Source organism: Rana temporaria, chromosome 1 (genome assembly GCF_905171775.1).
Source record: "Rana temporaria chromosome 1, aRanTem1.1, whole genome shotgun sequence".
NCBI lineage: Eukaryota > Metazoa > Chordata > Amphibia > Anura > Ranidae > Rana > Rana temporaria.
In genome coordinates this window covers 460,882,847-460,990,005 of record NC_053489.1, presented here as the reverse complement: position 1 = coordinate 460,990,005, position 107,159 = coordinate 460,882,847, and the positions used below count along the sequence as shown (strand labels likewise).

Here is a 107,159-nt window from a genome sequence, read left to right as displayed (position 1 = left end):
CGATTTGAGATGCGATTTGACATGTCAAATCGCATCTCAAATCGTTCCAAATCGTACCCAGTGTGAACCAGGGCTTAGACAGATTTGTGAACAATATTTGAGAGAAATAGGCCTTTTGTGTACATAGAAAAAGTCATAGATCTTTGAGTTCAGCTCATGATAAATAAGGGCCATTACAAAAGTGTTGTTTTTATAATTGTACTCAATATAATTATTAATAGAGATACCTCCAGATGAATTTTGCAGTAAAGTCCAGTTGCAGAGGCCCCTGAGGATTATGCGGCATCTGTCTTTGTGTTGGAGACCTGGAGACAAGATCAGTGGTCACAGGAGTATCCTCAAACTGTTGTCCGAGCAGCCTGGAATGGGACTTTTCACCAGTAGGAACCATGGCGTGGCACTGGGACTCAGAGTCAGCCTATCATGCTAGTAGTCTTAGTAGTTTTGAAGCCTCCCTAGCAGTTTATTGTAATCTCTGCTGGTCCAGGATTTAGCAGTATGGACAGGACATGTGGCTGAGAGTCTCACTTTCTCTCCACAGCGGGATATCTTCTCTGTGATCCAGCTATATGTCCTCCCTTTGACTCTTGTATAAAGATAGTCTGCATTCATGGGCACTGATGAGGCTGCACTGACGGGCACTGATGAAGTTGTTGTTAATATTTATTTTTGTTGCTTAATTCTGCATAAAACATTTAACAATGTAATTTCATTAGATGATTTACGAGGGCATGTTTGTAGGTGGAATTAGGGACAGGACAGGGTAGGGGTTGGGTGGGGAAACTGGTGGCGAGTAACTTTTAAGGCCTGGCTAGTAGCTCAGGACATTTTTAGCCCTGCATAATAAATTTATAGGAATTTACAAATTCAGACAGTAGAGGACACCAGATCCCTACATGTCTAGAAGTACACAATAGCCCAGATAAAGGGCCCTTTCACACGTACGGATCCCGTTAGGATCCGTACCCTTCTCATCCGCTTGCTCAGCGGGGATCGCTCCGTTGATCCCCGCTGAGCCGGCAGATGACAGGACAGTCCCTGCACACTGTGCAGGGATCGCCCTGGCAGATCTCCGCTGTCCACTATGGGGGGATCGGATGAACACCGACCGTCTGTCCGTGTTCACCCAATCCGATGACGGATGGTAAAATAGGATTTTCCTCCAGCTGCAGAAACGGATAATAGTGGGGACCGATGAGATCAGGTGTCAGCGGATGTTCATCCATTGACACCCGCTATCCCATAGGGATACACGTATGTCTGTAACACATGGATGAAATACGGACATGAGGTCCGCACGTGTGAAAGGGCCCATAGATATTCTTGCAATTAATCCACGTGGCAAAAGAGTGGGAGGATATGCCTGAGTACATTATAAGGGCTCTAGGTGGAAGTGTCAATAAAGTGTACAACTGTACAATTAAGATAAAAGCAAAATCATTAACAGTATTCTATGCAAGAAGCACAGGAAGTGTATGTAATGGGCAAATAGCATTCACAAGAACCTCTCCAAGCCACTGCACAGTGAACAACTGTTAGGACATCTTTCTCTCCACTCAACTTCCTGAGTGGCTAGATGAAGCCGGTTCAGCGGGGAACGGCCTAATTTCAGTCAGGGTGTGGCCAGTCTCTATGGCTAGCTTTTAGAACCCTGAAGACTTGGTCCTTTTAGAGGTAAAATTAACCCTTCCTCTTTTAGTGCTCAGCTACCCTTCAAAAGAACACTTTTAAAACTAAAGATATCCTTTGAACTTACAAGGTTAGGAAAAAGAAAACACCACACTAAAAATACAACCGCATTAGGATATCAAAGCTTTTAATGAAACAATGTGAATGTGAACAAGGGAACTTTCAAATGTGGTCTTAAGGGATGTAGGTATTGTCCCCATATTAAAACTGGACCAGTAGTACATTCTTGTTCAGGCAACAGAGACCACAATATTAAGCAGTTTATTAACGGCAACGCCATGCATTTGGTTTATGTTATTACCTGTGATCTCTGCAATTTGGAGTATGTAGGACGCACTATTAGAAGACTTAAAGACAGACTTAGTGACCACCTCTATGACATAGAGAAAGACCACAATACGAACGTGGCCCGACATTGGAACCGATTACACTTCAAAGACACCTGGAGCCTACACATACAGGGCATCGAGAAAGTCATCTGTCCGGTCAGAGGGGGAGATAAATTCAGGTTACTTTGCAAACGCGAAGTCTTCTGGATATTTTTTCTCAATACCAGAATTCCCGCAGGCCTGAACTTCCAATGGGATGTTTCCCACTATTATGACTGACACAATCTATCCCCCGCACCCGGCCGGTTCCACGTCCACATTGATGCTCTCTCTCTGTCTTACATATGTTTACCATGTCGTTTATCATACTGCACACCTGGTCCCCCTTCAATTTACATATACTGTACACTCCTCTCTCCTTGGTCTTTTTGCGAGTAATGCATCCAATCAGCCATTCTGTATTTTCACCTGCATTTCTCACTCACCTTGCATTCAGATTTCTATCTCCTACCAGTAAGCCATCCATGCCCAATCAATTGCTACCCATATAACGATGTACAGGCATATATATATATATATATATATATATATACACACACACCATGCACCTATGGGTAAGGTTTCTTGGCCTATATGTTCATTTTTATTACTTTTTAGACAGAGTTTTATTAATTAACTGCTATTATGTATTAATTTTATACAGCAACTCTCAGTTGTCTAAAAAGTTTCCGCTGCAACTTTCATATTTCTCTGTACACTAAGATACCTTTATATTAATGAAAGAATAATTGTTTTTATTTCTTTTTACTAAGTACTCTTTTTTCATACACGGCTGCACTTTGTACCCGGCCATCTGGGTTATTTAAAAAAGGGGGGGGGGGGGTTCTCCTTTACATGCATACAGTAATGGTGTATTTATCACTCTTTATATCTAAGGACAGGAGGATTGTTACATCTAATCTTTAGTATCGGATTACTCCAGGTCCTTTAAATTCATGTATCTGTTAGCTAGTACCTACCATACTGTATTGCATTTCATTTCCCCACCTTACACTACAAATATACTCATACGTACGCACATATGTGCACGTGCGTTCATGTGCATTTACGTACACATGTTTTTTCTTTGTTAGCTAGTACCTACCATACTGTATTGTATTTAATTTCCCCACCTTACACTACAAATATACTTATACTTACGCACATATGTGTACGTGCGTTCATGTGCATTTACGTGCACATGTTTTTTCTTCTTTTTTACCATGCACCATCAAACCCTCTTTGGCCGTGTTCATATATTTATTCTATTTTTAGATTTGATCTAATTTTTTACTTTGTGCAGCCGTTTTGAACAATCATATAACAAAATATTAGTTTATGCTTATACACCAGCTTGTATGTATCACCAACTACTAGGAACAGACCGCCTCCATATGTTTTCACTAGTTCATGTTTACATGACCAATGGGTGGCTATACACCGCTAATGTTCCCCACATACGATACGATTTATCGGGCACCCGATTGCAATGTATCCTCAGTGCACTAATACATATTAGTTCACAGGTTTACCAACTTCTTATTTTCATCTTTTTCATTCGAACACTCACTTATTTTATTTAGGCTTTATGCAAATATTTCTCCACATAATTTTTCTGCAGAAACTTTATTACAATTTCTGCAGTTACGCCAGCAATGTTCACGCTAGGTAATAGCCACTATTTCACACAGTACCTGCTGGTCACTAGATAAGCTCATACATTTATGTGCTACACTCATCTATTATACTCCCCTTTGTTTTGGAGATATTTTACATTAGGAGCCTACTCTTTATCGCTCCCACAGCACATTCTTTACTTTACTCTAGCATATGTTTTTCTATTTAGTAGCTACAGGAACCAGCACATCGTGCGTTTTCCTTGCAGCTTCTTTGGGGATTTTTTCCACGTTGTGATCATATACATTATATTATATTATTTAATTTTCATCATATTCGTATTCCACATATGAATCAATATACGCATTAATATCAATGTATCACCACTTTTTTTCACTGCTGCCTTGTTTATTATTTCAGTGACATGTGATTTACTTGCACCTGATTTTTTGAATTTCATTGCTTCCTTTCATTCCAACAAGTGCACTCTGATTTTGCCACAGCTGAAGTATTGCCTCTACTCATAGGCTCTCCTCCACTAGTGGCTAATTCGGGTCACATGTCTTTTGTTAGCACTATTTATTTTGTGTGTGTTTTAGTTGTACTTAGGCCATGAATAAGCACTAAGTGTGAAACGCGTCGGCTGTTTTTGATTTCTGCTGAGTATTTGCGGTGTCTGCTCATGTTCCTTCAATAAAGACAACTCAAGAGTTCTTTGGTGTGCGGCCGTCCATCCATCCTTTGCTACTTTCCATTTTCTAGAGGTAAAATTAACCCTTCCTCTTTTAGTGCTCAGCTACCCTTCAAAAGAACACTTTTAAAACTAAAGATATCCTTTGAACTTACAAGGTTAGGAAAAAGAAAACACCACACTAAAAATACAACTGCATTAGGATATCAAAGCTTTTAATGAAACAATGTGCAAATACAAACCCTGTTTCACATATTCTGGAAAGATAATTACATAATCCAATTTTTAAATTAAAAGAAAATACAGAAAATTTGAAATTAATAAAAAATAATGGATATTAATCAGCATGTTTTTAGATAAAACAGTGTAAAGACTTTCAAAAATATATTTGTTTATCTCCATTTGTGTGGAAATATGTACTGCGTTTGTACCTTTTCCAGATTTTATGCTCTGGTATATGAAATAATATAAAAATGTAGTATGACAACAGTATTTATCACTATGACTTCAAAACTGCAATTTAAATATCATATATTAGAGTGAGGTACAAACTTAATGCAGACACTAAAATAAACTTGTTGCTGCAGGGTGAATCATGAAAAAGTGAAAAGCAGAACTCCAACCAAAAAATATCAAGAAAAATACAAACAGCCCATTAAAGATAAAAAAAAAAGAAGAAAGAAACCGCTTTCCCTTCAATATGCCCCTTTAATTTAGGGATTTATCCTGCTGTACATTTTTCTACCGCTGGTTTTTCTCATTCTGATAACAAGAATAATCCAACCAACTTCCTTTAAAGTGTTACTAAACCCACTTAAACTATTATACAGTATATTGTTCACCTGGGAATATGACAATAAAAGCAATACTGTAGTCTAGGTCACATTGCAATACATAGGTTAAATACTTTTTTTTTCTTTTTATCTGGCGGTCACATTACACAATCCACTTGCTCTGCTCCATAGTGAGAGCTCAGTGGGTTTAGCAAGCATGAGTCCTGTGATTCAGCCTGCAGATGTCACTGCAGGAGGATTAATTTGTTGATCACATACTGTAAAAACAAAAAGAAACAAAAAAATAATTATCCTAAGGAGCACACTGGCGCTGTGTTTTTAACACAGCTCGCTGTAGGACATGCCACCTTATACATTCCACAACTGCCTCACAAACCTCTGGAATGTGAGTAATATGGGGCAGCTAGCCGGAGAGAGGAATCCTCCATCAATCGGCTAGCTGCCCCACATTACATTACATTCCAAAGGATTGTGTGGCAGCTCACAGTGTGTGTTATGCAGCATCTACAAGATCAGAAAAGAAAGGGGTCTGATGATCAAACAGTTGGAGCCACCCCACAAGTGACAAAGAGTCACATGGGCGGCTTCAAGAGGAGAACTAAAGCCCTATACAGCCATTACAGTAGAAACTGAAATGTCACAACTGGCTTCTGTCGAAAGAGCATGCTGCAAAACCAGCAGCCAATCAGCATTATTCAGCACTTGCAGCCAATGACTGCATGCGCTGACAGGTGTGTTCTGGAGGAGGAGGGGGACGATCCCCCAGTCAGAACACGATAGCACAGTGGGGGAGATTGCTGTCCTAATATCGCAAAGTTAGTAAGTGACCTCTGTTTTTTTTTCTGATCAGCCTTCTGGGTTTAACGGGAAAAAAAAAACTTAACGTGTGTACCAGGTTTTAGACAACAGCTGGAGTATGCGCACAAAGTGTGGCAACTGAGGAGCCAGAAGAACGGCTGCAATGGAATTGCCACAGACAGTGGGGACATTGAAGTGGCAGGATCAACCAAGTATTTGCAAATAAGAAGCAGATTAATTAAGACGAATAAGCTTCTGCACACAGGCATAGTGCACAATTTTAGCTACCTCCCACGCGGCCCATACACAAATGGCCGGCGGGCATGTGCACTGTTATCCTGAATGGACATCAGATGATGACCTCCCAGGATTGGGTTGCACTGTGATGCGATATGTCACTCACCGAGTCCACTAGACACAGCGGATGATATATTTTATATAGAATTGTATTATATTCAACTTTTCTATGATTATCATCAATTTTAATAAATATGAATTTATTTTTGGCCATTATTGGCACCTTTAGTGCAAGAAAGGCCAAGAGAAATGCAGTCTGCAGTTTCTAACCATCTCTTGAATGATGCAGTCTGCAGTTTCTAACCATCTCTTGAATGATGCAGTCTGCAGTTTCTAACCATCTCTTGAATTATGTCCTCAATCTCTAACCATCTCTTGTATGATGTCCTCAGTCTCTAACCATCTCTTGTATCATGTCTGCAATCTCTTACTTAAACACACTGCTAATAGTAGTAGCAAAATTTAAATTCGGAGCACCTCTAGCATACATAGTAGGTGAGGTTGAAAAAAGTCAATCAAGTCCAACCTATGCGTGTGATTATATGTCAGTATTACATTGTATATCCCTGTACATTGTGGTCGTTCTGGTGCTTATCTAATAGTTTTTTTTAAAACTCTTGATGCTCCCCACATGATACAGGAGATGGTCAGAGACTGCAGATATAATACAAAAGATCAATGCAGCCTCACCAGTTTATCAGATGCAACCTACCAGTCAGATGCAGCCTGCCAGTGCCCATCAGATGCAGCCTGCCAGTGCCCATCAGATGCAGCCTACCAGTGCCCATCAGATGCAGCCTGCCAGTGCCCAACAGATGCAGCCTGCCACTGCTTAGAAGATGCAGCCTCGCCATTACCTGTGGATGCAGCTTATCAGTCAGATGCAGCCTGCCAGTGCCCATCGGATGCAGCCTGCCGCCAATGTCCATCAAATGCCAGCTGCCGATGCCCAGAAGATGCAGCCTGCCAGTGCCCAGAAGATGCAGCCTGCCAGTGCCCAGAAGATGTAGCTTGCCTCTGGCCAGAAGATGCAGCCTGCATGTGCCCAGAAGATGCAAGAATCCACCATCCACACAAATGAGGTAGATAGAGGTATCCTCCCTACAGGGTCATTGTTTTCTGGCAGCGGGACTCCTATCGGAAAACACTGACCAGTGGCTGCAGCAAACATCACAAGTTTTCTAGCATTCCCGTTCGACAGAAGTTGATCTAAGGATTAACTTTTGTTTAACAGGCATGGTCATACAAATTTGCTAGGAGCACTACATGTCCACAGTTAATAGCAATTGTAATTCCTGAAGTGAAAGTAATGCGAGATGAATTCAAATACCTATTTCACTTATTTAAAAAAAAGGGAAGCAAGAAAGTGTGTCTATTATTAATAAAGGTATGAACAGTCCTTAAAAGCAGTGTTCCCTAACCAGTGGTTAAGGAGGCACAGGTGGCTCTTAGCTCCCTTTGATGTTGTTTCAGTCAGTTGTGTTGCCTACCTTGGCAATGCAGTTAATTGTGTAAATTAACCAAGGCTGGGTACCTTTTTATTTATAATCCTTTTTTACGATTAGACATTCCCTTTAACACAGACTACATGAATAACATTGAGTATGCTGACATTTTTCATAATTATTTTAACAAGATATATAAGGATTTCTACAATAGTGCAAAATTAAAATGTAATTAAAATTTTTATGAAGCATGGTCATTATCCCAAAGACCATTTTGTCTCTTTTACAAAACATGTTGTAGTTTCAAAAGGTGCTCATGGACTATAATCTTCCTTGACCTCTTGGCCTTGCCTTGACCTCTTTAACTTGTCTATTGAGGACAAAGTGACAACTTGCGTGCAAATTCTACCCCCAACCACTTTATATTCACCTCTTCAGTAACATTCCAACCACTGCTGAAAATATACCCAATATCGGAGCTCAACAGGAGTAGTGATGTTACCCTCACTGTCATGTTATAGTGCTAGTGACTGGCCTCTAGGTCCAAACACCAGGTGGAGGAGGTCACGTGCACTCTCAGGCAACAGACAGAGTGGCTGGAGAGATGAGAAAAATGGTGGTGTGTATTCCAGGTGTCAGTGTCTCTTTAAAAGGCCTTGGTAAACTTTAAGGGCCAGATTCACAGAGACTTACGCCGACGTACCTGTTGATACGCCGTCGTAAGTCCAAATTTGCGCCGTCGTATCTATGCGCTGATTCTCTAAATCAGATACGCCTGAATTGTGGCAAGATACGACCGACGTAAGTCTCCTACGCCGTCGTATCTTGGGTGCATATTTACACTGGCCGCAAGGGACGCTTCCGTTGATTTACGCGTCGAATATGTAAATTACCTAGATACGCTGATTCACAAACGTACTTGCACCCGTCGCAGTAAGCTACGCCGTTTACGTAAGGCGTACGTCCAGTGTAAAGATAAAACACCTCTATAGGTGGCGCAACCCATGCAAGGTATGGACGATGGAACAGCCGTCGTATTTTACGTTGTTTACGCAAGTCGTACGTGAATGGGGCTGGGCGTAGGTTACGTTCACGTCGTCCGCATTGAGCCGTCGTATCTTAGGGAGTATATGCGACGTCATTCTGAGCATGCGCGCGCATGCGCCGTTCGTACGGCCATGCATTTACATGGGGTCACGACTCATTTTAATACAACACGCCCACTACCTGCCTACTTTGAATTAGGCGGGCTTACGCCGGCCTATTTACGTTACGCTGGCCTAAATATGGGAGCAAGTGCTTTGTGAATACTCAGCTTGCTTCTCAATGTTACGTCGGCATAGCGCATATGAGATGCGCTATGTCGGCTCAAAGATGCGCCGATGTACCTGAATCTGGCCCTAAGTCTGCGATGTAAAATAAATGAGATGGCTCAAACAGTAATAAATTATGTACCACAATTTAATATTCCCTTAAAACATTGCACCAAGCATGAAAACACCACTAGAGACACAAGCAGGTGCAGCATGTAATGCAGGCTGAGCCCTTCAAACACATTCCCTATGAAGTACATTTAGGAAACAAATAGACTAGGAATGTTCTAAAACACAAGATACAAGAATACATTTCCTCAAAATGACAGAACTGCAAGTACAAACATATATAAAGTATAGTGCAGACCCATGTAGCAATTATTTGAGACTACCCACACTTTGTTGCGTTAATTATGATTATGCACATTTTATCTTTGACTTTCTATATACATGTCACAATATCAGCTGGGAGACCAATACCAGCATCAAGTATACATATAACAAAATCATGCAACATGACCAGTTTGATTATTTCATATGTAAGCTTTCCATCATGTGGAGCCTGCGATTTCTTTGCAAGCTGCTGTTTTTGTAATTTGTTTTCCATACACATATTTCCAATGTTAACACTTTAAGGTTCTAGCTTTTGCCAAGCTGTATAAAAGGTTTAGCCATAACATTTTTTTGGTTGGTACATATTTTTTGGCATACTCTAAAATTTATAAAACACAATGCACATTATTACATACAAATATATCCTCCGCTGTTCAATGACCTACTCAATGTGGTTGATTAAATGAAGTAACGAAAGGTTGCCTAACAAATTGATGTTTTTTTTCCGAAATAAAACTTTACTTAGTACATAATTGGACGACTGAAGTGTAAAACGTTTTATTGTGCTAAGTGATTATCCTTTACTCCTTTAACAAATCAACACTAAAGGCTTATTTGTGCCAGTTTCTCCATTGTTTTCTGACTGCACAACGGATTTTCGGCCTGAGATTTTAAAAGAGAACAAGACTAGCAAACTAGTGCATATGGCCTTTGCCAGAAGTGTTGGTATATTTGGTTATATTCTTTAGCGGAATTAAACTTTGAATGGTTTAGTTCAATTTGAATAAAACTGCAGAATTCTCTACAGTCATTGTACATGTGACCTCTAAAATCACTGGGCTGCCAGTATTGTAAAAGCATGAACATTATTGCTCCTTGACGATTGATCATGAGCAAAACTGTGACCTGGTAACTTTTATAAGCTCAGTTTGTTTTTTTAGGTCCACTCTACTTTCTTTAGCCAGTGAGTAATATAATATTACACTGTTGTAATAGTGGCAGAAGAATGACACATACTAAGGGTCATGAACAAAAGTGTTCATGAATTTCACTATTGTTTCCATTTAGTGATTCTTACAATACATAGCCTTTCTAAAAAATTATATTAACATCATCTGTTTGCATGCTACAGATTAAATGTTCTTGCTTTATACAAAACTATTTTAAAAAATAAATATCATAGGAATTTTACCCCTGCAAAGTAATAAAAATCTGCATAGTTATAAAATAACCCAAGTTTTCTGTGTACTGTAATTATGCCATTTGGTTATTAACTTAGATGCAGGCTTCTTAAAATGTAATATCCACATTTACAAGTGTATAGAAAAATCCCAACTCTCTGTGTCAACATTAACTAAATTATCTGAATCATTTCCAAAATCAAATATTTTTTGGCAAAATTGGCTGATATTTCATGTTTTTTGGTTCCAGCAGAATTACGAACATGCAAGGAAATGGCATGAATCAACACTGCTCATAATAAAAAAAAAAATATTCCCTCTTCTAAAAATGCTGTTATTTTTATGACGCCAAAACAGACTCTCAGTAAAATAAAGATAGATAGAGAAGATAAATAGACAAATGTTCACATATGTAGAAATGTAAAATAAGAATTTTATTTATTTGCTATCCCATCTAACAGTATCTGTGCAAAGAGGCTCTGCAGTGGTGCTTCTCTCATGTCACAGTTCTAGCAATGCCTAGATAGCAGCTGTGAAAACTCAGACTGTTGAGGTAAAGGTTAATTCTTAAAACGTCTGTCTGGATGCAGTAATATCACCACTTCCTTCCTGACTGGATGTAGGTATTTTTTCCTGATGGCTGAAGTTTGCCAATGTGCACAGATACTATAGAATAAGGATTAATAAGGATTTTATTACATTAAGCTAAGATTTTGAAACCCCACTCAATTGTTTAGAATACTAATTCCTGTTCTTTTTAATAGGTTATAAAATACCGTGAATAAAATTATGACAATTGTGTTAATATTAACATATCATGGAACATTTATCTTCAGTGAAAAGATTGGATTGAAAAAAACTTCAGAAATTCACAGCATGAGCATGCTTCTTGCATAGTGGTTTATCTTTCTTTGCAAAAAAGGCTTGTCCCTCCAAGCTTTCACAGCATACCTACAAGAAAAAATAAATCATAATGAAAAAAAAAAACAAAAGTCTACTGGGGTTTATAGAATTCTGAAGTTTATATAAATTAAATCCATGTTTTAGTGACAGCGAAATAGTTTGTTTGGACCAAGCTGGTTCAAGCAATAACCTTCACTTCTGAATGTGCCAACTCTGTGCACTGTATAAACTACATGTAGCTTCAGCCATTCACAGGGAGCATCGTATTCTATGAATGAATACAAATCTTCCTCTGACTGGCTGAGGCAGAGAGGTGGCAGATGATGTCATGATTTCGAACTCAGCATTTAGAGGAAGCTTTGTATTCATTCTGATAATACAAAGCTCCCTGTGAATGGCTGAGCACTGCTCAGCCTGACTCCATTTTGTTTCGGGAGTGAGGCCAGTAGTTACCATCCTGCTGAAGACATACAGAGCTGAATATTGTATGTAGCTGATACTACATACAGTTTATACAGTGCACTGCTTGGTCCAAACAAACCATTTGACGTTTTTTTTTTTGCAGAACTATTTAACCTTCACTAAAACATGGAGATGAGCTTTAATTTATATAAACCACAGTAGACAGAACAGCATCTTTTCACTGATGTATAAACCAGATTTTTTTTTTTTTAAATAGCTCAAATTACAATATGAAAGCAAAGAAAAAAACATGGGACGACTTAAAACATTGTTGCTGAATTCTTCAAATAAGCAAATGATAAATAGCATAGAACAGATTACAACACTCCATATGACTCAAAATAATCTATTAACTGCAGTAATTTAATGGGCAATGTGAAACTGAAAACTCTGGTTAGAATCACATTGTTACATAAACAATGTTGACATTTTTATATCCCTCTTTAACCACTTAAGCCCCGGACCAATATGCTGGCTAAAGACCCAAGGGGTTTTTACAGTTCGGGACTGCGTCGCTTTAACAGACAATTGCGCGGTCGTGCGACGTGGCTCCCAAACAAAATTGGCGTCCTTTTTTCCCCACAAATAGAGCTTTCTTTTGGTGGTATTTGATCACCTCTGCGGTTTTTATTTTTTGCGCTATAAACAAAAATAGAGCGACAATTTTAAAAAAAATGCAATATTTTTTACTTTTTGCTGTAATAAATATCCCCCAAAAACATATCTAAAAATTTTTTTTTTCCTCAGTTTAGGCCGATACGTATTCTTCTACCTATTTTTGGTAAAAAAAAATCGCAATATTCGTTTATCGGTTGGTTTGCGCAAAATTTATAGCGTTTACAAAATAGGGGATAGTTTTTTTGCTTTTTTATTTTTTTTACTAGTAATGGCGGCGATCAGCGATTTTTTTCGTGACTGCGACATTATGGCGGACACTTCGGACAATTTTGACACATTTTTGGGACCATTGTCATTTTCACAGCAAAAAATGCATTTAAATTGCATTCTTTATTGTGAAAATGACAGTTGCAGTTTGGGAGTTAAACACAGGGGGCGCTGTAACATTTAGGGATCACCTAGTGTGTGTTTACTAGTGTAGGGGGGTGTGGCTGTAGGACTGACACCATCGATCGAGTCTTCCCTATAAAAGGGATAACTCGATCGATGCGCCGCCACAGTGAAGCACGGGGAAACCGTGTTTACACACGGCTCTCCCCGTTCTTCAGCTCCGGGGAGAGATCGCGACGGAGCGGCTAAAAACAAATAGCCGCGCCGTTGTCCCGGATCGCTCCCCGAGCGGACCCGACCTCCGCATGTACCGGGGGGGGGGGTCCCGATCGGACCCCCCACCCATGTCTAGCAGAGGACGTACAGGTACGTGGATGTGCCTGTCCGTGCCATTCTGCCGACGTAAATGTACATGAGGAGGTCGGGAACTGGTTAAAGGAAAAGTTTACTTAAAAAAAAGAAAAGAAAAGATAAATGCACATCTTTTTGCAGGTAAAAAAAAAAATTTTTTTTTTTACTTGGAGCCTGCAATGCATTGTACCCACCATCAGCAGATTGTGGGTGCCATGCAGGACTCCTGCAGACTGGTCAGTGTATCAGGCCCCGTACACACGACCGAGTTTCTCGGCAGAATTCAGCCAGAAACTGTCAGGGAAGGTTCCCCCTGCTGGTGTTACTGCTATGTTATCCTTGGGCTGCAGTACTGGCGTCCACCAGCGGGGCGTTCTTAGCAGTGTGGAGCACACAGCCCTTCCTGCGTTCAGGTGTGACCTGAATGCAATCAGCACACCTCTATAAATACCCGGCGTGTGTAATCACTCCTCGCCCTGGTATCGTCATACCTCCTGGACCTGAGCTTGTATTTGACCCTGATTTCTGGACCTGATCCTGATCCTTGATCCCTGCCTGGACTTGTCCTCCCTGTGTCCTGATTCCTGTTCCCTCTTGGATTCCTGCCCCGCAGCCTGTCCATCCATCCGCTCCCTGATCCGTTGTGTTCCCATCCTCACCCATCTGCTGACTTCCCCTGTGTATGACCTCGGCCTGGCTTCGTTTATGAATACGGTATTTCCCCTGATTGTATATGCTATTTTGTTACGCACTGGTTGTCTTCATTTATTTCTTAATAAACACCTTTTAACTTCACCGCATACATTGTGGGTCTCCTCTGTGCAGTCACACAGTACTGGTCTACTATACTCTCCTGACAGAAACTCGGTCGGAGCTGAATTCTGCCGAGAAACCCGGCCGTGTGTACACTTTCGGCCAAGGAAGCCGACGAGGACCTCAGCGAGGAAATAGAGAACATGTTCTCTATTTCCTCGTTGTTCAATGGGAAATTTCGGCTCGCCGAGATCCTCGGAGGCTTCACAAGGAACTCGACGGGCAAAACGATGTGTTTTGCCCGTCGAGTTCCTCGGACGTGTGTACGGGGCCTCAGTCTGCTCGCATGGGCAGGCAGATACACACTGACAGGAAGAGAAAATGAACTACCAGAGCACTCAACAGTACCATGGTAGTTCATTGAAACTACAAGCCAACAGCTGCAAAGACTGATGGTACTTGTAGTTTGCCATTCAAAGCAGCTCTGTGAAAAACTGATGCAGCATTTTTTTATTTAAATAGTGACAGCAAGCAGGAGAGGGAGGGGGGGGGGGGTGGATTCCACACTTTCTCTAACTAGAGGCAGAGGAGCAGGCGGTGGCTGCAGGAGTTGCAACAGGTTACATATTACAACCTAAAAACGGATGGAACATGTACCATGTCCCTGAAAGTGAATTTATCCTTTAATACCTATTAAAGGGGTTGTAAAGGTTTGTTTTTTTATTTTCTAAATAGGTTTCTTTAAGCTAGTGCATTGTTGGTTCACTTACATTTTCTTTCTATTTACCTTCTAAATGTTTTTTTTCTTTGTCTGACTTTCTCACTTCTTGTTCCTCCTCAGTAAGCTTGCCCCCATCATCCGAGCTGTTCTGGCTGGGGGTTAGTCAGCTTGCTTGCCCCCCAAGGGAGGGGGCGAGCACGCTGAGTAAACCCCAGCTAGAACGGCTCGGGTGATGGGAGCAAGCTTACTGAGGAGAAACAGGAAGTGAGAAATTCAGAAAAAGAAAAAAAACATTTAGAAGGGAAATCGAAGGAAAGGGTAAGTGAACCAACAGTGCACTAGCTTAAAGGAACCTATTTAGAAAATAAAAAACAAACTATTACAACCCCTTTAAGACAATTTACTCAGACGCCCCTACTCTTTATTATTTAAAGCATATAAAAGACATACATTGCAGTCTCATTTTGTATGATGTTTTAGTACTTACAGAACACACAAAGCAGGTGTTGTGCCAGGTGTTTCCCAGTGCCTCCAGAAATCGGTCTCCAGCTTCAATAGGAAACTCACATCCATGACACATTGTACCAAAGTGGGAATAATAATCTAAACAAAATAGAAGTATATTAGAACATGGCTATCTTGACAAAATCAGATCAAAAAAGGTTCAACGCTTGGTTTTAAGTAAGAAAAGTCTTCTGTAATACAGTACACAGGAAGTAAAATGAAGGAAATCATAAAGATGAGCTTCAATGTCAAGCAGTGAGGTAATGCTGAAGCTTTTTATGCTAGGTCTAGTATTCAAGCTCACTTTAACTTGGCTTCCACATATATTTGTAGTTATGAGATCCTTATCTGAAGAGTACATAGCCATGATGAGACACACAAACATGTGTTTTATAGCTAGAATCAAATAATTGTTTTCATAACCCAGAATCCCATATGTGTATTGAAAACATGCACTGCTTTGTCTCAATAGCTGAACTAAAAACAAAAATAAGTTTATACCAGAACCTATGAGACTCTGGGGGAAACATACTATCCCCTAGAACAATAAATCTTGAACGTTTATTCCAGAACTATACCAGAAGCAGAATTCAAATGTTAAACTGGTATCAGTTACAGAGTCTAGCGTTTGTAACACTTCTTTACAGTGTGGATATAAATGCATATGATTTATATTTAATGTGGATTACAAAAAAAAAAAAAAAAGCAATAAGAAATTCATATAAATAAGTAGGATAATATTGCATCGTAAAATGCATTTGGTTTAATGAACCACTCAAAACATTATATATTGTTATTCTTATATTCTCAAGCATTAGTATGCTTTGCATCAACTTGCTGAGAATATTTACAGTAAACCTGGGCAAATTTAAGTTTATGAAATTTATGAAATACATATGAAAAGTTTACGTGGAGTACAAAATGCATGTAAAAGACAAACAGTAGTGGCAGAGCTATAAGCAGAGATACTTCCATGCACATTTCTACCTTTCCTATAAAAAAAAGTCAACCTTGACCCCACACCTCCTGTGGTGTGGGGTCCTCATGTACAGTAGCTGCCCATATCTCTGCATCTTCTGATTGTTTTGAGGTGTAGTTTTCACTAAAAGCATTAGATGATTAAGACATTTTAATAACATGCTCAGCCCGAATTGATTACATCTGCAAAAGGCTAAAGCCTCGTACACACGCTTAGATTTTCAGATGGCCGGACGTTCGTTTCTTGTGGCATGCAAGTCTCATGTTGAAAGTGAAGAGGTTACTCACAAAACGAAAATTCGTACGACAGAATACGTCAGAAGTGACGTAATGTGTTGAATAGTTTTGTATGTCTTCTTTCATTTCTGAGCATGTGTAGTCTTGCTCTTACAATTTTTTTCATATGAAAATCATACTAATGAAACGAAAATCGGACGTAGAGTTCAAATCTGACACAAAAATGTTATAGTCTGCACATCCAGCTTTTGTCTGACCAAAAAGCGAAATTGGCTGTCGAAAGCACCGTACTAACGATCCGTAAATCCATCCGATTTTCATATCATGTTTTTACCGTCCTTTACTTTCAACATGTATTCTGTTGTCAAACAAGAACATTTATTAAGTACCCAGAGATATGACTTTAAAACACAAGAAAGTGGTCTCCTGTTTGGAAAATATATCATTGTGAATATACAATATATGGCAAGATAGTGAAAAACACAATGCAAGAAATAGTTACATACAACAGTTGCCTTAGTGAAGCTTGAAACCATTTCCAATATAATGCACAACAAGTTCAGTTAAAGTGGTTCCAAAGGCAGAAGATTTTTACCTTAGGCCCTTTTCACAAGTGTGCGACTTTTCCTGCAACTTTGGACATCAAAGTCGCATGACAAGTCATACCCCATGATTCCCAATGATAATCATTCATATCCGTGCGACTTCAAAATAGTCCCTGTGCTACTTTTGTCCGACTTTGATGTGATTTTTGGCTCATAGATCTCAAGTTTACACAGGCATTTCATGAAATTGTGGTCGTAAAATTGCAGGACTTTCAAGTCACGGCAGTGTGTAAGGGGCCTTAAAGTGGATGTAAATCCTCTCCTATACCCAGTGAAGTGAGATGAAATAAGACTCCCTACATAAGTTTTACATGCATATCTGCTGTCTTTCCCTTTCTATATTCTTTAGAAAGTGCACATTGTGTTACAAATCTTTCTTCCTGTCTCAACAGTGGGAGGGGAGTCTGGGCATACACGGTGTGTGAGCTGATCTGAGGAATGGCACACACACCCCTCCACATAGGCAGAGGAATGAAGAAACGTGCAGAGCAGGACTGTGAATATACCAACTCTCTGCTAATCCATAGCACCCTCCCTGACACAAATTTTTAGCTGCTTTTATTATGTGTCAGAGAGCTTGTCAGAAACGATCATGCTGATAACAGAGGAGCGAGGCAGCAGAAAGCAACGGCACTTAGGGCTTTGGAGAGAGCTAAGTAAACACTACAGATAGATGTGCCCAGGTCAGATTTCATGAAATTGGGTTTAAACACACATTATTGCATTCTATGCATTCAGGTAAAAAAAACACCTCCTCTATCCAGCTCCCCCTAGCCCCCCTACCTTACCTCAGCCGGATGTCGATCCAGCACTGTGCAGCATCGCTCCTCTCTCCTCATTGGCTCAAAAGCAGTAGTGGGAGCCATTGGCTCCTGTTTCTGTGAATCAGAACTAGTGAGGAGGGAGCAGGTATGGATCCAAGCTGCACTGTGTGTGTCAATGGACACAAAGATTGTGGCTTGGGAACGAGTCCTCATGAGAGCTTCCATAGGAATGGGGCACTCAGCAGTGGGCGAATGGGTTAAGGATTTGTGCTGCACTGAAAAAAAATTGCAGAACCTTTTTTTACATGCTTACATCTATTATGAGGGGCTTTAGAGATAAACCTATCTTAATCATGTGGGGAATGGAAACCCTTCAATTGGATGCATTTTTTCCTCCACCTCCCCTTTCTAGGTAGTTGCAGAGATGCTGAAAGTTAATAAGGTAACACTCCTAGTCTAGGTGCAGAAAATATCAATGTGTTCACTCCTATTGCTGAGATCTCTGCAATGTGGCAGTGCTGGGGTTGACATTATATAACCTGGTCCTGTCCTCTTTTGGCTGCACTGATTTGGTGAAAGTTGATATTTTTTCAAGGTGAGTGACACAAAAAAGCTGATAAACTTGGGAGTAAAAAGCTCTGTTTCAATGACCTCAGTGTCCTGTGAAGTGTAATGAGAGTTTGGTTTAAACCTACTTGACACACTCACCTCTCTCACAGTAGGGATCCCCATCTTCCAAATGAAAAACGCTATTTCGAATAGGAGTATGGCAGGCCACACAAACAAAGCAAGAGACGTGCCAAGTTTGCTTCAGCGCATTGATAACTTCCTATTAAAGTTAAATGAAGAAATAAGTGTTAATCAATAAATAATTTGGATATAAATGGTGGACGCTTACTGTATTTTGCACTTTATATATTACAGACAAAAGTCTCAGCTTTCATTGCTGAGTCTTGAGAACCAGTTACACGAGAATCTAATTAATAATTGAAGCATCCACAGCCCAGCTGACTCTTCATTTTTAAAAAGTGTTTATTTCTGGTAATGCAGATTAATTTTCTGAATCAATATAGATGTGGTTGTCAAGGTGCTCGTATGCAGAGTTGTAACCCTTCAATGCTAATCATAAGCCATCAGTGCACAGTAATATTTTACTCTTAGACGGTAAAGCCCTGTGGCATGCATAGCAGTACTATATTAAATATTACAGTATTATGCTATAAATAGCTAATTTTAGCTTAGACTTTACCATTTCTTTTGCATATACAGTTTGGATTTTAGTACTATGCGCACTTAGTGAAAGTTCTCTAATCATTAGTGGGTCAAATCAATGTTTGTTTTTGACCACAGTGATGAGAAAATTGGAAGCAGCAAGATGGAAAATTATTCTTCAGTGAACAATGTAACAGTGTATGTGGTTTGTATTCATTAACCACTTAAGGACCCCCCACTGTATATATACGTCCTCTTTTTAAACATGGATATCTCAGTAACGGCAGCAGCTGCTGCCACAACTGAGATATCCATGTTTTCAGCGGGCGGCCGTGTAAACGATAACGGCGGTCTCCGCGGCGGATTCGCCGCGAGATCGCCGTTATCGGTGGCGGGAGAGGGCCCCCCCCCCTCCCGCCGCTTTTCCGCGCCCTCCGCCGCTTACCGGAGCCGTCGGTAGCGGCGGAGGAGATCCGATGCTGCCGCCTGTAGAGTGAGGACTTGAGTGAGGGCAAGATGGCCCCCACCCGTCCTCATAGCTCTGCTGGGCGGAAGTGACGTCAAAACGTCAGTCCCGCCCAGCCTCTTAAAGAGACAATTTTTTTTCTGTCATTTTTTTAAATGACAAATTTCCTTTTTTTTTGCATTTAAGCCTAAATATGAGATCTGAGGTCTTTTTGACCCCAGATCTCATATTTAAGAGGACCTGTCATGCTTTTTTCTATTACAAGGGATGTTTACATTCCTTGTAATAGGAATAAAAGTGATCATTTTTTTTTTTTTTTATATTTTAGTGTAAAAAATAATAAAATCAATAAAATTAAATAAGAAAACAAAAAAAAAAATTTTTTAAAGCGCCCCGTCCTGACGAGCTCGCGCGCAGAAGCGAACGCATACGCGAGTAGCGCCCGCATATGAAAACGGTGTTCAAATCACACAAGTGAGGTATCGCCGCGATCGTTAGAGCGAGAGCAATAATTATAGCCCTAGAGCTACTCTGTAGCTCAAAAAATGCAACTTATAGAATTTTTTAAACGTCGCCTATCTAGATTTTTAAGGGTAAAAGTTTGACGCCATGCCACGAGCGGGCGCAATTTTAAAGCGTGACATGTTGGGTATCATTTTACTCGGCGTAACATTATCTTTCACAATATATAAAAAAATTGGGCCAAATTTATTGTTGTCTTATTTTTTAATTCAAAAAAGTGAATTTTTTCCAAAAAAAGTGCGCTTGTAAGACTGCTGCGCAAATACGGTGTGACAAAAAGTATTGCGATGACCGCCATTTTATTCTCTAGGGTGTTAGAAAAAAATATATATAATGTTTGGGGGTTTTAAGTAATTTTCTAGCAGAAAAAACTGTTTTAGTCTTGCAAACACCAAATCTGAAAAACACCTGAGGTCTTTAAGTGGTTAAAGTCCATCCTCTCCAAAATCAAATGTTAAAAGCAAATGAAATCTATCGAACTACACTTTTTAAATGACAAATTCCTAATATTTTCATTACAAATTTTATCTATCCATGGCCAGCTTTAGTGAATTGACACATTTCATATGAAAATGTCATAATTACCTCTTGGTGCCAGCAGTTGGAGCGCAAAAGCAACAGAGCCACGCCTGGACACCATAGTTTTTTCACTACTACATTGTGACTAACCTCCGATGTGACCCTAATACCAGTATTTTTACATATTACCCATAGTGCATGGAAAAACCTTGTATGGATGACCACAAACCAATAAAACACTGGTTTCTTTATTGTACAATTTAAAAATCCAAAGACAACCTCACAGCTCTGGCAGTTCTACCCACATACTGGATAGAACAAATCTTACAAGTAATCACAAATATACAGAGCTTTGCAATACCATAGACCACAGAGTATGTTTGAGCAACAGGGACACTTATTAGCTCCACAATGGATGTTCACTTTAACATGTAACAAAGTTGCAGACTGCTTAATTCCAGGGTCAAAGTACCTAGGAGAAAGGTTATTTCCTAAAGCGGGAGCTCTTCTAAATACATTGCCCTTCCCTAGTATCTCAGCATAAGCCAGATCATTAAACAAAATAGGTAAATATCAATTATATTATTAATTAAATTATATTTGATACCACATGCAATGGACAGCACTGGTTTTCTCATCAAACAATCTTTTTTTTCTTCTGTTGTGAGGGTTCTGTCCTGTTTTTTGCTATTGCATGCCCTCAGTGGTGATTGAGAATACCTTCTGTCGTTAAATCATTGGTAAACCAAAGAAGCCTCCTGTTTAAACTTATTATCCTCGCTACATACACATTGAAAGTGTAAAAAATACCTAACAGGGATGTCACTACAAATACATTGAAAATGCCCAATTTAATAATTACTTAATAACCCTACCATGTTCACCTTCTAATCAGGGAAGAATACATCCTTGGTATTCATATGGCCAGTAAATATTCAATTCACATGGTTGTCAATGAGGTAGGTCAGAAACAAATGATCAATTTTACTATTACATACAAAAATCCGGTCATCAATGTAATGTTAATTAACCTTAATGTAAGACCTGAATGGAATGCCACCACCACCCATAAAAATGTTGAGGGGTGAGGGAGAAAATGTTACCCTATCTCGGTCCTGCATCCCTGGATGTAGCAAACCCCATCAACAGAAAAAAGTTTTGGGTATGTATTCCAACCCCTTGACAACAAGCATGCACTATATAGCAGGCCTCGACAAAATCCGGGTGCCCGGTCGCAATTGCGACAAGAAATTGTGACCTGGCGCCTGGGGAAGCTTAGGGCTGCAGAAGGCTGCAAAACCGCTGCCTCAATTACCGGCCGGCGCGGGTGTGATCGTGGCGGGCCCGCGATTGCAGCAGGCCCGCGCCTGCCAGTAATTGAGGCCACGGCTTTGCGGCCTTCACAGAAGGAAGCTGAGGGCTGCAGAAGGCCGCAAAGCCGCGGCCTCAATTACCGGCAGGCGCGGGCCGGCCGGTAATTGAGGCTGCGGCTTTGCGGCTTTCTGCAGGCCTCAGCTTCCTTCTGTGATCTGGCGCCCTGTTGTGGGTAGCAAAACAGCAGTTCTAATGTGTTTTTTCACTGTTTTCACTGCCATCTCCTTCCCTCTAATTAGAACCCCCAAACATTATATATATATTTTTATTCTAACACCCTAGAGAATAAAATAATGGTTGTTGCAATACTTTCTGTCACACCGTATTTGCGCAGCGGTCTTACAAGCGCACTTTTTTGGGGGAAAAAATACACTTTTTTTAATTAAAAAATAAGACAACAGTAAAGTTAGCCCAATTATTTTTGATATTGTGAAAGATAATGTTACGCCGAGTAAATTGATACCCAACATGTCACGCTTCAAAATTGCGTCCGCTCGTGGAATGGCGACAAACTTTTACCCTTTAAAATCTCCATAGGCGACGTTTAAAAAATTCTACAGGTTGCATGTTTTGAGTTACAGAGGAGGTCTAGGGATAGAATTATTGCTCTCGCTCTACCAACCGCAGCGATACCTCACATGTGTGGTTTGAATACCGTTTACATATGCGGACGCTACTCGCGTATGCGTTCACATCTGCGCGCGAGCTTGGCGGGACGGGGTACGTTTTTTGGCTCCTAACTTTTTTAGCTGGCTCCTAGATTCCAAGCAAATTTGTCAAACCCTGCTATATAGTAACAAGTATAATGCGCTAAATAGAAAATAAATTGCCTCAACTGCTAGAGAGTGTGGCATGCAGGAATATAAACTTGTTACATCACAAGTAATCCAAATATACAGTACTTCTCCTCCCATACCATTTCATTCATAAAATTCAATAATTGCGTTGTATCTCTTAAATAGCTTGATAACTGGATCACCAGTGTTTGAAGCTTGACATCCAACCACGGATTCATCTTCTCATTGTCCACTGAACCACTTTCAAACCGGGCCATAGTCAAATGACACCGGCAAGAACATCTCCTCCCTCCGGGTGGACGTCGTACGAAGTCCACTCGTTCTCGCGCGCCCCCGGGGTTGCACAGCACCGCGAACGGGAATGGGGCGTGTCCCTCGGGACACAGCCCATCCCCGATCAGTGTAAATAACCGATAAAAATTGCACTTTTCTACGTGACCGGCTGTGTCCAATCACAGCCGGTCTCAAGAACTGTCCTTGTGTATGCCGCTCGTGCGCGCCCCCCAGGCGTAAAAAAAATTGCATAGTGTGCATATTGATTGGTTTGCGCAAAAGTTATAGCGTCTACAAGCTATGGGAAAAATGTATGGTATTTTTATTATTATTATTTTTTTACTAGTAATGGTGGTGATCTGCGATTTTTAGCGGTACTGCGACATTGCGGTGGTTAGATCGGACACTTTTTTTCTTCAATCAGTTTTTATTAACATTTTCACAGTTATACATAGAGAACAATGTATACATTGTATGTTGCGAAATGACGTAGTTGTACATGACAGATTTACACAGTGAACAAGTTAGAACTAACAGAGTCGCTGAGAGAAAGAGCCATGTATGGCTCGTACGCCGTGATTGTCATACCGATAACTGACAGAGTTGTGGATGCTCTCTCCCCTCTGGACACCCCTAATGGTAGCACTTTTGTGTCCCAAGAAGAGAGACCACCCACCCACTGTGTGTTTACTTAGTATGAGTAATAACTCTCATAACATGTGTATTGCATGACTACTATTGTACTTATACAGAAAACAAATAAAAAGCTATAAAAATGCACTCATTACTATGTAAATGTCACTGGTAGGGAAGGGGTTAACACTAGGGGCAATCAAAGGGTTAAATGTGTTCCCTAGTTAGTGTTTCTTACTGTGGGGGGATGGGACTGACTGGGGGAGGAGACATATTGCTGTTCCTACTTACTAGGAACAAATGATCTGTCTCCTCTCCCCTGACGGACTTTGCCAACGTATATTGGCATGAGCAAGTCGGCAAGTGGTTAAAGATGAAGTAAAGTGCAGCTTTTTTTTTGTTTTCTCTTTGACTCTCCGGCAGTCCAAGGGAGGGGGCGAGCACGACACTCCACACCAGGGAGAAAGCCTCGCATTACTGTGTGGAGCTACAGACAGAAGAACAGGAAGTGAGGATTTCTCAGAAGAAATAAGGACATTTAAAAGCAAAAAGCAAAATCGAAGGATGAGGTAAGTGAAGGAGGACTGCACTAAGGTAAAGGAAGCCATTTAGGAAAAATGGTACCTTTACAACCACTTTAAGGTTGAAAACAGAGTGATGAGCAGTGTTTGGTTTTTAGCTCTTGGTCTTAGAGGTGGCAGGAGACAGATGCAGCATTGGATCAATGCTCCATCCACCTAGGTGAGCATGATTGCTTGTTTTTTCTTCTTAATCCCACACTTCCCTTTTAAAAGCATTTACAAAAATAATAAAAGTTTTAAAGTCTGAATTCATGCAGAAGCATAAAAAAAGATTTTGCAGTAGGTCAGGGTCTCTTGATCCTTCTACTGCATCACACCTGCAACTAAAAAAATTATTAATATGTTATATGTTTTTAGGTTTAGTTTTATATTGTAGTCATTATGCAATGCTCAGGGTTGAATGAATTACCACTGTAGTTTGCCAACACTCATTTTACCCATAAGAGTGATTATGATGGCCATAAAACAATGCATGTTGAAAATATAAACCAGCAAACGTTTAATGTGTTATTTAGCTTCACCAATTTGAAGCGATTTTGCTGCATTTAAAAAAAAAAAACATGAATCTCATTGGGTTGCTGGTCAAATAGTTAGGAAATGTGTTGAGACTGGTAGAAAGAAAGATGAAGTGTTACAAGTTTCCTGCACTCTTACAGATGACTATTCCAGCTGGGCTGGATATGCCGTCGAATAAACATTAGTAGCAGACAGTTGATTAACGTCACATCTGAACTGGCCAAAATCTTTGCAGATTTCATCTGACTTATCTATAAAACACACAATCTATGCAAAAGAGTTGTGGGCCTATTTATTGCACGATTTAAACTTTCTTCATGATCATTTCCAGCTACACCAGAGACACATTGAATTGTCATATATCTATTGTATAGAAGCATGCCCTAGGGAGAAGTGCTAATAGATTCACATCATGTAATATATAATATACCTTATGCTATTGAACCAATTTACATGGCCATGTCTGAAAAGGTTCTGGAGCAAGCTCAGGAGACACAACTACATAATTAAATCCCTATTATTTAAGCGGTTGATTTGCAGATAAGGCACTTTGGCTTACACAGATCCTCTAAATCATTATACAAGCACCAGATACTTCTGGATCAAATGTCTCCATAGAGAAAGCAGATAGCTTAAGTGTCTGTGTTGTCTTCTGCAGTTGCTATAATTTACAGTTGCTATGAAAACATGCCTGAATGGTGGATATACTGTAGAATTCAAAGTGTTACACTTTTGCAGTGAAATGTGAAAAACACCCACTATATGTTTATGTGTTCGCATTAACACAGCATACCTACAAATTAAAAATATATATATATGTATATATTGATATAATTACCCTTTGAGTTGTTTTTTTGGAACAGATTTATATACAGGACTGCAAGCTTATCTGAACAATTTCAAAGTGAAAATAGAGGGACAATCTGAGGGAACATTAACATACAATATACTGTCCAAGACCTGACATTTTTACCCACTTAATCACCGCCCTATAGCCGAATTACGGCTATAATGCGGTTCCTTAACTCTGGGAGGACGTCCATGGACGTCCTCCCAGAGAATCGCTCCCTCGGGCGCGCATACGCGATCATCTGTGCTCGCCGGGTTCACTGGACCAAGAGCAACAAGGATCGCGGTAAAGGGCCAATGACAGCGGCCCTTTACCACGTGATCGCGCTGTCCAATGATGGCGCAATCACAAATGTAAACGAACAGGGACAAGGGGTCAGTTTGAGTTCATCGCTCTCCTCTCCTCACACAGATGCAGCGTGAGAGGAGAGGAGAGCAATTAGAGACAACTGTAAGTGCATTTCAGTGCCCCAGCAGTGCCCAATAGTGCCACATATGTGCCCCCCAGTGCCACCTGTGCCCATCAGTGCCACATGTGCCCACCAGTGCTCATCTGTGCCACTGCAGTGCCCACCAGTGCTGCCTGTACCCACCAGTACTGCCTGTGCCCACCAGTGCCACCAGAGCCACACCAGTGCCACCTTTGCCCATCAGTTCCACCTGCACCACTGCATTGTCACTTCAGTGCTACCTGTGCCCACCAGTGACGCCTGTGCCCACCAGTGACGCCTGTGCCCACCAGTGTCACCTGTGTGCTCATCAGTGCCACCAGAGCAACACCAGTGCAACCAGTTTCACCTGCACCACTGCAGTGCCGCCTGTGCCACCTGTGTCCACCAGTGCCACCTGCTAATCAGTGACCCTAGAGCCACAGCAGTGCAACCAGAGCCACACCAGTGCCACCTTTGCCCATCAGTTCCCCCTGAGCCACTGCAGTGCCACATCAGCGCCCACCAGTGCCACCACAGTGTTCCACTTCCCTGCCTGCTGCCTGGATCAGGGCTCTCCTCCTGTGGACAATTGCACTACTAAAACCACAGGTAATCTTTTTTTTTTTACCCGTTACTCAACAGAATGTATTTTAGGGTGCAATTCTTGGTATGTACATGCTGTGTTAGAAATATGAAGGGCCTTCAAAAATGTGATAGATTGTAAGGAAATTGGATGTGTAATTTATGTCCCTAGAACACCTGATGGTACTTCTTGGATGTTGGGCCTCTATGTGGCAAGGCTGTTAAAAAAGCTCACACATGTGGTATTGCCATACTCAGGAGGAGCAGCAGAATATATTTTGGGGTGTCATTTTTGCTATGTACATGCTATGTGTTGGAAATATCCTATAAATGGACAACTTTGTGTAAAAAAAATGGGTTTTCATTTTTTTTCCACATTTTCCAAAAACATCTGAAAAAAAAATGAACCGTTAAAAAGACTCATTATGCCTCATAGATTATATGTTGGGGTGTTAGCTTTCCAAAATAGGGTCACTTTGTGGGTGTTTCCATTGTCCTGGTGCTCCATGGCCTTCAAAATTGTAATAGGTGGTTGAGAGATTAGATGTGTAATTTATGCTCCTAGAATGCTTGAAGTTGCTAATTCAGTGTTGGGCCTCTGTATGTGGCCAGGCTGTGTAAAAGTCTCACACATGTGGTATCGCCATACTCAGGAGGAGCAGCAGAATATATTTTGGGGTGTCATTTGTGGAATGTACATGCCATGTGAGAGAAATAACCTGTTATAATGACAATATGGTGTGAAAAAAAAAATCTTAATTTTGCAAAGAATTGTGGGAAAAAATGACAACTTCAAAAAACTAACTAAGCCTCTTACTAACTACCTTGGAATTTCTACTTTCCAAAAATGGGTAATTTGGGTCGTATTTGTACTTTACTGACTTGTTAGGGTCTCAAGAAATGAGATAGGCTGTCAGCACATCAGGTGTGATCAAATTAATTAATTTTCAGTAATTGTCACTATAGCTTGTAGACCCTATAACTTTCACCCAGACTAAATAATATCCACAATTTTATTTATTTTTTACCAAAGATATGTAGCAGTATACATTTTGGGCCAAATTTATAAAGAAAATTTTCTTTTTTGCAAAAATTTTTATAATAGAAATGAAGAAAAATTCATTTTTTTACTAAATGTTCGTTCTTTTTTTATTTATAGCGAAAAAAATTAAACCGCAGAGGTCATCAAATACCACCAAAATAAAGCTCTATTTGTGTGAAAAAAGGACAAAAATTCCATTTGGTTAAAGTGTTGTATGACTGAGTAATTGTCATTCAAAATGTGAGGGCACCGAAAGTTGAAAATTGGTCTGGTTATTAAGTGGGTTTAAGTGCCCAGTGGTCAAGTGGTTAAAGCCGGGTACACATGGGCCAAATGTCAGGAGACATTTGACGTTAATAAAAAAAAGCCCAAATTCAGCCCGTGTGCATGTGGGTCTGTCTGACAAAAGACGGCTGTCGGACGAACATGCTGGAAAAAACAGCAGCCGACCGACTCCCTATCGGCCACTGGCGGAAAGCGCTGATCGGAGTGTTCTGGTGGGGGGTACGTTTTACCCAGCACTATTAACGGGGCAACCTACATACGCTTCCATTGCCCTAGTGTGTGTCTATAGGGAATCCATACTCATTGGATCTAGCCCTCACACAGGTTACCCAACACATGTTTATTATCACTAAAGGATACCCACAATCTTCTAAACCTCTTTTGGCTCAGCAGCGCCACCATCCCAACGTTTGTATACTATTTTTGATCTCTATTCAGATCCTTTAGCAGCAGTTTATTCACATATCCTAAGAGCGGGTTCTTCTCCTCTGCTGTACCAGGCTTAACCCTTTGTTAGGACAGACAGTGTGCACCACTAGTTTACAATTGATAATGAAGCACAGCACAGTAAGTACAGACAGAGTTAATTAGGGTAAACAACTCCACTGCCCTTTCTTCAACATTTCATAGAAGGAAAAAACTAGGTAGGTTTTTAAGCAAGTAAAAAGTTAAGTAACATTTTTAAACATTTAAAAACAAGCAAGAGACTTTTCATTGACTAAAGGAGTGTGTCTAATGGATGTCTCGTAACAACCAACCACTTGTTCAGCTGGTTGATCGTTTTTCCTGCCGGAAAAAGAACCGACGATCACCTGATGTTGACCATAGAGATTTACGATGGGTCAGATGCTCCCGGAGTCTCTATGATCATTCAGAGGCCGGGCGCAATGTTATGACGTCACGCCTGGCCTTTGCATTTGAAAAAATTACGCCTCCTCGGCTGGGAAGTCAGGATCTTTTTTTATTTTTTATTGCAGGCTTCCCAGCCTAGATGTGAGATCTGGGGACTTATTGACCCCAGATCTCACTGTAAAGAGGACCTATCATGCACTATTCCTATTACCATGGATGTTTACAAATAATAGGAATAAAAGTAATAAAAAAAAAATGTAAAAAGAAAGTTTCAAAGCGCCCCTGTTTCTGCGTGCTCGCTCGCAGAAGCAAACACATACGTAAGTCGTGCCCACATATGTAAACGACGTTCAAATCACACATGTGAGGTATTGCCACGAACGTTAGAATGAAAGCAATAATTCTAATACTAGACCTCTGCAACTCAAAACATGTAACCTGTAAAAAAAATTAAAGCGTCGCTTATAGGGATTTTTTTGTATCAAAGTTTGGCGCTATTCTACGAGCGTGAAATTTTCAGAAATCTATTAACTCGGCATAACATCACCATCAAAATTTTTTTAACTTTACTGTTTTTTTTTTAATGCATTTCCCCCACAAAAAAAGCTTATTTGAAAAATTGCTGTGCAAATACAGTGCAAGATAAAAAAGTTGCAACAACCACCATTTTATTCTCTAGGGTCTCTGCTAAAAAAACAAAAACAAACATATAATGTTTGGGGATTCTGTGTAATTTTATAGCCCAAAAAAATAGGATTTTTGTACTCACCGTAAAATCTATTTCTCTGAGTTCATGGACGGACACAGCAGCATTGACCTTAGGGTTATATATCTTTCCTTTCAGGAGAGACTAGGCAGAAAAAACAGCACTTCAAGTGTTAAAAACACTTATCTCAGTACAGCACCTCCAAGGGGGCGGGTCCCCCGAGTACATCCCACTCTCTGCATCATGCAGCTCCAGTTCGTAAACAAGCAGTACAATCAAAGGAGGGGTGGGTGCTGTGTCCGTCCATTAAATCAGAGAAATGGATTTTACGATGAGTACAAAAATCCTATTTTCTCTTCCGTTCATGGACGGACACAGCAGCATTGACCTTAGGGACTTCCCAAGCAGTGTCAACATTTTTTTGAGGGGTGGGAAAAAACACAGCAAACCAAGCTTCACCCCAAACAAACCAGAGTTCCTCAACGGAGGAATTTCAACCTTAAACAGCCGCCTGTAAAACCTTGCGGCCAAAGGAGGCATCCGAAGATGCACTCACATCCACCTTGTAAAACTTTGAGAAGGTGTGGATTGACGACCAGGTCGCTGCCTTACACACCTGTAAAACAGACGCTTGATGGCAAAAAGCCCAAGAGGCACCAATCGACCTGGTTGAATTCGCCGTAACCTGAAAGGGAGGTGCCCGCCCCTTTAGGGCATAGGCCTGGAGAACAACCTGTCTGATCCACCTAGAAATGGTGGCCAACGAGACCGCCAAACCTTTCTTAGGACCAGTCACCGACACGAACAGTGAATCCGACTTCCGAAATGGAGCCGTAGCAGACAAGTACACCCGTAGGGCCCGAACAACGTCCAAGGAATGCAAAGTGGCCTCCTTCGTGTTTTTCGGCCGAGGACATAAGGATGGCAAAACAATGTCCTCACTAATGTAAGAGGCCGAAACAACCTTTGGAAGGAATGACGGCTGCGGCCGCAGCACCACCTTATTCTTATGCATGACTAAGTAAGGAGCCTTGCAAGACAGTTCAGTTCAGATACCCGTCTGACCGAGGTAATTGCCACCAGAAAAAACACCTTCTGGGACAGAGTCAACAAAGGAATCTTCCGAATGTCCTCAAACGGAACCCTTTTGAAGCACCAAAAGGACTAAATTCAAGTCCCATGTAGGCAGTGGAGGGGCCACATGCCGAACCCCCTGCACAAACGTACGCACCAGGGAGTGCGCCACCAAGGGTCGCTGAAAGTAGACAGCTAGAGCCGAAATCTGACTCTTAACCATACTCAAGGCGAGCGCCTGATCCACTCCACGCTGTAAGAACAGCAGAATCCGGGACATCACGTATGTACGAGGGTGCCATTTCATCTCTTCACACATAGAGATGTAGGCCTTCCACGTACGATGGTAAATCCTTCGTGAAGTAGACTTCCATGCTCGTAGCATGGTAGAGATCACCGAGCTCGACAGGCCTCGGTCCTTCAGCACCTGGTTCTCAACAGCCACGCCGTTAAAGCCAGCGACTGTAAAGCAGGGTGAAAGATAGGACCCTGCGACAGAAGATCTTCTCTCAGGGGTAGACGCCAGGGGACGTCTGCCACCAGACGCATCAGGTCCACGTACCAGGGATGACGTGGCCAATCCGGAGCGATCAGGATTGTTGGTATCCCCTCGGCTTCCACTCTGCGTAGCAGGCGAGGAAGAAGCTTCAGAGGAGGGAAGGCGTAGATTAGGTGATAGTGAACCCATGGTGCCACCAACGCGTCTGACGCGTCCGCCCACGGATCCCTTGACCTGGCCACGAACCGTGACACCTTCCGATTGAGACGGGACGCCAGAAGGTCCACGTCTAGAGTGCCCCATTTTTGGCACAGACTCTGAAACACCCCCGGGTGTAGCGACCATTCTCCTTGGTCTAGCGTTTGGCGACTTAGGTAGTCGGCTTGCCAGTTCAGCACCCCCGAAATGTACACGGCCGACAGAGCCGGAACGTACCTTTCGGCACACCGGAGGATGTGCGCGACTTCCGTCGCTGCAGCTGAGCTCCGTGTGCCCCCTGATGATTGACGTACGCCACTGCCGTGACGTTGTCGGACTGGATCTTGACCGGTCGGTTCTGCAGACCCAGAGACCACTTGGAGAGACACAACTTGATCGCTCGGAGCTCCAGTACATTGATTGGTAGGCGGGAATCCTCCTGAGTCCAGCGCTCCTGGGCTGACTGGACACCCCAGACCCCCCCCCAGCCAGAGAGGCTGGCATCCGTCATGACCACTGTCCAATGGCACGGCAGAAACTATTTTCCGGTCCAAAGTACCGGAGATGTCAGCCACCACACTGGGGAGGACCTGACCAGTTGACTCACCCGAATCTGGTAATCCAGAGACGAAGGAAGCTTGTCCCAACGTAACAGAATCTCTTTTTGCAAGTCTCGAGTGTGAAATTGGGCATACGGAACTGCCTCGAAAGAGGCCACCATCAGACCCAGCACTCTCATGCAAAAGCGAAACGACGCCCATTTCTGGGTCGTCAACCGCTGCACCGCAGACTGCATTGTCTGTAGTTTTTCCTTTGGGAGGAAAACCCTTGCCTCTGAGAAGTCCAGGACTAACCCCAGGTAATCCAGCCGCTGAGACGGTACCAGTACTGACTTCTGGGTATTCAATAGCCAACCAAATTCTCAGAGGGTCTGACAGGTGATAGACACATCCTCTTCTAATTCTGAGCTTGAAGAAGCTCTCAGAAGGTCGTCCAGGTATCCTACGATAGCGATCCCACGCTGCCTCAGCAGGGCCAGAATCAGAGCGAGCACCTTGGTGAAAACCTGTGGTGCCGAGGCCAGGCCGAACGGGAGGGCCACAAATTGAAAGTGGTCCTCTCCGACCGCAAAACGCATAAATCTCTGGTGTTTTGCACATATGGAGGTACGCGACCTTGATATCCAAGGATGCTAGGAAATCCCCCTGATGGAGCGCTGCTACTACTGAGCGAATCGACTCCATCCTGAATTTTTGTACTTTGACAAAACAATTGAGGGCCTTGAGCTCCAGGATTGGACGGACCCCTTCCTTCTTGGGGACTACAAACAGATTTGAGTAAAACCCCTGAAAAAATCTGTTTGGTGGACAAGAGAGAAACTCTATCTTGTACCCTGAGGAAACTACTTCGCAAACCCAACGGTCGGAAAGAAGAGACCTCCACCGAGCCGGCCCCCCACTCGAGATGCGGGCGAGGGCAGACCCTCATCCAGAGGCAGGTTTGTCCGCAGGCTTGTTGGGCTTGTACCAGGTGCGCATTTGCCCTTCAGCGGGCGCCTTAGCACCCTGAAAAAGTTTTCCTGCCGTACTTGGAGGGTGAAAAAAAACGCTTGGGGGTAGTAAAGGAAGGCCCTTGCTTACGGCGAGGCTCCTTACCCTTTCCAGATTGCGGGAGCAGAGTGCTCTTACCGCCTGTGGCATCCTTTATGATGTCATCCAGGGACGCCTTAAAAAGCCATTTACCCTTAAAGGGTAAGTCCACCAAGGCCTTTTTAGAAAACTGGTCCGCAGACCAACACTTCAGCCACACAAGGTGGCGTAGTACCACTGCGTAGGCGGAGGCCCTGGAGAGCAAGGGAAGCTTATCCAGGGCCGACTCACAGACAAACTTTAGGCCCTGCACCAACTGGTCGGCCAAGTCCACACAGGCCTCAGGAGCATTCTGCGCCTCCAGCTCCTGCAACAAGGACTTTGCCCGTTTGGTAAGTGCCTGCGACACCAGAGCCCCGGCCAAGACCGGTCTCACCGCCGACCCCAACACTGTGAACATGGAGCGGGCCACAGCCTCAGTTCTCCTATCTGCGGGGTCCTTAAAAGCGGGAGCCCCTTCCACAGATAATGTGGTGGCCTTGTTCAGTCTGGAGTCCACTGACGGAGGAGAAACCCACATCTTTAAAAAGTCTTCCTCAAATAGGTAACGGACCGCAAAGTATTTTGGAACTGAAAAAATCTTCTGCGGCCGATCCCATTCCTTGTACAACAGTTTGTCCAGATATGGAACACAAGGAAACACTTTTGCGGTGCGGGGTGGCTTGCAGAACCCAAAAGGGACCGGCATGTCTGATGCCTCCGCCGAATCCTCAAGTTTCTGAGTATCCCGCACCGCAGTGATAAGAGCTCCAACAAACGCCTTATCATGCGCTGACCCTGAAGCAGAGTCATCCTCGCTGTCCGTGTGGGCTAAGCCTGCATCATCTGATATGACGGAACCAGGGCCAGATGCAGTAGCAGGGCCTGATTCCGTGTCAGAGACATCCCCAGAAGAAGGCATATGGAGGGGGGTGCTTTTTACCCCCCTTCTGGCCACCAGTCGCTTCAATCCTGGCAACAAACGTCTCAAGGACTGCCGTCATAGCATCCACTGAGGTCGCAGGAACAGGGGCACTAAGGGTTGACCCCCCAGGGGACTCACCACCCGACCAGGCTGTAGTGCTGCTGAGAACGCTGTTTGTGCTGTGCCGTCCCTCAGGAAGTGTGCTGAGAGCTTTGGCGCCGTTATTCTGGTCACTAGAGGCCAAAAAAAATTCCAAGATGGCCGCCGACATGCAGAAAAACAGCATGCGGGCTACAAGAAAATGGCCGCCGATTCAATAGAGGCGCGTCACCGGCAAAATGGCGGCCATACACGTGTTTTAAAAATACAGTGACAAACACAGCAGAACACAGTGAAAGTCCCAGAGCCTGCAACCCCCCCCCCCCCCTCACACACGGCACCATAAAGGACAGAAAAATAGCACCCCACAGCAGCGCAGCCCCCCGGTAGTAACGGAGCCCCCCAGGCGGACCCCCCACCTCACGGCCAACACCCAGAATGCGGGGAAGGAGGGAGAGGAAGGGAGAGAGGAAAGCAGGGCGGACCCTTGATCGACCTCCCCGGGAATGCACCAGCCGAACCACCATGCCAATGGCAAGGGGATACTACTTACCCATCCTGCGACCACCGGCTGGAGGCATTCCAGGCAGACCCAATGTCCGCAGCAGATACGGCATGGCTGTCGGCCTGACACACTGTGACTCAGCCATAGAGACCGGTCATATGTGTGCCCTGTAGCATATAGCTCACCGGCCACCCCTGGAGCAACGGGGCATGTTGTGGACGGCTCAGTGCGTAGCTAAAGGCCGGCACACGATCGATGGCCAAACATGGGGGGACTACAAGGATCGCAGATCCAGCCTGTCACCCAGTCGGTGGGAGACCCGAGAAGAGGAGGATCTGGGCTGTTCTGTGCTAAACAACTTCAAAGAGCAGGCAAGTATGACGTTTGTTATTTTGATGAGAAAAAAGACAAAGCTTAGGTATCACTTAAATAAACTAACATTCTGGTTGAACCACTTATATGTCTATTGGGATACTGCGATACGTCTATTTATACCTCCTCTATTGGTAACACTATAAGACACGCACTTTTTGTTGCCCGTAGACAGATTGCTATTAAGTGGACCTCTCCCTACCCTCTGACTGTATCTGAGTGGATTTTAGATCTCAATAGGATTATTCTTTTTGAAAAACATACATACTCCCTAAGGAATTCCATGAGTAAGTTTGATGCTACCTGGTCAATATGGCTTCAATTCATGATCTAGGTATCATGTAAACTAATAGGTACTATATACTTTAATATGCTGTTTTTGTCTGTCCTTTTTCTCAATTTTTTTCCATACATACTCCAAGAGCAAGGTGGGGGTTGTTCATGTCGGGTGGTTTTCCCCCCTTTTTTTTTTTTTTTTACTTTTCTTGGGTTGTGTGTTTAATGTGATTTTGTTTGTATAATTTGTCTGTATTGTCTCAATGTTGTTTGCATATAAAAAAAAAAAAGTATCCGATTAAAAAAAAAAAATAGACAGAGCATCTCTGTTATAAACAAAGTGAAAGTAATATTAACCGGTTAAGACCCAGACCAATATGCAGGTTAAGGACCTTGCCCCTTTTTGCGATTCGGCACTGCGTCGCTTTAACTGACAATTGCGCGGTCGTGCGACGTGGCTCCCAAACAAAATTGGCGTCCTTTTTTTCCTACAAATAGAGCTTCCTTTTGGTGGTATTTGATCACCTCTGCGGTTTTTATTTTTTGCACTATAAACAAAAATAGAGCGACAATTTTGAAAAAAAAAACAATATTTTTTACTTTTTGCTATAATAAATATCCCCAAAAAGATACAAAAAAAAAAAAATACGATACGTATTCTACCTATTTTTGGTAAAAAAAATTGTAATAAGCATTTATCGATTGGGTTGTGCAATATTTATAGCGTATAGCGTTTACAAAATAGGGGATAGTGTTATGGTATTTTTATTAATATTTTTTTTTTTACTACCAATGGCTGCGATCAGCGATTTTTTTCATGACTGCGACATTATGGCGGACACATCGGACACTTTTGACACATTTTTGGGACCATTGTCATTTTCACAGCGAAAAGTGCTATAAAAATGCACTGATTACAGTGAAAATGCCAATGGTAGTGAAGGGGTTAACCACTAGGGGCGCTGTAGGGGTTAAGTGTGACCTCATGTGTGTTTCTAACTGTAGGGGGCGGGGCTGGACGCGTGAGGTCAGTGATCGTCGTTCCCTATATTAGGGAACAGACGATCACTGACATTGCCACAGAGAAGAACGGGGAAGGTTTGTTTACACTCACCTCTCCCCGTTCTTCAGCTCCTGTGACCCAATCGTGGGACACCCGCGGCGATCGGGTTTGCGGGTCCCGTGGGGGCGGTCACGGAGCTTCGGACCGGGTTGCGAACTGTCCTCCGGCGGCGCGCTCGCAACCCACGGCTGGGCTCCTAAAGGGGACGTATATATATGTCCCTGTGCCCACCTGTGCTATTCTGCCGACGTATATCGTGCGGCGGTCCTTAAAGGAGTTCTCTGACCTAAAAGTTTTAACCCCCGCTGTGCCCGGGCTGTAAAAAAATAGAAAATAAACTGTCACTTACCTGCCTACGATCCCCCGTTGTTCCGATATCGCCGTCCCGTTCTCCGGTCCCGGGCCCCTTCCGCTTCCTGTGTGTCGGTGACTCATAGTGCGCTCAGCCTATCAGTGGCCGCGACGGGACATTGCTGCGGCCGCTGATAGGCTGAGCGCACTATGAGTCACCGACACACAGGAAGCGGAAGGGGCCCGGGACCGGAGAACGGGACGGCGATATCGGAACAACGGGGGATCGTAGGCAGGTAAGTGACAGTTTATTTTCTATTTTTTTACAGCCCGGGCACAGCGGGGGTTAAAACTTTTAGGTCACAGAACTCCTTTAAGTAATGAAATTAGGGCCAGCTTTTTTTATTTTATTTTGAGGACATGTTGATACCAATTTCATCACACAAATTTTAAAATTAAAATGACTTACGCCAAGAATCTTCCTTTGGCAACGGGCACAATCTGGTGCAAAGAACTTCTCATAACAAGTTTCACAATAGAGAGCACCTTTCTCCTGGACAAAGCCCATCTCCGCCATATTTTTCTTACAGTGAGCACAGTTGAATTCTTCTGGATGCCACGATTTCCCCAAAGCCAACAAAAATGGTCCCCTGGTGGAAAGAAAATAGGTAGCAGATGAAATTGCTGCACATTGAGCCTGCAGGGATATGGAGAAAACTCAAGCAGAAGGTAATGAGGAGTAAAAATTGGCGGCAAGTCATAAAAACACACTTAGAAAGAGATTTACTAATATTTCAGAGGCTCTGCATCTGTAAAATCATTCTTACAAACAATATTGTCTAAAAGGAACATAATCTTCCATCATCTTGTAAATAATTACAGAAATAGTTGCACTGTGTGTTAAACAGCTGCACTTTCCATTTATTTTTTATTTTTAGTCATTTATTGTATTAATTTGGAACATGATTTTAAAGACCTAGCATCAGATATATTTTTCATGTTAAAGTTGACCTTATAACTTTACAGGTCTGCATAAATATATTCTGACACAATATACAACAACAGCATACATTTTCAAAAAACCTTTAACTTTTATCACTAAAAAGCATTACTTAAGTTCTTCTCAATGGCCCAGATTCAGGTAGAATTTGCCCCTTTTTTACGGAGGCACAGGGCAGCATTTTTGCCCTGCGCCCCCGCAAATTTACTGCGCTGCGCGCGATTCACGGAGCAGGAGCTCCGTAAATTGCGTGTGCACTCTTTAAAATTGCCCTGCGTAAGGGCGCCTAATGTAAATGATCCCGTAGGGGGCGGGAATCATTTAAATTAGGCGCGCTCCCGCACCGAGCGTAGAGCGCATGCTCCGTCGGGAAACTTTCCCGATGTGCATTGCGGCAAATGACGTCGCAAGGACGTCATTTGCTTCCAAGTGAACGTGAATGGCGTCCAGCGCCATTCACGAATCACTTACGCAAACGACGTGAAATTCAAATTTCACGACGTGGGAACGGCGGGTATACTTTAGCATTGGCTGCCCCTACTATTAGAAGGGGCAGCTTTACGCTAAAGACGCCGTACGGAAACTCCGTAACTTGCGTACGCAGGGGGCGCGCAACATTGTGAATCGGCGTAAGTATGCAATTTGCATACTATACGCTGACCACAATGGGAACGCCCCCTAGCGGTCATCGCAAGAATGCAGCCTAAAATCTGCGTGGCATAAGAGCCTTATGCCACGCAGATTTTAGGCTGCAGTCGGCGTAACGAGTTCTCTGAATCAGGAGAATTCGTTACGCCGGCGCAAGTCAGCAATTGCGCTGCATAACTATGGTTACGCAGACGCAATTGCTTACTGAATCTGGGCCAATGACTTTGTCTAGGCCGAGATGATGGCAAGAGGAAGCATTTCCTCAATCTCCACACTCACATTTTAGAAAGTCACATAGTTGAGAGGTTGTAGCAGGGGCTGATCTGTGTCAAGGTTTATTTTTTATTTTTTTAACATAGTCAAGATCTGCATAGCACTCAAATATACATGATTGTGTCATCTGTGAACCAGCATCTCAGTCCAGGAAGTAGATTCTGACCCTGATAGTGCCTGTACAAAGATATCCACATCAATCTGGAATGAAAGCTGTGTGAAAATTATCAGGGGAGTACTGTGATCTCTAAATGAGGTAATGAAAAAACCTGGAAGTGTTACAAATTACATAGTATGCATGCACTTACCGTGACAAATACATCTTTGTCGACTTTGATATTTAAAACTGCTTTAACCGCTTAAGGACCGCCGCACACCTTTTTACGTCAACAGAATGGCATGGCTGGGCAAATGGACATACAGGTACGTCCCCTTTAATTTGCCGCCATGTGGTCGCGCGCGCCACCCTGTCGCGAGCTCCGTGCCCGTGATCGGCTCACAGAGCTAAAGAACGGTGAGATGTCAGTGTAAACACATCTCCCTGTTCTTCCTAGTGACATGTTACTGATTGTCTGTTCCCTATCATCGGGAACAGCGATTAGTGATGTGTCACTCGTAGCCACGCCCCCTAACAGTTAGAATCACTTCCTAGGACACACTTAACCCCTTCAGCGCCCCCCACAGGTTAACCCCTTTACTGCCAGTGTAATTTTTTTACTGTAATCAGTGCATTTTTATAGCACTGTATTGGCCTAAACTGAGGAAAAAAATAGTTTTTTTTATATATTTTTTGGGCATATTTATTATAGCAAAATGTAAAAAATATAGATTTTTTTTTCAAAATTGTCACTCTATTTTTGTTTATAGCGCAAAAAATAAAAACCGCAGACGTGATCAAATACCACCAAAAGAAAGCTCTATTTGTGGGAAAAAAAGGACGTCAATTTTGTTTGGGAGCCACGTCGTACGACCGCGCAATTGTCAGTTAAAGCGACGCAGTGCCGGAAGCTGAAATTTCGCCTGGGCAGGAAGGGGGTATATGTGCACAGTAAGCAAGTGGTAAAGTTTTTGTACACCCTGTACAACCACTTTTACCTACAGGTAAGCCTAGATTAATTGTACCTGTAGGTGCTGGAAATATCTCCTAAACCTCCACGGTTTAGGAGATATTTTACAAAAGAGCCGTGCGCCGATGTCTACGGCGCATGCGCCAATGTCTACGGTGCAGGCGCATTTTAGAAATGGCTACTGAGCCATTTCTAAAGGATTCATGCCGTGACTAGCAGCTCCCACCGCCGGAGTGACGTCACACGACTCTAGCCAGTCACAGAGTCTGACTTTGCGGCCCCCCCGAAAGGAAGGCGGATGAGGATGGACGCTCGCTGCTAGTGGGGACAGCGGTGACATTGCAGGCTTTGTTTTCAGGTAAGAGCCCATTCACACCTAGGCAGACAAATTCGCGGCGACAAATCGCCACAAATCGCGGTACAAATAGCGGCGTTTTTGTACCGCGATTTGCGGCGACAAAACCCCGGTATTGTCTGCCTAGATGTGCCCCAAGATTACACCCTCTATGGAGATGGTTCCCATCTCCCAGCCGAACGCCGAAGGCCGCCTGAAAAAAAGGTCCGGGACCTTTTTTCAGGCGGCAGGCGTCCGGCGTGGAGATGTGAACCATCTCCATAGAGGGAAATGTGTTTTCATCCCTCTGGCGGCAGCGGCGTCACACTACAGGCGACAAAACGCCTAGGTGTGAATGGGGGCTTAGTGACACATACTGGGCTACTATGCGATGCATAGTAGCCCATTATGCTTTACCTTTGCAGGGAAATAAAGAGAAAGTAAAACCCATCAGGGTTTACTTCCTCTTTAATGGGACTGTGGTATTGTCATGTCTGGCAGATCAGCCCTTGTTGCAGACCACTGTGAGTTGCTCCAAAGTTGCAGTCGGATTACTGAGGAAATGCTGCTTCAGGGTAGAGGTAAAGGTAGAGCTTTTATGAAAAATGAAACCATTACTGTAAAATACATTTTAATTACTGGGAGGGAGAAGAAGAAATGTTTCTGCCTGCACCCTGCCTATATATGACATCTCAGCCTAAGAAAAAAATGCTTAAAGACTGCTTTGGAATGATAAAAGGCAAAGCTTTTCTGAAAAATGAAACTTCTGCTGTATATTAAGAATTGTCAAAAATGTACTGATGCAAAAAAATGCTTGACATACAGTAGATAATCTCCGTGCTGCAGCTTCTCACCTTGTGATGTTCTACAAAGTTACAGTCTAATCACAATTAGAGGAGACAGAGGAGCACTACAAATACACAAGGAGTGTGGGGATGTTTAAAGGGGTTGTAAAGGTAAATGTTTTTTCACCTTAATGCATCCTATGCATTAAGGTGAAAAAACATCCGATGGTACCGCCCCCCCCCCTCCCGAGCCCCGTTTTACTTACCTGACCCTTCGAAAGTCCCGGGCGCGTCCATGTGATCTTTTTCAGTTGCCAGCCTGGCCGTTGATTGGCTAGGCCGGGCGGATTGATAGCAGCGCAGCCATTGGCTGGCGCTGCTGTCAATCACAGCGGATGACGCGGCGTGCCGGGGGGCGGGCCGAGTGATACAGTCGGCGGCTATGCCCACCGCTGTATCACGGGAGCGCGCTCGCAAAAGCTTTCCACCATGCGAGCTCGCTCGCATGAAGGTAGAAAGCTTTTGTGAGGAGGAGCTGAGACAGCCGCCGAGGGACCCCAGAAGACTGGATTAGGGGACCCTCTGTGCAAAACGAGCTGCACAGTGGAGGTAAGTATAACATGTTTGTTATTTAAAAAAAAAAAATCTGCCTTTAGTGACCCTTTAAAGAAGAGCTCCAGTCTCCCACCAAAAAATTTAAAGTCAGCAGCTAAAAATACTGTAGCTGCTGATTTTTAATATAAGGACACTTACCAGTTTAGGGATCCAGTGATGTCTGCACCTGAGCCGATTCTTCAGGTAAGGAAAACCGGCTACGCTTTGTAAAATTCTTCTGCAGTGTTCTGGGACCTGTGTTTGTCCTAGAAGGCTGCAGGGGGGATTGGGGGAGGAGGAGGGGCAGAACATGCTTGTAGATTGCCACAGCGATCTGACCGGGAAGTGGGAGCAGGTACCCCCCCTCCAAAAAGGGGCAAATGTGGCAGTGGAGGGGGGAGAATGCAAACAAGTGGAATTTCCCCTTTTGGGCAAGTTCTGATTTAAGTTCACTGCACTAATGAGTTGAAATGCTTGATGTGAATTAGAAACTGCATTCCAATACCTCACCTTGGGTTGCCATCACGTATGCATAGTGACATTTTAATAAAATTTAGAACAAATATTTGTAGAGTGATTAGAAATTGTTCAGCTTACTTTTAAGAAGCAGCTGTCATTTGTCCAAAACAGGTGAAACAGGGATATGGATGGTTATGGGCACCATGCATACCTTTCCTTCCAGTTAAATTTAATACTTTACACTTGCTTTGGACTAAATGTCTATAAAAGTAACAAATTCGTACAGATGACATTTTAGGATTTGTACATTTTCACACATTTTACAAAAATGTATTTATAATTTGCCATAAACACTTATTTTTTTCATTAAATTTAAACATAAATTCTAGATAGGATTCCAATAACTTGTTTGGTCAAAATATTGCCACTTTTCACATTGTATGCTGTGCTGCTGTTTATGGAGAAAAAAAAGCTATTTATACATAAAGTACTTTTTTTGAAGTCCATGGTATGGGATACCTTTGCTACAATAAAATATGTAGAAATATTCTAAACAAATAAAGAAATGTTAGTTAAATCCCAATAATAACTGTACTTCTATCGGAAATCCCTGAGGCAGAGTGAGTACAGCACATACTGACCTAACTTGATATACTCCTTGTTCTGTGTAAGCACCTTTATCCACTGGTATCCTCTCAGCTATGTAGAGGTGCAACAATAGCAGCCCTTATGTACAACAAAATGTTCTCTTCTACGAGTGTCAGCACAGGCTAATTTACTGGACTCATTAACAAAAGACTGACACTAAAGAAGACAAGCTTCCCTGTTCCAGAAAGGATTGAGTTTCTATCTGTATTAAAAAGACTGGCAATGCTACCTACAAAATGGAACCTTGAGAGCGTGGAAATGCTATGGAAGGTATACCTGATGTAACTTGGGATACAAGAGAAAGAAAACCTTCAGCAACAAAATCCCTGCACAATGATGACTCTTTAATGATTACAATTCTGACATTCTCTGGTCCGCATACAAAGTTCAACTGCAGGTGAATAAGGGATTATGTGGAATGCATAATAAAGCAGACTCATCGTGCTCTATGTCACCCACCCTTACATATGTAAGGGTAGCATATTTATTACATAGTAACCCACAATGGACTTCTAATACATTACAACAAATAAACGTGGGATTCTAAAAAAATTGAGACCATCTGGATAAAAAAATATCTAGACCCTATTGCTGTCCACCTATAGTGTAGTAATTTTATTGCACCAGATTTAAAGATTTCAAAAAGTATTGCACTTACATATAACTGTGCCCTGACTTGGCACGAATATATACAGCCTTCAGTTTAAAGGCCATTGCTTCTCCCTCCCGGGAACAGCATGCATTCCACCACCAGAAAATCTGGGACAGAGGTATCCTGGAATTGACGACACCCGTGAGGCTACCACAGGCATTGTCAATTCTGGCATATCTCTGTTTCAGATGGACCATCAAATATCCCAATCACGGTTTCACCATCAGATGTCAGAGGTATGCCAGAATTGACAATACCGTGGTAGTCTCACGGGTGTCGTCAAATCCAGCATACCTCTGACATCACTTATGACCCGGACTTCCCGGGGGTGGAAAGCATGCCAAAACTATAATATTTTCTTTGTGTCAAGTGAAATACTTGCGCTGTAAAATATGTGGGGGACAAATAATGAAATAGGGTAGAGTACTACACAGTGACTAGTGAAGATAATACTGTGTAACATAAAAATAACAATGAATCACAAAACAACGGTTCTCAATAAAAGTCCAGTGCTCTGAAAAAAGTCCAAATCCGGCACAGTTCTGCCGTGTATGGGTGTGTTTCATCAAAAGTCAGTCTCCAACAGTGCAAGTGTTGTATAAATAATAATACACAAAATACACACTTTTAAGGAAAAACACACGGAAGGTAGTTCTAGAGAAAGTATATATAAGACCCTTGAATCCGGAGTGTGAGTGGGATAGAGTAGTTGAGCCAACACCAAGATTACATATATACACCTCTGGTGTGCCCAGCTGCTCACCTCAAGTTGATCGCAGTATCTCCAGATCAACCTGGTCTGGATGTTTATGGTCCACAAGTAGAGAAATCTCCGTCCAATGTGTCATATGAAAAAGCAAAAATAAAAAGACAACAAAAAGCTGATGGTGAAATAACGTCACAACGGGGGCTGTTAATTGGGGTCTTGACGGGTGGGAGTGCACTCACATGTAGGTGAGAGATCTCAGGCTCATCTCCACGAGTACCGAACTCGTAGGTCCCTCTATATTCCCTCTATTTTCTCCCCCACTAGGTCTTGGAGGTCGTGGGCTAACTGTTTGGTCTCTCCAAGGGTTCAGCGTGTGTGGAGATGTCTCAGCTGTTATGTGCTAAAGGTGACTCCTATTCCTTTTTCAATGCCTAAGATGCAGCGCTCGCATGGCATGATGATGGAGAAGAGGTGAAAAAGAAATATCCATAGTGTAACCCAGTCAGCGGTACAAACAGTTTTATTAAAAACAGATTAAAAACTCACATAAAAAGTTCAGGAACTCAGCAACAATCCCACGAGTGGCGAACTCGTATGCCTGTTCGTCGGATGCTGGGGTGTATCCTGCCTGCCAATCCCGACGCGTATCGTCACGGTCACGTGACTTCATCAGGGGATGAAATAGGGGACACATAGACAGACATTTATAGTCTGTATTAATGAGCGCCCGGCGGCCATTTTGTTGAAGTTTAAGAGTAATGACAACGCTGCTGGTAGTCTACTTGCGCCATGCTAGATATTACAAGTGGCGCGTGTAGAGCAAAACAAAAAACGGAGGTCGGGGTACAAAACAAATAGGATGGCGTCATATCTGAACAGACCAAACGTAAATGTCAGGGTGCGGAATCCAATTTTGAGAGACCTAATGCCGAGGGGAGAGAAGCATATTGGAACGTGGAGAAAGTGAGGGAGGAGGGGAGAGAGGATGGGAGGGGCCAGAAGATCATGTTTTAATATGGGAATATGTGATGTGGGACCATAGTGATAGATCTTCGATAGGGACATATCTGGACAATAAAAGTATCCGTATGACCCTAGAAGCTCCTGTTAACATGGAAGGGTGTAGGACTAATCAGGAAAGGGATGGTGTGGTGGGACGGAGGGGATGGGGAAAATAAAAGGGCGGGGAGGGGCTGACATGGAGATATAAATATCACTAGAAGAGAACTAAATTAATAGAAGTCTATAGGTGCCAAATGCCTAACTGAGATGGAGAGTGACCATAAGAGTATAAAACGGCTATAAAGAAACAAGGGCAGGGGAGTGTCACACTAATGAGGACCAACGGCCTGATCCCTAGGATCTTAGCCTAATATATGATAATAGGAGTTTTGATCATGCAACACAAATATATATATAGGTTGGTACGCAAGAATGGGTAATGCACATATACTAGAACCCAGTCAGGCCTATACTACACCTAACTACCTCGGTTTGGGGGAGTGGTGAATTAACATATGGTGCATAGTATCAATATGAGTGAATGGTACTCACACAAGAGTGTGATACCAGGGGGAGGGGAGTGGAAGGGACAGGTATAAAGGGCTTATAGGGAAGAGGGCTTTAGTGCCAGTGAATGGGTTGCGAATTGCCATACATAACAGGGATGAGGCAACGCTCACTGATCTTCTGATAATAGTAGCTAGGTTAGGACACTGTATGTGTATACTACACCAGCAAGTAAAAACTTTTGAAATAAAAATAAAAATAAAAGATGGAAACTATAGAGGAACGAAGTCAGATAACGGACACAGCCAATATTCAAAAAATGAGAATAGACTGGCCCGAACCACAGGAGGCATGATGTCCCTCAGCATTCAACGTACAGCCAGATGCCATCTGGATTATAAATAAGTACAGTAAGAGGAAGCATTTGCACAATAAAATCAAAAATCACTAATAAAACAATTGAGGTCAAAATCTATGTTTAAACCCTTTGGTGCAAAAGTGTCCATGGAGAATATATATTTAGACTCTATTTGACTCAGTGTCCTAACTTTGTGGCCGCCACGCCAAGGCCTAGAGTAAGGCACTATCCCCCAGAACCTTAAATGTGTAGGGTCTTTTTGATGTACTTCAGCAAAGTGGCGGGATACACTGTGTTTTGGGAACCCGCTTTCAATATTTTTGACGTGCTCCTTAATGCGAATCCTCAAGAGTCTTTTGGTGCGCCCAATGTACTGGAGGATGTCTTTTTATTTTTGCTTTTTCATATGACACATTGGACGGAGATTTCTCTACTTGTGGACCATAAACATCCAGACCAGGTTGATCTGGAGATACTGCGATCAACTTGAGGTGAGCAGCTGGGCACACCAGAGGTGTATATATGTAATCTTGGTGTTGGCTCAACTACTCTATCCCACTCACACTCCGGATTCAAGGGTCTTATATATACTTTCTCTAGAACTACCTTCCGTGTGTTTTTCCTTAAAAGTGTGTATTTTGTGTATTATTATTTATACAACACTTGCACTGTTGGAGACTGACTTTTGATGAAACACACCCATACACGGCAGAACTGTGCCGGATTTGGACTTTTTTCAGAGCACTGGACTTTTATTGAGAACCGTTGTTTTGTGATTCATTGTTATTTTTATGTTACACAGTATTATCTTCACTAGTCACTGTGTAGTACTCTACCCTATTTCATTATTTGTCCCCCACATATTTTACAGCGCAAGTATTTCACTTGACACATTTACTTCACTTTAGTCTATTGAGGTAGACTTTTATATATTTGCAGCAGTATTTTTTAGTTTCCAGTTCGCCCCTCCCCCTCCCCCACCTTTCAGACAGCGCAGGAGTTCACGCTTAACTAAATAATATTTTCTTTGCTTTATGGTGGTGGCATTCTTTGGAAAGAAAGTTTACTGATTTACGATGATAATGAAAGATCTAATGGTGAGACCGTTATTGTTTCGGATGGATCATCAAATAAACCAAAGCGATGGCTGAACTATATTCAGTTAGAGGTCACTGGAGCGACGGTGAGTGGACATTTCTCACATTGGGGGTGGTATTTGGTGATTTATTGGACGATCACTCCTCAAAAATAAGAAGATCACATTCTATGGAGTGGGATATACCATGTTTATTTATGGACTTTATATATTGACTTTCCTTAGTTTATTTTAAGGTTATGTGTTGAAACTTTATTAGCTCTGATTCCTTTGTTTTTTTTTGGTTTAATACTAAATACAAAGTGCAGGGTTTAGGGGCATGCTACGCCCAATGTGCAGGGTTCAGCTCTCTTTGACAGGCTGTCCATATGTTACTTCCTCCCCTCCTAAGCTCTGACCTCTGCACAACTCTCCCTCATCTCCCACCTCTGCACACATCTCTCTCCACGGCCCTCATCTTCCACCCCCCCAAAAGCTTCCTCAGGTCACATACCAGACCTGGTTCTAGTAACCCCTGGCAGAGTAGGCGGCTCTGTCTCTCACACTTGCAGATAGGAGATCATTGATCAGCATCTATGCACCCAGGCACAGTTTGGGGTTCACAATACAGCTTATTACGTCATGCCCCATACCACAGTGCACCTGTATCTCACTTGTCTTTACCGTGAGGGCAGGGCAGGCAGAGATCTCTGACAGGGGCTAAGTGGAAAGCTGTCCTTGTAACAGTTGTGCGTGGAGGGCAAGAATGGGAGGTGGCATTCTGGGTGAAGAAAAGCCCTTGGTACGAGGGCCACATGAAATATTCTGGTGGGCCAGATTCAGCCAGTGGGCCTTGTGTTTGACAGGTGTATTGTGACAAGATAATCATTGTTTGTATTTAAATTACAATGCTGATATTATCAAATTACATTTTGTTCTGTGATTATACATTTCCTTTAACCACTTAAGGACCGGCCCCTTTATATATACATCGGCAGAATGGCACGGACAGGCAAAGGCAGGTACAGGTACGTCGCCTTTAAGATGCTGCCGTGTGGTCGCACTCGCGACCCTGCCGCCTTCCCCGTGAGTTGGACCGCGGGTCCTGTGGTCTTGATCGCCACGGGGATCCCCGCGATCGCCTCACGGAGGTATGGAGCGGGGAGATGCTTGTGAAAACGAGCATCTCCTTGCTCTGTCTAGTCACAATGACACTGATCTCGGCTCTGTGTACTCAGAGCAGAGATCAGTGTCATGTGACACACAGCGCACCCCCCTACAGTAACAAACACTAAATAGGGCACACTTAACCCCTACAGCGCCACCTAGTGGTTAACCCCTTCACTGCCAGTGTAATTTTCACAGTAACCAGTGCATTTTTATAGCACTGATCGCTGTGAAAATTACAATGGTCCCAAAAATGTGCCAAAAGTGTCCGCCATAATGTCACAGTCACTATAAAAATCGCTGATCGCCGCCATTACTAGTAAAAAAAAATATTAATAAAAATGCCATAAAACTATCCCCTATTTTGTAGACGCTATAACTTTTGCGCAAACCAATCAATAAACGCTTATTGCGGTTTTTTTTTAACCAAAAATATGTAGAAGAATACGTATCGGCCTAAACTGAGGAAAAAAACGTTTGTTTTATATATTGTTGGGGGATATTTATTATAGCAATTTTTTTTTTCAAAATTGTTGCTCTATTTTTGTTTATAGCACAACAAATTAAAAACGCAGAGGTGATCAAATACCACCAAAAAAAAAGCTCTATTTGTGGAAAAAAAAATTGTTTTTGAGCAATGTCGCACGACCGCGCAATTGTCAGTTAAAGCAAGGCAGTGCCGAATCGGAAAAGGGGGCCTGGTCCTTTAGCTGGTCTGGGGCTGAAGTGGTTAAATAACCCCAAAAAAAACCCCGCAAGGAAAAAATATTCTACTTCTAAAGGCAGATTTTTTGGGGGGGGGCACAAGTCTTTTCATGAACATCAGAACATCCCACTCAAAGAGGTGCTGGGAACTTTTAAATTTGAAAATGTAGTCCGATGAATTAAAACCTCAAAGAAGCTCAGAAGCTCAATGGAGAGGCCGCTTCCACACAGCAAGGTTTCTCTCTACGGCCACCCAACAGCAGATTCAATCATAAAAAATATAGAAAAGAGTGCCAGATCAAATCAGATAAGAGAGATAGATAATTCAAATTGTTGATAAAAAAATACATAAAAAAGCCAACACATTTTGGGGGCAACATTACTTCCCTTTCATCAGGGCTCAGAGAAACTAGGAACTTGACAGAACCATATAACAACCAGTATTACTAACGAACAAATAACACCATAACTTTGCATGGTCTTTTATGAACAATCTCACTACAACCTTTGTTAAAAGAGGGATTTCTTAAATTCTGAGGTTTTATCAGCCCACCGTTTTATATTTTGAGAAGCCCAAGCCACTGATTAGATTATGAGATGCAGTGACCCATAAAGTCTTCCCTTGTCAGTAAAACCTGTGCAGTTTGAAATGTTTGATAAACTGCATCACAACTAGAAGTTTTTTTTGGCTTATACTCATTTACTATGGCTTAAAGCATTCACTGCTCAACATTTAATATTTGGTAGATTCAGTTTCATTACAAATGGTACTACTCATGGATTTAATTTTGGAGCCAGGAAATTATGGACGGAATTGAAAGATGCTTGCCTTACTAAAAGCTATGGGGAACTTGTTAAATATTTAATAAATTTAAAGGAAAAAAAATCAATAATTAACAGTGCTAACATAGCAAGGTATTTTATCTTAGAGATCATGTCTGGCTTTGTATTCTGTTAAGTAAGGCATCCCTGTCCTGGATGTATTTTGGCTTCAAAACAGGTGTTGTTGTCTGTCACTTGATATAAGTGCCTGCCTTAATTCAAGGTATTCTTGCCAACAAGGGCATGAACTAAAATTACATTAAAACCACCAGCTGTGGTCTTTAAAATGTCATCAGAGGAAATGGACCAGCATGCTTTATCTAATGCAAGCAAATTAAAATATTAAACTTCATTTGTAAAAAAAAAAAAAAAAAAAAAAAAAAAAAGATAGCAAGATGCAGCACACAATAATATTGATGATGTACTCAAAAACAGCAGAATTTAAACGCTTTTAGTTTTTAAGGTCCTGCAATCAGTCACTAAAAGACACAACTCTCCAATGTGGTGTGGGAATGCTTGTTAATGCCCTTTATGTTATATATTAGGACACCAGCGCTATGTGCACCTCTATTTAAAAAAAAAAAAAAAAAAAACACGAAAGTTCCCAATTAAATACCCACTTAAGGGCTGCCCAATAGCAGATATACTGGGCAGCTCTCCTGTGTAGGATTATATATATATATATATATATATATATATATATATGTGATTCTGCACTTCCGCCTAAGGGGCATGCACTGCCATTGCTCCGCTTCTGCTGTGATTACTCACGGCAGAAGCCAATCTGCGGATTGCCGGGCAATGGATGTCTGTCGACACCCTACAATAGTCAGGCAGAGACACAGAACAGAGCTCTGCCTATGTAAACAAGGCAGAGCACTGTTCTGATTGGGAATAAGTAATGGATTTTCTCTCTCTTCAAAGTAGGGAATAAAATCGATCGATTCCCTTAGTTAAAACAGTACGTACAGTACACTGGTTAAACACTCAGGTAACCCATTGATCACCTTTAATGTTTACCCCCTTCCTAGCTAGTGTCATTAGTGCCGTGACAGTGCATATTTTAGCACTAATCACTGTATTAGTGTCACTGGTTCCCACTAAGTGTCAAAAGTATCAGTTAGGCCTCGTACACACGATAGGTTAACCAGAGGACAACGGTCTGAAGGACCGTTTTCATCGGTCAAAACCGATCGTGTGTGGGCCCCATAGGTTATTTAACCATAGGTTAAAATAGAGCCAACTTGCTTTAAAATCAACCTATGGATTCCTAACCGATACGTCAAAACCGATCGTTAGTAGGCACAACCATCGGTTAAAAATCCACGCATGCTCAGAATCAAGTCGACGCATGCCTGGAAGCATTGAACTTCGTTTTTTTCAGCACGTCGTTGTGTTTTACGTCACCACGTTCTGACACGATCGGTTATTTAACCTATGGTGTGTAGGCGTGACGGACCATCAGTCAGCTTCATCGGTTAACCTATGACAGCGGTCCTTCAGACCGTTGTCCTCTGGTTAACCTATCGTGTGTACGAGGCTTTAGTGTCCTATTGTCTGCTGCAATATGACAGTCCCACTATAAGTCGTTGATCGCCACAGTTACTAGTATAAAATAAAAATACATTAAAGGTTCCAGTATACATACCATAGTTTATGGACACTATAAGTTTGCGCAAACCAATCAATATAAGCTTATTGGGATTTGTTTTACTAAAAATATGTAGCAGAATACATACTGACCTAAATTTATGAACAAAATTTTTATTTATTTTTTTAAATTGTCTGTCTTTTTTTGTTTATAGCGCAAAAAAATAAAACACACAGTGGTGGTCAAATATCACCAAAAGAAAGCTCCATTAATGAGAAAAAAATAACAGGATTTTAAAAACAGCTTACCTGTAAAATCCTTTTCTTGGAGAAAACCACGGGACACAGAGCCTTTATCTTTACATAATGGGTTAAGGGTCACCAGCGGTGATTGGACACTGGCACAACCAATTGAAGACAGTTCCCCTCCATATAACCCCTCCCATCAGGGAAGCACCTCATTTTTGTAGCAGGCAATAAGGTTCCCATAAGAAGGGGGGGGGACCTCTGTGTCCCGTGGTGTACTCCAAGAAAAGGATCTTACAGGTAAGCTGTTTTAAAAAATCCTGTTTTCTTTATCGTACACCCGGGACACAGAGCCTTTATCTTTACATAATGGGACATCCCAGAGCAATGCTCCATATGAAGGGGGGGAGACACAGATCAAGCAGGCCACCATGGACCTAAAGCTTTATACCGCTGCCTGCAGCACACTTCGCCCAAAGGCGGCATTCTCCTGTCCTTCTCACGTCCACTTGATAAAATTTGGAAAATGTGTGGACTGAGGACCAAGTTGCAGCTTTACAGATCTGAGTCACCGAAGCCTGGTGGTGCACTGCCCATGAAGCACTTATCACCCTGGTAGAGTGCGCCCTAACAGAAAAAGGAGGAGTCATATTCTTTAAACCGTAGGCTTGAATAATTGTCTGTCGAATCCACCTGGAGATGGTGGATCTTGATGCCGCTTGTCCCTTCTTGGGACCATCTGGCAAAATAAACAAAACATCCATTTTACGTATCTGAGCTCTTTACTGCTCTCACGAGATCTAGAGAGTGTAATAATTGTTCCTCCGCTGTCTGCGGATCCGGAAAAAGGGAAGGCAGGACAATGTCCTGATTTAAATGAAAAGCTAACACCACCTTAAGTAAAAAGGCAGGATAGGGTCGTAGTACAATTTTGTCTTTATAACAAACCAAATAAGGCTCTTTACAGGAAAGAGCTGCCAATTCAGATACTCTTCTAACCGACGAGATAGCAATCAAAAAGGCCAACTTCCTGCTTAAAAGAATCAGCGGAATGTGGTGAATAGGTTCAAAGGGTTGCTTTTGCAACACTGATAATACTAGATTAAGATCCCATGGGCACAAGGGAGACTTGACTGGCGGATTGATCCGCAGTACCCCCTGAATGAAGGCCCGCACTAGGGAATGAGATGCCAGCGGCCTTTGAAAGAAGACTGATAGGGTTGATATTGGACCCTTAATGGTACTAAGGGCTAATTTTATATCCACTCCTAGCTGGCAAAAGGCAAGAATGCTATTTATGTCATATCTTTAAAGATTCCATTTGTTGGTTTCACGCCATGAAACATATGCTTTCCAGACTCTGTAGTAAATAAGTCTGGAAGCTGGCTTTCTGGCATTAATAATTGTAGAAAGTACTGGACCTGAGATCCCTCTCTTCCTCAGAATGAGGGTCTCAGTAGCCAAACCATCAAACTTAAGAGTTTGTAAGGAAGGATGGAACACTGGACCTTGTGACAGCAAGTCGTAACAAAGCGGAAGCTTTCCAAGGTGTTCCAACCGCCATCTTTATGATCTTTATGATCCCTGTTGAATCTGGAAGCTAACAGGTCTATATCCGGGGTGCCCCCATCTCTGGCATATGGCCTGAAAGATCTCGAGGTGGAGAGACCACTCTCCTGGTGACAGCTGCTGGCGACTCAGATAGTCCGCTTGCCAGTTTTCTACCCCTGGGATGAGAATTGCAGAGAGACAAGGAATATGTTCTTCTGCCCAAGTCAAAATGCGATTCACCTCCTTCTGAGCGCCCTGACTGCGGGTGCCTCCTTGGTGATTGACGCAAGCTACTGCAGTAGCATTGTTGGATTGAATCCGAACTGGGTGGCCCTGTAACCTGATTGTCCAGGGGTTACATCCAGAGCTTGGATCTTCTTGTTCCAGGCAGTTAAAATACTGCTCTGAAGTAGTCTTGAGTGAGACTGGGCATAAGGGACGGCCATCTTCCCCAATAGCCTCATGCAAAGGCGAATAGATGGTCTCTTGTTTGCCTTGACCTTGTGGATCAGGTCCTTTAGTGACTTGATCTTTGGCTCTGGTAGGAATACCCAGCTTTGGACTGTGTCTATGATCATGCCCAAGTACTCTACCCTTCTTTGGGCTTGTAGAGAGGATTTTTGTAAGTTTACAATCCATCCTAAATGCTCCAGGTATCTTATAGTGGTGAGCACAGCGTGATCTAATTTTGCCACTGACTGATCTATAACCAGTAGATCGTCTAGATAAGCTGTTATCACGATGCCTTGTGCTCTGAGATTTGCTAACAGAGGGGCTAGTACCTTTGTAAATACCCGAGGTGCGGTAGCCAAACCAAAGGGCAGAGCCACAAACTGGAAGTAGCGATGTTCTACAGCAAAACCCTTAAAAATCTCTGGTGAGTGGAATGGATGGGCACATGTAAGTATGCGTCTTTGATGTCTATTGACGCCATGAATTCTCTGCCTTGTAGGGTGGCAACCACTGATCGATTAGTTTCCATTCGGAAATGGCGAATGTTCAGAAACTGATTTAGAGATCTTAGACCCAGAATGGGTCTGACGTCTCAGTTTGGCTTTGGGATTACAAAGAGGTTTGAATAAAACCCTGAACCTTGCTTCTTTAAGGGTACTTCTGTGATCACCCCTTGGGACAGCAAGTGATCCAATCCTTTGAAAAAGGATGCTCTTTTTAAAGGATTCTTGGAAAGCCTTGAGCTTCGGAACTGAGAAGATGGGATCTCTTGAAATTCCAACTTGTATCCTAGGGATACTGTGGATACTACCCATCTGTCCTGGATTTCTGTCTGCCATGCCGCTGAAAACTGAGAAAGCCGTCCCCCCACTCGGCCGAGAGGGGGTGCGCCTCTTCATGCAGAGGCTTTGGGGTTTTGCTTGTTATCCCTTGAACCCCAATGCTTCTTGTTCTTCTGGGCCTGGTCTTCTTTAGTCTTTGTGGCTGGCAGAAAATGCCGTCGCCACTGGCTGGAGGTAGATCTACCAGGAGTCAGGGAGAGAGAACGTTTAAAACAAGGTCTCTTGTTTTTCTTCTTCTCTGGTAATAGAGTGGTTTTCCCACTCGATATCTTTTGAAAATATTTCTCCAAATCTTCCCCAAAGAGGCTTCGCCATGGAAGGGGAAACTAGCCAAAAGCTTTTTGCATGGTGCCTCTGCAGATCAATGCTTTAGCCAAAGAATTCTGCGCATATGCACCAGTTGGAGTGTGAGACGCAATGTTTGCAGAATCAAATCTCTCATAGCGTCAATTGTAAAACATAAGGCTTTAGGCAAATTTTCCCACAATTGGACTTGTTCTGGAGGCAGCTCCTTCAGCCCTTGTTTTACCTGGTCCTTGAAGACCTGACACATGCCTACTGCTGCTACAGCAGGTTGGGCGACTGACCCAGCCAGAAGGAAGGAGGACTTTAATAAAGATTCCAATTTATTTTCCTAAGGGTCTTTAAACACCTGTACGTTATCCGCTGGACAAGTCAGGTTCTTATTTACACAAGAAATGACTGCATCTACCGAAGGCAGGCTCCACTTCTTGCAAAACTCTTCCTCCATAGGATAAAGAATATCAAACTTCTTTGGAGGTGAGAAACGCTTGTCTGGGTGTAACCAGTCTGAGTAGATTAGCTTCTTTAACCCCCCTGACGGTAAACCCGAGCGTGACTCGGGGTTGGTTTTACATGTTAGGATCGGCAAACCCGAGTCACGCTCGGGCTGGACGGGCTTACCTTTCGCTGGATCCACAGGCTTGGTTTACTCACCTTGTCCCTGGATCCAGCGATGCCACCCGCTGTGTGAGCGAGCGGGACCTCCTCGCTCGATTCACAGTCCCCGTGTGACGCCGATCTCCGTTCCCTGCGACGTTACAAAGCACGGGGACGGAGAACGGCGCCAAATTCAAAAAAGTAAACAAACACATTACATACAGTATACTGTAATCTTATAGATTACAGTACTGTATGTAAAAAATACACACCCCCCTTGTCCCTAGTGGTCTGCCCAGTGTCCTACATGTACTTTTATATAATAAAAAATGTCATTTCTGCCTAAAAACTGTAGATTGTCCAAAAGTGTCCCTTTATGTCAAAAATGGTTTTAGATCAGCTAGAAAACAGCGATAATAAATTATAATCACTTGCAGAAATGTGCGATAGCGATTTGCGGAGAAATTTGTCATAAAAAAAATAAAATAATGACAGCGACAATTCTGCAACTGCAAATTTCAGTGATTTTGAGTTGATTACATTATTGAATAATTTTTATTATAATTATATTATTATTTGTTATAATTATTTATAATTATTTATTATATTATAATTTATAATTTTGTTTTAAAAAAAAATCATACCCGGGATGCCTACAAGACTCTTGCTTGGTCAGATTTAAGTGAGTTATTTCTAAAAATTACAGGCCTACAGTATAAAACGCCAATTTCCTTGCAAAATAAATGTACCGCTTTTGGTACGTAATTCCAGACAGAATCATACCGCCAGGGAGGTTAATAAAGGATGAACTAGAAAAGAGCATGCACCCTGCAGGGATTTTAATGAGCCCAGGGAGGAGACAGGTGATTCAGTTAACTCCGAAGAGGGCAACCTAAATGTAGTACGCACTGTTTCAGCATAACATTGCACCTGTGACCTTAGCATTTGGGAAGCAGAAAATGGTTCCTCTGAAATCCCTGATCCATCCGACTTTTCATCCCTGTCCTCTGTAGGTGTTATCTCATCCTCATCCTTCTCCTCTTCAGATCTTTCTGAAAGAGGATCTAACATCATTGAAGGAGATCTGCTTCACTTTTTGTCCTTTTGCGAGGACTTTGCGATTAGTGTAGCGATCTTTCATTCCAGGTTTTCCATGGCTGCGATAAAGGTGTCCTCAGTGACATATGTAGGCCCAGGTGCCACTGGAGAAATTGTTACTCCTGATAGTGGCAATGGCTCCTCCTGTATTGGTATATCAAGATTTACAGGGGAGGAAGGTACCGAGCAGGTACGGCTAGAGCCTCCAGTCCTAGGCGGCGGTGCTTTCTTGTCTTTTTTAGTCCCTGAATTCCTTCTATTAACAAGCAACAAGCCGAGGTACCAATAAGCATATACTACTGTGCTCAGTTTAGCAATCTACATAAAGTATGCAACGTAAACACACAGTTTCATGCTATAGAGTGGGTGTCTCTCTTGGTAGTGCGCTACCAACCACATAGAGCCTACGTGCCCCTTCTGCTGCTGTTTCCCCAAGTGAAGAGCTGCTGGTCTCCACGATCCTCTAATGGCTCATGTTTGAGCGCCATCTTTTGAATCCACATGCCCACGCCCGTGCGTGCGCCTGTGCAAGCTCAGATCCTCTTCTCCCCCCCTGCCGATAAAGCGTGCCCCCTTGCACGTGCACGTGACCTAGGGCATTATGGCGGCTGTGAGGGATCAGGGAGAGCATCCCTTGGTTATTCCATGCGGTTTTCTATTTAGCGTTTTAGGACAAAGGGAGTTGTGGCCGTGTTTTGCAGAGCTCTGCAGCGATAGCAACGTGCCTTGTCGTACGGATCTGACATTCTTACAGAGTGAGGTGAGTGAAACTCAGCTCTTTACTCCCTCTAGTGGCCAACAAAGAGAAGACACCCTACTCATAGTTTGAAAAGAATCCTTAAAGGATCACTAAGGGAAAATATTTTTTTAGCTAAATAGCTTCCTTTACCTTACTGCAGTCCTGGTTTCATGTCCTCATTGTTCGTTTTTGCTTTGAAGTTGCTGTAATTCTGCTGTGATCTCCACACTTCCTGCTTGTCTGGCTCCTTATGAAAAATCTCATGGCAGATTTTCACTGTGGTCCAAGCTGTGTGTCTAAAACTCCTCAGAACCAATCAGATTCATTTTAAAAACAAAACACTGCCCTGGATTTGTTTGGTTTGGTTCTGTGTCTCTCTCTACTTCACAGAAACATGAAACCAGTTTAAAAACTAAAGTGAAACTAGAGGCACATTATATGATTGATTTTTATCTATTTTTAATCATTTTTAAAAGGAATCAGTTAACTTTTATGTCTCTATACCCTGTAAACAGTCATTTCAGCAAAAAAATGTTTCCTTTAGTGACGCTTTAAGCTTGTTCTTAGGATTCCTTTTCTCTTACCTTTATCCCCGCCGCAGGTTTTTTCTGCTGAAAAAATCAGACAGCACCAATCTTCACCCATCTCGGCGGGTTTTGTGTGCCAACCTTCAGGGATATGGGTTCCTATTTAATGGATACCTCTCCCCTGGGCCTTGTAAAATACTCTTACTAGGACTTTTAGCTGCTGTAACGCAAGTGCTGGACCTCAGAGTCCATTATTTCGAAAAGAGACATTACAGGCGACGCCTCGTCCATGAGGCCCGAATCCCATCCAGTTTCAGCATAACTATTAGCGTCTTGGATGGATCCCAAAGCATAGCTCCTTCTCCCCCAGAGGGTCTTCTTTAGCAGAGCTATCCTTAGCACATCCTCGCACGTCTAACACCTTGTGACCCTTAACCCATTATGTAAAGATAAAGGCTCTGTGTCCTGTGGTGTACAATAAAGAAAACTAATTTTATTTGGGTACAGCGTTGCATGACAGTGCAATTGTCAAAGTAACGCAGTGCTGTATCAGAAAAAATTATCTGGTCATGAACGGTGGTAAATCTTCCAGAAGGTCAAGTGGATACAGCACTGCGTTACTTTATTTGCAGTTACTTTATTTATTTGTGTTACTTTATTTGTAATTATTTGCTGCAGCTTGTAGTTTGCAAAGTGGATTTGCCTTTCGTAAATAACCCCCTTATGCCTTTTGTCTTGCAGGTTTATTTTTTTCTGCGGTTTGCAACCGCTTTAAGTTAGTTACAGTAATTATAGTATGTATAATCTCTTTTATACAACAGCATTTCTGTGTTACTACTGACCCCTACATGCTGTGAGTTACTTACTACAGACCTCTGCATTACAAAACACTAACTTCTGCACTCTGCAGAACTTACTCCTGACCAGTGTGCTCTGTATTACTTACTACTAACATCTGGACTGTGTATTACAAATTACTTACCACTGAACCCGGAGTTGAAATCCTTAGAGCGTGACTTAGCGCTGTGGACCAGGAGCTTCATGTCTGCCCCCTCATCCATCCCTTACAGAATGGAGCTGTTGTTTGCATCATCACAGGCCATTAATAACTTTTTTTTTGCATTTTAGAATAGTGTGCATTAAGATTGTGCATAATTTTAAAAAGAGCTTTGACTGAAAACTTGTTGGGAATAACTGATCCAACTCAAGTACTACTCATCTAGAGCACTGTTAAATACATTTGATACCTTTGTATCAAAAACACTGAAATCTCCATTGCCTACCTAATGACTAGATTGCAGTTGGCACACATTGGGGTGCGTGTCCCAGCAGGAATATGCTCTGCCCTCTGAAACAATGTATCTTGATCATCCATAGGCGGTGCAAATGGTTTATTATCTGATGCAGGTGTTCTCGTAGAAGGCTGATTTGTGATCCGTCCAGTAGAAGGTGCTGAAAAACATAATTAGACAGTTAGAGGTGCTGTAATACACTAACGGATAGATATTTCATAGCGCTAACTGTAATCAGTCATGATATAATTACACAGCATGGGAGATTTACACAAAGCTTTCGTTTGAATGTCATAAAATTAACATAAAATTGCATGCATAAAATTAACTTGTGGTAATAGGAATGTGGATTATTTAACTGTTGACTTGGTATGGGACATTTGTCATGATCATGACTTTACAATGTAGCAAGTTATCAGTTTTCACATTTCACTGGCTTCATCTTTGTTCTTAGTATGGATCACTGATGTTAGAGAAGGAGCAGGACGACAGCCCAATAGTGTGCACCATTTTCACCTCACAAATTCACTTTAAAGTGGAATTTCAGCCAAAACAGAGGGGTTACAACCTTTGTTAGAATGTTACTATGTCTTTGTTTTCCCTGAACAAAGACAAGACCAAGAAAATAAAAAAAGGCCAACAGAGACACAGACAGCATTAATTCAATCCTACTAGTAAGAAGAAGATACGTTAGACCAGTGGTCTCAAAGTACCGGCCCGCGGACCAGTTATAAATGGCCCGCAGGCAGGGCGGAAGTGGGGGGAGCAAAGAGGGACATTTTTTTTGTGAGCTAGCGCCATCTGGTGGTGAGCTGTTAGTATTACACGTTATTACCACCAGATGTGAGCTGGCGCCATTTGGTGGTGGTTGTTGGTATTACAAGTTAAGCATTACAAGTTAAAGCGGTGGTTCCCCCTTAAAAACGACTTTTTCTTATTCCACTGCCCCCCCACATTCCATCACGATTAAGGCTCTTATACCTTACTTAGTACAGCATATTTACCCGTGCATCCAGGTTGCGAGTCCCGCGGGAGTGGGCGTTCCTCACATGCTGTTGATTGACGTTTTGCCCAAAAACGAGCTCCCCCCTGTCGCGTAAGCCGCGTCACGGTTGGCGAAAGGAGCCGAACGGCGAGTCGGTGCTATACTGCGCATGCGCATCGCCGTTTGGCTCCTTTTGCCAATTGTGACGCGGGTTACGCGACGGGGGGTGAGCTCGTTTTTGGGCAAAACGTCAATCAACAGCATGTGAGGAACGCCCACTCCCGCGGGACTCGCAACCCGGATGCACGGGTGAATATGCTGTACTAAGGTATGTACAGCATGAAAAAAATAATAAGAGCCTTAATCGTGATGGAATGTGGGGGGGCAGTGGAATAAGAAAAAGTTGTTTTTAAGGGGGAACCATCACTTTAAACAGCAATTCTAATGTCATTTTACACTATTTTCACTGCCATCTTCTTCCCTCTAATTAGAACCCCCAAACATTATATATATTTTTTATCCTAACACCCTAGAGAATAAAATGGCGATCGTTGCAATACTTTCTGTTACGCCGTATTTGCGCAGCGGTCTTACAAGCGCACTTTTTTGGGAAAGAATTACACTTTTTTAAATTAAAAAATAAGACAACAGTAAAGTTATCCCCATTTTTTTTGTATATTATGAAAGATAATGTTACGCCGAGTAAATTCATACCCAACATGTCACGCTTCAAAATTGCGTCCGCTTGTGGAATGCCGACAAACTTTTTTACCCTTTAAAATCTTCATAGGCGACGTTTAAAAAAATCTACAGGTTGCATGTTTTAAGTTACAGAGGAGGTCTAGTGCTAGAATTATTGCTCTCGCTCTACCAATCGCGGCGATGCCTCACATGTGTGGTTTGAACACCGTTTACATATGCGGGCGCTGCTCGCGTATGTGTTCGCTTCGGCGTGCAAGCTCGTCGGGACGGGGTGCGTTTTCTGGCTCCTAACTTTTTTAGCTGGCTCCTAGATTCCAAGCAAATTTGTCAAACCCTGACTTACACCAGTGCTGGTGGTAATAATGCGCTCGCTGACACCAGTGCTGGGGGTTAATAATGTGTTCGCTGACACCAGTACTGTTGTTTTTGAAGTTTGAAAGTTTGCATGCGGCCCCCCATGGCATATGAAAACTTGTCTTGTGGCCCTCAGGTAATTTGAGTTTGAGACCCCCGCGTTAGACGATCTGCCAGGTTTTCTGTGTCTGTTGTGGGAAAAGTTCCTTTTCAGCACCTGTCCAAGTTACCATGGCAACCAGGATAGTAAGTGAGGGAAAATATGCTGAATGGGATTCAGATAATAGAATCCTGACAGAGGTTCAAACCCTAAACCGGAATAATGTCCATTTTTTCTGAACTTTATAAACAAGTTTTCAGTCTTTCCTAAAAAACAAATGTAATTTCTCCTGAAAACAGCATGATATGCATGTTCTCAGATGGCATGCCTTTGTTATTCTCACTATACTGACAAGGGCCTTTTCTTCTCTTTTAATTTGAGGTTCCATTCACACTTCGCAATTTGGATTGCCATTCTGTCAACATTTTCAAATTGCTTGGCGATTGCTGCACAACACATTTGGGTGCCATTACTCCTCAATTCGCAACAGATGCACACTCATCAGAATAACCCCAATTGTGTCTTATTCATGTACGAGTTACACAGACATTTCTAAAATATGACATATAACACTTGGAAGTGCAGACGCTGTAGATAGGGAACATGCAAGGAAAATAAAAAACAGCATTTTTGCTTGCACGATTGGATGATAAAATCTGCAGAGCTTTCCCTCATTTCAGATCTTCCCCTCAGATCTAAAGTGACTGCACTTCCAAGTGCACTTGCAGTGAAAAGTGGATTTGCCTTTAGTAAATCAACCCCAATGATTTACAGAGTTCTACAACTCAGTGGAAGCAAAATCTCAAAAGGTGAATGGTTTAGGAAAACAATTTGCTAAAATAATTTTTTAAAGAAATCCCCTCAAAATGAGAAAAAGAAAAACACAAAGCTCAATCAGCTTTTTATATCAGCCCACTGTAATCATAAAAGTAAAATAGGGAGGATCAGCACTAGGAGCTACTCATGGCTTTCTTGCTTTCTACAATGTTGCCAGTCTAAGGCCAGCCATACACAAAGCAAATTTCTTTCCTACAACCACAGGTTGCAGGAAATAAATTAGTTTGATTCTCTCATCAATACAGCCATGTTGATGTGGGAAGTCCTCCTGCCGGCTACATTTCTTAACTGCAGTGCAACCTGCACAGGTCTGGTTTTATTGGTTTTTATCTGGTTTTATTGCCAGGCAAGGAAGCCTGGCTTGCAAGACTAGCTAACAAGAATTACAAATGAGGTCTCTGTACTTCCTGAAGAGTAGAGACAGCAAGGAACCTGTATTGACTGTGTGCAGGATTGTTTTTCCTTATATAACAAAAAGGGACACACTGCGTAACAGCAATGCCAAGATGAAAATGTAGGTCCTGAATAAATGCACTGGGCTCCATCTCGATGTATCTCAATGATTAAGTTATAATCTTGACTAATATGTAAATCTAGTTTTCAATAAAACCATAAGCTACTCTAACATACAATAGCTACATTGCCACAACAGCAGAAACAAGTGTTTTGTTAAAAAAACATGCACTGCATGTATTGCAATTTATATTCGAAGCACAGGCAAAACAGTGACAGAATTAATGGCAGATCAAGTTTATTACAAAGTCTGATAGCCTGCAATATCTGATAAACAGATGAGAATCTAGCTTTAGGTTTTAATCACTTCTAAGTAAGCTGAGAAAACAACCTGGCAACATGTTCAATAAAGAAAGGAAGAGGTAAAATCAGGTGATGGCTTATAGAACGCAACTCTTTCAGAATGGAACAGGAATGCACTAGTGCACAGTTTTCTACAGTGCTGGACAGATTAGCCAACATCACCTTCTCCAAATAAAGATCATGTTTCTCTTTACCATTTAATATTTAACTTTCTATTATTTTCTACTCCACCCTCTTACTGTATGAAATTGGGTTTCATGCTGTAAGCACGTTATTTCAATGGCTGACATTTACATACCGCCAGCATTATTCTCACAATAGACTTTTCTTGGTGAAGTCAATGTTTGCATCAGTTATGACAGGATACATTCCTGTGGCTTGTTGTCACAGACAGAAAAAAGAAATCAGAATAAAGAGAGAAATTAAAAATGAATGATAGATGTGTTTAATCTAGGCGAGCAGGAGACATAATGTCCTTATCCGACAGCTGCATTACAGGAAAAAATCAGGGAAACCTATGGCTGAACAAAGCGCGTGTGAGATATACATGGTATAGAGGTTTGTAAAGCTTGATTGAGAGGCTATCTATGGTGGGACACATATAGACTGGTAGATAAGATGTATTTAAGCAGCATGCTCTAAATATAATAAGGGTCTTTTTATGTTCTTATATGAAGATTTGCATTAATAGGACTTTATAATGTATGTGGGTATGCAGTATAGGTAATACTCCAGTCAAAATCTATAGTTGGTTCTAAGACAACGTTTTTTTGCATTAAGGAAAAAACCTTTTAATAACAGTTCCCCCAAAACCCTTCTTCCCCAAACACTTACCCGAGTCCATACTCAGTTCAGCGCTGTCTTGTCTCCAGCAGCTCTTCTCCCTTCTTTCTGGTCTCACAGGCATTGCTGTTAGCAGAGGGAGCTATTGGCTCCTGCTGCTGTCAATCAAATCCTGTGGGGAGGGAGTAAGGCAAAAATGTGCTGCGTGTCTATAGACTCACACATCCCGTCTCAGAGGATGACTACATGAGTGCTCCATAGCAAATGGCTTGTCATAGGGGCACAAGTGGCTATCTATGTGGGCACTTGGAGAAGAGGAGGAGTGGAGAGCACTGGCAGGGGGACCCCAGAAGATGAGGTTTGGGGCTGCTCTTGTGCAAAACCATTACCAGATGCAGGTAAGAACAAAAGTTTTTTCATTTTAGGAAAATAGATAAGGGTTTAGAACTGCTTTAAGAATGATTAGAAACCCAGTAAGGTTTTAATCCTGTCTGGGTTCCTGTCTGGGAAACTGCTTTATTTTAAGCGAGAATGCTTCCAACATGAGTAAAGTCTGCAAAAAAATGCAGTTTTATTAGTAGAGTGGGAAAGGATTAAGATCTCTGTTAGGCTTTGTTGTCATCTGTATCCCCGTTTAGAATATTTCCTTACTTCTTATTGTGTCACTGGGATAGGAAGTAGTGGGAAATCTTTTTAATGGAAACAAAAACAATAAAAAAAAAGGAAATCGGTCCTAAAGTTTTTTTCCTCTATTTAAAAGTAAGAACAAATCATTTATGGATTCATCAATTTAATAAGCTAATGTATTTTTAAATCTATCTGATAAGAGCACCTTTAATCTTTTGGCATAACTCCCTGTAATATTCTGCATAACAGGGCATACAATTTAAAGAGTTTAACTATCTTTGAACAGGTCAGAACTAATGCAGCTCTGCTTCCCTCTACAGCAAAAAACTATGAAAAAAAATGCCAAAATGGCTAAAAATCACTATATTAAATGTAGACAATTTGAACCAGGCAATCTGGAAATTGCTGTAAAGTGTTGGACTGAGTGCATAGTTTTTTTTTCTGCTCTGCAGTAAAAGTTATGTAGCAAAGCCGGACTAACTGAACAAAAATAAATAAGTAAAAGGAATAAAATAAAGGTCTGGTGTCACCAGTAACACACCTCCATCCCTAACAGTACAATAAAAATAAAGGTATCACCCTTTGGGACAAGAGGCAGATGAAATTGACAAATATAAATACAATTAAAACATGTATTGCAAAAATAATCACACATAAAAGAGTAGCATAAACAAAGGAAAAGCCGATACAATTGTACATGGTTAAAGATCGCATTGCATTAGAAATACATGAGTATACATAACATCAATAACACCGACGCATTTTGCGAGATGTGACTCATGAATGAATGATAGACAAATGGTACGAGGGGCCTTTCAGAAAAAGGAAAGACCCAATACTCACCAATTGGCAAGGCCTGGCTGCCTGTGGCTGTGTTCACTGAGGAAGGCAGCAATATGTGTTATATTACCTTTTGGTCATTCATTTCTAGATATATCTTGCATGCATCCACCCCTAAAGTGCGAGTCACATCTCGTGAAATGCGTCGATTGTTATAGATGTTATGTATACTCATGTATTTCTAATGCAATATTTAACCATGTACAATTGTATCGGCATTGCCTTTGTTTATGCTACTCTTTTATTATTATTATGTGTGATTATTTCTGCAATAAATGTTTTTATTGTATTTATATTTGTCAATTTCATCGGCCTATTGTGCACGCCTCATATAAAGTCCCAAAGGGCGAAACTAACTAAATAAACAGAAAGACCTAAAAAATGTCCACCCTTCAAGGTTCAAAACTTTACTCTGATTAAAAAGAAAAAAAAGAGAACGTCCTCAGACCTTTCCATAATAACAAATAATGTCTGATACATTTTTGGTGATCCTTTCGGTAGCCTGAAACAATTCTGCAATACCCTAAGGGAGAAACTCTAGGGGAGAAAGTTTGTGAATTTCCTTTACACTGCTGTAGATATTGTCTGATTAAATGTATGAGGTTTTATTTATCATCATTGACTTTTTTTTTTTGCCTTACAGTTAATCCATTTCAAAACACTCAAAGCTCTTTAGTGGCCATTCACACTATGCATCAGGCTAAAGCCTAGTACACATGGGCCGAATGTTGGGCGGCATCGGTCCGGGTTAATATAAATCGATCGACATTCAGCCTGTGTGTACTGCTCCCGAACTGCTCAGCCAATTGCTATGAGCACTGATCCGGAGTGTTCTGGCCCTGTCCGAAAACAGTAACACATCAGGGGAGATCACTGTACTGATACCGCGTAGTTAGTACAGCGGCTCCTCCTGAACTGCCAGTTGTTTTTTCATTCAGCCCTGTTGGGTTGAACAAAAAAAATAGTAGTGTGTACTGGGCTATACTGCAAAATTCACTCTATGTAAAATAAGGGAGAATCTTACCTTTGTTGTACCGTGACTTTTTCAAACTATTAACTAAAAGTTTCCTAGTTGAGCTGTGGAATCTTTGCATTTTCCACTGAAAATGCTCTGATTGCCCTTGGGAAATACTGAACCTGTATTTTCAACAAAGGTTCAACACTTGGGGTATTTCAACATGTTTATTGTACTTTCAAAGGAAGCACAACAAGTTTTCTGTTTGCCCCTGCAGGGGGCCAAGTTGAACAGTCACGTGTGAAAACAGGCACATGTAAGCATAATGGATTGTTACAATAGAAGTCTAACCAAAACGAAAGACCCATACATACAGGCAGAATAAGGGAAGGCATTTGCCAGGTAAAAAAAAAACAAAAAAACGTCAGACATTCTGCCCATGTGTATGTCGAACGTGCATGCTGGAAAACCAGCAGCCTTAGGCCCCTTTCAGACGTCCTCTCCGCCTGTCCGTTAACGGACTTGTAATACATCCCTATGGGATCGCGTCTGTTAGCGGATGGAGCATCCGCTAGCGTCCGCGTACGTCGGGATCCGGTTTTCGACGAAAGAAAACCCTATTTTTCTTCCGTCCGGCAGAACGGAACTGATGCAGACGGACAGACGGTCCGTCTGCATCCGGTTCCCCATAGGGCAGAGCGAAGCAGAGACAGGGCGGTCCCTGCACTGTGTGCGCGGACCGCCCTATCCGCCGACAGCTCAGCGGGGATCCCCGCTGAGCCGACGGAGACACACGGAGCGGACCCAGAAACGGTCCGCTCCGTGTGAAAGAGCCATAAGACTCCTGATCAGTGCTCTCAGCCAATGGCAATGAGTGCTGATCGGAATGTTCTGGCAGTTGGTCGCCCCCCTGTCATGGTCATAGTTAGTACAGTGTCACCGACTGTGTCTTAGACCGGAGCTGGGTTGCACAAAAAAAAAAAAAAAAAAACTGTTAGCGTACCCAGCTTTAGGAGGACCAGCAATGATATCAAACAAACATCTCAATGAGCACCAGGCTGTCCTCTAATAGGTAACAGTCCCCAATATTAGATGTCATCCAGTAAAGGAAGAAGAAAATGAAGAGTAGAAAAGAGACTGGCACAGGCAGTGCAAAGATGGGAAGCAACAGCTTATCCAAGGTTCCCAGACTTTAAGGAACGTTGTGTGTAAATCCCTAAAACACTGGACATCTTCTCATTACCATCAAGGTGGTCATCTGGGTTTTCACACCCTGGATAGAAATGCAGAATACTCCAGGCATTAACAATGGCCGCTTGGCAGAGATAAAAAGCTATGAGGTCAATTTCTGCTATGGGGTATTTTCAACAAGTGTTTAACAATTCTATTGGGGGGGGGGGGGGGGGATAGTGAGAATATCTGTCAGATTCTATGTCTTCCTGTTCCATTGACACCCACACCCTGGGTCATCCAGATGTCACAGTACAGGAACTTAGGGGAATCTCCCGATTGAAGAGAAAGACTGCAATAACACTGGGTGCTGCCATCTTGACTATTGAAAAGAATAAATATGGTGAACCTAAACACTCAATCACAGCTTGCAAATCATGTCTATGCAGTCTGCAGTTTGGTGAAAGAAACTGGACCTCACAGTAAAATACCACTTATGCCGCGTACACACGATCGGATATTCCGACAACAAAACCGTGGATTTTTTTCCAACGGATGTTGGCTCAAACCTGTCTTGCATACACACAGTCACACAAATGTTGTCGGAAATTCCGAACGTCAAAAATGTGGTGACGTACAACACGTACAACGAGCTGAGCAAAATTAAGTTCAATAGGCAGTGTGGCTTGATTCTGAGCATGCGTGGAATTTTGTGCGTCAGAATTGCAACAGCTAGGGATGTCCCGATACCGATACTAGTATCGGTACCAAGCAAGTACTTGTACTCAGGGGAAATGCTCCGATGCCTCAGCCGATACCTGGGCAGGCAGGAGAGTTGCAAGTCTTCCCCCGTGCTATGCTCTCTTTCCCCCGTGTTCCGTGCTGTGCTCCCTTTCCCCCATGTTCCGTGCTGTGCTCTCTTTCCCCCATGTTCCGTGCTGTGCTCTCTTTCCCCCGTGTTCCGTGCTGTCCTCTCTTTCCCCCGTGTTCCGTGCTGTCCTCTCTTTCCCCCGTGTTCCGTGCTGTCCTCTCTTTCCCCCGTGTTCCGTGCTGTCCTCTCTTTCTTCTGTGTTCCGTGCTGTGCTCTCTTTCCCCCCGTGTTCCGTGCTGTGCTCTCTTTCCCCCATGTTCCGTGCTGTCCTCTCTTTCCCCCATGTTCCGTGCTGTCCTCTCTCCCCCCTCAATTTGTCAGGATGGAGAGCGGAGGTAGGAGCCACTAAACCCGGCTCCTACCTTTTCAGAATGAACAGAGTCAGTGATCACTGACTCTGTCCATTCATATAACTGAGCATCGTAACCTGTGTTTACGATGCTTCAGTTTATGAATGGAGAGGAGCTTCCCTCCATTCATTTCAGGTGAGGCTGCAGAGAAAGGGACTGGGGAATCTGTGTCCTTAGTCCCTTTCTCTGTCTTAAAGGGGAGATGTCAGAGGTCTGTTAAGACCCCTGATATCTCTCCAAAGACCCCAAACAGGGCTGATTTAAAAAAAAAAAAATGCAATAAATAAAAAATAAATAAATAAATAAATAAAATGTAAATAAAAAAATAAAAAAACACACTGACAAAAAAAAATAAAATACTGTCACATGACATTAAAAAAAGTATCGGTAATCGGTATCGGCGAGTACTTGAAAAAAAGTATCGGTACTTATACTCGGTCTCAAAAAAGTGGTATTGGGACAACCCTACCAACAGCAATTGTCCGATGGAGCCTACACACGGTCTGAATTTCCGACAATTTCCCTCCCATCGAACATTTGTTGTCGGAAATTCTGATCATGTGTACGCGGCATTACAATTTTTGTTTGTGCTGGTTCCCTTTTTTTGTGGCTATATGGTCCACCCTGCTCCCGCCACCATTTGTGCTTACGCAAGAATGTCAGCAGAGCAGTGATATCATTATTTATATTTTTAAATATTACTATTTTTCCTAACAGAGGTATGATAATAATAGTTTTGTTTTAACTCCTATACATAGCTGTGATTATACAGTTATTTTAGGGTGCCGTTGCTTTTTGTAAAAAAAAAAAAAACCTCTGTACAAACATTCAGCTGTAAACTTCTGGTCTATGGTAATTCCATTGGCTGTATAGGAGGAGGGGAACGGACGGCTACAGATAAAAGAATAGCAGAGAGGACGAGGGGCGTTACCTGAAGAAGGAGGCTACGCTTCCGAAACATGTTGTCATAGCAACTGTACTAACCAGAGTCAGAGGAGACAGCACGCACACCTCGATTCCCCCTCCAATGCTACGAGTGAGGTCACGCCTGGCCGGCTGGCCTGTGCCAAGCGTGTGATAGCAAGATAGATGAGGAATCAAACCTCCAGCGCTAACCTACATGTCTATAGATAACAATGTTGCCTTCACCGTGCAAGCCAATCGACCTGCTTAGACCAGGAGAGGAGCTTGGACTTGAGAGATATGTCTATATGTGAATATACAAGCACATGTTTGTGAGTGCAATCCTCTCTATTTTAACTGCAAAGTATTACAATAAATACAGTGTTACACTAGGGCGCATTTGTTGCTTTCTCCCTTTGTACACTTCCAGATCCAAGTCCGCCAACCAGTGTTTTTAAGAGAGAGCTGCAGCACCAAAGATAAGAGAACAAATTTTAGAGTTCTTTTCTTTTTGGACTTTAGTTGTTATAGCAGTGCGTATGGGAACAGCGCTGCATTTGGTATATTTTCCTGTGTGTTTGTGCTCCTGCAGTGTCCTGGGATATCCACGTCTAGCAGGACCTATTTCACTTTAGGGGGCTGGCTGAAAAAAAAGGAGACGGCAGATTCCCAACCATGTAGGAAAAGAAGATAGCAGCATGTGACCTGGTGTGCAGCGAGAGACAGATCACAACAGATCAATGCTGGATTCACATGCCGCGTACACACGACCGTTTTTCGGGTTCTAAAAAATTACGTTTTTTTTTGTCATTAAAAACGAACGTGTGTGGGCTTCAGAGCATTTTTCAGGTTCTGAAAAACGGCCCAATTTTTTTTCGAACATGCTCTATTTTTTCACAACAATTTTTAACGTTGTCGTTTTTCGGGTTGTAAAAAATGGTCGTGTGTGGGCTTTAACGACGTGAAAAATCAACGCATGCTCAGAAGCAAGTTATGAGACATGAGCGCTCGTTCTGGTAAAACTACCATTCGTAATGGAGTAAGCACATTCATCACGCTGTAACAGACAGAAAAGAACAAATCGTCTTTTACTAACACAAAATCAGTTAAAGCAGCCCAAAGCGTGGCGTCATCCGAATGGAACTTCCCCTTTATAGTGCCATTGTCCGTGTTGTACGTCACCGCGCTTTGCTAGAGTATTTTTTTTCACAATCGTGTGTAGGCAAGACCGTTTTAATGATCAAGTTGAAAAAAACTATGGCCCAGATTCAGAGAGCAATTGCGCCTGCGTAACCATAGTTACGCAGCGCAATTGCTGACTTGCTTCGGCGTTACGAATGCTCCTGATTCAGGAACATCGTAACGCCGACTGCAGCCTAAAATCTGCGTGGCATAAGGCTCTTATGCCACGCAGATTTTAGGCTGCATTCTTGCGATGACCGCTAGGGGGCGCTCCCATTGTGCTCAGTGTATAGTATGCAAATTGCATACTAACACCGATTCACAATGTTGCGCGGGCCCTGCGTACGCAAGTTACGGAGTTTCCGTATGGCGTCTTTAGCGTAAGGCTGCCCCTTCTAATTGTAGGGGCAGCCAATGCTAAAGTATGTAAAAAAATCCTAAGGAAAAAACCAAAGGAAAACACTGCGCTAATACGTGATGAAAAATTGTGAAAATAATGAGTGACAAAAGCAGCTGGTACCTATTGCTCTAAATACCCAAAGCAAAAAAATTACAACCAAAAAGAAGGTACAGCGCTGATGTGAATGAAACAAATTGTGAATGAACAATACAGTTATGAGAAATAATCAGTGACTGAATAAATAAATTAGATATTAATAAAAATAGTTCATAAAAATATCCAAAAGTGAATGTACTGATCCTTCACCAATCAGGAATTAAGTATAAGTGACAAAAATAGCAAATGTAAATCAGTGAAAAAAGAGTCCAATGGTAAAAAAGGCAAAATTCTTATTTCTTAATCTTCCACCAAGTATAACACCCGTGTGATGGTATTCCAATCTGCTTACCAGATTAACTGACCGTGATTGCGGTCAGATGAAGCCCAGAGATCTTTTAGAGTCCTCTCAAGTGGACTATATGACAGCAGGTTATACAGATCAAATAATCGGATCATCTACTGCTCCAAAGCTCCAGATGGAATAGGGATACGCTCATATATTCAAAGAGAAGAAGAAACGAGAAAAAGCTCCATGGTGAAGTACTGTATGTAAGGTTGGTTTATTGAGGGAATGGTAACACTTACAATTCAGACGATATAAACAGGCTTGTCACAAATCCCAGCGCATGCAACGCGAACTGACAATCGAATCCTGGTAACTGTGTTCAGTGTGTATAGCTATACACACTGAACACAGTTAACAGGATTCGATTGTCAGTTCGCGTTGCATGCGCTGGGATTTGTGACAAGCCTGTTTATATCGTCTGAATTGTAAGTGTTACCATTCCCTCAATAAACCAACCTTACATACAGTACTTCACCATGGAGCTTTTTCTCGTTTCTTCTTCTCTTTGAATATATGAGCGTATCCCTATTCCATCTGGAGCTTTGGAGCAGTAGATGATCCGATTATTTGATCTGTATAACCTGCTGTCATATAGTCCACTTGAGAGGACTCTAAAAGATCTCTGGGCTTCATCTGACCGCAATCACGGTCAGTTAATCTGGTAAGCAGATTGGAATACCATCACACGGGTGTTATACTTGGTGGAAGATTAAGAAATAAGAATTTTGCCTTTTTTACCATTGGACTCTTTTTTCACTGATTTACATTTGCTATTTTTGTCACTTATACTTAATTCCTGATTGGTGAAGGATCAGTACATTCACTTTTGGATATTTTTATGAACTATTTTTATTAATATCTAATTTATTTATTCAGTCACTGATTATTTCTCATAACTGTATTGTTGATTCACAATTTGTTTCATTCACATCAGCGCTGTACCTTCTTTTCAATGCTAAAGTATACACGTCGTTCCCGCGTCGTGAAATTTGAATTTCACGTTGTTTGCGCAAGTGATTCGTGAATGGCGCTGGACGCCATTCACGTTCACTTGGAAGCAAATGACGTCCTTGCGACGTCATTTGCCGCAATGCACGTCGGGAAAGTTTCCCGACGGAGCATGCGCTCGGCGCTGGAGCGCGCCTAATTTAAATGATTCCCGCCCCCCTACGGGATCATTTACATTAGGCGCCCTTACGCAGGGCAATTTTAAAGAGCGCACACGCAATTTACGGAGCTCCTGCTCCGTGAATCGCGCGCAGCGCAGTAAATTTGTGGGGGTGCAGGGCAAAAATGCTGCCCTGTGCCTCCGTAAAAAAGGGGCAAATTCTACCTGAATCTGGGCCAGTGTTTTTTCTAGAGCCTGAAAACGTTGTTTTTTACAACCCGAAAAATGATCGGTTGTACGCGGCAACAGGGTACGGAAGCATGTTTCTTGAGGATAAATGGGCAAAAAAGGTAAGTGGGATTAAAAAGAAACTAACAAGTATTATGAATTTTTAAACATCACTTTGCATTGAGCATCTATAGCCCAACTGCATAGAAATTGTAAACCTGCTCCTTGTGTGTCTTCAAGCAAAAACCACACACAAATTACAGGTATTTAGAAATAGAAGGATCATTTTTCATTCACAAGCAATCCTTAAACTGGATTAAGCACACATTGCCTTTTGATCGACTAGTTCTCACTTTAGTTTATGAGCCCTGTGATACAGATCTATAAGAAAGTTAGAAAATCTTTATCCCAAATGTGTAATTTCAGACTGCCAGCTCTGGTGAGTATACTCATGCTTCTGTCATTTGAGCAAAAACAAAGGAAGTTCTGTAACTCCCAGCTTCTAAGATGAAAATGTTCCTTGCTTTCCTTCATGCAAAACCACTTGCTGAACTTAATGCCAAATCAGGTTATTTTTGAACTCCATTCAGATAAGATCATTTACAGCTAATGAAGTTCTGGAAAAGTAAATAAATAAAATTAATAATTCCAGCTTACTGTAGTAGTTGGCATTGCTAACATTTGGCCCTTGTAAGTAAATGGTGGCTTAGCGTTTTAATAATAGCATTAATTTGATAATTGCATTATGCTTTGGAAATAAAGATCCACCTCTAAAGAAAAGTTTATTGGGGCAACACAAAAGTGGAGCACATCTGCAGTTTTGTGACTTGACTTTACATTATAAGAGACACTGGGGGTTATTTTCTAAACCTGGAGGGTACAAAATCTGGTGCAGCTCTTCTGAAGGACCGGTACGACTCTGGATGTCAAGCGCCTTGAGGCGATTAAGTTCGCATTTGTTGCGCTATATAAGTTACTCACTCACTCACTCAGCTCTGCTTATAAACCAATCAGTTTCCAGGTTTTATTGCCAAAGCTTAATTGAACAAGCTGAAGCTAGAAGCTGATTGCATCTGTGCAGTGAGGTGGTTGCACCTGCTGTCAGAGGAAGGTTAGCAACAGGAGCTCAAATCGGCGCACGTACAGTACCTAGGAGAAGGACGTGTGACTCGTGCTCCAGGCAGGCAGGTTTCTCGCCAGTCAGCACCCAGCATCACGGTGTTCAGGACCGTAAAACCATTTCGGATTCCGCAGTCTCCTGTCTTCCCCCAGTCATCTCAGCCCCCCAGGGTTTCCCCCTTCTCCAAACAGAAGCCAACCGCAGCTACGGGGTTGCCCATGCACCATCTGTCAAGCCTGGCTGGTAGGACAAGCCGTGGCTGCGGCTGGCAGTGAACAAACTAGCCCCCTTCTTCTTCTGCTCCTTCATCCCCTCCTTCCTACTGCAGGTACCGCAAGTCTGGAGGCACAGAGACCCAAGGTTTAGGCTCATCGAGGTAAGCCCGCCATCTCCCGATCGCCACAACGATCATGCCGCTTCAGGAGAGACCACAGGCCGCTGGCCCCCGCATCCACTGAAACAGCCCAGTCTTCTAGTCCCAACACCGCCACAGGAGCCTCACTGGTCCACCTCCCCCATTCCCGGAGCCCCCCCCGCGCCACACGGCCTCCTTCCCCAGCAAGAAGGCCCGTGGATCGGGCCTAACATCCGTCCGGCGGCCATCTTGCGCCACCCAAAGAACAGGGATCCTCACCCCCCCCTCACCATACTAAACCATAGGCAAGTTTCACTAGGAAACCCTCTCCCCTGAGCCCCCAAAGATTTCAGGAAGCTCACCCTTCCCCGGGTACTCAGCTTCTCTCCCCCCATCCGCATTCCAGGACCTCTCTCTGGTCGTGACTACACCGTTAAAGGATCGGCCACATAACGTGGAGCAAGCAGGCACCCGTCATCAACTCTAACAGGTAAGGACCCAATACTTCGATCGCCACAGAAAGTTGATCCAGGGTTTACCTGATCACCCTCGAGGGATCGGGAAGGAATTTTTTTCCCCCACCGTAGCTGATTGGCATTGCTCAGTAGCGGTTTTTCACCTTCCTCTGGATCAACCGGGGGGCATTAGTTGGGGGTCCACTCCCTCCCCGCTCATCAGGGCCACTTGAATTGGTCACCATCATTTATCACCAGCGCGATCACCACAAACCATATTATGCCATCTTCGGCGCATCTGCCAAAATGGTTAATTTGCAATATTCCACAAAAAACATTAGGGGTCTAAGGATAGCCGCCTCAACTTTACCAGTCCTCATCAAAAATGCACTAAGAAAAGAGCAACTGTTAAGAACCGATCGACGATCGACAGTCAAAAATTGCACGCCAACACTTCTGGCAAAACATACATCATGCGCCTTGATCAACACAAGATCCGCAGTAAAGCACCGACAGAAAATCCACAATTTCATCATTCAACGCGACTTTGACTGCCTCTTCATCACAGAAAGCTGGCTGTAACACCATTCTAGAGAACTGGTGCCAGAGAATTATCGCATTCTAACAGAAAACAGAGTGGGGCAAAGAGGAGGTGGCCTAGCGGTGATCTACAAGACTCACCTCTCGGTCACTAAACCAGACCTACAGAACTCACTTCCATTCATGGAAACCCTCACTCTGCAACTGCAAACAAATCCCCAGAACACGGTTCACATACTACTCTGCTATAGACCACCTGGACCAAAAACGCAGCTCCTCACAGAATTCATGTCCACCTATACCTTAAATATCAAACATCTTCTGCTACTCAGGGATTTCAACCTCTGGGCGAACTCCTCACAGGACCCCATCGCTGACGCCTGTATTGACCATTTGGAAGGCTTAGGTCTGCAGCAACTGGTATGTGGGCCTACATATGTTTCAGGTCACACGCTCGATCTTATCTTCAGACAAGATTTGGAAATTAACACACTGGAAAATTAGCCCCTACCCTGGACAGATCACCATGCAATAAAATTCAAAATCACAACAAACGCCCCCTTAAAAAAAAAAATAAACCCAGTGACAACACACTGGACAAGATCTCAGAAGAAGCTCCACTCAGAACTCTTCAAAATTACATTATACAACAAAATAAAAATAATTGAACAACATCAAACAGCGACAGAAACACTCAACTTCATCAACAAGGCTCTATTACAGACAGCTGACATAGTAGCTCCGAAACGCAGAACGCGCATCCGGAAAAACAACTCCAGTTGGTTTAACGACGAGCTCACGTTGTTGAAGCAAGAGCGTAGAAGAGCAGAAGCAGCCTGGAGAAGAAGCTCAATAGAGGAAAACCACATTATTTACAAGATAATAACTAAGAAATATCACAAACAAATGTTCAAAGCCAAAAAATAAAAAAATTCTAATATCATCGCAAAAGCACTGAACCGCCCCCGCAAACTCTTTAATTTAGTCGCTCAGTCTGAACCCAGCCTGCCTAGAGGCTCCGAATTGTGAATCACAAGCGTTTTGCAACGAATTATTGGATTATTTCATAAAATAAATTTGTGAAATTATTCAGCAAAATAGAATCTCCACCGACTCCCCTTTAAATCAAAAAGTCAACATCCACACAAATATGCCGCAATCAACTAAATTCACACTAAAGCCTATCTCCATCGACACCACCAAAAATATCATCAATACTCTACGAGACAGCATATCGCCTAATGATATCATCCCCACCAAACTGTTGAAAAAAAGTGTGCCGATATTGTGGCACCAGCTATCACGCATCTCATAAACCAATCATTCAAGGAAGGCATGGTGCCGACCTTACTGAAACAAGGCATAATCAAACCAATTCTAAAAAAAAACACCCTTGACCCCAAAGACCCAACCCATCGTCGACCCATAACAGGCCTAAACATCTTCTCCAAGGTAATGGAGAAAGCAGTTGTACAACAGCTACAACATATTTTAGACACCCACAAATTACTCGATCCGTTTCAATCGGGTTTCCGTCCTGGTCACGGAACAGAAATAGTACTTCTCAAAATATGGGATGACGCTCTTGAAGCAGCAGACGAAGGAGAATCTTGTCTTCTGGAACTGTTGGACCTAAGCACAGGATTTGACACTGTAGACCACAAATTATTGCTGACTCGACAAGCTGAAGTAGCTAGAGTCTCAGACTCGGATTTAGCCTGGTTCTCCTCCTTCTTGGAAAACCACCTTTCACTTCTGAAAAACGCACGGAGTCCCTCAGGGATCCCCCTTGTCGCCTGAACTATTCAATATCTATCTGCGCCCTCTTTTTGAAATCATCATTAACCAGAAGTTACTCTACCACTCCTACGCGGATGATACCCAACTCTACTTTCGCATCAGCAACAAAAAGGACCATTATCTCGGACTAGAGAAATGGCTTACTTTGATAGAAAATTGGATGACGAAGTTACCTTAAACTCAATGGCTCAAAAACAGAACTTCTTCTGCTCCACGCCAACCCAAAGAGACTTCCTGCAACAACACGGATACCCCCGCCCATTCTGGGACAAACCATCATCCCTAGCACCAAAGTCAAAAGTCTCGGAGTCACTTTTGACACCCACATGACAATGGATGCACAAATGAGTTCAGTAGTCAGCGGATCCCACCATCTGCTGCGCCTGCTACGTAGACTTATTCCCTTTATCCCGAAAGAAGACACTGCAGTCGTGGTGGGAACGATAATCAACTCCAGACTCGACTATGCAAATGCCCTTTACCTTGGACTCCCAAAGTACCAAATCGCCCTCCCTGAGATCCCTTTACTGGTTGCCAGTAAAAGACCGAATTACATTTAAGGCACTTTGTCTGATGCATAAGTGTGTTCAAGGAAGTGCCCCCCAATATTTATGCGATAAATTAAAATGCCACAACCCCCATCGCGTTCTCCGATCCACCAACCAAAAACTACTCCAGATACCCAAGGCCAGATATAAGTCCAAAGGAGAACGAAGATTTGCAGTCCAAGGACCTAGACTGTGTAACGCACTACCAACCAGCATCCGAATGGAGGTGAATAACCAGGCCTTCAGGAATAAACTCAAAACCCATCTATTCTGAAGGCAAAAATACACTAAGGAATGGATACTATGCGCAGACTAACTAGCCAGATAACTAGGTGAAAATAAAAGAAAAGCAAGCCAAAAAAAGGAACTAATAAGTCAGCCATCACATTTAAGAAATCGGTAAGCTGCAATATAATAAATGTTTGCTTTTGGGTTTAATACCACTTTAAAATGACTATAGTATTCCCTTTCACTGCTCACCCTGCAGCTACATAAAAAGGTTATGTAGGGCAATGAGGGGAAGGGCAATGACAGTGAGCTGTACTAAAATAGTCAACATTTTCTTAGCAAGTTCAAAGGCACATTGAAAAGTGCAATTGAATAAAAATAATTTATAATGTATAAGAAAAAGCTAAGAGTAAGCATTTACTACTACTCTTGCCTGCAATTTTTTTTTTAGCTAGTGACAGGGGGCCAGATTCTGGTAGAATCCGCGGCGGCGTAGCGTAAGGCATTTACACTACGCCGCAAATTACTGGAGCAAGTGCCGTATTCTCCAAGCACTTGCTCCGTAATTTGCGGCGGCGTTGTGTAAATGGCCCGACGTAAGGCCGCGTAATTCAAAGGGGGCGGCTTGTATTTAAATTAAGCACGCCCCCGCGACGATCGAACTGCGCATGCGCCGGGCATAAAAATAGCCCAGTGCGCATGCTCCAGCTCACGACAGAAAACGTCAATGACGCCGACGTGAGCGTCATTGACGTAAAGTCGTATTCGCAAACGACTTACGAAAACAACGTAAACGACGGAAAAAGACAACGCTGACCCGACGCCATACTTAACATTGCATACGGAGGACCTACGTAAACTTGCCCCTCATATAGCAGGGGCAAGTTTACGCTTACGGAAACGTTGTAAACTCACTGCGTCGTCCGCGCGTACGTTCGGGGAATCATCGTAAAAAGCTAATTTGCATAGACGACGGGGAAAACGACGAGGCGACACCTAGCGGCGGGAAAAAAAATTGCATTTAAGATCTGACAGCGTAAGAGCCTTACGCCTGTCAGATCTAAGGGATATCTATGCGTAACTGATTCTAAGAATCAGTCGCATAGATAGGCCGGGCCAGATTAGGACTTACGACTGCGCAAATGGCGTTGCGCCGTCGTAAGCCTTTTAAGAATCTGCCCAGGGTCTTTTTAACATTATGCAGTTTGTAGTATTTGTAACCTTTTGAAAACAGTCAGTGATGTTTTAGGTTACTAGAGTTGGCAATTCTTAAAAGAAGATCTAAACTGATAACAAACTGTTAAAGCTCCAACATTTGTGAATTTCAAATAATAGATGTGATGCGTTACACGAGAGACCCGTTTGCTAATGCTGCAATCTAGCTTACCTCACCCAAGCAGGCTACCACACTCATCAGAATCACGACTAAAAAAAGTTCACTGCCTAATGATGTATTAAAAGTATTGAGAGATCACAGACCTGCAGCTCGTAAAAACAATGCAAGAGCAACTATGATGTAGCTCAGCCTTTTTCAACCAGGGTGCCCAGCCACCCTTGGTGTGCCTTGGCAAAATGCCTAAAAATGTGCCCAAAAATTGTATACAAGCCCGTGGGTGGATGAAACCTGCCTTTTCGTTACACAGAGCTACAGGCTTTCATTCTACACCATTACAACCTTCTAATGACCAATGACATTATCATTTGATAAGTAGGATGTTAGTTGCATGCATGTCATCCTAGTTTGACCTTCCCTCGCCTCTTTATCAGCTTTGGAGTCTCATTAGCTAAGTGATGGAAAAGAAGAAGAGAAACATTGGAATACTAGTCAGTACCAGTTTGCAAAAGTGTATTTGCTTTGGAGAAATAAATCAACTCTACATTTTAGAATGGGGCACCTCAAGACTGTCCATAATATTTGAAGGGTGCCTTGAGTGAAAAAATGTTGAGAAACACTGATCTAGCTTACCCTTACACTATTTACTATGTAATAAAAAAAGGAAGAAATGTAAATGTTGAGTTGCCACACATGGGAGGGTGCAAGTGCATTGCCAATTGTTCTGCATGGCATATGAACATAAAAAAAAAACATGTACTAGCACTCGCAAAAGTGTATTGAATTAACACATTTTTTTTGTGCATTAATGCATGTTAACAGACCAATTAAAAATGAAAGGGCTGATTTCATGCAACTCAGAGAAGGATAATGTGTGAATGGAATCAGATGCTGGACACAAAGGCCCGGATTCACAAAGCACTTACGCCAACGTATCTCGATATACGCCGCGTAAGTGTAAGAATGCGCCGTCGTATCTGTGCGCCGTGCCCACAGAACTAGATACGCCTGAAAATAGGCTTCATCCGACCGATGTAACTTTCCTACGCCGGCGTATCGTTGGCGCATATTTACGCTGGCCGCCTCATTGCAAATATGCAAATGAGGGAGATACGTCGATTTACGAACGTAGTTGCGCGCGGCGCATAATAAACGCGGTTTGCGTAAGGATTACGTCCGGCGTATAGTTATTCCCCATCTATGAGGCGCAACTCATGCAAAGGTATGGACCAGGGAACAGCCGTCGTATTTTACGTCGTTTACGTAGTAGTACGTGAATAGGGCTGGGTGTAGGTTATGTTCACGTCGTAGGCAGTGATTCGATGTATCTTAGGCAGTTGTTTCGACGTGATTCTGAGCATGCGCACTGGGATGCGGCAACGGGACGGCGCATGCGCCGTACGTTATTCGTATCTTTATGACGCTCAGTCCATCATTTACATGGGGTCACGCCTCACTAGCATGGCTCACGCCCACTTCCACCTACGCTGGCTTACGCCGAGGAAACGCAGCGTAGATTTGGGGGCGAGTGCTTTGTGAATACTGTGCTTGGCGCTCTGCGCTATGCCGGCGTAGCCTAAAAAAGATACGCTACGCCGGCATAAATATGGGCCAAACTATCTAACAATTGGTGAGGACACCACTCGTGAAATATGTGCGCTTGAGTTTCTAGGTCTGCATGCCTTCTATTGCTGGAGGTATCATAGACTCTGGATATTTTATTTTTTAACATAAAGGACCACAGTAAATGCTGGACAATACAGTAGGTAAACCTAAAAGCTCCCAGGGGGATCCACTCCCTTACTTACTCTCTGAACCTTACTATAGGTTGTCAATGTGAACCATTTTATTAAAAGATCAACAGAGACGTGTACAAGTGTTCAGGGGTTAGGGTAAGCTCTACTTCTACAGAAATATTTTGATTTACATATAACTTAGGAGTTTCTTATATATTTGAATCTATTATTTTTTTTGTTTTTACCTATTTGTATTTATTTTTTACCATATTCTGTTTAAATTGCTAATGTTTGTGACAGGATTCCAATTTATGTAAATAGCAAGCTAAAATTATTGATCAGTTCCAATGTATTTTATAAACATGTCCAGTATGTTGTAGATTGCTGTATAAAAAAAAATAAAAAGAAGAAAAAGAAGCGGGGTTCTTCTTCAGGCATCCACATCACTGACTGTTGAGCCTTCAGTGACAGCACCCTCTTAGGATCCAGAAGAGGGGTTACATCATCGCATGGACACAGTGATCAGATCATCTGGTGAAGGACCATCTGCAGCGCTGGACTGGCAGCCCCCCACACCCAGAAACAGCAGTGATGAGGGACCTGGATGGGGCACTTTAGTATATCTTTACCAACTTGGTATATCTTTACCAAGTAAAAATAAAGAAAAACTTAGCCTAATAAATTAGAGGGGGAGAAGGATTTAATTTTGACTAGACTTGGACTTTAAGTTTTATCAACCCATTGTTTAGCAGACTTGGGTTTTTAGCATTTATTACAGCAGCTACTTGTATAAATTAACATGATTATACCGTGCTTATTCCAAGTTTTTTTTCAAACTAATGAAATCTGTAATTCAATGGAATAGGATATGATGGCCTCAGTAACATGACATGGGTGAAATAACAATGGGTAGTATACATGAAATTCTTACGTGTGAACAAGAGAAGAGAGTTTGGTATTAAATTATATTAATGACTTGATTCTTTGGGGACTAGAGTACAAACATCCAGTATTACAGATTCTGAACGGTTTAGCTACATCACATTTGTACTTTCTGAACTTCTAACCAATCCTTCTTTTACTCTCTGGCCAAAAGGAGCAACCCCCTCCATCTTCAGCAATAGCTGGATACATTCCACCCATATAGTTATGTTTCCCATGGCACAGTATCACTTTGTAGCTAAATACTATGGGGAAGTACAGTGTTTTAAATGTTCTAACACTATCTAATGTCTTAATTATTTATTTTAGGGAAAACATGCAAGTGAAAAACAACCAGACAGAGATGACACAAATGTGGGCCTTAACCAAACAATAAATACAAGTATTGGGAGGGTGTAAGAGCTGCATAATTTTAAAATAAAAGCCTTTTCTTGGATGAAAATGTCAGCTACATTAGGTTGTACCATTACCTTTAGGAGATTAAACACTGGTAAAACAAAGCTGTAATGACAGCCCAATACAGTACCTCCCACTTCAGCATGCCTCAGTTTAATTAGCAAGCATTAGTAGGAATGGACTATGATGAATAGAGGGGAGGGATCTGTGTCCCATAATGTACTTAAGAAAAGCATTTTACAGCAAGTCAAAAATCCATTTTTTTTAAATTGTACATTACAGGAAACAGCAGTTAATTCAGTTTCACTGGGACTTCAAAAAGCAGTCCAACTGAGGGGTAGGCAACACAACAAATGATAAGCTAGCAGGCCCACAAAAAAACAACAGCTTAACAGAGGGGCTCAATAGAGTCTAAAGAACAAATTGAAAAACTTGTCAGTCAAAGCTGGCATCAGAGGTCTGAACATCCCCCAGGTAAAACAGATGCCATGATGCACTACCTGATCTGGTGGAACATACTTTGACCAGGAAAGGAAGAACCTTTCCCTCAAGGTCATGGGCTTGAATGATGAGCCAAGACATTCACCCAGCGATAGTAGAACAGACAGACTGTCCCCTGAGGGAACCTTCAGGAACAACAAACCGATCAGTTGGCCTTAGATGTGCATGTCAGTCAGGCTTGCAACACAAAGTCAAAATCAGATGTGCTTCTCTTTGAAGTGTGAGACTTCTGATTCCTCATCGACGATTTAGGATAGCCACTGCCATGGCATGGTCCAACTGAATCCTGGTCAGATGACCTCATGAATGAAAGGTCCATCTACCAGATTGAGGGAAGCAATAACTGACCAGGTGGATTACATACAGAATATTTGTAACCCAAGGAAGATTTGGGGAACCTTTAGCTCTGTTATGGTGTGGATGCCCCCTGGGAACAATGAACAGGTTGGAATTGAAACCCTGTTTCCCCCACTCTTGACAAGTGGGGCATCCTCTCATTGTGAGGAGGACTTGCTCATAGACTCTGACAAAGTGGGGGTCCAGGACTTGGACCTTGAGGCCTGAGAATAAATAAAGGAACTCTCAGGGGGCAGAGATTTTCCCAGATTAAGATTTTGCCTTCTTTCTCTGGTGCAGTAGTGTACTCTTCCCCCTGTGACTTCCTTAATGAAGTTGTCCAGGGATTCACCAAAGGGGCGTGTATTGAATTCAAGTTCTGTCTTGAAGAATTAGAGGTTCAGGTGTGTTGAAGGGGTGGTGGGAGAGGCTGTAATACTCATGTGTACTTTGGAAGTAGCACATGCATGTGTCATCCTCAGGTATGAAGTCACACAGACACAGCAAAAGTACACAGCTAAGTCCCAGGAAAAATGGCGTGCAACACAATGACCCCTGAATGAAATCTGGCACAGAGATGCCCTCCTGGCATTGGTCAGCAACCAAGCATTTCAACCAGCACCAGATCTGAAACAAAATCTCCCCAGCATTACCAGCAAGTCAACTCATTTGGAGGCTCAGCAAGTGAGCAAATCCCACCCACTCTCCCATAAGTCCTGACTGATCAGGTCAGAGATGCAGGCAGGATCCTGGAGACATGCCCCATCCTAACACCTCTCATAGATGCCCCTCCAGCTGGTCTTAAGGGAGAGGCATTTATGAGTGGGTGCAACATAACCCTGGACCTGTAAGCTGTGGCTGATTTAACACTTTGCATCATAGGTACTTGGACAAGGCAAAAAGATGTCCATTTTCCTAGAACAGTAGCAAAAAATGCAGACATGCTGCAAGAGGAAGAGGATATAATGGGCTGTCCTTACAGCTTTGTTTTGTTATAGTCTAAACTTCTGAAGTCAGCAGCATGACCCAATGTATCTGAATTATTTCATCTTGTAAAGCTAGCCAGCTCAACAACAGAGCATAGAAATATAATGAAAGAACAGTTCAGAAATCATTAAACCTGACCTATTCTCATCTACCTATCATGTCTGACAATAAGTAGCTATGATCAACCAATAATAGATAAAATGCCCCTTATTTGATCTATTACTGTAATACAGTCTTTTGCAGGATTTGATTCTAAGAAACATGTTTCAGACAGAACCATTTCAAAGTAATATGGTACCACCTAGAGGCAAACAGAATTATTGCAGACTAACAGCAAGCATATTGTAACAGCAGTGCATTTGATAAGAGAAAAACACAATATTTTATTTTAATTATACGGTAAGAATTTTTATTCACACTTTCAGATTTAAAACATTTTTCTCTTATATGCTGTGTGTATACTGTAAAAATAGCAATTTAAAACTACTGTTCATCCTGTATTCAGAACTTTCAAGTCAATATTTACTGTAGGTTGATGTCACAGAAATGCAAACTGCACAGTAACAACACACAGTAAGGGTACTTGCACACGTTAATGATGTTAGAACATCAGTATTCCTGGCCAAAATATCATGGGCCGGATTCACATACATCGGCACATATATATGCCGCCGTAGCGTATCTCTTTTACGCTACGCCGACGCAACGCAGAGAGGCAAGCATGAAATTCACAAAGCAAATGCTCCTAACGTTGCGCCGGCGTAACGTAAATTTGTAGGCGTAAGCCAGCCTAATTCAAAGTAGGTGGAAGTGGGTGTGATCCATTTAAATGAAGCGTGACCCCATGCAAATGATGGGCCGAACGCATCCCAGCTCAGAATCACGTTGAAAATACTCGCTAAGATACGTCGAATCACTGCCTACGACGTGAACGTAACCTACGCCCAGCCCTATTCACGTACTACTACGTAAACAATGTAAAATACGACGGCTGTTCCCTGGTCCATACCTTTGCATGAGTTGCGCCTCATAGATGGGGAATAACTTTACGCCGGACATACGTCTTACGTAAACCGCGTATATTAATGCGCTGGGCGCAAGTACGTTTGTGAATCGGCGTATCTCACTCATTTGCATATTCAAATCGTAAATCAATGGAAGCGCTCCTTGCGGCCAGCGTAAATATGCGCCCACGATACGACGGCGTAGAAAACTTACGTCGGCCGGAAGAAGCCTATTTTCAGGCGTATCTAGTTCTGTGGGCACGGCGCACAGATACGACGGCGTACATTTACACTTACGCGGCGTATCTCGAGATACGTTGGCGTAAGTGCTACGTGAATCCGGGCCCATGCATTTAGGTCCTGAAATGACCATTTTACACGTATTTGCATTTGTATTTTTTTTACTCATCTATATGCAGTGCATTTTTACGCACCTGTATGTACAGGCACATTAAAGACAATAGACTGCATTTAGATTAGAAAAGATTCTCATGACTGTAAAAATAATACATGTTTATAAAAACAACTATTTTGCATCAATCACAAATAATTGAGCAGGTGCAGGTAGATTGAACTTCAGTTCTGAGAGGCAGCTGCACATTACACATAGCTAGGTAATACTTAGTAAAAATCCCTAGTTCTGATGTACTCAGCATTAATGTACTGCCTTCTACATAGCTAAATTTAGAGAGCTAGAACAATGGCCTCCAGAATTATCTAGACAGCCTAAGCATGTAAGGGAGGACAGATAGATGCCGATTTAAAGCTGAATGAAGATACATTCCACCTTGACATATTTGAAGAGAACCACACTTTCAATGCCATGTGTAAAATATTACATAGACATATTTACCTGATTGCCAGCCTGCTGGCTTGGCATTGCTTGCAGGGCCACTGGGTTTGTATACAGCTGGTCCAGACTTGTATGTACTTGACATATTCTTTGATGGCTCAGCAGAATAGGCAGCAACTGGTATAGTTTCCAGTGGATCACTGTAAATAACAGAGAAGATAAAAGATACACATGGGTTAATAATACGTCTATTAATTACTGTATATGAGGTAAAACAGTAAACACAGAAATTACATTTCCATTCATGACCTTAAAGTTTACTGACCCAATGTACATAGTCATAGTATCACTGACACAAGTGCAAAAAAAATTGTCATATTCAAGCAGAAGTGATCTCTAGCGATTGATTGAAACCAACCATATCCACTAAAACCTAACATTTCTAAAACATTTTACTTGCACATGATTGGACGAGGGAAGTTAGCAGAGATCTCCTTCATTTAACTATGCTTTGGAGCAACTGCCCTTGCAAAAGAACACAATCTATTTGCCTTCATAAAACCAACCCGATAGTGAGCAATAAAGACCTTATACCCATCACCTTTCTATCCAAACAAAAAAAGCTTTTCCCCTATTCAAAGAACATACCAGGAAATGAATAGCGTAGTCAAGTCATTTATTAATGTTAAAAATAATATGTACACACGGAAAGCATACAAATGCTTTGCCATAGAAAATTATGTATGCAAAACTCTGTATATATATATATATATATATATAAATAAATATAAGAGTTATATTAATGGTGGTCAAATAATATACAATATACTGTATGTAAACAAATGAAGCCATATGAAGCAGAGCATATGAAGAAATAAAACAGATAAACAGAAGTTTAAGTCAAAATGTTCAGTAGGGTAAGAGATATAGACAGCTCAGTCTGTAAATAACGGTTCAACTTTTTCTGTTAAAGGATAAGTGCACTTAAAACGAAAACACACTTTCCATTTTGCTCCACTTTCCTGATTTAACTGAACACACGCTGCCAAGATGCATACTCACCTTGATTCAATGATTTCAGCCTCTAAGGCCGCGTACACACGATTGGTCCATCCGATGAGAATGGTCCGACGGACCGTTTTCATCGGTTCACCGCTGAAGTGGCCTGATGTGCGTACACACCATCGTTCCAAAAAATGATCGGGTCAGAACGCGGTGACGTAAAACACACGACGTGCTGAAAAAAAATGAAGTTCAATGCTTCCAAGCATGCGTCGACTTGATTCTGAGCATGCGTGGATTTTGAACCAATGCTTTTCTGTACTAACCATCGGTTTGGACCTATCGGTCAGCGGTCCATCTGTTCGATTTTAAAGCAAGTTCTAAAATTTTTGTCCGAAGGACAAAAGACAGATGGGCCGTACACACAGTTGGTTTGGACCGATGAAACTGAACTTCGGTCCGTTTTCATCGGTTTGGACCAATGGTGTGTACGCGGCCTAAGAGTTTGTTTACAACCTGTGGCACAAATCTTCAGTGTCTAGATCGTACTTGCGCAGCAGATTGCCATATAGTTTTGTAGAAAGAAACACAGGAATAGCAATGTGGAGTTACATTGTTATGCCCCTTAACTAAATGTTACAACTTGTTTTTTCACCAAAGCACACTGCCATCAAAGCTGTCTATAGATTATTCACCACAATAGTATCTTACCTCACAGATTGTTCACTGGTAAGCACACCAGTGGACCTTCTTGCTGGCTTTGAATTGGGAAAAGGTGGTTTAATGATAGGTTCTATAAGAAGAGCATCCAAGAGAGAGCGATAGACAAAGGGGCCAGACAGTCTAAGAAAGCAAGGAAATGGGGAGTAGAAATAAAAGGGGTTGACATTTTCTTTATGTAAGACAACAAATACAAATAGTCAAGGCTTTTTTTTTACACCCCCTCCCACACATCAAGCCGAAAATATTTGAGTGTATGGCGCACATACTGAAGGTGACAAATATGTTTATCCGTGTGTATTTAATTGTGGTTTAGTAAACGTTACCATTTACCTAACAATCAAATAGTTTTAAAAATATAATTAGACACGGCAAAACAATATGTTAGAATAAGGTGCTTAGGTACAATTGTTGCAGGTCACGTGCAAATAGATCACAAGCGTCTCAATACCTGGCCTGTGCACCCACAATGGCAGTCACGGCAGCCACTGCACTGGATTTGCTCCTGGAATTTTGAACTGGAACAGTAACATGAACTGGGGGAGGGTAGGGGGCAGCTTTTGGTAGTCTGTCCAGAGGATTTTCTATTATGTTTTTCTTTACATGTACACTGATACAGGAAAAATAATTATATAAAACAAAAAAAGAAAGAAAGAAGGTAAGTACTGTACACTGGACATTAAATTACTGACCAAAAATGCAGATTTTTCTATTTTTTATCTTTACTGAAGAATACACAGCATTTGTTTACGTGTCTGTGTGCATAGGCACATTACAATTAATCGGCTGTATTTTAGCTCAGTAACAAATAAGCTGTACTGAGCTTTTTCAAGCTGCAGTGTGCAAGAGGCCTCACCAATTCCACAAAGATTCTAGTCAGAAGACTTTAAACGATAAATTGATTAGATGCTTTGGCACAAACAAGCAGTCTGCCTCTTGAAAGATAAAGGCAAAATTGAAGCACTTGTTTATGGTAAACCCATGCTTGGGTGACAATGCTTTGTAAGACAATCAGCCAAATGAACTCACTAGTGGCTGGGAGTCAAAGTACTTGGCTCTTAGCCACTTCAACATGACAGTAGTTGCAAGATCACAGAACATTAAGGCCTTATGGACACTGGCCCAAGCACTTAATGTGCCTAAACGAGTCTAAACAAGTTTAAAAAACTCAGTTTTTGGTGCTACTTTACTCCGGTCAGGAAAAAAGGCATTCAGAAGAGTTGGGCAAAATGCCCAATGTGCATAAGACCTTATGGAACACCTGAACTCTTTTCCATTTTTAGTTGAATGCGCATGTTCCCTTACATGTTTCCATGGCTGCACCTGCATGGGTGTGAACCTCTGCAGTAAAGTGTATTTATCCACCAACTTAGATCTAATCTTTAATACCTGGCAAATTATTTTTAAAAGTACTAATTAGTAAGTCAATGACCTTAGACCACTTACTTCACTGGCTTCCTAGTTCTAAGTTATTGATTCAGAAAATAGTAACCCAAGAATAAGTATGAAAGCTCGGAGTCCGGACCTTCAAAAACAATTAGCAGTAGTCACTCCTACGTTGCTATTCTGAAATGCACATCTTACCAGGATATAGATCTGCTGCTAATGGCTAAAGACATGCATTCATGGCAAATACTCAACTGAACCTCACTTATTAGGACAGTTTAAAGGCTAAGTTTGTTGTTTAAGAAAGAACTCCACTTGTCAAAATAAATAGAAGCCCTTTCTGCTCAAACCATTTCAGTCTAGTCCATGGCATGTTTCAATCTGTACCTCTCTGTTCAAAAAATAAAATAAAAATGAAATGCATTCTGAACCCTGGCTTCCAGTAGCATCATGCACTAACTTACTGCATTACAGAGTAGGGGTTGCATCTTCCTGTACCACAACTCCCATATTACTGGACCGCCTCTCTTTTTATTTATTTTTATTTCCAGCAACTTTCCTACTTCTCCTATTAAGGTGGCCATACACTGTACAGTCTGATTGTACAATTTCCTTTAGATGTATCAACAACTAAGTAGTGCAAGTGCCTGCCTAATTTCTTATAAATTGAACAGATAGTTTAGGTGGGTCCTCATATCTCAAACATTTGGTAAATCTATAGAAAATTGTACAGAGTGACCATAGTATATGGCCAGATGTATACAAGTACATGGGGGAGGGGGGGGGGTGTTGGGGTGACACTCAGCTGTCATTGTTCTTGTAATCCAGCTCAGAAAGGGGGGAGGCTGTAAATACACTGAGGGCATTCACACCTAACATAGGGGGAACACACTTTTTTTTGGCATGTTTTTCCTGCAACACTATTAGGGCAACCCATTGATTGCAAAGGGCTGCCCTATGTAGCTCATAAGGCATGTTGCTGTGTTGCAGTTTGCATAGTTTTCACCGCACATTTTGTTGCGTTTGCAGTGCATTTTTGCATGCAGCAAAATTAGTGTTCGTTTCTGCGTTTGGGGTGCCATCAACAATTAATGGCAACGAAAGTGTGACTAGTTAATTTTAGGTGTATAAAGTTGGCCATACACTAAACAATCTGACTGCAGAATCTGTGTACTTTCTCCTATAGAGGACATGCATATCTATCTAATCACTCGATATCCAATCAGTCAGGTCCTTACACTACACATAGTTGACAGTAGATCTAAAGGAAATTGTACAGTGAATGGTGAGCTTTACAGACATCCAGAGACATGTGAAGTGTGTGTTTAGCTGCTAAAAAAAACTCACTTGACAGTTTTCCCATCCTGCAGGACAAATACCAGGAATTTATGAATAACTTTGATATAGAAGAAGCTGGAGATGAAGGTGAAACCTGTCCTAGAACACAGGGACAGCTTTTTCTTTTCTGCAACTGAGGTATATTAATGGTATATTGGTACATAGGGAAGCTGTACTTTAAAAAAAAAGGGGGGGGGGTGAACTCAGCCTTTCAGCGAGGACCTGTTTAATTACCCTCCCTGGGTTAATTTTTCAGTGTAGTCTTAAAATAAGCAACATGGATTAACATGGATGGGACCTACTGCCTTCCATGTCCCTATTTCACTATTTCTTAGTTACTAACGCAGAATAAGCAGTTATCTAGTAAAGTGTCCACATACCGAATATACATTTTGTTTAGGGCCATGAAGCACAGACAAGTATTACAGCCCCCAAATCACATACCTCCAAAACACAAATCAACAAATATATCCTTTACCAGCAAGCCTGGACAGCTAGCTATATGAAATAAATAGCAATGACCACAACTGATCACATATGTAAGCAACACCGAGTCCCAAATGAAGTCAGAGCAAAAAAAATATGCCATTCATCCCTTACAGTGGCTGTAGCTTTAGGCCCTTTCACACGGTCGGACCGTTCAGGTCCGCCGGTCAGTTTTGTCGGTGGACCTGAACGGCCACTCCATACATCTCAATGGAGCGTCGGATGTCAGCGAAAAGACATGTCCGCTGACATGCGACCCGATCCGCTAAAATCAGACGGATAGCGATACGTCGCCATCCGTCCATTGCGGATCGGATTGGGTGACATCTGATGAATACAGACATGCTGTCCGGTTTAGTCCGATCTCTCCGGAGACAGCGGCGCTGGACAAGCCCCTCCCCGCTCAGTGAGCAGAGAGGTACCTGTCATCTGCCGGCTCAGCGGAGAGATCTCTCGCTGAGCTGGCGGACCGCTGAAAGCAGATCCGTCCCCGTGTGGAAGGGGCCTTATGTAGAGTCAACCATCTGACTGTGGTGTTTACTACATGAGCTTACATCACAAATGCTTAGATTTTGTTGCAACTGGAAAAACCATTGTTGATTTGTACCTTGCCTGAGTCAAAGAAGATTGTGTATACAAGGATGATTCTTGAATGACAGGAGACTGTTCTGCAGATGTGCCTGTACTCACATGCCTAACCAAAAGGAAAGAGCATGAAACAAAAGAAAAAACACTGAAAGGTGATGTTACTGAACAAGACCAGAAACTGCTATTAAAAAAAAAGAGAAAGCTGCATTAAAAAAAACAGAAAGATTCCATATTTGATTACTAGGATTATCATTTTTTTTTTTCGAATAACTATCGGTACATCAGGTTATTGAATTTTATAAGGATATTGCTTGAAGTGCAATATAGCATACCCACTATTGGGGTGTTTTGGTATGAAAATACTTCCTGTGCTATTTGCCACTAAAAAGGTAATATATTTATATGGCCTTTTAACTAGTTTTTAGAGGGAATTGGCTTCATTCACATTAGATGCGCAATTAACAAACAATGGCTCATCTGTGCTTCTAACATGTTTTATGAATATGAGGCAGGTTGAAGTAACTTAAAGAGAAGAACTGTACAAGACAATGCAAACACAAACATTTTGCAAATGTCCACCTTGGTTGTGACTGTAGTATGGATTTTTAAAATAACCTCCAATCTCTTGCAAAGAAAATATAGGATATTGCAGGCTGATATAAATGAGTGCTTAATGATGACCTTCATGAAAATACATAATTTAACATGATATCTGATAATTGATTTTATAAAATAGGGTCATGTTTTTTCAGTGTATTTACAGTACATCCTCAACTAGGAAGTAGATTGTTATTCTTGTTATTTTCTGACTGTATATTTAATAAATATTTATTTATGTTTTCACTACATCCTGTGGTCACTGTGCGGTTCGCTTAGAGGACATTAAAATGTATAATGCATAGTTGTTTTTGACTTGCACAAAAGTTTCTGCTTTTGCAGCTCTAGTGTTCCTGCATCCTGGATACAAGTAGACCCCACTAATGCAGAGAGCATCAATCACCATACAGACACAGCTAGAAGTTTACCGCCTGGGTCCTCTGTGCTTCCATCACAAGGTCCACAAGGAGAGCAGTAAAGAAGAGTATCACTAGGTCCCACACTTTTGTAAACATAAAAAAAATTAAAAACTTTTTAGATTGTAGTTGCAAAGAATGAATCACTGTATATAAAATACCTGAATGTTTGTGAAGTGGCAGAAGCCATAATAACAGACTGCTCTGTAACTGATGGAGAGGCAACCTCTGATGGAGACAGAACTTCAAATGTCTGAGTAGCAATGCTGCATTTTCCCTTAAGACCATCGTTTGCACCCTTTTTATTCTCCAGAACGGTATTCTCCAGCATGGTACCAGGCACTATTGTAGCAGACCTTCCGTTTTTAAGCATTAGAAATATTTAAATACATATGTCAACTTTACATAATAGGTAATGACCAGGTTTGCTACTAAACGAGCATTCCCATCACTACATAATTTACTTTATTAGCCAAATGTAGTAGTTGTGGTGTTCAAACTCCTACAGATAAATAACTTTCAGGTGCAGGTTAGTCAGTTAAAGCATCTACCATTATTTGCTACAGACCACATTGTTACCTGTTTAGCCCACTGCATCAATAAACCTTTAATGCGTTGTGTTTTTTCAAACGTCTCATACTAATATGTAGCTCCGATTTCAAAAACCTGGTACGAAGGAACTATTAGAAAGATTGCTGTAATTATTTTTAGCTTTGCTTCTTGAATGAGAACACATACTGCAAATATATAGTGTTTTTTTTTTTTTACTTCCGACTGCAAAGGTGGAAACATACTTTAAAAAACAGAAGTTGTTGTGATCTACCTGACAAAAAAAAACAATAATTGAGCATCAGGAGAGTAAAAAGGTACCAATGTGTAAACAAATCATTGTAAAGAAAAGAGGGGTAAGAATACCACATTAAGCCGTGTATTAGAAGCATACACAATTGGACAGAAATTCAACATTATGTGGCAAATTTACAGTATCAACTTCTTTATCAGGTTTCAGGTGTGGAAAACTATTAATAAAACTGCTAACCTCATGTAAACTGATGCAGTTTTAGATATTGTAGCTACTTGACTACTGACATTTAAGGTCCTTATAGTTGCGGGTGGAAAGGGTGCACATTTTGGCAGACTCTCCAAAGGATGGTCATACAAAGCCTTTCTAAAGAAAAAGAATTAAAAAGAATGAATGAGAAGGAAGAAAGCAAAAAGAGAGAAAGTTCACATAAAATTCTAAAAGAAAATAACTGTTTTTTTTTTTTACGCAGGATAAAGTACGGTAAACCCTTTCTCTCAGAGGAAGAATGCTTAATGATTGACATTTCTAAAAGTAACTTTGGACATATAAGACCCAATAAGAGCAAGCCATTTATCAAGCTTGGACACTACTTGCCTTATAGAGGTATACATTTTTTTTTAGAAACCACCAATATGAAGACACTTAGCAATATGATCGAAAATATCTGTAATGCATATCTAATGATTTTCTTTCTTACAGAGAAATTAGCTTCCCACTTGTGTGCCAAATCCACCTGTCACCTGAATCAAGAAGAAGCATGTGGCTGGTCTTATTGAAATGTCTCTTCACCTGTTGTTGTGTCTGAAAATTATTTCAATCTATTGCCACCCAGACATGGAGAATAGGGTGACATTTGTAGCCAAATCCTTTTTTTAATTCAGCACTAGAGGTCAACCGATATTTGGCCTTTTTTAAGAAACCGGCATCGGCCGATTATTATGCAAATTCGGCCAATTTAATCTCGCCGTTCCCCATCGACCCATAAGTGTTCTTCCTCACACGTCATTGCCACTGACAGGCACTGGCAGGTGGCACTGGCTGGCAGCACTGGATGGCATTGATTGGTACTGGCAGGTTTCACACTGAGCCCATATAGTGTAACTGTGTGAAACTGACATTTGTAGTTGAATGCAGAGAGAGAAGAGGTGTCAGAATTGAGCGTTGATGTCAGGGGTTGGCGGGACCCAGGAGCTATAAAACACACGCCAATGGAATGGGATCTGGGCGGGCCACTACGTGTATGTGTCCCTGCCCCTTTCTTAACCACTTATCTACAGCCCGTCGTCAAATGACAGCGGGAGGCAGACCCAATTGTTCTGGGTGGACATCATATGACGTTGCACCCTTTTAAGCCACTAGGGGGCGCACGCATGCCTGCCGCGTCATTAGGGACCCGATGCACGTGCCCGGTGGCCACGATGGCCCAGTAACTGAGCAGGACTGTTGATCGGTGTGTGTAAGCACACCGATTCACGTCCTGTCAGGGAGAGGGGACCAATGGTGTGTCCCTTGTACATAGGGACAACCATCGGTCACCTCCCCCAGTCACTCAGTCAGTAAGAATCACTCATTAGAAAATACATTAACCCCTTCCTCGCCCCCTAGTGTTAACCCCTTCCCTGCCAGTCACATTTACAGTTGCCACAACAAGTATGTGAACCCTTTTGGAATGATATGGATTTCTGCACAAATTGGTCATAAAATGTGATCTGATCTTCATCTAAGTCACAACAATAGACAATCACAGTCCGCTTAAACTAATAACACACAAAGAATTAAATGTTACCATGTTTTTATTGAACACACCATGTAAACATTCACAGTGCAGGTGAAAAAAGTATGTGAACCCCTAGACTAATGACAAGAGCTAATTGGAGAGAGGTGTCAGCCAACTGGAGTCCAATCAATGACATGAGATTGGAGGTGTTGGTTACAGCTGCCCTGCCCTATAAAAAACACACACCAGTTCTGTGTTTGCTTTTCACAAGAAGCATTGCACAAAAGAGCTCTCAGAAGACCTATAAGAATTGTTGACTTGCATAAAGCTGAAAAGGGTTATAAAAGGGTTATGAAAGTAACTCCAAAAGCCTTGCTGTTCATCAGTCCACGGTAAGACAAATTGTCTATAAATAGAGAAAGTTCAGCACTGCTGCTACTCTCCCTAGGAGTGGCCGTCCTGTAAAGATGACTGCAAGAGCACAGCACAGACTGCTCAATGAGGTGAAGAAGAATCATAGAGCGTCAGCTTAAGACTTACAAAAGTCTCTGGCATATGCTAACATCCCTGTTAGCGAATCTACGATACGTAAAACACTAAACAAGAATGGATTTCATGGGAGGATACCACAGAGTAAGTTTCTGCTGTCCAAAAAAACATTGCTGCATGTTTACAGTTTGCACAAGAGCACCTGGGTGTTCCACAGCAGTACTGGCAAAATATTCTGTGGACAGATGAAACCAAAGTTGAGTTGTTTGGAAGAAACCGACAACACTAGTGTGTGGAGAAAAAGAGGCACAGCACACCAATATCAAACATCAACATCCTTTGCTGAATCATTTAGATGTTCATTGGCAAACTTCAGTCAAGGGGAACCTTGCAGAAGCTGCGAGATTTCAATCCTTGGCGACGTATTGTGTTTCCAATGGTTTGTTTGGTGACTGTGGTCCCAACTGCCTTGAGATCATTCACAAGTTCTGGGCTGATCCCTCACTTTTCTCATGATCATCCTTACCCCATTAAGGGAAATTTTGCATGGAGCTCCAGACTGAGGGCAATTGATGGTTATTTTGTATTTCTTCCATTTGCGAATAATCGCTCCAACCGTTGTCTTCTTCTCACCAAGCATCTTGCTGATGGTCTTGTAGCCCATTTCAGCCTCGTGCAGATCTACAATCTTGTCCCTGATGTCCTTTGATCTTACTCATGATGGGGAGGTTTGAATGGAAGAAAGATTATGTTGACAGGTGTCTTTCATACACATACCGAGTTGTTGTTGGGAGCACCTTCCTAAATTGACAGGACTAATCTGGGCACCACATGAGCACATACTGTAGCCAATCTATGGGAGCCAGAATTATTGTTGGTTGGTAGGGGGATCAAAAATGTATTTTACTCACTGAACTCAATTTATAACATTTATAATCATATGTTTTTTTTTCTGGAATTTATTTTGTTGAAATTGTGTCTTTATCATTTAAAATACACCTATGAAAAATTATAGACCCTTCATTTCTTTGTAATTGGGCAAACTTACAAAGTCTGCAGGGGATCAAATAATTATTTTCCCTACTCATTTTTGTGAGATACAGTATCTCAAAAAAGTGAGTACACCCCTTACATTTCTGTAAATATTTTATTGTATCTTTTCATGTAATTTTGCTTCACTCTGTACTGTGACATACTGAAACAGAGCACGATCCCCTCCCTTTAGAGACAGGGCAGTATTCCAACATAACAACCCCAAACAAACCTCCAAGACTTGCTAAAGAAGCTGAGGGTAAAGGTCATAAACTGGCATGTCTCCAGATCTATCTGTGGGGCATCCTCAAGGCGCGCAAGGTCTCTAACATCCACCAGCACTGTGATGTCATCATGGAGGAGTAGAAGAGGACCCCAGTGGCAACCTGTGAAGCTCTGGTGAACTTAATGCTCAAGAGGGTTAAGGCAGTGCTGGAAAATAATGGTGGCCACACAAAATATTGACAATTTGGACATTTTCACTTAGGGGTGTACTCACTTTTGTTGCCAGCGGTTTAGACATGAATGGCTGTGTGTTGAATTATTTTGAGGGGACAGCAAATTTACACCGTTATACAAGCTGTACACTCACTACTTTACATTGTAGCAAAGTGTAAATTCTTCAGTGTTGTCACATGAAAAGATTTAATAAAATATTTTCAAAAATGTGAGGGGTGTACTCACTTTTGTGAGATACTGTGTAATTACTTTTGAGATTTTCTGTTTTAAAATTGAAAAGAGAAATAATGCAAGTTTACACATGGTTTAAGCTACTGACCTGAAGGGATTTTGTGAAATACTGTATATGTATATATCAGGGCTTGACAAACCCCGGGCGCCAGGTCGCAATTGCGACTAGAATTAGCGACCTAGCGCCTTGGGCGGCACAGCTGGGGTACCCTGTCTCCGTACGCCGCCCCACCCCGCGCAAATCGCGTCAGGCGATAATTGAGGCCGCGGCTTTGAGGCCTTCTGTAGTCCTATGCTTCTTTCTGGAATCTGGCACACTCTTGTGGTGGCCGTTGGTAGGACAAGACAACCAGCAATGCTAATGGAGCTTCCCTGCCTGTTTTCATTGCCCGCCCATCTCCTTCCCTTAAAACCCCCAAACATTATATATATTTTTTATTCTAATACCCTAGAGAACAAAATGGCGGTTGTTGCAATACTTTCTGTCACACCGTATTTGCGCAGCGGTCTTACAAGCGCACTTTTTTGGGAAAAAATACAATTTTTTTAATAAAAAAATAAGACAACAGTAAAGTTAGCCCAATTTTTTCTTATATTGTTAAACATAATGTTACGCAGAGTAAATTAATACCCAACATGTCACGCTTCAAAATTGCATCTGCTCGTGGAATGGCGACAAACTTTTACCCTTTAAAATCTCCATAGGCGATGTTTAAAAAATTCTACAGGTTGCATGTTTTAAGTTGCAGAGGAGGTCTAGGGCTAGAATTATTGCGCTCGCTATACGTTTTCTTCTGCGCGCGAGCTCGGCGGGACGGGCGTGTTCCTAGCTCCTAACTTTAACTTTTAGCTGGCTCCTAGATTCCAAGCAAATCTGTCAAGCCCTGGTATATATATATATTTATTAATTACACACCCACACACATATTTAGAATGGAAAACTATGATAACATTTCAATTCTTTATGGAGAATTAAAGTCCATGCAAGGGAAAGGGACTCCAACCATTGATCTCTAATTTAACAAATAATAGAAGCTTGCTACATTTCAGTGTAATTGCAGATCTAGGTCACAGTAACATTGTAATGTACTGCAAAATTATATTTTGTTTGAATAAAAGCTTTTAAATAAAAGGAAAATGTTCAAGGGAAAACTTCTAAAGAAAGAACTGGAACTTTAAAAAAAATATATATATATAGATATATATATATAGATCTAATCATGCAACAATGACTGATAAAAAATATTGTATCATCTTCCCTTTAACAGACACACACATGTTTTATTAATGTATCCAAAAATAAATTAAAAGAATGTCAGATGCAAACTTTCAATTTGCTGGATACCTAGTAGTTATGGCCTTCCACATTCGGTCAGTACAACTGGCCCTTCACAATACAAGGATTGTATAATTGTAACAAAGACATTTTGTAAAACTTGTGACTAGAATAACATTATTCTAAAATGCAGGTTTCCTAAACTAGGGTTCTGAGGAATTTGGGTACAGCGTTGCACGACCACGCAATTGTCAGTCATGCGACGTGGCTCCCAAACAAAATTGACGTTCTTTTTTCCCCACAAATAGAGCTTTCTTTTGGTGGTATTTGATCACCTCTATTTTTTACTTTTGCTATAATAAATATCCCCCAAAAACATATATATAAAAAATTCCTCAGTTTAGGCCGATATGTAGACTTCTACATATTTTTAGTTAAACAAAACGCAATAAGCATTTATTGATTGGATTGCACAAAGGTTATAGCGGTCTACAAAATAGGGGATTAATTTTATGGCATTTTTATTAATATTTTTTTTTTTTACTAGTAAAGGCGGCGAGCAGCGATTTTTATAGTGATTGAGACATTATGGTGGACACATCAACGGTGTGCCAAGCAGTTATGGTACAAACCCATATTATATCTTTTCAATCTTATTTTATTTAGGTTTTCAGATTAATTAAACAAAAATGTACAGTGTACAAAAGAGATGTGTATATAAAAAGACATCTGCATGTATTTTCAGTGTACAACGTACACCTTCCATAAACCAAAGATGTACATTCCCTATCCAAAATATAAAAAGAATGCTCTATATATCAGCTTTTAGTAAAATTCAGATGTTATATTTAACCACTTAAGCCCCGGACCATATTGCTGCCTAAAGACCCAAGGGGTTTTTACAGTTCGGGACTGCGTCGCTTTAACAGACAATTGCGCGGTCGTGCGACGTGGCTCCCAAACAAAATTGGCGTCCTTTTTTCCCCACAAATAGAGTTTTCTTTTGGTGGTAATTGATCACCTCTGCGGTTTTTATTTTTTGCGCTATAAACAAAAATAGAGCGACAATTTTGAAAAAAATGCAATATTTTTTACTTTTTGCTGTAATAAATATCCCCCAAAAACATATATAAAAATTTTTTTTTTCCTCAGTTTAGGCCGATACGTATTCTTCTACCTATTTTTGGTAAAAAAAAATCGCAATAATCATTTATCGGTTGGTTTGCGCAAAATTTATAGCGTTTACAAAATAGGGGATAGTTTTTTTGCATTTTTATTTTTTTTACTACTAATGGCGGCGATCAGCGATTTTTTTCATGACTGCGACATTATGGCGGACACTTCGGACAATTTTGACACATTTTTGGGACAATTGTCATTTTCACAGCAAAAAATGCATTTAAATTGCATTGTTTATTGTGAAAATGACAGTTGCAGTTTGGGAGTTAACCACAGGGGGCGCTGTAGGAGTTAGGGTTTACTTTGTGTGTGTTTACTAGTGTAGGGGGGTGTGGCTGTAGGAATGACGTCATCGATCGTGTCTTTCCTATAAAGGGAATGACGCGATCGATGCGCCGACACAGTGAAGCACGGGGAAGCCGCGTTTACACACGGCTCTCCCCGTTCTTCAGCTCCAGGGAGCGATCGCGACGGAGTGGCTATAAACAAATAGCCGCGCCGTCGTCCTGGATCGCTCCCCGAGTGGACCCGACCTGCTTGCCAATTCAAAATGCAGAGTTAAAATTGACACACCATGAAGCACTGTTACCATAGGGATGGATTTGAGTGGCTGCCATAAATTTTCAGATATGCAGTCATGAGGTGATAAAAGCATGGATCAACCACCTATTTTTACTACCCTTTTGCCAACACTGTGAATTGGACCTGAGGCAGTTTCATTGGATGGTGTAATGGTAGTCGTTAGGGCTCAGCCATGAGTAAAGAAAACACAGGCCCCAGTATCAAAGTAAAACTAATGCCCTAGTCACATTTTCTGCTGCTATTAAAGGTAATGCAAAACTGCAGGCAACATTAATGTGGAACTTAAATTTCAGGTTTAATTAATTGATACAAATACAGGGCTCTTGAATGGCAAAGAAGCACTCAGAATGATTTGCTTTAATTCCAACAGCAGATAGGAATTGCCTGTACTGCTGCAGGGAAAAAGGTACCACCTACTGTATGTAGCTATGCTACTACAGTATATTACAGCACACACATCGACCACATTGTTCTGTAATGGAATTTGTTTGTTTGGGACAGCTTGGTCAAAACAAACTATTTAATTACTTTCTGCCCGGCCTACAGTACTTTCACTGCAAGTGGGCGGCTGTACATTGTGGTGCACATGGAGTACACAGTGGCACCATCCCAGTGGACACAGCAGATCACGGTGCTATGAGTTGCCAGGGTATCATGTGACCGCTATGACCAATTATAGGCCAATCACAGCACTCTGTACTATGTGACTAGCTATAGCCAATCACAGATCACAACAGTAAGCAAGCAGTCACAAATGAAAGCCATGTATTTAAGTATTTATTTTCCCATGATTTAGCAAATAGGTTATTAAGCTATCCTTTTAAAATTGTATACGGTTAATACAAAACAACAAGGTCAGTGGTTATTTTTGAAAAACTATGCAGCAGATGTTACCTTTTGTGGTATGTGCTTGTATTTTTCTTTAGAACATGGGTGAACAATTCATATCTCACAGACTGACCACAAAAAAAAAAAAAATTACCTGTCGTGTGGAATATTTGAAGAACGAGGATCTACGGTTGGTCTATCTTGTACATTTGTGTGGGAAAAATCAGGAGAGGTTTTTGGAGGCCCAGCACATTCTGTGGGTTTTGCATCTGACCTGCAGTATGACCATTTATATATGCCAGTTTGTTTTATATTCTTTTATACAGATCACAGCATGCTTATTTAAAAAAAAAAAAAAACACACACACACACACGCAACACTGGTTAGATTGTGGATTTATTTAAAGTTATGTTGTGTAGTGGCAATTTTTTTTTTAAAACTCCTCAATGATGAGTTATTTAAGGTTTCAGTCAGGTTCCAGGGATTACCCACTTGAAAAGCAGGCCTTTGCTGACATTATGTTTTTGCTCGGGCCTGGAGAATAAAATGGTGGTTGTTGCAATTTTTTTTATGTGACACGGTATTGGCGCAGCATTTTTTTCTATAATGCTAATTATTTGGAGAAAAAAATACACTTTAATGAATTTTAATGCAAAAAAACCCCCACAATATATTACTCATTTAAAAAAAAATATATAACAGATGATGTTACGCCAAGTAAATCGATACTTAATATCTCACAAAATTGTGCACGTGCGTGGAACACACAAACTACGATACCTAAAATTCCCCATAGACAATGGTTTAAACATGTTCACAGATTACCATTTTAGAGTTTTAAAGGAGGTCTAGAGCTAGAATTATTGTGCTCGCTTTTCGTTTGTGGCGATACCGCACATGTATTTTTATACACTGTCCCTTTGAATTTTTATTTTGATCACTTTTATTGCTATCACATGAAATGTAAACACTCCTTGTAATAGCAATAAAGTATGACAGGACCTCTCCTCTACCCTGAAAGCTTGGGGGTAAAAAACACACACACACACACACACACACACACCACAAAAAAACAAAAAACAAACACTGATCTCATGCTTTCCAAAAAAAAAAAGACTGTTTACATTTGCTCTAACCCAGAAGTGACAAAATACTCCTCACTTCCGTCTCCCAGACCATAGAGATTATCAGGGGTCTTCCACCAGATATATGATCAGCCAAGAGAACCATCGCCTTCAGTGCCAGGCTGACTGGAAAACCTGCAGTGGCCGGGGGTGCTGACCCTCCAGCTGACTGTAGAATTGAGTGATCCAGTGGCTAATCAGACATTCTGATCAGGTTTAATGGTGTAGGGAATCACTGGCTACATTTTTTTACCACTGGGGTTATGGCTGACAGCTGCAGCCATGGCCCCGGTATAACCACTTGAACACAATTGCGTATATATCACATGCGATTGTGTGGCAAGTGGTTAAATAGGTTGTGACAGGCTGAATAGACAACTTTAACTTGTGATTGTATCTGACGATGAGTGTGTTTAACCACTTCCCACACACCATATAGCAAAATGACGGCCAGAAAGTAGTTCTGTTATCTTGACTGGGCGTCATATGATGTCCAGCAGGATAAGCCGTGATCGTGCACAGAGCAGTGATGATGTAGGCTCTTTACCATGTGATCAGCTGTGTCCAACCACAGCTGACTACAGTGTAAAAAGGAAAAGCCGTGTATCGCCTTTTCCTCTACTCGCACTGACAGATGCAAGTAGAGGAGAGCTGATCAGCTGCTCTCTGGACGGGGGGGGGGGGTCTGCACTGATAATCAGTGCAGCTCCCCCGAGGATGCCCACCCATGACCACCAGAGATGCCCACCCATGGCCCCCAGGGATGCCCACCCATTGCCCCCAGGGATGCCCACCCATGGCCACCAGGGATGGAAAACAGTGCCCATTAAGGATGGCACTCTATGCTCATCACTGCTGCCTGCCAGTGCCTCCTGATCAGTGCTGCCTATAAGCGCCCTCCAGTGCCACCTATGAGTCCCCATCAGTGCCACCTATCAGTGCCCAGTGCTGCCTATGCATGCCCAGTGCCCATCAGTGCCACCTATGAGTGCCCACTGCCACCTATCAGTGCCCATCAGCGCAGCTTATCAGTGCCGCCTATCAGTGCTGCATATCAGTGCCACCTCATTAGTGCCAATCAGTACTGCCTCATCAGTGCCCGTCAGTGCAGCCTCATCAGTGCCCATCAGCAAAGGAAAAAACGTACTTATTTACAAAGATTTGTAACAGGAATGAAGAACATTATTTTTTTTTTTTATTGGTCTTTGTTTATTCGAAGTGCAAAAAATAAAAACCCCAGTGGTGATCAAATACCACCAAAAGAAAGCTCTATTTGTGAGAAAAAAGATATAAAACGTTTGTTTGGGTACAGCGTCACATGACCGTGCAATTATCATTCAAAGTGTGATACACTGAAAGAGTGGAGAGGGAATAGAATATTTTATTGCAGTCTGTGCCCCTGTTCGTGGTCCTGTTTACTGTTATTGAAAATAAAAGAAAATCACAAATTTTTAGTTGACACCAGAAGAGTAATAAGTGGGAAACCTTCCAATGGGTACAGTAGCACCGGACCCCTGCTCTGAGCCACATGTGGCGATAGTGTGAACCCAGCCTTAAACAGTCACCTGTTTAAATCGACCAATGAAATTATCAATAATACCAAGGTCTATCACTTGGAATCAATATGAAACTGAACAAAAAAAAAAATATAATATATACACATTGCACCGAATAGGGCCTGTACCACGAATATATACACAAATAAAAAGCACTGCTTGCCCTTTTTAAGGGGAATAAAACAGAGGATACAAAGGATCCAATACAATTCTCATATGGCCAGGAATTCACCCACTATTCTTGTATAAGTCACCAATGACAGCACCACAGGAGCCCAAAATCAATTCAGCTCCGACTACTAAAATGCAAACTGGGTCTAGCTGTAGTACTAGAGTTGCAGTACTTTTGAGGTTCATACATAGGGTAGGGTTGGTATCTAGTGCAGCTCTGCTGTGGTGTTGGGTTTCTGTGCTTGTGCATTACTGGTTAATATAGTATTTAAAGGTGTATGGTGGGTCACCTGGGGTTGGTTTTAAATCTTTTGCAACCTCTTTTAAGCACAGACAAATGTAAGTGTAGTACTTTTTATTGGTATAAATTATATAGTGGTGGAGCTGGAATGGTGAGATCAATACGCACTGTTGCTCCGGCATATCCCACGGCCGTGATTTGTAAATCTGTACACTGCTTGATACTTCTCATATACTGCAAGTGCAAGAAGCTTTTCCTTTCTTCTGGTTTTAAATGTTCCTTTGTCTGAACTGTGTGGTGGTCGGACTTTGAGGGCTGCTGAGGCGATTCCTGTGTGGGAAGACCTTTGTTGCAATACACTGACCCAGTCACAGACCAACCTGGAGTCTACACAGTAGAAACATCGTTTTTTTGGGGATTGAAAAAGTGTGCTTTATCTCTTATGCCTTGTACACACGATCGGAATTTCCGATGGAAAAAGTGCAAAATAATTTGTTCATCGGATATTCCGACCATGTGTGTGCCCCATCGGACTTTTTTACGTCAGAATTTAGAAAGAGAACATGTTCTCTTTTTTTCAGACGGAAAACATTTCTATCAGAAATTTTGTTCGTCTGTAGGGAACTCCGACGAAGAAAAAAACATGCATGCTCAGAATCAAGTCGACGCATGCTCAGAAGCAATTAACTTAACTTTTCTCGGCTCGTCGTAGTCTTGTACGTCACCACGTTCTTGACGGTCAGAATTTGGTGTGACAGTGTGTATGCAAGACAGCTTGAACTGAATTCCGTCAGAAAAATCCATTGTGAGTTTAACCCGACGGAAAATCCGATTGTGTGTACAAGGCATTACATGTCCATGTGGCAAGAGACTTGGATGTGGGGAAGCACTTTGACACATTGAAGCATTTTAACGTTTTTATACATCACAAGCACTTTAACCACTTCAGCTCCGGAAGGTTTTACCCACTTCCTGACCAGGCCATTTATTGGGATACGGCATTGCGTTACTTTAACTGACAATTGCGCGGTCGTGTGATGCTGTACCCAAATAAAATTCATGTCCTTTTTTTTCCCACAAATAGAGCTTTCTTTTGGTGGTATGTGATCACCTCTGTGCTTTTTATTTTTTGCGCTATAAACAAAAAAATACCGACTATTTTGGGGGAAAAAAACTATATATTTTACATTCTGCTATAATACATATCCAAAAAAAGCATATTCTTCTAAATATTTTTGGTAAAGAAAATCCCAATAAATGGATATTGATTGGTTTGCGCAAAAGCTATAGCATCTACAAACTAATGGATAAATTTAGGGACTTATATTTTTTTTACTGGTAATGGCAGTGATTTTTAGCGGGACTTCGACATTGCGGTGGACAAATCTGACACTGAGGGACAGTTTTTGGGGACCAGTGACTCCAATACAGGGGGTCCAATTACGGAATTATTATTTTTTTTTTCATAATAAGCATCCTTTACCTGCAGACATTCCTCTTTTCACTTACTCATTGTTTGTTTTTGCTCAGAAGTTGCTCTATTTTTTTCTCTGTTCTGTTCACTTCCTGCTTGTCTGATTGTTACTGACCACCGTGAAGGGAGGCTTTACTGCGGTGGTCAGTGACATGCTCGCCCCCTCCTGGGAACTACATCTGTGCGGCAGGACGCTCTCTACGTGTTAGAGACTTCAAGGAGGTGTGAATTACTGGGCGTGCCGCAATGCATACTGGGAAAATGTAGTTCTTACATGAACAAGCGCCGCAAACCAGGAAGTGAATGAGAGAACAGAAACTAGAACGCCGGAGGTGATATAGATGAAGGAATTTAATAGATATTTACTTGTTTTTTAACAGAATCATTACACTATTCTGTCTGTTTTTTTCCTTTACAACTCCTTTAAGTGTATGGAAAGGGTGGCACTTGGTGTTGAATTTTAAAGCCAACAGTATCTTCTACTTCTTTTCCCTTCACTCCAACATCGAGAGCAAAAAGAAAAAAACCCAATTTAAGCACCAAACACAATCACAGTTAGAGCTTACACTGGGCTGAGAGCGCTCTCCCCACCTTTATGCCTGAGCAGCTTTTTTTTACAGGCATCAACAGTGTCACATGGGAGGAAAGTGAGTCACATGATCTACAATACCTGGAAGTACCCATATTTATATTTGCTTTCTACAGCAAATAGGTCAGTGGGCAGAAAGGGAAATGTAAGGGGGATTTTGGCATTAGAGAAAACCTATATATATATATATATATATATATATATATATATATATATATATATATATATTATATATATATATATATATATACACACACACAACACACACAAAACAAATATACATCATACATACATATACACATGCACACTGTCATATATCACTAAGCTGGTAGAAATGGAGGAAAGGTACAACATTTAGTTATGTTATTGTAGAAAATATTTGAATTTAACATTTACTTATTTATTGTTATTGTCATTGTGCAAAGAAACATTCTAGCTGAAGTTGGTCAGTTATTTCCCTACAGAAATATGAGAAGTAAGCTATACTTGCAGGTGATGGGCTATATATAGCAGTGCTATGTTGTCACACTCTGTGAAATCAGTGAAACACTCTCCAGCATGTGCATTAGTGATTATAAAAAATCCTATTAGACCTTAGCAATGGAGGAATTATTGGTGAAGTTTCATCTGTACGAAGCACATCCTCAGTTTGGGTACCCATTGAACACATGGCTGTACTTTCAGGAAATACTTGACCTTCAGTTTGAATAGGAAGACCTGCGGACAAGCTTGAACAAAATTTAACAGAGAGTTTGAGCTTGTTGAAACGGTTTTGTCTGGCAGACAATGTATCACCGAATGAAAAATGACCAACCAGACAGTGCCCATTTTCAGAAACTTGATGTGACTTTGCTTCTAGCAGAGCCAAAAGGATTAGTTTTGCTTCAAGCTTAAAACTTTACCAGACCCAAAACCAATTAACTTAAAAGCATTGGGAGCTTGCAGGGAATTCTACATTGCTGATGCAGCTCCACATCTGAAAGTGACAGACAATACTTTATTTCAAAGTAAGATTTTAAAGAACACAACATTCTATATCATAAAGTGTACTCAACCTGATATTTCACTTTTGTTGGATGGCATGGGTCAGCCATATCCCTTTCAAATGAAGATGCATTCTTTTAATACAAAATGTTTAAAGCGGAGTTCACCCAGAATATATATATTTTTTTTAAAGGTAATCCGTTCTAATAAATATTTATACAGTATTAATCCATGTTATTTATGAAATTGCCACTCAATCGCCATTTTTTTTATAGTGCTTACTTTTTTTTCTGCTCTGCAGAGCATTTCCATCTCTAGTGTGGGCATCTGAAGCCCACCAGCATTCTCTTCCTTGATATTGTGATGCTGGGTACCCAGCATGCACCTCCCGTTTTCACGCATGCACCATTAACACAGGGAAAGGATTATTATCTTGTTGCTATGACAACGATCGACGAAGGAGGAAGTGCCCATTGATAGGGTTTTATGGCGTAATTTCCGGTTTCTAAACAACGCGATGCTAGCCTTCGGCGCTTCCCACCGTCTCCTGGGAAAGGTGACCTATATCTCCTAGAAGCACAGGCACCGAGGGATATGACGTCAATCGCCGTGGACCGGAAGTGACAGAATAGAAGGGACCCCATAGCAACAGTGGTTACTGAGTGAGTAAAAAATTAAAAATAAATTCAAATTTTGTTGCTTAAGGAGAATGCTATGGATTCATGTAAAGTTG

At 41.9% G+C, this 107,159-nt stretch overlaps 1 protein-coding gene across 1 annotated transcript; it reads right to left on the bottom strand.

Annotated features, from left to right (window-relative positions):
* Nucleotides 1-9,142: 9,142 nt before the first annotated feature.
* On the bottom strand, nucleotides 9,143-100,604 carry LOC120932525 (LIM domain-binding protein 3-like; the record flags this gene model as incomplete). Its single annotated transcript, XM_040344975.1, has 12 exons — nucleotides 9,143-11,477; nucleotides 15,212-15,327; nucleotides 18,521-18,641; nucleotides 36,852-37,032; nucleotides 58,417-58,585; nucleotides 85,216-85,355; nucleotides 86,869-87,000; nucleotides 87,329-87,487; nucleotides 90,695-90,781; nucleotides 91,850-92,044; nucleotides 92,728-92,856; nucleotides 100,441-100,604. Coding segments are annotated over 12 exons (1,683 nt in total), but the record flags the coding sequence as incomplete, so codon positions are not given.
* Nucleotides 100,605-107,159: the final 6,555 nt, after the last annotated feature.